Source organism: Leucoraja erinacea, chromosome 4, assembly GCF_028641065.1.
Source record: "Leucoraja erinacea ecotype New England chromosome 4, Leri_hhj_1, whole genome shotgun sequence".
Classification (NCBI taxonomy): Eukaryota; Metazoa; Chordata; class Chondrichthyes; order Rajiformes; family Rajidae; genus Leucoraja; species Leucoraja erinaceus.
In genome coordinates this window covers 48681299-48825477 of record NC_073380.1, presented here as the reverse complement: position 1 = coordinate 48825477, position 144179 = coordinate 48681299, and the positions used below count along the sequence as shown (strand labels likewise).

Below are 144179 nucleotides of genomic sequence, written 5' to 3'. Positions count from 1 at the left end.
ACCCTCTCTGCTCCACATTTCTGCATAAGAAAATTCCCTCATCTCAGGAAACATTCTGGTGAACCTTTACTGCACCACCCCTACAGCCAGGATACCTCTGCTTAAATAAGGAGAGCAAAACTGTGCTCATTATCGTGGATGCACTCACACCAAAATCCCATTCAGTTTGCTTGTATTCCATCTCCATTGCTTTGCCAGTGATTGCCAGTATTGGCAGTGAGCCACACTATATATAAAATCTTGCCATCGGCCATGACTTTAATAATATTAGGAATCACATTTAATTCCATTACTATTGTAATAATATTTCTGTATCTATGGAAGCAGAACAATAGTGTAACACATTGTTTTTGGCACTGACCAATTACAGTTATTACTCATAACAATGAGCTGTCTAGCTTTGGTTCTGGATGATGCCTCTTTAAACAACACATTATGTGTTATAATTTATATAACCTTTGGTTGGCAGTTTTTTTATTACCTACCAGTACAATAAGGAAGTTGCAAGAAAAACAATTTGCGATTTTAGTATCAGCCATGTATCTACGTCAGCGTGAAAAGTCTTACCTAATGCAAATTTATATTTATCTCACTCTAAACTTTAGATACCTTGATTCACAATGGAAAAAGTAACAAATATCAGTGCATAAATGGACCTGCATTTCAGTGCACAAAGCACAACATATATCCAGCACTATGAATGTGCACTTACTGGCCAAAGATAAATTCCTTACCACTCAGAACTATTGTCAGACCAAGCTGTTATGTTGTGTTATGATTAATATTAATGACTTCCTCATACTCTTCTATGCAGACGTGTAAAATATTAATGTTTAAACTCTCAACCTGAATGACATCTTTGAGGTAGTTGGGTGAAAAATGTTACAGAATTTGGAATATTGTATTTGAAGATGTCAAAGATCATGCAGCAAACAAAAGTAACATTTCACTGCATCTTGCTGCCTTGCTTCCATAGACCACAGTGACTGAGTAGATGAGGGATGTAAGTACATTATACTACCATGAAAATGATTCTGTTAGAAGGAATAATCAATTTAAATAATAGCTTACATAAACTGTGCTAACGTTTGAATAAAAGTGTATTGTTAGCAGCTACTTAATTTAATTCTGTCAGATGGATATGTCTTGCGTTAAAATCAAAAGGTTTACGCGAGCTGAATGAATGTTAGCAAATATTATAATGAACCTAAAGTGCAACATCATTATTTTAACATTAAATTGATTATAAATAAAATGGATAATTCACTGATTGAAAAGTTAACCAACCTAAGTGAATATGTTTAAGACCTAAGAAATGTTTTTATTCAAATAATTTTACCTTAATTTCAATAAGAGAAAAATGCAGGCTACGTAAAATCTATGAGCATTTTTTTTTTAATGCTATCCTGTTCCATTGATGTCAGCAATGGAAATGTGTTACAGTTTGCCAGGGAAAGATAATTAGTAACTAATTCGGGTCGGGACCTATAAAAATTCAAGGAAAATGGTTATGTATACCAGAAAAAAATCTCCTTTAAAATTCCTTTTTTTTAAGTTACTGTACACATTGAACTAAGAAAACATGGTAAACAGAAAACTGTATTTATAGCTACAAAATAGATATGAAAACTTTGTTCTCTGACATGTTTAAAGTGCATTTACATGGGTAACGCAAAAATCAGTTTTAAGATTTTGTCTTAAGAGCATGCAAAAACCCACATGCAGTGCAGACCAATTATATCGAGCATAAAAACCATTCACAACATAGACAATGACGTACTCATTCAGACTTTACAGTGATGACATGTCTCCTCAGTACCAATGCTATTAGTACAGAATTATCTGAATAAGTTGTGAACTACAAATAGCACATAGAGAATGTTGTGATCACATCAACTATTCAATAGCATTAACCAAAAAAAATGAAAGTCTACACCTGTGTTGACTGAGCTTCTTTCAGAAAAGTCAAATGCAGAAAACGTTTACATTAGGATTAGTATGTTAGACTTCCTATCTATGCTTCATTTGTGAATAACTGTATTAAGCTTCAAGGTTGCCCTGAAATCATGCTACGCTGTGGCCCAGTGCTATGTGCTTGCTTTGGTTCTCACAGATAAACAAAATATTTGGCCAAAACATCCTGAGAAATGTCAATAATTTTGCATTAAACAGTTGACATTTCCAACTTCCCCTCAGCCCAGCTTCTTGAGTCAGAGGGTGGTGAATCTGTGGAATTCTTTGCCACAGAAGGCTGTGGAGACCAAGTCAATGGATATTTTTCAGGCAGAGATAGATCGATTCTTGATTAGCACAGATGTCAGGGGTTATGGGGAGAAGGCAGGAGAATGGGATCAGGAGGGAGAGATAGATCAGCCATGAATGATGGCATTGATGGACCAAATGGCCTAATTCTGCTCTTATCACTTATGACCTTATGGGCTTATAACTCAAGTGTCCCAGAAGGTTGGGACACCATTATTAAAAACAAAAGTCCTGAACTTGCTGGGTGTCCTGCACTTAGGTTTTGCCATCTGCACTGGCATGGGGCTCCAAAATTTTAGACCACAAAACTGTTTTGTTTCCTCAGCCTATAACTCTGTGAACGCCAGAGATAAGGGTGTATCTTAGATTGTTATTGATTAATAGAATGATATCCTTTCAAATCATGAAACCTGATCAAATCTCACTTCATTTTAGAAGTTGCAGAGAATATATGTATAGTTTTTGTAAAACAGGTAGCATTCTGGACAATGTGCTATATCCTTGAAGGTCCGAATTATGTTTCTGTTGAGAATAGTACACAGTTTTCGAGATACATCACTCGCCCTGATAGTTTCTTGAAATTACATTGGTAGATCCAGTAAATCTGAGGATATTTCAATTAGACTATTGTGCCATAAATTTAACTGGATATTTTTTGTTGCATATACCTAGGCCAATACCATTATGCTGCTCACTTCCCATACTATATTACGAGCAGTTGAACTCTTAGGGGCACAATTCCGTTAACTTAATTGAATAATACATCTGTTCCAATAGGCTCATATATGCAGTAATTTCTGACAAATTTAACATCAATAAATACTGGAAATGCACAGAAGGTTGATCAGCTGTGAAACTCAAAACATTAGCTTACCCTTTCTTTTCCAGATGCTGTCTGACCTACTGTGCATTTCAGCATTTTCTGGTTTTAGCAGTTTTCCAATATTTGTTGAATTGGTAATATTTTCATCCACCATGATCTCATCCAATCTCACTGCTGAGACAAAAGGGAAGTATCAAAAGTCAACCACAACAACCTGTAGCAGATAGATCTTCATAGATTTTTGACCGAGACTACTATTAACCTGACTCTCCAAGAATGTTATTTTGTCCCGATCTCTCAAGTATATCAGACAGTAGCTACATGTAAGCAATACCATGAAGCACAACCTTTACTCTGTAATTGCAACAGCAATATGCAACAATGTCAAGCCTACTATCGCAAGGTCTGTATCAAGTGCAAATCATTGAGCTAAAGCATGGAACCGCACTATTCATTCAGCAACAGAAAACACTGAAAGTTGCCAATAAGTTTATATCATTTTCATCTCTGACTTTGGTTGGTCCACTATTTATGTCTCCCAGATTCCAAGTGAAATCAGCATTGAACATTGCATAAGAAACTTTCAAAATTCACAGTGGCAGTTTTTATTTCCACAAAGTAAAGAACAGCATGGTGCCTGTGACTTCCCTTTTATTAGTAGAAGGAGTAATATGAGTTAGAAGCTCATACTGGTGATTCACAACAGGAGGCAGATATCAGCACAGGAGGTCTTTTCTTACATGGGTAACAAACGAATGCTTTGGGACATCAGTGTAAGTACTAAGGGAATCATATAACCACAGAGGAGGATGTTCTCAGGTTCAAGACATAAATGGAGAAAAAAAGCAACATAACAAGACTGAATTTAGTGCAAAAGTAGTTTGAAATTAATTAGCAGCTTTAATACCATGATCTTTTCCCCGTGTTTCTCTGTACTTATCATTTCACCCATTTTATTTAAGAAATAAACTTGCATTTGGAAGATACTGTAGCTTCACTTTAACCTTTCTGTTTTTAATATGTATTTACAAGACCTTAAAAGATATATTTGTATCCACACTTTTGTGTTTTTCAGTACCTTCTCTTTTTTCCTGGTAATATTTTTGTAAGTCACTAGGTCTCCCATCACTTTCTGCGACCACTGCTCTCCAAATCTTTCATACAATGGTAAAAATGTTAAATCATTGCCTTTCTATATTCTGGCTGTAAAGTAATCAATGGTAAAATGATGACAGGGGACTAAATTTAGATTCATAAATAGTTGGTGATTTCAGTGGTTATTATGTAATTTACCATTTCAATTAAACAAAACCATAACTTCCATTCTCATTCTATCCTGGTATTTTATTCATACCAAATCAATAAAAAATAGTCATGCAGAAGATATAAGATACATCCCACATGGTTATGCTAAAAATGTGAAGTCCTCTCCTCATTCATGATAATAGACAATAGATAATAGGTGCAGGAGTAGGCCATTCGGCCCTTCGAGCCAGCACCGCCATCCAATATGATCATGGCTGATCATCCACAATAAGTACCCCATTCCTGCCTTCTCTCCATATCCCTTGACTCCGCTGGCCTATTGATGTCTGGCCTATTGTATGATTCAAGCATTTTCCTTCTTAATTCATATTTCTAGCATCCATGTTTTTCTTGTATTGAAAGGAGGAATGAAATATGAGTAAAGTGTATTCACTCATAACAAGAGGTCAAGTGTGATCTGCTTGCATGCAAAAACAATTTTGAAAGAAGGTAATGCAATTGTCAAAATTGTTTCATATTAACAAACAGCATTGGTGGTCTTAACTAGAAATATGAAGATCACACATGACCTCTTGCCTCACCGCCTCTACCCTTTGGTAGTCTAGCCAATAATCTGATTATTTCTCAAACCCAGTTCTAATACCAAAGGAGACCAAGTCACAGAACAATTATTCATCCACATCTATTTATACTTGTGTAATTAAAGTTGTGTTGTCCTATAATCCTGTGCCAAGCCATTTTTGAAAAGGTGCTAGACAATCATCTATGAGTGATGAGAATCTATTAATATGTTTAATGTTTTCAGTGTTAGAAAAAAAACTGTCATTCTCAATTCCTGGTATTAAAAGCAGTTTACTAATATGCTACTAATACTGAAGATCTAAATTTACTGGCAGATTATTTTATGTACCGTCTTTTCCCCATAATAAAGCCCTTGGCAAACAGCTATATGTGTGCATCAAAGCAGCAATAGTAAGCCATGATAATCATTTCAACATCGTCACAGCTACTGAGCCATCTCACAGATTGACACAAGGGCATGCACTATTATTCAGGCTTGTTGTGCAAACAACATTTCACAGTTACTGATGTGAAATGAGTGCTAAAGTTATAATTTCGTATCAAAAACCAAAATCAAAACCAAACTAACATGGGGTGATTTATCAATTTGACACTGATGTTCATTTCCAAATACAGTTTTTTTCAATTGGCATAGGAGCAAGTATGGTATCTAACAATTTGACAAACACACTTGTCCTTTACTTCATCACAAGCCGATTTCACTCTAATGCCTTCTTTTTTTGCACATACTAGAAAAAATAGTAATTGCTATTAATGCGGATATTTGATGCATTGCTCTGCATGTGCAATTATTTAAAAGGACTGAGTGAATTCCCTTCATGCCTTAATTACTATCAAATTATACAAAGAATTACAGCCTCTAACAAGTTACTGATTTGGTCCCACGCACCACTTCTGTCCCCAAGGTCCTGCAAAAGATATTGCTTGAGACCATGTTCTACTCTAAAGCAATGGCTCTTTCATCAGTGCAAAGTCCTTTTGAACACCAACAAGCTTGGTTATGACTTACAAGCTAGATCCAGATTACATTTATTTCCCCCAAAAGCATAATTACTTCCCATTTGTAGAAGTATTTCATGACATCGTCATCATATTGGTTGTGGTATTATTCGGATCTGGTAAATATCTGCATTAAGTGTCAATTTTGGCAAATAGGCATTTTATTAAGTTTACTTTTGAAACATCCCAGCATTAGGAGAGAATTAATGCTCCAGTCCATGAATCCAGAATCAACTGGTTGTAGAAATAAACGTTATTTCTGCATGATTCCTACACAAAGAGCTTTCTCCTCAACGGTCAGAGGGCAATCCAGCAATGGCTCTGAGGCCCATTAACTGCAACACCACCAACCACCTCTACTTCCTCAGAAGGCTTAGGAAGTTTGGCATGTCCCCAACAACTCCCACCAACTTCTACAAATGCGCCGTAGAAAGCATTTTATCAGGATGCATCGCCACATGGTTTGGGAACAAATCCATCCAAGATGGCAAGAAACTGCTGAGAATTGGGGACCCAGCCCATGCCATCACACAAACCAACCTCCCTTCCATTCTTCAGCAAGGCCACCAGCATAATCAAGGACAAGTCTCGCCTCGGTCACTCCCTCTTCTCCCCTCTCCCATCAAGCAAGATGTACAGAAGTGCAAAAGCGCATATCTCCAGATTCAGGGACAGTTTCTTCCAAGTTGTTATCAGGCAACTGAACCATCCTATCAAAAACTAGAGAGGAGTCCTGAACTGCCATCTAACTCATTGGAAACCGTCAGACTATCTTTATTTGGACTTTACTGGACTTTATCTTGCACTAAGCATTATTCCCTTATCATGGATCTATACACTGTAAATGGATCGAATGTAATCATGTAGTGTCTTTCTGCCAACTGGTTAGCATGCAACAAAAGCTTTACACTAGACCTCGGTACTAATGACAAAAAACTAAACTAAACAAGTCAACCTATGCAGATACCAAACTGAGGAAGACTGATTTCTGCTATGGTTTGAAAGCACCCTTTGAATGAAATAAACCTATGAGATTTATAGTTAAACTGTCCATTCCTACCAAAAAAGGCAAGGTTTTGGCTGTGCCAGTGGCGACGGTTCAAATTGCCTGTTAAACGCTTAACATTATGGAAAAGTTAAATGTACTACCAGTTATTTCAGAATAATGGAGTTTACTCCAGGTTGTTTGGAAAATCCATGATCACTCCAATTGATCAACTACAAGCTGTTCAATCATTATTGTTACCATCAGTATGTTGTGGAAACTATATCACCTCAACCTGTGCTGTCTTAAACTTGTTGAATAAATATGTTTTTAGAATTGTCAAATATTATTATTTTTTATAATTATGTAACTACTTGGGAAATTGAAGTATTTGCATTAACTGTAAGGTCTTTCAGAGAGACCTTTATAAGGTAGAGCAGGTCAAATTTGATTCATTAAAGTCCCTTTTTTATTAGATGTTAAGAGTGCAACTATTGACAGCTGTCTCTGGAAGAGTTACAGTGTATATGATTAGAATTTTGTCAGACCTTAATGTTCAAAGGAAAGATTGTCAATGGATCTGTCTACTGGCCAACTAATTCATCCTGGTGTATCAGTTGAATTTTGTGGCCGTGTTTAATTCCATGAACCTGAATTGGTGTAAATTAGCTAGTGGGGATGGTACCTGTCTTTGTATTTTTGTCTACAGCTGCTGGAGGAAGAACAAGAGCGACCAACAAGTATTGAACGTATAACATCCAGCAGTCCCTTTCCTGTTGGAGATCTATCAGAAGCCTGGCATCCGCAGAGCCATCTCCATTATTAAGGGCCCCTATCACCACATCTTCTCCATTCTGCCATCTGGGAAGAGGTACAGGAGCATCAGCTGCAGAACCAGCAGGATGCTCCACAGCTTCTTCCCACAGGCAATAAGACTGGTTAACAGACTGTGTCCCCTCCCCATACATCATACACCAACACATCTAACCTCGCCCAAACTTTGACAGCTAGGCACCTGTCAAAGCAAAGCCACTGTTCGGTCTGAATGTCTGTTTTTATTTCAATTTTTAGGCCTATTTTAGATATGTTAATTTTAATTTTAAAGCTGTATGTATTTATTCTGTTTTATTAACTACACTGAGGGGAACTGATTGAGAAACAATTTTTCGTTTCTTCTGTGTATGTAAGTACTCAGTTAAAATGACATTAAAGTAAATACTGAATACTGAATACAGTCCCTTGTGGTTCTGGTTTAGATGTGGGCAAATATTTCTCACAGCTTCCCTGGATCGCTTAAAGAACGAACCTGAAATTGGGGCGCCCATTGTCCTTTATCGGGATCGAATAAGGTTAACGAGTGTTAGACATTAACTAATTAGAGTTTAATTCACATTTTCGAGAATTTACAATTGTAAATAAGAGTCACACAGTCTTGGAAGTATAAATGAATTCAGGCAAAAGAGATTAAAGTGCACCAGAGCAAGTACACTTGGAAAAGTCAATACTTTCACTGAATGAAGCGGCGGGGCGGGGGCGGGGTCGATTCGATTAGAAATCGATATTTTTCTTAACGAAGGTGCTTCGATCATGAGTGGAATGTTGGGCGGTATGAGATTTCATTTTGAGATTAGTCCAAACCTAACTTTTCAGAATATCAGACTTTGACGTGGGCCTTTTATCTATACGTCGGGCGTATATGGGGCATTTTTGTGGGATGTTAGAGATATTTGGGTCCATCGCAAAATATGTAACTATTATAATCAATTTAATTTTAAATTATGCATTGCATTATTATAGCAAACGCGTTCACATCACGTATGAAAGAATTAGATGATGTTACGTTTATGAAAGAACATTAATTCAAACTTTACAACGTTTTTTTATAGACATTAATGATTGAATCCCTGTTAAATTAAAGCTACACGCCTCAGCTTTTGATACCTCAACTCACAACTGCGGAAATAAAACGATGTCCAGAAGTGCTGTTTCTATTATTGTTTAATCAAGGTCGATCAAATGTCTGTAGTCTGTGTAAAGTTTACTAAGGCATCTCGTGTCCCTATGATTATACATAAGGTCGTTTGGTCACGCAAACATTAACGAAGCACAACATTTTATTAAGACGTCTAGAATAGTTAATAGTTCTCACAGGCTGAACACCACACTTAGTGCAGTACAGAAATCACCGACTCAAATACAACTTGCAACGAAAACACCACGAGATCCGAGAAGGCAAGAGCCTCAAGTGTAAGCTGATGTGTTGCAGCAATGTAGGGCCGCTTTTAAAAAAGAAAAAAAGAAAAAAATAATAAACCCTCTGTAATTCATATCGATTTAAATGACGAACAAGGCACCAAAGCCGCAAGCTGCATCCTGGGTCAATTTGCCTGGAGGAGAATGCAAAATTAAAATAAGATAGATTTCATGCAGACGTAGATTCAAATGCCTATGTGCTATTTTTTTAAATCCTAAAAGGATATTTTATACTTCTGCCCTTCCTGGGACTGGTTTAGTTCTTATTTCTACTGCAAAATAAATGATAAAATACACTAAAACCGCGAAGTTTGCATTTTCTACGGTGACTTTCTTTAGCAATCAATCTTGTACACATGACCAGCACGTTTATGATTCCGCTGAAATGTAATGTTTATATTACTTGTAATTTAATCATGAACACTGTTCATAGATACACGGGCCAATCCGTTTCGCGTTGAACCAGGGTCTCGTTTAACTTTTGAAACTCACATGCCTGTTTTAGTCGCCTTGGGAAAGTGAAACCTATTTTCTAAAGTGTAATTATATTGATCATTCAGGATATGATTACTAGATAGTTAGAGCTTTTTTTTTATTAGGTTGCCGATTTTGAGATAAAGCCAATACTCTTTTGCACTTTCACCTGCAGAAAAGCGTTTAAATTACTCTCCCCTTTCCGATTATAATGAGATTGTCGAGATTTAACGTTTTTGCGGAAGGAGCACTCCCTAATTATGTAAAATAAAATTGTACCAAAGCTTCGTGTGAGGTTATCTGCAATAGTTAATCTCTCTCCCTTCCTTTGGAGGGGTCTCGTGGGAAATTCAGCTGTGGTGTTGATGTTTATTGATTTTAAAACAGCCAAATCTACCTGCATTGTTTAATTTTGGGCCGCAGCACCTTATATGATGCGACTGTTAAAACGTGACCCTGGTATCCCCGTGCACTTTTTCGATCCTGTGTCATCTGTGTATGATCAGTCTGTAATGATTAACAAACGACGGAACCACGTTTTAACAGGGCCGTGCATCATATTTGGGTAGGTGACCAGCAGAGGTCCCGTATTTCCCACAACATCTGTTTCTAGGTTTCACTGTTGACAAGTGCTGCTTTTGGTTTGTCTGGTGACTGAAGGCGACATGTGAGTTTGAAGTCGATTGAGATAATGTTAAGAAGCTATTGGGGCCAGTGGCCTTTAATTTGTCTCGTGTGTAAGCAGCCTATGCTAGAACTCACCGACAGGGACATCTGCTGCAGCAATTCTCCCAAATCAATATCATAAACCAACTGAAGAAGCCTAAGCAGGGCATCAAAGAATATGTCGTCGAAAATTTGGAGAATATTAATATCTTCAGGGCTGTTGTGGATGAAAAACACTATCCTTTTAATTTTAGTTTGAATACAGTATATGTACACACATAAAGAAGCAATATCCCAACATAGCTATGTATTTCGTATAAAACCAGCCGTTCAGATGGATATTGTTCTTGTGCACACTTTATATGCTCTGTAATATATAACCCAAAATGAATCATTCACAAAGTAAATTTGTGCGTTCTATAGTGTTTTACAAAAAACAATATTTTTATCAAAATATTCGTTTTTAATAGCTTTACTTCATACATAAATACATGTTTAAATAACAGAGGAGCGATGATCATTCAGTCATTTGAACCGAATCTTGGACAGGGCTGTGTACACAGGGTGAGTGTTCACTGGTCGCTACAAATAGAATACCCGGCGTCCTTTATTTCTAACCCGTTGTTTATACCTTTTCCCCAAGACAGCTGCCAGGTATTTCTTGACAGCCATCTGTTTCCTGTAACGGCTGTAGCTGTCGGTAAAGATGCCATCGGAATGTCGCTTTGACAGCGGTTCCGAGTCCTTCTCAACGTCGCCGGCACTGCAGGCGAAAAATAAAATCAAGACTCCAACACTATGTGTACTCACAGCACATTTTAGGCTCAAACACACATCCCGCACCCGACTCGACCCGACCCATGCCAACCAAGACTTTACCAACTCGCTCCTCGAATGACGAATGGTGACGGTTTATTTGGTGGTGCGCGTTAATTTGGAGGTGCTGATACTTGTTGGGTTAGTTTACCCAACAATACACATTGATGATTGAACGAGGCGCGATCTGTTCACGAACAGCGATTTCCCGGTTCTTCATGACAAATGTAAACAGCATTATTCAAGGTGGGGTGGGGTGGGAGGTACGGAAGAAGGCTTCAACACATAGAGGGAAACAAAGGAAGGAGGGTAGAGGGAAATTAATATTTTAAAAAAAGAATAAATTAGATGGGTATGTTGGACAATATCACATAAATAAAATCCAGGAAGGATTTTGTTTAGAAAATGAGGATTTAAAAAAATTATTTCTAAATGTTAGAAACTTACCCATCGCGCTTTGTTGGAATGAGCGATCTAAAGAAGCTCTGCATTTGATTATTTTGCTTTCTGACGATTGCGTCTTGATGAAAGTGTGCATCAGCGTTTCTCTGCGATCTAAGATACATAAAAACCAAGTGCAAGAGCGCATCAGCGATCCACAATCAGAATGAAATGTTTCAGATTGCAGTATTTGTTAACATAGATTCGACCACCACTGATAATGTCACTAAATCCATTGTTTTTGTTCATATGTTTTAGATGGATAACGCGTTTGATATTGCAGATATTTCAGATAATTGCAAGGCAATGCAGAGCTTTATGAACGGGTCTGGCATCCTAATTATTGAACTGATTAACATATTCACGCGACTTTATGAAGCCCACGTTTTGCACATCCCCTTGACATATAACTCGTGAAGTGATGTTGTAATTATTTCGTCGTTTCCTTTTCAATTAATTGCATTTTAAAGTAAGCTTTTGATAAATAAATAAATGTACAGATAAATATATAAACTCCAACACAAAACCGCCCGTCGAAGATCGGCATTATATTTGCACACGTATATGTAAATTAAGATCACCTTTTCTCCGGCAGATAGTATAACGTGTTCATGTCGCTAATCATCGATGAAGGAATTCGGATACCATTTCGATCAGTTTCGTAAGTCAAATCAGGTAGCGAGTTTCCCTTTTCATCATACGCCTCATCTTCGTCCCTACAAAAGATCAAAAGAATTAAGATCTAGTACACTTTGGCAAAATGGTAAAGTGGCGTGGAAGCGGTTCAGGGTGAACATTCATTTGCTTTGCATGTTCTCTATGGGTAAGATTTACTTCCTTTTCGTCTGCGGAGCCGGGCTCTGCTTAGTATTGAGATTAAGGCATTGATGTAGGAGTCTAGCGGGATCCACATCAGACGTGAGCAAACTAACAAGTGGTGCCCAACTTGGACTGACGTTCTTCAGTCCCATAACTAATTCATAACCCTGCAAATCGAAAATCTACGGACGCTACAGGAATCTTTCTGATATTGTGCACTGCCTTATTCTCCCGAGAGTACGAGGTCTGTTCGGGACTTGAATAATTTAAACAGACGATATAATGGGCCTATTCCACAGCGCCTTTGGTGAGGCAAAATTAAGTTTAAAATGTTCATGACTTATTTTTCCCGAAGGGGTGATAAGGGAAAACGTCAAAACTTCAATCGGTTTATATTTATCAAAAGAACAAATGTAAACCCATTTTTGGCGTTCGAGTTTACCCCTGTAGCGTCGCTACATTAATAACGATAAGGAAACAAATGATGACTCTGAAGGTAGACAAAAATGCTGGAGAAACTCAGCGGGTGAAGCAGAGTTTCTCCAGCATTGCTGTCTACCTTCGATTTTCCAGCATCTGCAGTTCCTTCTTAAACAAAATGATGACTCTGTGCTGCCAGCGACTGCTGTAACTGTTGGCGGTCAATTGCTGGTCTACATGTCTGATGGTTGCAGTTTGAGGCGATCATAGCCGGGTGTCCAGAACGAAACAAGAACGTGCGAACCAGCCTTTACAGAGCAATCTTATATTTATATGGCGCCGCAGACGTAGCAAAACGTACCATATGAGGATTAACAAACAGATTTTGACGCAAGGCCATAGAACGAGATATCAGGGCATATAGCCAAGGGCATTATCAGGGCAAGATGATGCACGGAGACTATTAACACCGGGCGTTTCCTTATTTTAGACCCACAATTCTCCAGATGCGATAAATTCAACATAAAACATCACGTTTGCTTTAGGCAATATGGCAATTCGATATATATTCGCGGCCGATGTACTAATCTACCCCCTCAGACGCGTTTCCGAGTTTATGCTTTGATATTTTAACTGTTAAACCGCCATTATTTGTTTTAAAGAAAATACACGCGGATGGTGACAGGGTCAGCATTTTCACCAGTGGCCTGGGTTTTAGGCACCTGCCGGTTTACTGGTAATTCGTGAACCATTATGGGATTATTTCCTAATCGGCCCGGCTAACTCAACACGCGTAAGGCCAGTCTGAAGAAGGGTCTCCAACCGAAACGTCTATTCATTTCCTCCAGAGATGCTGTCTGACCCGCTGAGTTACTCCAGCTTTTCGTGTCTGTCACGCGAAACATAGCTAAATACCGACAAGCATTCACATTTTTTTTTAATAATCCAACTTGCCAGTGTAGTGCTACGAAAGAAACAACATTTCCACCTGCATACATTTTAAACTTAAAAAAAAAACAGTCGCTGCATTTTTACATTTAAAAAATGTACCTCCGCGTGTGAAGACGGTTTCATCAGGAAACAGCCGATTGAAAAATCAGGTGTATCATCGGTTAGCGCTAGACTGGTTGTTCACACATTTAATAAACGCTCCTGAACCAATGCGGCAGCTCTCCGTTTGCAACAGAAGTCTCCGGCTCGCCCCCTGACCTGTAATTGACGCGATTTCACACCGACTCTCTCGGGACTTCCACTAGGTTCAAGTCTCTACATTCAATTTACCGAGCAATCAACTCCATCGGGCCAACCAACGACCGGCTGAACCGTGCAGTGGCGCCCTGTTAATCCTCACCGATCTGCGCTACCTCTCTCCTGCCCAGTGTCTGTACAGTGCTAATCGCGCAAATCTCTCCCTGTTACTCCCGACTAATCGAAATGAAAGGACGCCCAGCCTGATACATGCTTTTCATTCATACCGAAACAAACGCGCTGTGACATACCACCTCCGAGACAGTCCCAGAACCGACCTATTGAAGCAGTTTCTCCAACACGAAACAATATCACGACACGGAGACAATTCAACTACTGGGGTAAAACGTGCTGTTCAGCGAAAAGCTGATACGAGGGCTTGCCTTCAAGTCCCCCGGCGTGGTTGCAAGAAGCAATCGGCGTATACATATATATTTAGCATATATATATATGCGTCAGTCTGTTTTCTACATCTTCCCTTCAGTCATTCCAGTTCCTTTCTTTAAGTTGTCCAGGTTTCCGGCTACAGTCTTCTATTTCATTGTAATTACACATCTACCTTCCCGTGCGTCTCCATAACACAGCCTTAAACCTCGCTGCCTTCGTTAATTACAGTGCTCCCTCTCTCGCTTTCTTTCTCCCTCTCCCTCTCTCTCCCTCTCTCCGCTCTTCGCCCATATCTCATCCCTCCCTGTCTCCCACGTTGCGCGTCAAGATTGGGAGATAATAATCAAGAGGCATCGCCGGAGCGGGGCGCCCGGGATCGCTGGCTGCTGTCAACAAGTTAAAAAAAAAACCTTCCACATCTACCACCGCTGGAAACGGTAATTTAAAAGGGAAAGTGGGGGGAAAGAAGGGGGAATAAAATAAAGTGTAAACAAGGCACCGATCCAAACCAGTAAAGCTTGCGCAGAAAAACAAGTGAACTCCACTAAATAACTAAAACAGAGCTCCTACCTAAATCCTGGGTAATCCATCCCGGTAGGTGAACAGTAGACATTGCAATGCATTATGATCCCATACACAACCATGAATGCTATCGTCGCTTTGTTGGGCATTCTTAATCTGCAAAGTGAATATCAAAAGTTTAAAACCCAAGAGCAAAATTCACGTTTCAGTCCCGCGATGGGCAAATGGACATGAACTGACGAGTACCCTCGATGAGAGAAAGAAGTTACAGAATTATTTATACATTGCCTTTCCTTTTAAGAAACAAAAACAAATCCTCTTTATATGTCCTATCTTGCGATAACACAAAGAAGCGCCCGGCAGTTAGAGGTTGAGGAAAAGCTAACTTTGCTGCCTCTCACGTACCTATTGCAGTTTGGTTGAGTCTTGCACGCGGTGTGGTCCGGGTTTACTCCTGATTCTGATAAAATCTTCCTCACGGCAACTGACTGAGGCGACGCTGAGATGCTGATGCCGTTCAATTTGCCACCGTTCCGTGCTATTATATATATGCAATTATCAGAAATCTTTGCAAACAATGTTTGAAATACACATAGCAACAGATGGCTTTGTAAACATTTGTCTACATCTTATCTTTTTTTTTGAACTATTGTTTCTTGTACACTTGCCCTCGGATTTTTATTCATGAATCAGACTGCTTTCCTTCTTTTTAGACACGGTGCAAGTCACGTTAAGACCATGTATCACGAATAGACGTCATCAGCTTGCGATATTCCTCCCGGAATATAACACTCTTTCTCATCGTTTATCTGACCAAAGTCATAGCCCACTCATAAACATGGAAAATTAAAAATTCCATTGCGCTGGCTTTGGTACCAGTACTTATCGGGGCGTTTTCGGGATTATTAAGTAGAGAGAGGGGTGAGGGGGGGGGGGGGGGGGGGGGGGGGTGGGGGAGGGTGGGGTAACACAAACGTGCCATCATAATAAAACGATTAAATAGTACAGGGTAACTCATTATTAAGGGAGGGGGGGCGTAGAATATGAGTAAACTGATATTTGAGAAGAAGCATTTGGGGAACTATGACTTGCAAACATTGATCTGTTTTGGTCAACTCTATTACCGGAGTGGTCGAGCTGTCCACGATGACAAAGATGTCAACTTCAGGGAATGGTACAAAATCAAAGAAGGAATAAAAAGACAAGTAACGTCAACATAGTTTGATGTTAAGTCCCAAGTGTCTGGCAATCTAACGCATCGTTTCCCTTTTAGCGCGTTTCGACTTTCTTTAATATACCTATTCTTTTTAATATTGCATGAAGACGCATCTCGTTGCAATCCGAATGTGAACTGCTGTAGGTTATAAAGTTGTCGTCTAATGTTTAATATTCTTCTGTGAACTTTGGTTCAAATGCAACAGGACTTGTATCTTTGTCCTCAATGGCTTAATGATATTATTTTCCAAATCTTAAAACAGTTTACTTTTTAATCATAGCAATTACATACCAAAATAAAGTTCAGACTTCCATAAACTCATACATTCTAGGAGCAGAATTATCGAGTCTACTCCGCCATTCAATCATGACTGGTCTATCTTTCCCACTCAATCCCTTTCATGTGCAGCCCTGCGACTAACACTGTATTAGCAGTAATTCATGCCTACTGAATCCATACTATCTTTTGTGTTATTGAGCACATTTACCCAACGCCAATAATCCAAATCCTCCAACTTCGAAATAAAACTGTTGAATACAACTGCAAACGAGTGAGCTATACGAAGACGGCACTGGGCCCCTCTGTACCAACCGACTCTCGCCGAGGGTACATAGGGACCCTGGGTCCCTCATGCCAACTGCTTGTCACCCAGAGCATATCATATCGGGTGCAGTTTTCTTACTCTTTCATGCTGATCTTATTCACACAGAATATACTAAAGGAGAATTCTCAGAAGGCGTTTCCTTGCATCTACACTATTACATTCTCGGCCACAGTTAGCATTAATTTCTTAAGTTCATAACTTCTAAGACGATCAGACAATTTCACGAAGTATCTTCTGTGATGGGTCTGGGTAAGTAAGGACAGTGCGGACTAGAAGTTCATCAATCCATAAATCCTAGGAGCAGACTTAGGCCATTCAGCCCATCAAGTCCACACCGCCATTCAATCATGGCTGATTTATCTTTCCCTCTCAACCCCATCCTCCTTCCTTCTCCCCATAACTTCTGACACCCGTACTAATCAAGAAACACGTAACCCCTACTTTAGATATAGAATACTCCGAGAGATTTGATTTTAACCATTTAAATAACACGACGCGGTGATATTTTTTGGCTTGTTTCTTCCTACGTCAAATTTCTTCCTAAGTCAAATCCCTCTGAACATTAAAATCAGACTCAATTGGATATCTGTACACATTAAGTTCGCCATTCCAGGTGCGATTTTAAGCACGTTAACTTTCCTAAATGTTAGCAGATGTACGTGCATGCCTGGCCCCTTGCGATGTAAAAAAAAAACACGATCAGTTATCACGACCATCAGAGTCGTTTGCATTTTGAAAAAAAAGAAAAGTCAAGCACGTGTTCTTGTTTTCGATCTATAAAATGCGACCAGGCATGATTGACCACCAAATGCACAGTCGAATTCTCATAAATCCTTTTGCCCATTTACTGTACACTGTCAGCGTCCCGAGGGGCCACGGATGATCATTTAGCATTTCCTGTCACATCCCTAAAGCAATTATGATGTGATTAGTTATAAATTTGCTGCGGCATTCCCGCCCCCACGTTGCGAGTGCCTGGAAACGCAAAAGACGGGATCACAGCTCCCCCGTGCGTTCAATGCACAATTCCGAGAATCGGCTCGCATTGTACAGAGTCATACAGCAGGGAAACAGGCCCTTCAGCTCCACGTGCCCATTGCCGACCAAGCTTTGTCACAATTACAGCATGTAATTAATCCTTCTTGCTGAAAAAAATGCACAGAAGGTGCAAAAATAAAAAAGCCACGTAAAGGGTGGTGGGTGAATGGAACATGCTGCCCAGAGGCGGTAGGTTTGGCAGGGACTTTTCGGAAAAAAAGTAGATAGGTACATGTATGGGACAGGTATGGAGGGATATGGGTCAAACGCAGGCAGGTGGGACTAGTTTAGATGGGACATGTTGGTCGGTGAGGGCAAGTTGGACAAAGGGCCTGTTTGCATGCTGTATGATTCTACCACTAGAAGGGTAACTCTCTCTTGGAAGGGTATTTTTGTTTTACTGACAATACAATGAAGAATTGCCATTGAACCATAGAGTTCTCCATTGCGAGAGGATTTAGGAGCAAGGATATTCTACTGCAGTTGTACAGGGCCCTGGTGAGACTGCACCTGGAGTATTGTGTGCAATTTTGGTCACCTAATTCGAGGAAGGACATTATTGCTATTGAGGGAGTGCAGCGTAGGTTCACCAGATTAATTCCCAGGATGGCGGGACTGGCATATGATGAAAGAATGGGTCCATTTGGCTTGTATTCACTGGATTTTAAAAAGGGTGAGGGGGGATCTTATAGAAATATATAACATTCTTAAAGGATTGTACAGGCTAGATGCAGGAAAAATGGTCCCGATTTTGGAGGAGTCCAGAACCAAGGGTCACAGTTTAAGAAAACGGGGTCGGCCATTTGGGACTGAGATGAGGAAAAACCTTTTCACCTCAGAGAGTTGTGAATCTCTGGAATTCTCTGCCACAAAGGCAATGGAGGTAATTTCACTGGATGTTTTCAATGGAGAGTAAGATTTAGCTTTTAGGGCTAAAGTAATCAATGGATATGGAGGAAAAAGCAGGAACGGGGTACTGAATTTAGATGATCAGCCATGATCATATTGAATGGTGGGCTGGCTCGAACAGCCAAATGGCCTACTCCTGCACCTATTTTTCTGAGTCATACAGCATTGAAACAGGCTCTTCGGCCCAACTTGCCCACACCGACCAACATGTCCTTTGTACACTAGTCCCACCTGCCTGTGTTTGTCCCACATGTCTCTAAACATGTCCTATCCATGTATCTGTCGAACTGTTTCTTAATGGTTGTGCCTGCTAAACGTTGTGATAGTACCTGTGTACCAAATAATTGTTCAGGATAGTGTTGAGATTCTTTAGTGTAACTGAACAGTACTTATCCAGCAAAAAGGGGAGTATATCATATTCCTGACTTGGGCCTTGGTGTAGGTGGAAGTGCTTTGGGGTGGCAAGAGATCTCACTTGCCAGATGATACCCAACCCCTGAATAGCTTCTGTAGCCACTGTATTTTCATGGCGGGTCAAGTATTTTCAGGGTTTTAATGGTGGCCCACAGCAGGCCGACGCTTGGATATGTGATGATGGCAATGCCATTCAATGTCAAGGCTGGGTGGTTAGACTATCTATTTGTTGGAGATGGGGGCTTAGTGAAGTAGCAGTTAATTGTGCTTCCTCGCGACATCAGTGACCTGGGTTCAACTCAGACCTCCAGTACAGAATTATCCCCAAGGCATGTTGGTTGATAGATGAATTGGATACTGTAAATTAGACCTAGCATTAGGCAATGGTTGGAAAGTGAGCTGATGGGCATGTGAGTGATGACAGGTGCCAGGGAGTGTGGGGAAATTAGATTAATGGGATTGCTATGAGGGCTGGGATGAACACAACAGGCCAAAGGGCTTCATTCTATGACGTGAGAAATCTCCAATTGCCTGACACTTTTGTAGCATGAATGGTACTTGTCTTTTATCAGACAAGCCTGAACATTGTCTATCTCTGGTGTCAAAGGTAATCATGCCAAGGATGGCAGTTCTTCGTAGTGCTACTAGTTGCGGGCACTGACTGTCTCACTGTCATTGCTAAGTTGCTTCACTATGAACCTGACATCAGTATATAACACCATGTTTGGCAATAACATTTTCAGAATGAAATCCAAGAAAATATGGATTCCTTTCCATTTCTTGACAGCTACCACTTTGTAGAGGCAGTGGTGATTCCCAGGATGTTAATAGAGGTGGAAGGTTCCCTGCATTTGGAATTAGTCAATATTTAGTGTATGTGGGGCACCTACCTATCAACCTAAGCATGACTGATGCCCATGTTTTGAAGCTTGCAACAACTAACTTCACCAGCTAAGCAACACAAATACAACTGAACACTGAAAATGTTCCATTTCTGTTTTTGTGACAAAGGTACTTGATTGTCATTGATGAAGCAGCAAAAGATGATTTATTTACCCTGAGGAACTACTGCAACAATAACAGTGAGAAAACTAATCTCTATCAACCTCATTCATCTTTGTTTCAATCAGTGGTTTTCTTTTTGCAATATCAGTTTTACAACGACTCCTTGATCCCACATGTTGCCTTGGTTGAAGCCATTCACACTTATTTCACCTCAGGCACTCTGCTCTTTCATCTATGTTCAGCTCAAGGCTACAGGAACATCTGAGCCATGTTGTCTCCGTGGATCGCAAACTGAGCATCAGTGAGCAAGTTACCAGTGAGTATTTAAGAGGAAACTAACGGGATGGTAATTGTCGGAAGTGGAGTGATCCCACATTTTGTTAACAAGGCAGACTTGAACATCTCTCCATATTGTTATGTAGATACCAATATTGTAACTGTACTGGAACAGGGTGACTTGAAGTGTGGCTAGTTCTGTAGCACATGTCTTCCTTACTACAACCCAATATCAGTGGCCCATAGACCCTACTAAATCCACTGCATACAACCATTTCTTGTTCTCATACAAATAGAATTGAATTAGCTGTAGGCAGAGCTCTGAATAAAAACCCAGTTCAGATCATCTCCTCAGCACTGCTGATGGAAAATAGTTACAAATACTCAGTTGTTGTCTATTGTAGGCATGCTTGTGTTCACCTTTGCTAGGTTCGCTGGTTGATATCTCATATTTGGAACATCTAACACTTACCATTTTCCATTGAGTTGTAGATGGTTGTAGATTATGGCAGAATGCATTTATGTTACAGATGATGCCCCATAATATTCAAAGATATCTGGTTTCAAGTTATCAAATCTGTTCTATATTCATCTCATTCACCACAGCTGAACCGTTGTGCCTGCTAAACGTTGTGATAGTACAGGTGCACAACCTTTTATCCGAAAGCCTTGGGACCAGACACTTTTCGTAATTCGGAATTTTTCGGCTTTCGGAATGGAAGATTTTTAGCGTAGATTTTAATGGCTGGCTCAGTGGTAGAGTGCTCGGCTCATATCCGCAAGGTCGCGAATTTGCGCCTCGATCCCGGCAGTTACTCGATCGCGAGTTTGAGTCTTCAATGTAGTTTTTTTCTTGCAGAATAGGAAAGAATAGTGAGGGTTAGGCTGGGATCATTCTCTGCGAGATGATCTTAGCGCGGGAGACAAGTGTAGGAGAGGTGTACTGACTGTGTGGGCAGAACTTTGGAAGTGATTGCCCACCATTCTCAAAAGCCGCTGTGTCTCCCTGTCCCTGGGATAGCAGGGGGTGATCAAACAGCACAATACCCCCCTCCCCCTCCAACTCCAGAGGAATCCACTCCCTGATGGGCCGCTAGGGTGACAAGTGGCAGTTCGCCCACAGCCCGAGCTGCGCCACCCCAAGAACAAGACGTACCTTGCACACCATCAGCTTCTGTCCCTACGGGGAGCGTGTTTGTAACGTTTGAGACCACGTAAGGCCCTGTTGTGACTAGCACAAGCAGAAGGAAAACACGTCCGACATCTTGTAAGTATGATTTATTCTGCCCCACCCACGGACACTTCTCCAAGGTCACCTGCTCTCGATCACGAGGCACAGCCCTTTATATTAAAGGGGCACTGGCATTTACATATACATCACAGTGTTCCTCTGGAGTTGGAGCGGGACTGGGCTGGAGTTCGTGATCTGGGATCTCTGTGCTTGCAGTGGGCCTGGGGGTCGGTGTCCAAATGAGGGGGCGCAGCTCGGGCTGTGGGCGAACTGCCACTTGTCGCCGTAGCGGCCCATCGGGGAGCGGCTTCTGGTGGTCCTGATGTCTCCGGCCACCCCCCTGTACAGGAGCTGAGACTGGGAACTGTACCGCCCTTGCAGGTGAGCAGGAGAGTGGGGTTGTTTGCAGTTGCAGAGGAAGGGGGCAAGGGCAGTACAGTTCCCAGTCTCAGCTCCTGTCCAGGGGGGTGGCCGGAGATGTCAGGACCAACAGGAACCCGCTCCCCGATGGGCCGCTACAGCGACAAGTGGCAGTTCGCCCTCAGCCCGAGCTGCGCCCCCTTATCCGCAACCCGGGTTCCTCTGGAGTTGGAGCGGGGCTGGGCTAGAGTTGCTGCTGGCTGTGAGTCTCTGGGATCTCCGTGCTTGCAGTCAGTGTCCCGTTGGTCCTGACGTCTCCGGCCACCCCCCCTGGACAGGAGCTGAGACTGGGAACTGTACCGCCCTTGCCTCCTCCCTCTGCAACTGCAAACAACCCCACTCTCCTGCTCACCTGCAAGGACGGTACAGTTCCCAGTCTCAGCTCCTGCACAGGGGGGTGGCCGGAGACGTCACAGCCGGAGCTGCGCCCCCTCATCCGCAACCCCAAGAACAAGACGTACCTTGCACACCATCAGCTTCTGTCCCCATGGGGAACGTGTTCCTCTGGAGTTGGAACAGGGCTGGGCTGCTGCTGGCTGTGCGTCTCTGGGATCTCCGTGCTTGCAGTGGGCCTGGGGGTCGGTGTCCCGTTGGTCCTGACGTCTCAGGTGACTGGCACTGACCTGCTGGCATCGCCGACGTGAAGACAGTGCAAAGCCCCCGCGCTGGTGGAATGGGCGGGGAACTGAAGAGGAGAGGGAAGGGGTCACACACATGGCCGGGAAGCAGAGGGGTGTAGGTGGGGTGAAACTGAAGGGAGCGACAATCTGCTGCTGCCTGCCCGCTGAGTTAAAAAGTTCCCACGCAAGACTCATGATACACTGTGTATCGTGAGTCTACCGTGGGAACTTTTTAACTCAGCGGGCAGGCAGCAGCAGATTGTCAATTATTAACCCTCCCGCGCAATATACCCTCACCTTCTCTTTTATGAATGGGGATTTACTTCCCCTTTCTTCGAGGACCGACCGGAGGTTCCGCTGTCACCTCTGCGGGCCGCCCTCGGTGAACGTCTTCAAGGATCTTTCTTCAAGGACCGAAAAAATGTCCGCTATTCGGAGCTATTCGTTATTTGGAATTTCGGATAAAAGGTTGTGCACCTGTACCACAAAATATTATGGAAGGTGTCCTCATTTCTAAGACAGGACTCAGTCCTTTCACGAATTATGCAGTGGTGACTCCTATTTTTACTGCCTTGGACAAAGGCATCTGCAATTTAAAGACTGGTAAGGATGAGGTCTAGTAAGTTTTTCCCTTATGTTGGTTCTCTCCAGCACTTCCAATTCATTTACAAGAATTGGTTGATTTGCATAATCATAAATTAACACCTAAACTTTTAAACATGACAATTGGGTGTGCTGGAGGAAATATAATTGATTTAGAATGAGAGGCAAGAGAAGACCAGAAGAGAGTGAGAATGAATGAGCAAATAGTTTTCCACTGGCTTTCCTCGCACTTTGCCAAAGTGATTGTCTTCTCTGTTCCATAAGATCATATGTGATAGGAGTAGAATTAGGCCACTTGGCCCTATCAAGTCTACTCTGCCATTCAATCATGGCTGATCTATCTCTCCCTCCAAACCCCATTCTCCTGCCTTCTCCCCATAACTTCTGACACCTGTACTAATCAAGAATCCATCTATCTCTGCTTTAAATACGTCAAACTGTTCCATTGTTTATTCACATAACATGTCCAAAATGTGATGAATTTTACTTGAGACAGCAGTTTCAAGTGAACAACAAGGCTTTATTTGACCCGGGACTGAAGGATATGTTCTTTTAGATGTCCATGGGATTTTGAGCAATCTTCTCCAGCACGACTTGACAAATGAGTGAATCTCTGTCTCATACTCTTACACCCAACTTTATCAGGAGTGCAACGTTGCTGAGAAATCCTGTTTCTTTACTACTTTTATTTAAAATGTCATATTAACCTCTTTAAATTCCATGGTTAAGAGACATGAATTCATGATGTAGTGATTGATTAGTTGATTCATTGGTCTAGTGATTAAAATTGTAGATCGGTACTTCCTCCTTAAAAGACATTGGTGAATCAGTTGGTTTACTGTGACAATCATGAAATTTAGTGCTCATTCACCAAATTGCATAATGGTGAAAACGGCTTTGAACATCAGTGTAAAGTGTGCATAAACAAATTATCTTAATCATTTTAAACAATGTTTATTTTCCATTGTCTTCTTAGAAATGCATTGGTAATATGTTATGACCCAATTTGTAATGCCAATAAAAAGCATTCCAGGTGCAATATTTTTACCTACATTTTTACTAAAGAGTTGTATGTTAAATTGCCATGATGGGATTGATCTCAAATTCTCTGTAATTTCAGTCCAGTTTTATTGGATTATAAATCTGGAATATTTTGTTCTGTGTGCAGTGTTTTCTCCAAATGCTCTCTTTCCTTTAGCTCTCGTCCACTTATATTCTGTAATTATTTGTGAAATCCTTTAAATACTTTTTCATATGTTAAAGCACAATGCAAAAGAGAGATTTTTTGCCTCTTAGATTTCCTTCTTGATGGCCGTACTCATAACATGCCTGAAGCCTAGCTGTTTTACAGAACATTTCTTGGCTCTTGTATTTAATAGAATGGAATTGGTTGCTGCAACAGATTTCTGGACCAAAGGATCTCTGTAGGTGTTGAAGAAAGGAAACAAAAGCGCAAAATGCTGGAAAAAAATTACACTTGGGGCAGCATTTTTAAAGAAAGTGTAAAAAATGTATATTATTATTCTAAGTGTAATATTGATAAAGGCGTTCTATGATTTTATACGGTTTAAAAGAATGCTGCAGGATGCGATGGTATTAGTTATAAGTACAGGTTGGACATATTTGGATTGTTTTCCCTGGAACATTGGAGGTTGAGGGACCTGATAAATGTATATAAAGTTATGAGAAGCATAGATAGAGCAGACAGTCAGAACCTGATTCCCAGGGTGGAAATGTCAAGCACTGGAGGGCATAGCTTAAAGAAAACCTGCGGGGGACGTTTTCTTACAGAGAGAGTGGAACACACTGCCAGGGGTGGTAGCGGAGGCAGTTCTGATTGCGGCATTGAAGAAGCTTTAAGGTAGGCACATGGATATGAAGGGAATGGAAGGATGTGACTCACATGGAGGCAAAAGAGATTAGCTTAACTTGGCATCGTGTTTGACACAGACAGACATTATGGACCAAAGTAGAATGTTCCTGTGCTGTCCTGTTATGTGTTCTATGTTCTATGATTATTTAAATCAAGGGAAGGATTCTCATAAACTCACTAATAGCTATGGATACAGAATAATGTAGAATAAAGGAAGGTCTTGGTGTATGATTGGGGGCAGCATGCAGAAGTGAACTGGATCCTTTAGTGTAGATGGGAGCTAGTTTTGATATCTGGTTAATGTATTTACTAGTAAATACATATTCATCATGCTGCTAGAGGTGCAGCTGGTGAACTCCCCCCAGAAGAACCATACACTGCAGGGTGATATTTGACACTGGGGAGAAATGACACTTTTCAAAGCTCCTGTCAGGGCAGTGATTGTCTCTTCATTTACACTCTCAACCCCTTCTGTCCACCGTTGTTCACTTCAATCAAGCTTAATATTTTCAACGGGATCCCACCACTGATCACATCTTCCCATCTCCACCACTTTCTGCTTTCCGCAGAGACCGTTCCCTCCGAAACTCCCTGGTCAACTCGTCCCTTCCCACCCAAACCACCCCTGGCCGGGTACTTTCCCAAGCAAACGCAGGAGATGCAACACCTGTCCCTTTACCTCCCCCTCGACTCCATCCAAGGACCCATACAGTCTTTCCAGGTGAGGCAGAGGTTTACGCATCTCCTCCAATCTCATCTACTGCATCCGCTGTTCCAGGTGTCAACTTCTCTACATCGGCGAGACCAAGCGCAGGCTCGGCAATCATTTCACTGAACACCTCCGCTCAGTCCGACTTAATCTACCTGATCTCCCGATGGCTCAGCACTTCAACTCCCCCTCCCATTCTCAAACTGACCTTACTGTCCTGGGCCTCCTCCATTGTCAGAGTGAGGCCCAGCGCAAATTGGAGGAGCAGCACCTCATATTTCGCTTGGGTAGTTTACACCTCAGCGGTATGAACATTGACTTCAGATAGCCCTTGCTTTCTCTCTCCATCCCCTCCCCCTTCCCAGTACTCCCACTAGTCTTACTGTCTCCGACTACATTCTATCTTTGTCCTGCCCCCTCCCCTGAAATCAGTCTAAAGAATGGTCACGACCCGAAACGTCACCCATTCCTTCTCTCCAGAGATGCTGCTTGCCCCACTGAGTTACTCCAGCATCTTGTGCCTGCCTTTGATATTAATCACTTTGCCTTTTTTACTCTCTGCCCCTGTCAGTAAAGGGAAATGTTGTATATGCCATCCTTACCACCTCACCTATTCACTCTTAACGATCTACAGACATGCACTCCTGATCCTTTCCAGCTCTCATTATTATATCATTTAATATGTTTTTCCTATTCTTAAATGCCTTCCCCAAATATGGCATTTGACACCAAGACCTGAATTGCATTTGACATGTTCTGCCCACCGAAGCAATCCATTAGTGTCTTCCCGCAGTCTCAGCTTTCTTCCCCAATATCATCCAAAGTACCAATGTTCTTGTAACATGAAAACCTGATTTTGGCTCCAACATTTCAGCCTAAATCTTTGATAAACAACACAAAATTAAAGAGACTAACAGCTAGTGTTGTGAAAGTTGCAAAACTACCAGCAGGCTTTCAACCATTGAAAGATCCTTATCTTTAGCATCCTGTTACTGAGCCAATTTGGATCCAACTTGTCACATTCTCTTAGATCCATTTTTCTGACCAACCTGCCATGTGAGACCTTGTCAAAGACATTGCTAAATTCCTTTCTGGTTACGTTAAACATACTGTTCTTATTGTTACATTATGAAAATTAAATTAGCCTTGCCATAACAAATCCATTCTAACGTTGTTGAATAATCTGTGCCCTTCTATTGCCCTTAACAACGCTTTCCATTAATTTGCCCATCACCAATGTTAGGCTGGCATTTGATTAGTCATTCTATTTCTTCTTAAGCAAGAATATCACGTTAGCAGGCTTTCATCCACAGCAACCAGGGAGGATTACTTCACTTAAGAGCCCAAAATCCAATTTCACCCATGAAACAAGTTATTTCTTCTCGCTGATGTAGGTGGCGCTGCTCTGGCAGCAGCCATGTCAGCAGCGCGTCAGTTTTTTCAACTTTTTTTATTTTTTAATATGTTTTAAAGTATGTATTTAATGTTCCTTCGTGTGTTTTGTGTGGGGGTGGTGTGGGGGGGTAAGGGGGAAACCGCTTCGGTCGCCTCCTCCATGGAGAGGCGAGTTTTTCCAGGTCGCCTCCCCCGTGGCCTAACATCAAGGATCGGCGCGGCCTTTCCCGGAGACACGCCCGGGGCTTCAGCGGCGGGCGCAGCGTGGACTCTCGTTGTGGAGCGGGTGAGCCCTCGCTGGGGCTCGCCGGAGGGGAGCGCTCCGTTTCGCTGTTCCGGAGCTGCCGGCAGCCTGAAGCCGCGGTCTGCAGAGCTCCAGCTGGCGCGGCGTCTACAGCCCGGGATCCCTCGTGGGGGACCCGGGGGAAGAAGAAGCCATCACTGCCGGTTCGTGGCCAACTTCTACCGCGGGTCCGGCATGGACTCACCATCACCCCTGGAGGGGAGCTTCGACCGCCGGCCCTGCAGTCTACGGTGCTTCTGGCTGCGGCGGAGTCTTTAAATCTCGACCGATCGGCCTACACCATCTTAAAGCTGTGGTCTCCGGTGAGAAAGAGCCGATCCTGGACTGACTCTGGATTCTGGTCCTGACCACGGGGGGGGAAATGGAGGAGGACTGGCCAAATTTTGTGCCTTCCACCACAGTGATGAATGCTGTGGTGGATATTTGTGTTACACTTTTATTGTGGTTGTGTGTTCTTTATTATTGTACTGCTGCTGACAACCCAAATTCCACCGACCCTGGTTGTGTGGCAATAAATTATATCTATCTATCTATGTTTATCACGCCTAATATTTCACGCTACTCCTAAACTAAAATGTCGACATTCTTTTAGTGAATAAGGGAACAGAATATTTCTTGAGAACCACATCCACGTCTTCTCTCTTTGAATGTAAAACATATTACTCACAATAAAGCTCTATTCTACCAATCGCTTTTTTGGTTAGCTTTTATTTATTATTATAAAACATTTTTAGCACTTCATTGTATTTACCCATCACAGCTAATGTCAGAAATGGCCTTCAAAGGCAATTATTAGTGAGTCATTGATGATAAAGATCTGAGAGAGCAAAAGGCAGGAAATATAAAATCTTGCCCTTGTATTTTAATGAAAGCGCTATGTTTGCTTTCATAGGAGAGGGCACTGAGCATACTAGTCAGGAGGTTATGATGCTGTGTTATAGGACTTTGATTAGGCCGCATTTGGAGTATTGTGTGCAGTGCTGTTCACCCCACTACAGGAAGGGTGTGGAAGCTTTGGAAAGGGTGCAGAGGAGGTTTACCAGAATTATGCCTGGACTATAGGGTATTAGCTACAGGGAGAAGTTGGGCAGACTTGAATTGTTTTCTCTGGAATGCTGAAGGTTACCGGGAGACCCGATATAAGTATATCAAATTATGAAAGGCATAGGATAGATAGTCATAATTTTTTTCTCGATATGGAAAAATCAAATATTAGAGGGCAAATACTAGCTTTAAGGTGAGATGGGCAAAGTTTAAAGGAGATGTGCAGAGCAACTTTTTTTACACAGAGGATGGTGAGTTCCTGGAATATACTGTCAAGGGTGATGGTTAAAGCAGATATGTTAGTGACATTTAAAATACTTTTGGATAGGCAAATGGATATGCAGGGATTGGAGGGATATGGGTTATGTGCAGGTAGATAAGTGATAGTCTTGGCAACATGAGAGGGATTCTCATTGAAATCTACCAAATAATGAAAGGCATGGATAGAATGGATGTGGAGAGGATGGTTCTGGTGGTGAGAAAATCCAGCACAGCCTCAGAGTAAAATGATGTATCTTTAGAACGGAGATGAGGAGGGATTTCTTGAGGCAGAGGGTGGTGAATCTTTGGAAAAAACAGGTGTGATGATAGTTAGGGTGGCACGGTGATAGAGTTGTAGCCTTCCAGCACCATGGACTCAGGTTTGATCCTGACTAAGGGCACTGTCTGTACGGATTTGCTGACCTCTACACTGCAGTAGGGTAGTGTCTGATTGTACAGCAGGATTACTATTTTAGATATGAGGAGAATAATCCCCCGGCAAAGGAATCCAGAATTAGAGAATCACAACATCGATAGTTAAAAGCATGCATGTAGTTAAACGGTAGACAACGCACAACTGAAATGAGGAGATATTTCATCATACAGAGAATGATACATTTTTTGAATTATCTACACTGGAGGGCTTTGGAGGCACACTTGCATTGATTTCAAAACAAAGATCAATAGCTTTCTGAATATCAAGAAATCACATGGATCGAGCAGGAAAATGGTGTTTGAAGTATAAAATTAGTCATTCTCATTACCTTGTTGAATGATGTTCAATGGGTCCAATGGTCCACTCCTGTTTTTATATCTTCTTATAATCTCTCTTATCTCTGATCCATCAATCCTGGCCATCACTGATGTTGCAGGTGATGTTACATATACAGCTGAAACTTTCCTTCTGAAACTGTTGCCAGTTCCATTGGTGGGAATTCCATTGGTGGGAATTAATACATGATGAGGTTGCGTCAAATAAATAAATGGACTCTGCAACGGAAAAATGGCCGACACAAATATATCATGTTCCAATACAAGCCCAGAATATAATAAAGGACATCTCCCACCCCGGACACTCCCTGTTTGAACTGTTGCCGTCAGGCAGACGGTACAGATCCACAAGGACAAGGACAAATAGACTACAAAACAGTTTTTACCCCACTGCTATAAAAGCACTAAATGTGGCCGCCAAGGAACGCAGGGGCGATACAGACTAAGGGACTGTGGTAACGGTGAAATCGACAGAAGGATGGAGGGTTGGGTGTGTATGCGTGCTTTGTCTGTGTTTTTTATTTATTGCTTATCTTTATTATTTTACCGTGGATGTTTCGTTAGCTTTAGAAATGTTTGAATGCTGCACTGACTGGCTGACATTTTAAATTTCGTTGTACATGGCCCATGTTACAATGACAATAAAGAAACTATTCTATTCTATTCTATTCTGTAAGTCATTGCTTTTGGTAAGATCAGTTTGCTGGTATATTGCAAAGTACTGCAGATGCTGGAAAGCAGAAATAAAGCAGAAAAATGGTGAGGAAAAAAAGTTAGGTATTCTAAAAAGATTATAATAATAAAGGAGGCATGTTTGTTCACAAATGCAGAGGGAGCATCAGTGGAATAGTGCAGCCAACCTAAATGAAGTAAAAGAGGATCAAAAGAGGTGAATTATTGAGAGTGTGTGGGACTTTTGAGTGGATATGGAAATGATGCAAATATTAAAAGTAATGAAGATTATATTAATAAAGTGCTTAAAGCATGCTTATAGTTAAATAACATCTGTGTGGCTGCACATTGCGCTATCTGCAGACTAGTCTAATTATACAGAATAGCCAGGTCCTCATATTTGATGCAATTTTAGCTGAGCTTAAATAACGGCAAGAATAATAAAATCTTGCTGCATCTGATTATGCAGAAGAATGAAGGTAGCGAAGGTATTGCTAACCAGCACCACTGTGGCATTCTCTCCATGTAGAGACAGATTGAAATAGAAACGGAATGAGCTTGAAATATCTACTTTAATCATAGATTCCAGTGTTGTAGACAGTCAGGATTTACATGTGGACAATAGGCATTCAAAAACTTACCGCTTTCCACCTTTGTTATTTAATCTCTGTTTTTTCTCTCCTCTTATTATTTCCTTTGCATCTTAATGATTTTGTACTTTTCCCAATTTTGATGCAAGTCATGAATTTAGAATAGATATACACAAAGTTCTGGACAACTTAGTTGGTCAGGCAGCATGTGGAAGGAATGAATAACCAACACTTTGAAAATCCTTTTCCGCTTTTCAAATCCTTTGAAATTATTTTATTTTCATTGCAAAAGAGTGCACTTGATAAACCAGTGCTCTTCCACCAGCTCAATTGAAACCTAGATGAAAACGTCCTACAATGAATGCACGTCCGACATCTTGTAAGAAGTTCTTATTAGTTATTGAGTATGCACACAACATAAATCCAACAATTCACTTAATAACCTTCTACAGCTTCATATGTCAAGATGGTAGACTTGGCTATTTGCCTTTCCCATATCCGAATATGTTTCCTGGAAAGTAAAACAAACTATGTTACAAGATATTACATTATAACAGATCCCGTATGGTTTATTCAGAGCTTACTAGCTATATTATTGGAGAAAGGTGTTAGTGCATAATATTGGAGCTTTAAGTTTGGATTTCACTGGCAACGTTCTTCAGAGTGAATAATCATTAATTTAGTCAGGATTGGGAAACACTTACTGTTCCGTGTGCCTTGATACCTTGGGGCCTTATGCTTTAAATTTGCTCCATCATCTGTGTGAATATTTATAAATGAATTAGAAAAAACACACAAAAATGTATTAGTTTTAACCAAGAGTCATTTTACCTCAATCATTAATTCCTCTTCCTTAATTTCAGGCATGTCTAAGAATTACCCCCACATTATAGAACAATAATTTATTCAATTACATATAAAATGGTACATTGTCTCTTTCTCATGAGATCGAAGCAGAAGTTATATGGTTGATTAAAAATTTATATAAATAAAATAATAATCTGGAAATAACTGGAACATCTGGAACTGTGTACATTCCTGGCCACCCTAACATGGGAAGGATATCATTTAACTGCAAAGGTTGCAAAACAGATTTAGGAAAATGTTACCAGATCTGGGCAGTTTGAGTTACAAGGAGAGGCTGGATAGGCCGGGTCTTTTTTCCTTGTAGAGTGCAAGTTTGAGGTAAATAAAATCATGAGGGACATAGATAAGGTGAATAGCCACAGTCTTTCCCCGGGATTAGGGAACCAAGGACTAATGGGCATAGGTTAAGTGAGAGGACTAAGATTTAATAGGAACATAAGGGGGCAATTTTTTTCACTCAGAGGGTGGTCCAAACATGGAATGAGGAAGTGGTGGATGCAGGTACAATTATGACATGTAAAAAAATACTTAAGCAGGTACATAGATAGGAAAGGTTTGGAGAGATATGGCCGGTGGCAAGAGGGACTAGTTGGACTAGCTGAGGCAAGTGGGCCTAGCTGAGGCAAGCAACTAGGTCACATGGCGATTTGGGATAAAGGGACTGTTTTGGTGCCGTATAGCTTTATTTGTTCTATATTCAGCAAGTCAGGCTGTGTCTGGAAAGTACTAAACATTTCAGATCATTGGGCAATAATGATAAATCACCAGCCTGAAACAGTAACTGTTCTATCTCCTCTGATGTTGCCTCTCCTGCTGAGTACTTCCAGAATTTTTTGGAGTTTTACTGCCTACTTAGATTCTGTTTACATTGAAGATTTCTGGCATCCGCAGTGCTGTTCTTTTAAACGGCACAACAGACTTTGTGTTCATGTGAACACAACTAATAGACAAGGACTGGATTTAATTTGAAATGTATCGTAAACTGATGAACTAAATTGAATTTAAGAATCACAATAAAATTAATGTCAAATGAAGAATGGCATGTTAGCTCCTAAAGAGCTGCAGCTGCCTATAATTTGTTACTGACCATTCAAAGAAGTATGGGCATGCAATTAGTTCAGTGTAGTTTTGTTTAGAAATACAGTGTGAAAACAGACTCTTCAGCCCACCGAGTCCTCGCCAACCAGCGATCACCCTGTGCACTAGCACTGTCCTACACACTAGGGACTATTTATAATTTACAAAAAACAATTAACCTACAAACCTGTATGTCTTTGGAATGGGGGAGGAAACCGGAGCTCCCAGAAAAAACCCACGTGGTCACAGGGAGAACATATAAACTCCATTCAGACAGCATCTGTAATCAGGATTGAACCCAGGTCTCTGGGGCAGCAACTCTACTACTGTGCCACCATGCCATTCATTTAATTAATTTATCAATTAATTTATCAACAGGTCAAACTTTACTGGCCAAACTGACAAGAAAACCAAAGTTGGTCACCTTTGTTTATACACTATTCCTGCAACAAAATCAACCTCGAGCAAATGTGCAATTATTACCAAATCCCAATGCTGCTGCAGTCCAGGACATGCTGCTCCTCCAAAAGTAATGGCCGTCAAAACTTTTCCAAAAGTAATGGCCATCTAGCTCACCACTAGCTGGAAAGAAATACTTATATCTGTGCAATAAATACAAACTCAACTCAAAAAACAGCAAATTAAACCTTGTCCAATTCAGTCGAACAAAATGATAATTTTATTGACTGACAACCACTAACTGGAAAGAAATAGCTATATCTTTGCAGTAGATACAAAAGATACAAACAAAACTCAAAACAGCAAAGTAAGCCTTGTCCACGTTGGTCAAACAAAATGGTAATTTTATTATCTGGCAGTTGCCCATACTGAAAATTAACAAAAGCAAGTGCAGTTTCAGTTATCTCCAAGGTGCATAATATCATGGCCTGGAAAAATGTTGCCTTAACGTCAGGAGTGACTCCTTAATAACTGAAACATCGAAATCCCTCCCCAGAGTACCGTGGGAGTCCCTTTACCAGAAATTGAGCATAGTTCAAGAAGGTACAAGTAACTGCAGATGCTGGAATCGAGTGCGAAACTCAAACTGCTGCAGTAACTCTGCGGATCAGGCAGTACCTATGGAGATCAAATACAGGAGACATTTCAGGTTGGAATTGAAGAAGTGTCCCAACCCAAAAAGTCGCCTATCCATTCCTTCCATGGATGCTGCCAGGCCTGTTGAGTTACTCCAACACTTTGTGTTTTGCTCAGTTGTTCAAGAAGGTTGCTCATCACCACCAAGGCCAATTACAGAAACTGCTCCTGCCATCGATACCCAGATCCTGCAAATGCATATATCAAAGAGAAAGTCCTAAATGATGTGGAGCAGAAGACTATGCCAGAGGTAGCAAAGAAAATTATAAATGAAGTAGATTGTAGGAGATTAATTATAAAGGGAATGAATAGCATCGTCTACTTTTATAGAAACATAGAAAATAGGTGCAGGAGTAGGCCATTCGGCCTTCGAGCCAGCTCCGCCATTTAATATGATCATAGCTGATCATCCATATCCCATATTCTGGGATTTTCCCAATATCCCTTGATTCACTTAGCCCTAAAAGCTAAACCTATCTCTCTCGATATTAAGGGTCCCATAGAGAACTTTGTCTGTCTAGTGACTGGATAAGACATATATTTATATTGCTGGGAATACATTTGGAAATGGAGAAGAAAGTTAACTGTCATAATCCACATCTGGGCAGGAGCATGCGGAAGAAAATGGAATGTGTCCTGTTGAGTAGGAATTAGGTGCTAATTTAATATATTATATGGGACATCAAGAATGAGAATCCTCTTCAACTAAACCAAAAGCCAATTAAAGTACCGTCAGGAAATTGAGTACCAGACTGATGTAGTGAGCAGAGATTATGTTGCTTATAATGATATGGATACTCGGTGCAGGGAAACCCAACATAGACCATAGAACATAGAACAGCGCAGCACAGGAATAAGCCCTACAGCCCACAATGTCCTGTGCTCAACATGATGCCAAGATAAATCAATCACATCTGCCTGCACATGATCAATACCCCTCCATTCCCTGCTCATGCATATGCCTATCATAGGGAGGTTTGGAGGACGCAAGAAAATAATAAACGTGTTAATTGTATGACAGCAGAAACAACATTTCATTTGAGCCTCTATGAGGTTGAAGTGACAAATAAATTGTATTGTGTATTGTGTGTATTGTGATTCCAGAAAGACAGCACCTTAGTCTAAAGGCATCCACTAATGTATTATTCGAATAAATATTTCATACAATAAATTAAAGAGAAATGTAAAAGTAACACAAATCGTGAATTAGAGGATCAAACAGAGTTTGGAAAGTATAGCATTACGTCAATCACTGAGACTTTGCTTTAATCTGCTCATGATTTAATGCTAAATATTCCACGTAATAAGATCTTTAGAGAATTGTGAAGCTGGATGTTGAGTAGGAGTGACATCTACTGTTTTCAGAAAATCACTACAACAGGTTTTGCAGGCTCAGACTTTATTCCTTGGAACACAGGAGGATGAGGCTTGATCGTATGGAGATGTATATCATCATGAGAGGAAAATATAGGGTAGATGCACAGAATCTTTTATCCAGAGTAGGAGAATCAAGGACCAGAGGTTATCGGTTTAAGGTGAGAGGGGGAAGATTTAATAAGAACCCAAGGAACAGATACATGGATGGGAAAGGTTTATAAGAATGTGGCCAAACATTGGCAGGTAAGAGTAGTGTAGATGGGGCATCTTGTTTGGCATGGCAAGTTGGGCAGAAGTTCCTATTTCATGCTGTATGACATTAGTCTATTAGTAAGAGAGGATTTCCATAACCCGAACGTCTGTAACACAGAGTTTGTCTACATATATTTGTGGATAAATGTGTGCATGGTATTTCAGTTAATGAATGGCACTGTGGCGCAGCGGTAGAGTTGCTGCCTTACAGCGGCGAAGACCTGGGTTCCAACTGTACATAATTTGTACATTCACCCTGAGTGCATGGGTCTTCTCTGAGTCCTCCGGTTTCCTCCCACACTCCAAAGATCTGCAGGTTTGTAGGTTAATTGACGTTGGTAAAAAAAAAAAGATTTTTCTCTAGTGTGTAGGAGAGAACTAGTGTAAGGAGTAATCGCTGGTCGGTGCGGACTCGGTGGACCGAAGGGCCTGTTTCTGTGCTGTATATCTAAAGTCTAAAGTAAGAGAGGATCTAGTTGACATAACAAAATGATTTACTTTCCATGGTTACAATTGTAATAGGTATGCCCACAGACCTCAGATTTAGCAATGAGGTGGAAAAAAGTAAAAACTGAGATTAATCATCCAGCCGGAGGCCATTTAGCCCATCGTGTCCCTGCCAGGTGATAAGATATTTATTTAAGCTATTTCCACATGGTAGCTGCCAATCCATAGCCCTGTTAGTCACCTCATTTAAAGTGCTTATCGTGGCTATATTAAATGCTTTGATGTTTTCTTCACTTCAACAGACTTTTATGTTTCAAACTCTTACCATTTATCAGGTTAAAAAAATCCTTACTTAACTCCATGGTAATCCCTCTGTCAATGTTCGTAAATCTTGTTATTGACCCCCTTGTTATTGACTTCTCTGTGAAATAGGTCATTCAAGAGCAAAGCTGTTTCAAAGGGAAATTTTAGTTTAATTAAATCTTTGTGAAAAAACAGGATAGCACAAGCGAAAAATTAGTAAATTTAATTTTGCGCAATTAAGTTTTCAAAAGCACTTTTCCTCAAAGAAGCAAGAAATATTAAATATTAGACACAAAAAGCTGCAGTAACAACAAGACAGACACCATTTCTGGAGAGAAGAAATGGGTGATGTTCAGGTCGAGACCATTCTTCAGATTGGTTAAGGATAAGGAAACGAGAGATATAGACTATGATGTAGAGATAAACAACAATGAATGAAAGATATGCAAAAAGGTAATCGTGCCACTCCAGCGGCTCATCTGGTCCAGTTGCTGCCTCAAAGAACTAGAGACTGTGTTCCATCCTGACCTTGGGTGCTGTCTCTATGGAGTTTGCATGTTCTCTTTGTGCCGGCATGTGTTTTCTCCAGGTACTCTGTTTTCTTCTCACAACCCATGGATGTGCAGGTTTTTAAGTTAATTGGCCTCTGTAAATTACTCCTCAGGGAGTGGATGAGAAATGGGAAAAAAAACAAATAGTGTGAACAAATCATAGATGGCCAGCATGCATTTAGTGGGCCATAGGGCCTGCTTCAATGCTGTTTCTTTCAATCAATTAATCAATTTAGAAATGTGTCTTCAGCCGGATTTAATGTGTAATGTAACAGTCAGGAACCATTTAGTGAACAGTGGCTTCACTGTTTTTTGGAAAAGGACATAAAATTGATTTACTGTATATTAATGGTGTTATTAGATCACCCGATTGCTGTTCATACAGAGAGTAAGAGCTTCATATTCAAGTTCTCGGAAAGCATTGTTGAGTTTTCTGTGTGATGCTGTGCTGAAACTGTCTTTGTTGGTTTATTTTGGCTTTTCCTTTGCAATCCCCTGGATTGATATGAATCTTCAAATCATTAATCTCTCCTCTCTTAATGGAACCTTGTGTTTGTAATTTTTTCCCCATCCTCTCCCCTCCCCTACTTTTCTGCAGGGGTTGGAGAAACTGATTGGATGAGGTTTAAGCCAGCAAAATCAAGGTCACTGGTGCTGAATAAGGGCAAAGTCATGGACAAGTTCCACTTCAGCATCGAAGGGACACCCAACTGTCTCCGAAAGGCCAGTGAAGAGTCTTGGCAAAGTGTTTAACAGCAGCCTGAAGGATACAGCATCAGTCCAGGCAACCTGTCAGGTTTTCCGGCAAGTTCAAGGCATGGATTTACCAGCATGGTATCCTGCCAAGGATACTCTGGCCATTGCTTGTCTATAAAGTCCCAATATCCATCGTAGAGAGATTGGAGAGGAAAGTCAGCAGCTTTCTAAGGAGGTAGACAAAAATGCTGGAGAAACTCAGCGGGTGAGGCAGCATCTGTGGAGCGAAAGAAATTGGCAAGTTTCGGGCCCAAACCCTTCTTCAGACTGATGTGAGAGTGGGGGGGGGCAGAAGAAGACTGGAAGAGGAGGAGCCAGAGGGCTAGAGGGAGAGCTGAGAAGGGGAGGAGACAGTAAGAACTACCTGAAATTAGAGAAGTCAATGTTCATACTGCTGGGGTACAAACTGCCCAAGCGAAGTATGTGCTGCTCCTCCAATTTCCGGTGGTCCTCACTCTGGCCATGGTGGAGGCCCCGGACAGAAAGGTCAGATACGGGATGTGAGGGGGAGTTGAAGTGCTGAGGCACCGGGAGATCAGGTTGGTTATTGCGGATCGAGGGGAGGTGTTCGTCGAAGTGATCGCCAAGCCTACACTTGATCTCACCAATGTAGATCAGCTGACATCTAGAGCAGCGGATGCAATAGATGAAGTTGGAGGAGGTGCAGGTGAACCTCTGTCGCATCCAGGAAGACTGCTTGGGTCCTTGAAGCTTTCTAAGAAGGTGGCTGGGACTGCCCAGGAGCCTAAGCACCATCGCCCTTTACGGAAATAACACCAAGCTCCAGCTGCCCCTGAAGGAGTTTAAGGTGACTCGGGCCAGAGAGGTGGTGCTGTACAGGGACTCCAGCGACCCCAACGTGGCTTAGGCAGGGGTGGAGGTGAAAACTGGGAGGAAGTGGAGAGCCGGCGAAGCCGTGCTGCAAGCTGAGTCTCGGATAAGCCACAGAGTCCTGGTGAGAGCAGTGACTCGGGGAAGAGCTGGTCTGGGAATCTTCCCAACTCCCCAGTTTGACAAGGCCAAGGGGAAGGAGAGGCTCAGGCTGGTCCAGGAGGAAGTGAGGGCAGTGGTGAAGGAGGAGAGATCTACCAGAGCGGTTGACTTGAGGCGGCAGGGGGCCTGGACAAGGTGGGAGCAGGCAATGCAGAAAAGTCACATGGACTGAGCTCTGGCAGGCTGAACCACAGCGCATCAAGTTCCTGGTCCAGGCAGTGTACGATGTCCTGCTCAGCCCATCGTACCTCTTCATCTGGGGCAAAGCGGAATCTCCAGTTTGCCCGCAATGCTCAGGCAAGGGGACGTTGGAACACATCCTGAACGACTGCCCAAAGGCTCTTGGCATCACGACCAGTTTCTTAAACCCATTGCAGAAGCCATCAGCAGGGGAATCAACAGCTGCAGACGAGCACGCCCCACCACCCAGATGATCACCTTCGTGAAGGCCGGAGTGCAGTTGCCAAGAACCACAGCAGCCAGGTTTCTGTCAGGAATCATGGCAACAGCGCAGGACTGGCAGCTTTCTGTAGACCTGGTGAAACAGCTGAAGTTCCCACGGCACATTGCCACAACCACCCTGAGGCCAGATATCCTCCTGGTCTCAGCGGCGAACAAAAACATCGTCTTGTTGGAACTGACTGTGCCATGGGAGAACCGTCTGGAGGAGGCCCACGAGAGGAAGATGACGAAGTATGAAGAGCTGGTCATGGGGGGGGGGGGCAGGATTAAAATGCAGGTTTGTATTGGTTGTTGGAGAGGGATTTCCTCATGCTGCTAGCTGATAAAGAAAAATTGTTCGCGGGTTGTTTCTTTTTAAATTCGCTGGACGATTTAATCGCTGGATTGAAGTTAAATACGACTTCTAACGCCTTCAACATTACGGATCGCAATATCAGGACAAAACAAAAGGTATGCGTTTATTTAACATATTATCTTGCTTTTTGGTGTGGCATCATTTTAATTATATGATGCGAAAAATTTTATTTAGGCCCACATATAAATCGGCCGTGTTTGCCTACCGATATGGGATTAAAATTTATGGCAACGGCAACATTCCAATCGATCACATTCCAGAAACATCCACTCTCAAGATAATCAATTTTTTTTTTTTTTGCACAATCATGTCAAAAGATCATCTAAATCATCTATATTTTGTGTTATTGTCTATCCATGATCAATATTTTCATACTAAATATCCACAGTACAATTTTAGTCAGATGTATTGTGCAAAAAATAATGATTTTGATTATCTTGAGAGTGGATGTTTCTGGATTAATTTATGGGAATTAAACATTAAATTCCTTCCATTTGGCATATAAATTCATGCCAAAGTGAGATTTAAAAATCATGTTCTTTGTGAATTCTTGTGTGAATGGGATCAGTTTGTTATTTGTTATTTGGATACTTAGGCTATTTTAAAATTTCCCATTTTATTAAGAAATTGATAGGTTTAGATCTAGTAATTGAATTTAGATGAATTTAATTGATTAGGTGAATTGATTTGATGAATGATGAATATGAATTTTTTGTTGGGTATTTACTATTTGTTTTAGCATTTAACTATCATTTCTACCTTTTTTTCTAAAACTGCAAATAATAACTTGTTTCTGTTAATGCTGTTCAGTTTTTTTCTTTACATTTTAAACAGATGTCTCTGAAGAAGAAATGCAAAATTGTCAATCTAAAAGCCCAGTCAGGCATAGCTAGAGTTCACCTTGAAGTGAATTTCTCTGTCATGCCCGAGTCTAAGAGGGATCTTAAAAATGGACACACCTTGTACTTGTATACCTCGTTTGGAAAAAGTCTGTCTGAAACTGAGAAAACGCTGAATTCACATTTCTCTTTGTCGGATGCAGAAGGCTATTCATTTGCTGCTGTTAACTCAAGGGTGAGGACTCTCGTTAACCGGACTTTGCTTAACCATATAACCATATAACAATTACAGCACGGAAACAGGCCATCTCGGCCCTACAAGTCCGTGCCGAACAACTTTTTTTTTCCCCTTAGTCCCACCTGCCTACACTCATACCATAACCCTCCATTCCCTTCTCATCCATATGCCTATCCAATTTATTTTTAAATGATACCAATGAACCTGCCTCCACCACTTCCACTGGAAGCTCATTCCACACCGCTACCACTCTCTGAGTAAAGAAGTTCCCCCTCATATTACCCCTAAACTTCTGTCCCTTAATTCTGAAGTCATGTCCTCTTGTTTGAATCTTCCCTATTCTCAAAGGGAAAAGCTTGTCCACATCAACTCTGTCTATCCCTCTCATCATTTTAAAGACCTCTATCAAGTCCCCCCTTAACCTTCTGCGCTCCAGAGAATAAGACCTGACTTATTCAACCTATCTCTGTAACTTAGTTGTTGAAACCCAGGCAACATTCTAGTAAATCTCCTCTGTACTCTCTCTATTTTGTTGACATCCTTCCTATAATTGGGCGACCAAAATTGTACACCATACTCCAGATTTGGTCTCAGCAATGCCTTGTACAATTCTAACATTACATCCCAGCTTAAGTTTAAAAAACTCAGCAATCCCAAAGAACGGAGCATTTATGAATATTTGTGATGAAACTTTTAAACTTCCAGAAGGCAGTCAACAAATTTCTTTAGATGACAGTCCACCGCCTGCTGCTCAAGATCCTGATTCCTTGACATCAGCCCATATTTCAGGACACTGAAGACATGGGCGATGGCAGTCATAGTCTGCATCCTCCACTGAATCTAGCAACGCCAACGACTGCTGCTGCCTCATCTAAACCAAAGCCATCAACATCTAGTGTTTCAACAAGATGTAGCAGAGAATGTCTAAGTCTTTCACCAAGGAAACAGAAAATGAATAAAAGACTAAACTTTCTGTCCACATCCAAGGTCGCTCTTGCACTAAAGTATCACACAAAGATCAGTGAACGTAGGGCTCAGGCAGAGTTTTTGAGACTTAAAAAAGCACACCGACAATTGCTCAAGTTTAGTGGCAGTAATAAAAAGAGGAAAACTGTTTCAATTCACCAGTACAGAAAAGTTCATGAAAAACTAAAGGAAGGGAAGAGGATGTGAGATGCCTCGAATTTGACAATCTTGTCCTCAAAGAAACAATCGAAACTCTGGAGGCTGCCAGTATTGTCAAGTCAAAGGTGGACCAGAAGACTTACTCTTCAACAACAAGGATACATGTGTTTGACTGTATTGTTAACGAAACTCCCACAGCAAACATTCCAATCCTGATAAGCCAGTTCTACAAGTGGAGTGGACTTAATCTGGATCATGTTCCTCGACACAGTGCAGTTGAAGTTATGGCCTGAGAATCGGGAGCTATTGCTGAGTTGCAGACAGCAGAGGTGATCCTTGCAACAAAGGACTTGACTGTGGGTTTTGATGCAACCATCCAAGATGAGACCCATATTAGCAGTGTACACTTCACCACCACAAATAAATGTCTTTCTGCAGCAGTCGATGAATTGGCTGGTGGGACTGCTGAGGACTATGCACAACATATTTGTGTAAAACTTACACTTATTTCAATGAGCAAGCAGATTTCCAAGACACCAGGCAAAAGATAATAGACAACATTTGACTGTGCGCATGGGGAGGCAGGTCTCCTCCAGCATCACCCTGAACATCAGTGCACCACAGGGCTGTGTGTTGAGCCCCTTCCTCTTTTCCCTCTACACTCTCTAGGTATGTTACAAAACCTACCTGAATCGTCATTGGGAATCTGCCCTCAGCCATGTCCGCGATTTTGGCGCTGTTTGGAGGGGGCGGGTTTAAAACGCGATTTTTACTAGGCTGTTCTAATCGCAGATGTTCAGCCTAGTAAATCATTAACGAAAAATCGCTGCAAGACCCGGTCGCAAAAGGTATTATTAGTTTTATAGGCCTCGATAATATAGTTATAATAGTTTTAAAATTACTCTCTGATTCCGCAACCTCTCGCAGCCCCAGGGTTTTATAAAGTAAACAATTAAAGGTATGTACCTTATTTTTACATTAAATGGGGCATATATATATACCCTGTAATTAAAGTTATCTATAGCGAGTAGTTCATTTTGGGCTTTTTATATCCCGCAGTATTTTTCTCGGCATTTGAGGGCACTAATCCAGCGCGATGCGAACGTTCTAAACCAGCGCGTTCACATGAACCCACTAGAAAGCCGATTTAAATGGGCATTTATTTACAGCAATTGAACACTAAATTCCTTCCATTTGGCCTATAAATTAATGTAAATTAGATATAAAAATCATGTTATATTGTGAATTATTTGTGAATAATCTTTGGACACTTAGGCTATTTAAAAATGTTAATCTTTCCTTAAGAAATGGGCTTTTGACTATCCAAGATCACAGCTTTTTTGTAATGTCCATTGAAAATCAATAGGGAACAAGATGCTAATTTCCGAGTATGAAAATGGCCATAACTTTTTTAATACTTGAGATATGAAAGTGAATTTGGTGTCAAATTAAACTTATTGTTATGCTTTATCTGATGGGATAAATTGCAGACTTGATTTTTAAAATCTCAAAATTTTGTAACATTGCTACACTCTCGACTGCAAACCCACCCACGAGGCCAACACTATATTAAAGTTTGCAGATGACACCATTGTGGTAGGCAGGATCACGAGTAACAACGAGGCCGCCTACAGGACAGAGGTAGAGAACCTGGTGAGCTGGAGCCGTGAGAACAACCTGATCCTCAACGCAGCAAAAACAAAGGAGATAATCCTGGACTTCAGGAGGAGACCGAAGACCTTCGTCCATCAGCCCATCACCATTAACGGCGAGACAGTGGAGGCTGTGCAGAACATCAGGTACCTCGGTGTCAACATCAGCCATGCCCTGACCTGGACCCAGGGGCGGATTAAGGCTCACTGGTGCCCTAAGCACTGACCAATCTTGGTGCCCCCCTCCTTTCCACACTGACCCAGTCCATTGTAGTTGTTGACCTGTCTGACCAGATATACAATGCAGGTTGCAGCAGTACAAAAATGTATTCATATGATAACACAATATACTGTACAAACTAAGCCAAGCTTGGGCTACATAAAGTTCTACAAAAATGCAATACAACATCTATTTTAATATTTCACAAGTTAAATGTATCAAAGTTCCAATATTCATGACCTGAAAGGCATTTTTCTACATTTCATTTTCGCAAAATCACTGATAACATCCTCGAAATTAATACTTCTCAGAATGTCTGCTTGAATTGTTAATATACACAGTGAGTCGAGTCTTTCTTGAAGCATAAATGATCTATTTGGGTTTTTTACACGTTTCAGTTGTTAGAAAGACCTCTCTGTTGTGCAGTTGGTGACCATTAATGTTAAAAATATTCTTAAGGCAATTTCAACATTTGGAAAGGCACTCTCTAGTTTGTCTTCTGTAATTGTGTTGTAAAGTTCCATGTGAGTGAAAGATGTTTTCTTGGTTGTTTTAAACTTAAGAAGAACATATGAATGGAACTGCTGAAGCTCTGTAGACAAAGTGTTGTTCATGTCATCTGGATAAGCATCAATGAGTGCCTGACAAGTCTTTGAGTACCTTTCACTTTCTGATAATTGGGAATTAGCACCTTGTTGGGTGGCATTAGGAACATCTGTCAGACAAGAGAATCTGTCTGCTATTTCAGTGACACCTTTCGTCTCATCCTCATTTCCGTTTCTAACTTTTCAACAATTACATAAAAAGTGGAGATACGGAATTTGTCTCTGGCACTGAGAATGACCTCTGGTGCATTTCCATCGTTGGGCATTATCTTTCTTATACGCTTACGCGTTTGAGTTGCTTTGTATTCTACATCAGGGAGCATGTCCTTTCCAAGTGATTCAAATCTCTCAAACTCATCTCTTGATGTGTGCAACTAGTCTGCCAATGATAAATACAAATCTGCACATGTTTGCAAGATCACATTTTCACTTTGAAGAAGTTGACTTGTTCTATGAAACTTTTCTAAAGTTTCATTCCAAAAATTCAGCATGAACACAAATTCCAGTTCTTGCATCTTGTTTGCAATATTCTTTGCCTCCCTTCTAGTGTCACTTTTTTGCAACTGGTCATCTGATAAAGCTTCCAGAATCTTGAAGAAAGAGTTGATAATTGCTGCAGTTGCCACAGCATGTGCTTCTCACCTGGTGTCTGAAAGTGATTTCAACACTTTTTCATTTCCAATGCAATCTTTCAGAATTCTCCACCGAGCAGTTGAGGCTGAAAATAATGTGTAGAGCAGTTGTACAGTGGAAAAGAAATCTACTGCAACTTGACAGCAATCCACAGCACTTCGTCCGGCTAAATTTAGTGAATGAGCTGCACAGGGTACATAAATGGCAAACTGATTTGCATCCAAAAAATGTTGCTGCATGCCATTGTAACGTCCGGACATGTTGGCAGCATTGTCGTATGACTGCCCTCTGCATTTAGCAAAATCCAATTTACAATCATCACATAAGTACTTCAACACCTGCTGTGCCATAGCTTCACCAGTGTGGTTTTGTAATTCCAAAAATGTGATAAATCGTTCAACTGGCTGTCCATCTTGCAAGTATCTGAGCACTATGCTCAGTTGGTCAACATGCGAAAGATCAGGCGTTGAGTCCACAGACAGACTGAAGTACCCAGAAACATTAATTTCGTCAATGATGACGGAGTGCACTTTCTTTGCCATTAACTAAATAAGTTCCTCACATATCGTTTTGGACAGGTACGAAGGGTTGCCTTTTCCAGCATTGCCATACCATGATATGTGAGCAGCCAAGAATGGGTCAAACTGACATCAATTCGAGTAGCCCCAAATAATTCCCATTATTGAAAGACCCAAATTTTTCCACTTTTCCTCGGAATGCCAATCCTCGTTCAGCCAGTGTGCAAATGACTGCTACAACACGCCAAAGCACATTCTCCCAGTAATTGTACTCCTCTTCAATTTGTTTTTCCAGTGGCTGTGTCAAGCCTAAGCCTTGTTTCCGAGTTAAATATGTCAACATGGCATCTCGGTGAGTTGTACTTTTTTCATGGTTATCAATTACAGCAGTGTTTCACCAGTCGCTGAATCCTTCATTTCTAGCAAAATGCGTTGACCCCTTGGGCGCAAATAGTTTACAAACAAAACAATAAACTGATCCTTTTGAAGGAGAGTACAACAGCCATTCTCTCTTGTAGTGTTCACCATTGGCTTTTATTCCAAAAAAGATTTTCTGTGAACAGTATCTCTTTGGCTTCCCACTGATGAAATTGTGACACGATTTGTCAAATGGCCCATTGTGGTGCTGACATTCACTGGGTCCACAAGCAACTCAATAAGTCACATCATCACCATAAAATTCATCCCACAAACCTGGGTCCTTAGCTTTGTTCATTTCATCCTTGGTCAGTTCTCTAAACTCCTTGGACAGTTCAAAAGCATTTACACATCTTGTCGTAGAACTAGGTCCAGGTTGTGGCACTTCATCATGTGCAACGTCACCATGAAAATCTGGCCTTGCACCAACACTGCCTGTTTCTGATGAAGGAGATAGATTTGATTCACTTGCTGTCTCTGAAGACTAACACTGGTTTTGATCTGGATCATCTTTCTCTGCAGTTTGTAAGAAGAAATCTGTCAGCAGCTTTCCTGTCTTGGCTACAACAGACAGATTATTTTGCTCATTCTCTTTTGCACGTTTTCTCTTTTGCGCACCACTCAACTGAACACGCTTCATTTTTGACGTTTACATGGGGCTGAAATTAAAAAGGGGCAGAGAGGGTCATTGAAATGACTGTCATGACAACTGAATTTGGTTCCATCACTTTTAAACACATGCTATGACACTGCACCTCGCCAACAAAAAATAGCTTAAATCAGGCAAAAGTGGACACAAAAAGTCTCAAAAAAGATCGACAGATAAGAGACGACTATGTATACTAATTAAATAAAGGATCATTGAAGCTGTATGACATCTTACCAGTGCAGTGGTCTTAGATTTCCAAGGATATCGCACACATCATGTCTGAGGCACAGAGGTCAGTCGAGAATATTCCACAACAGGAAACATGTGACAGTGTTAATGATCTTACTGACCGACAGAGGTCAGAGTGCACCTTGTGGTACACTTGGGATGATAACCCTAGGATATAACCATGATCAAGAAACAGAACATTATGATCAATTTGCACTAGTTTTATCCATTTTTTTTTTTTTTACAAATCTTCATTCGTTTTTTTTCTTTTCACCCTTTTCCCAACTTTGTGGTGCCCCCTTTGGCCCTGGTGCCCTAAGCACGTGCTTAGTCTGCTTAATGGTTAATCCGCCCCTGCCTGGACCGTCAACATCACGGCGACAGCCAAGAAAGGACTTCAAAGGCTTCACTTCCTGAGGTGCTTGAAGAGGGCACGTATCCCACAACAGCTGCTGGTGAGCTTCTACAGGTCAACCATCGAGTCAGTTCTCACATACTGCATCACAGTATGGTACTCTGGCTGCACCGCAGAGAACAGGAAAGCTCTCCAACGCGTCATTAAGACTGCTGAGAGGATCACATGCACCCAGCTCCCCAGACTGGTGGACATCTACCGGACCTGCTGCATCCGGAGGGTCAAGGGCATCATTAGAGACAGCACACACCCTGGACACTGCCTCCTCACCCCCCTGCCCTCAGGAAGACGATACAGGACACTGAGCGCCCGCACGACAAGACTAAAAAACAGCTTCTACCATAGAGCTGTGACACTACTGAACTCTATCCCCCTCCCACACTGATTCCCCCCCTCTCTCTCACACACCCGCCCATACTCCTATATGTTTATAGTCTAATTTTTTTAATAGTTCTTTTTTAAACATATTTTATACTCATATTCCTGTGCAGCTGGAGGACTGCTCCAACAAAATTTTGTTGTTTTGTACAATGACAATAAAGATTATTATTATTATTATTATTATTATTATTATTATTATATTTATTATTATTTACACTGAGTGACAGGTGTGCAGCTAATCATGCTGCTATTAGGATTGTGAACAGTGAATGGGGTAAATCTTTGAATGAGCTTTACTGCCACTTGCATCCTCCATCACAACATCAGTTCGCTCAGCCCTCAAAATGCACAAACAATCCAGAGGAAAATTCTTGTTTGGGAAAGACTGTCTAGCAGGAAATGTCATACTGCAGATGAACAAACTTCGGTACAAGAATGGAAAAGGGGACACAAAAGGATTTGTTGCATTTTTGGATTAAAGGAACAAGGTGGCCTCCCACGGTACCGTGGTAACAGATTACATATACTTTTCCATGTTAGTGGCAAGATCAGAGAACATTATGATGACTTTGTTGCCCTGCTGAATAGCGGAACATCCTGTGGGGGGTTGAGAAGCGCCATCCTCCATGACTACACCCAGGCTGAAGCAAAAGTAGAACTTCAGATATTAAGCTTACTTGGCAAATATCTGACTGGGCCTTGGATGAAGCGCTTCTACATTTCAAGCCAGAATCCGATCAACCATGTTGATGGCATCAAAGTGGTTAAAGGGGTAATTGCTGCTCTAAAGGAAGCCACAGAAAATCCAGAGAACTTGATATTGGCAAGGGAAGATTTCTTCGGTGAGGAGGTGCATCTTGATGCCACGTTGACAAAACTTTGGGAGCTACCAGTACATCCGCAGTTCAGTACAAAGATGAGGAGCTGTCTTCAAGCTGTCATCACTGTGTTGGAGAGGCAGTATAGTAAATACTTTGTTCAAGAAGGAACTGCAGATGCTGGAAGATCGAAGGTACACAAAAATGCTGGAGAAACTCAGCGGGTGCAGCAGCATCTATGGAGCGAAGGAAATAGGCGACTTTTCAGGCCGAAACCCATCTTCAGATTGATGGGGGGTGGGGGGGAGAAGGAAGGAAAAGGGGAGGAGGAGGAGCCCGAGGGCAGGGGGATGTGAGGAGACAGCTCGAGGGTTAAGGAAAGGGAGGAGACAGCAAGGGCTAGCAAAACTGGGAGAATTCAACGTTCATGCCATCCGGACGCAAGCAACCTAGGCGGAATATGAGGTGCTGTTCCTCCAATTTCCGGTGTTGCTCACTCTGGCAATGGAGGAGACCCAGGACAGAGAGGTCGGATTGGGAATGGGAGGGGGAGTTGAAGTGCTGAGCCACCGGGAGTTCAGGTAGGTTATTGCAGACTGAGCGGAGGTGTTCGGCGAAACGATCGCCCAACCTCCGCTTAGTCTCCCCGATGTAAATCAGCTGACATCTAGAGCAGCGGATGCAGTAGATGAGGTTGGAGGAGATACTGGTGAACCTTTGTCGCACGTGGAATGACTGCTTGGGTCCTTGAATGGAGTCGAGGGGGGAGGTGAAGGGACAGGTGTTGCATTTCTTGCGGTTGCAACGGAAAGTGCCCGGGGAGGGGGTGGTACGGGAGGGAAGGGAAGAATTGACAAGGGAGTTGTGGAGGGAGCGGTCTTTGCGGAAGGCAGACATAGGGGGAGATGGGAAGATGTGGCGAGTGGTGGGGTCACGTTAGAGGTGGCAGAAATGGCGGAGGATTATTTGTTGTATTTGCCGGCTGGTGGGGTGAAAGGTGAGGACTAGGGGGACTCTGCCCTTGTTGCGAGTGCGGGGATGGGGAGAGAGAGCTGTGCTGCGGGGTATGGATGAGACCCTGGTGCAAGCCTCATCTATGGTGGCAGAGGGGAATCCCCGTTCCCTGAAGAACGAGGACATTTCCGATGCCCTGGTGTGGAACGTCTCATCCTGGGAGCAGATGCGGCGAGGCGGAGGAATTGGGAGTAGGGGATGGAGTCTTTACAGGGGGCAGGGTGGGAAGACGTGTAGTCCAGATAGCCATGTGAGTCAGTTGGTTTGTAGTGTATGTCGGTCAGAAGTCTGTCCCCTGCGATGGAGATGGTGAGGTCAAGGAATGGTAGGGAAGTGTCGGAAATGGTTCAGGTGTATTGGAGTGCCGGATGGAAGTTGGTGGTGAAGTGGATGAAGTCAGTCAGCTGACCGACATCTCTCTCGTCCAATCGGCGCCCTCGATCATCAATTCTACCCCCACTGTCTCGCGGAAAGTGGAGAATTCTCCGGGTTTTAAAATCCGGATTACAATCCGGATCGTCCCCCACCTCTCAAAACTGGCTCCCCATCCCCCCGGGCCCCCCGGGAGAGAGGAAAAAACTAGGAAATAAATTGAAAGAGACTGATTTAAACAGCATTCGCAGAGATGATCCGAATTTGGACTACTCCATATATGATGATCTACAGGACATTCTTAATGGGAAAATAGTGGGCAGAAAGGCATGGTTTGAAGAGCAAAAACTTGTAGTTTACAATGCCAAAATTGAAAAGTTGAGAAAAAAAAAGGTGTGCAGAGCTGCTTATTGGTTGCAATCTGAGGAGTATAATGTTACTGATTATGATATGCCAATGTACCAGCTAGCAACTGATCTTCTCCATACAGACTTGGTCTTTTGCTCGAAATTGTAATTTATTTACCTGTCTGTTACGGACTTACAGCATATAATACAATAATATTAAAGTTCTGAATTTTTAAATTTTCAAGGCAATCTGGGTGTTTATAATTATTTCTGTCACAATGGTCAATTTTGTAATTAGCTACAATTAGGTAACTAACTAATTATATGCTTTAATTTCAGGTCATCCAAGTAAGATGTTTCATATTTGTTTCAGAATGCTTCAATCTATAATAACTGAAAATTCAGTTATCTTAATTTTTAAGAAAGTTATGGGCTTTTGACTGTCCTTGATCACAGCTTTTGTGTTAAGTTAATGGAAAAGCAATAGGGAACAAGATGCTAATTTCCGAGTATGAAAATTACCATAACTTTTTTAATACTAAAGATATGAAAGTGAATTAGGTATCAAATTAGTTATTTTTATGCTTTATATGATGGGATAAATTACACTTGGTTTTTAAAATCTCAAAATTTTGTAATATTCCTAGTTGGTGAGGATTTTGAAAGGAAATACAAACAAATATGTTTAGCAAGATAATTTTTTTTAATTGTCGTAGGGAAAAAAGAATGAGCAAAGATAATGTGGGTCTGTACAACAAATATAGGAAATATTGTAAATGAAAGCAAATTGCTTTCAGGGCGGCATGGTGGCACAGCAGTAGAGCTACTGCCTTACAGCGCCAGAGACCCCGGATTGATCCTCACTACGAGTGTTTGTCTGTATGGAGTTTGTACGTTCTCCCCGTGGCGTGCATGGGTTTTCTCCAAGATCTTCGGTTTTCTCCCACACTCCAAAGATGTACAGATTTGTATGGTTAATTGGTTTGGTTAAATGTAAATGTAAAATTGCCCCAAGTGTGTTTAGGGTGGTATTGTGTGGGGGATAGCTGGTCGGTGCGGACTCGGTGGGCTCCAAACTAAACTAAATTAAACAAAGCACGGCAATATGACTGGGACTTTGGGGAAACAGATAAACAATAATAATGGGCAGAATTTCAACAAAATTAATCTAAACAGGAAAACAATATTAGTAAAGTTAACAACCCCAGAGATTGAAGATTTTCACCTCGGGGTTTTAAGATCGTAGATAAGGAAATTGCATGTTGTTTAAACCTCGTTCAATTTGAGAACTGTCTCGTCAGATTAGAAAATAACAATTGTACAAATTCAAAATTACATTGTTTATTAAGATTGCAGGGGAAAATAAGGAAATCATAAATTTGTTGTTGGAATGTTGTGGGAAGTTTTTGGAAACTATAATTAAGAACAGAATGACTATTCAACACTTAAGGCACAAATACAAGTATCAGTACAACGACTAAACACTTAAGGAAAGTTTGAGCAGATTAGAGCGAGACAACATAGATTTGTCATGGATAGTTGAAGTTTAATGAACCCAATTTGATTTCTTGCGAAGTAATTGAAGGCAAGCTATAGACTTGGTTAAAATATTGATTTGCTGGTAGAACACAGGCTCAAATAGGAAAGGAGTGACAAGTGCATGCTTCATTGCTAGGAGTTAGTTCACAAATGACCACATTTATGAAACTTAATTTCACAATTTTCCACAGCGGAATTTATACACACTGAGCAAGAAAAATGGCTACTTTAGCAATACAGCATGAAAACAGGACCTTCGGTCCATCGAGTCCGCACTGACCGGCATGCACCTCATATACTAGCACTCTCCTACACACTAGGGCCAATTTACAATTTTTACCAAGGGCAATTAACCTTCAAACCTCTTTGCTCCTATTCTCAATTACTCCACAGAGTAGGTCTACAGAGTGTGGGAAGAAACCAGAGCATCCAGAGAAAACCCATGCAGTCACAGGGTGAACGTACAAAGTTTGTACTGACAGCACCCGTAGTCAGGATCGATCCCCGGTTCTCGGGCGATGTAAGGCAGCAGTTCTCCTGCTGCACCACCGTGCCACCCTATCACAAGCCAAAACATAGACAAATTAGTTGAATTGCTCATAATCATAGCCGGTAAATTTTCCCTGTTCTTTCCTTTCTCTGTGCCCATTTCCGGCATCCATCAACATTGCATCTTTAAACAGCTTCCAAACTGCCGTGGTTAATAATTTCTGACCTTTATGCTTAATATCACGCTTTTCCCTTTTCTGAGATATTGCACCATGATCAGATTAGATTTCCATTATTTTTCCTAATATTTCATCCTAGTCTATCAGAATGTGAATTCTGCTTGTGGGGTTTATATTCCCTCATTTTATATTTTTACTCTGCTTTACATGTACAATGAGTGTGATTAAAACAAGTGATTTCACCCAGAAGAATAGTTCTGTACTTCTAACATGCATTGCTTATGTATCAACGGAGTCACTGTAAAATACATCTTTGCATTTCCCTGATGAATTGTCACTCCTGTACATGGAGGATGAATTTCAACAACTACGCCATTGCAGAGGATCGATTGCCTAATGGCTGAATTTAAGCTTATGATGATGATTCACAGGGAAATGCAATATTCTCTTACCTGCACACATTGTGTCTCCTGTCTTAACATCTTTAAGGAAAGGAGGAAAATAATATAGGAATTGACCTTACTTAGGGGTAAAGAGGAGCATTCTCCTCTCTAAGCCCTTTGGCTTCTGTGACTCATTAAAGGCACTTAACTTTTCTCTTCAAAGGACACAATGTGCTGGAGTAACTCAGCGGGTCAGGCGGCATCTTTGTCCGGTGTACCAAGGTACAGTGAAAAGCTTTTGTTGCATGCTAACCAGTCAGCGGAAACACTATTACAATCAAACCAACCGTAGTATACATACAGATACAGGAAACAGGGAATAATGTTTAGACAATAGACAATAGGTGCAGGAGTAGTCCATTCAGCCCTTCGAACCAGCACCGCCATATACGAGCCCAGCTGCTCCATTCTCTTAGCATATGACAGTCCCGCCATCCCTGAAATTAACCTTGTAAACCTACTCTGCACTCCCTCAATAGCAAGAATGTCCTTCCTCAAATTAGGGGACCAAAACTGCACACAATACTCCAGGTGTGGTCTCACTAGAGCCCTGTTCAACTGCAGAAGGACCTCTTTGCTCCTATTCTCAATTACTCTTGTTATGAAGGCCAACATGCCATTCGCTTTCTTCGCTGCCTGCTGTACCTGCAATTTTACTTTCATTGACTGATGAACAAGGACCCCAGATCCAGTTGTACTTCCCCTTTTCCTAACTTGACATCAATTAGATAATAATCTGCCTTCCTGTTTTTGCTACCAAAGTGGATAACCTCACATTTATCTACATTAAACTGCATCTGCCATGCATCTGCCCACTCACCCAACCTGTCCAAGTCACCCTGCATTCTCACAGCCTCCTCCTCACAGTTCACACTGCCACCCAGCTTTGTGTCATCTGCAAATTTGCTAATGTTAGTGCAAGATAAAGTCTAGTAAAGTTCGATTACAGAAAGTCTGAGGGTAGACGGTAGGCCAGGACCACTCTATAGTTGTGTCAATAGGATGGTTCAGTTGCCTTATAACAGCTGGGAAGGAAACTATCCCTGAATCCATTGGGGTTTGACCTGAAACGTCACCTATTCATTTGTTCCAGAGATGCTGCATGGGTTGAGTGAGTGGGCAGATGCATGGCAGATACAGTATAATGCAGATGAATGTGAGGTTATCCACTCTGGTGGCAAGAACAAGGAGGCATATTATTATCTCAATGGTGTCAGATTAGGAAAAAGGGAAGTGCAACGAGACCTGGATGTACACCAGTCACTGAAAGTAAACATGTAGGTGCAGCAGGCAGTGAAGAAAGCTAATGGCATGTTGGCCTTCATAAAGAGAGGATTTGCGTATAGGAATAAAGAGGTCCTCCTGCAGTTGTACAGGGTCCTGGTGAGACCATATCTGGAGTATTGTGCACAATTTTGGTCACCTAATTTGAGGAAGGACATCCTTGCTATTGAAGCAGTGCAGCTTAGGTTCACGAGGTTAATCCCCGGGATGGCGGGTCTGTCATATGAGGAAAGATTGGAAAGACTGGGCTTGTATTCACTGCAATTTAGAAGGATTAGAGGGGTTCTTTTAGTAACATATAAAATTATAAAAGGACTGGACAAGCTAGATGCAGGAAAAATGTTCCCAATGTTGGAGGAGTCCAGAACCAGGGGCCACAGTCTTAAAATAAAGGAGAGACCATTTAAAACTGAGATGAGAAAAAATGTTTTCACCGAGAGAGTTGTGAATTTGAGGAATTCTCTGCCATGGGCAGTAGAGGCCAATTCACTGGATAAATTTAAAAGAGAGTAAGAGAGCTCCAGGGCCTAGCGGAATCAAGGTATATGGGGAGAAGGTAGGCACGGGTTACTGATTGCGGATGATCAGCTATGATCACAATGAATGGCGGTGCTGGTTCGAAGGGCCACATGGCCTCCTCCTGCACCTATTGTCTATTGTCCTCAGTTCATGTGCCAGATATGTGAAAAGAAAGAGATTAGTTAAAACAAATGTAGGTCCCTTGCTGTCAGAAACAGGGGAGTTGATCATGGGGAACAAGGATATGACGGACCAATTGAATAACTACTTTGGTTCCGTCTTCACTAAGGAAGACATAAATAATTTGCCGGAAATAGCAGGGGACCGGGGGTCAAAGGAGTTGGAGGAATTGAGTGAAATCCAGGTTAGCCGGGAAGTGGTGTTGGGTAAATTGAATGGATTAAAGGTCGATAAATCCCCAGGGCCAGATAGGCTGCATCCCAGAGTACTTAAGGAAGTAGCTCCAGAAATAGTGGATGCATTAGTAATAATCTTTCAAAACTCTTTAGATTCTGGAGTAGTTCCCGAAGATTGGCGGGTAGCAAACGTAACCCCACTTTTTAAGAAGGGAGGGAGAGAGAAAATGGGGAATTACAGACCAGTTAGTCTAACATCGGTAGTGGGGAAACTGCTAGAGTCAGTTATTAAAGATGGGATAGCAGCACATTTGGAAAGTGGTGAAATCATTGGACAAAGTCAGCATGGATTTACGAAAGGTAAATCATGTCTGACGAATCTTATAGAATTTTTCGAGGATGTAACTAGTAGCGTGGATAGGGGAGAACCAGTGGATGTGGTGTATCTGGACTTCCAGAAGGCTTTCGACAAGGTCCCACATAAAAAATTAGTATACAAACTTAAAGCACAAGGCATTGGGGGTTCAGTATTGATGTGGATAGAGAACTGGCTGGCAAACAGGAAGCAAAGAGTAGGAGTAAACGGGTCCTTTTCACAATGGCAGGCAGTGACTAGTGGGGTACCCCAAGGCTCAGTACTGGGACCCCAGCTATTTACAATATATATTAATGATCTGGATGAGGGAATTGAAGGCAATATCTCCAAGTTTGCGGATGACACTAAGCTGGGGGGCAGTGTTAGCTGTGAGGAGGATGCTAGGAGACTGCAGGATGACTTGGATAGGCTGGGTGAGTGGGCAAATGTTTGGCAGATGCAGTATAATGTGGATAAATGTGAGGTTATCCATTTTGGTGGCAAAAACAGGAAAGCAGACTATTATCTAAATGGTGGCCGATTGGGAAAGGGGGAGATGCAGCGAGACCTGGGTGTCATGGTACACCAGTCATTGAAGGTAGGCATGCAGGTGCAGCAGGCAGTAAAGAAAGCGAATGGTATGTTAGCTTTCATTGCAAAAGGATTTGAGTATAGAGCAGAGAGGTTCTACTGCAGTTGTACAGGGTCTTGGTGAGACCACACCTGGAGTATTGCGTACAGTTTTGGTCTCCAAATCTGAGGAAGGACATTATTGCCATAGAGGGAGTGCAGAGAAGGTTCACCAGACTGATTCCTGGGATGTCAGGACTGTCTTATGAAGAAAGACTGGATAGACTTGGTTTATACTCTCTAGAATTTAGAAGATTGAGAGGGGATCTTATAGAAACTTACAAAATTCTTAAGGGGTTGGACAGGCTAGATGCAGGAAGATTGTTCCCGATGTTGGGGAAGTCCAGGACAAGGGGTCACAGCTTAAGGATAAAGGGGAAATCCTTTAAAAACCGAGATGAGAAGAACTTTTTTTTTTCACGCAGAGAGTGGTGAATCTCTGGAACTCTCTGCCACAGAGGGTAGTTGAGGCCAGTTCATTGGCTATATTTAAGAGGGAGTTAGATGTGGCCCTTGTGGCCAAGGGGATCAGGGGGTATGGAGAGAAGGCAGGTACGGGATACTGAGTTGGATGATCAGCCATGATCATATTGAATGGCGGTGCAGGCTCGAAGGGCCGAATGGCCTACTCCTGCACCTAATTTCTATGTTTCTATGTTTCATCAGTCATAGGAGCAGGATTAGTCTTCTCCACCATTCAATCGTGGCTGATCTGTCTTTCTCTCTCAACCTCATTCTCTTACCTTCCTCACATATCCTTTGACAACCTTATTAATCAATAATATGTCAATCTCCACCTTTTCTGTTAAAGAGTCTATGGCAGCCATTCAGTAAAAGATAAAACGCAATGCCATTGCGACCCCGGGCCAGATCATTGCGATTCCACGCCGGCAGGGGCGGTGTGGAGCGCCAGGTCACTCCGGGCCTGCAGGGGGCGGTGTGGAGCGCCAGGTCACTCCGGGCCAGCAGGGGCGGTGTGGAGCGCCAGGTCACTCCGGGCCTACAGGCGGCGGTGTGGAGCGCCAGGTCACTCCGGCCTGCAGGGGGCGGTGTGGAGCGAAGCCGGATTACGACTCCGGGCCTGCATTGGTGCCAGACTCACCCCGGGCGGGAGACGGCGTTGCGGCGTGGCGTCACTACGGGCGTGCGCCGTGACGTCACTGCGGGCGGCTTCTCCCCCGTCCCAGGCAAAGATCTTTGGTCCCGGGAGCCGCCATCTTGGAGCGGGGAAGCGCCTGTTCGTCAGTCGGAGCGGAGTCGCTCGAGGGATGATGTGGTTTCACGCCCGAAGGGCGGTTTAATTTATGTCCCTGGCCTCCGCTCAGTGACTGCGACCTGGCTGGGCGGGGCTGGCGGGGAGATAGAGCAATGCTGGCTGCCCCGCACTGACCCCCGCCGCCCCCACAGCCTCCGGTGGCCCCGGCACCCGACCTGATGCGGCGGTGAGGACAGGCCTGAACCCGCCTGGAGACAAGGTGAGCGGCAATCGGGACCCTCCAATAATCACGGCCACGACCTGCGTTACTGCTCCTTGCCGGTCCGCCCTCTTCACCCACATCCCGTCCCCTTTCCCCCTACCCCCACCAGATCATCCGCCCCCCACCATCACCTCCCCACCCCCAGATCCTCGCGCCCCACACCCGATCATCCCTCCCCCCCCCGCCCCCCCTCTCAGTCCCCCCCCTCCCCCTACCCCCACCCAGTTTCCCCCCCCAGTGCCCCGGCCACCCAGTCCCCCCCGGCCCCCACCCAGTTCCCCCCCCCTTCCTGCCCCCCCCCCCCAGCTCCCACGCACACATTGCCATGGTCCTTCCTCCCCACACTCAACCTGCCTTCCAGCCAGCCCCTTCCCACAACATTATCAAGACCTTTTCACTCAACTCCAGACCCTTTGTTCTGGACCCAGCTTCTTCCTCCTCCCCTACCCAGTCAACTCCTTTTGACCTCTCACCAACGCCCTCCCTCAGCTGTTTTTTTGATTATCCTTTTTCAGTTGTTCAGCCCAAGCCTTTTTTGTAACCCATTTACACCCTTGACCCCATTTGCACTCTTGTCTCCCATTCCACACTTCCTTTTTCACTTTCCTTGAATTCTCTCCATCACATTAAATGTTGTGATGTTTTGATGTGCACAATGAAAAGTTATAATGTGGAGCTGACTAAAAGCAAATTAGAGGCCGTGTTTAAATATTTAAACTAATTTTGGTGCACCGACCTATTTGAATCTTGTGTAACTGATTTGCTTGGGCATTATCACATTTGTTGTGGCAGAAGTTCATCTCTGATTGTGTGGATTGTGTGCATTAATTATTGTGTGCTTTTGCCTGCCCCAATTACCACATATAGTGTAAAAGCATTGGTAAAGTACAGCAGGTTTATACAGAGATTTCTTGATGACTTAAAATTATTGGTAACAAGCAGTGAAAGTTTTCATGGCATCCAGGTTCTGAATATTTTAAATTTGTGGCGAAGAAGTCTACACTGGAGATTTGCAAGTTTTAGCAAGTTGAGATTCACTGCAGGCTATCCGTTTGTTAAGTTTATGTTGGGTCCTTAATTTTGTTACTTAGTATATTAAGTTTTAAAACTGAAATTATGTCACTGAATGAGGTAATGTTATTACTGTTCGTAAAATATGAAACATATATATATATATATATCACCTATTGTCACTGTCTTTCTGCGAGTGCATTCAATAAATTGTGAAATGTGTTGAAATTGGGCTGTTTCTGTCCCCCTCTTCACACCACAGTGTTTCTGGCTTACTGCACAACGTGCACCTGTTTTACGTTCCCTCGGGCCCAGCGGGTACCCTGAGAGCAGGTTTTGATCTCTCCAACACGTGGCCAAAGTCCCTTTTTGCTTAAATTTGGGTCAGACAGATGTCGCCATCACTCCCTTGCCTCAGGATTTATGTGGTTTAATGAGGCAGTTATTGTGTTAGTCCCAAACATCCAAGACAGTATGGCAACGTGCAATGATTTACAGATTGAGAAACCATGCTTGCAGATTTATTTCGAATGTAGTGAATGGTAATTATCTTTTATCACGGAGTTTTAAAAATTCACTTACCTATGACTGCACCTAACCTTAAAATTTTCAACCGTTCAGCCAAACGTTCAAAAGTTCATCAAATTCATTGTCAGGTCTGCTCATAAGGTCTGGGGAGGTGCATCCTGAGAGTCAAGCATAGTCTTTCTGAAATAAGTTTTTGATTTTTGATTGTAACTGCACAAGAACACCCCTTAAATTTCTTGCATATTTATCGTGGTCGCTATGGTTGGTTATTCTCTGAGGTGGCTCGAGTTGTAAATATCGACACAATGGAAAATAAAACTGAAGCTCGAATAAAAACAAAATACAGGCACCTCACGTTTTATGCAGGGATAACGTTCCTGAAAAGCAGCGCGTAATTTAAAACTCTTAAATTATGAGTTTAAACTGACGTAAATTTACGCACGTTATTTCAAAAGCGCATAAATCAAACATGCGTAAAACACGAGATGCCTGTACTGTGAATCGGCTGAAATAAACAAAAGATGTTAGAAATAGTTTCAATTAAAAGCCGTCAGCTGAAATGTTAACTTTTTCACTCTCTACCGTTGCTATCAAATCGTCTTATCTGTTTGATGTTTGTGCAATTCACTTTTGTGTAGTGTTTTTCCTAGTGAATGATGTGCAAAAGGCTAGTATTTTGAGTATGCCAGTTAATTAGAGGAGCATACGGAATGTTAGCGTTTATTGCTAGAAGATTGAGCACTGTAGGGAGGTTATGCAATCGCATGGGATCCAGGCAAGCCACCTGGATTCAAAATTGACTTGGTGGAAGGAGTCGGCTTGTTGTGGCAGAATACAGAGATAACAATCAGCCATTTAAGTCAGCTGATGCAAAACTTTGTTACCCTACGCATTGAGGGTTCCTTAAGGTTGTGAAAGTGAAAGAGGTTGATTGTTTTTAAGGCAGAGGTAGGTTGTGCCATAATAGGATGAAGGGTTACCGGATGCAGGTGGGAACGTGGAATTCAGATTACAATTAAATCCACCGTAATGTTGAGTGGTAGCACAACCTGGAGGGGCTGAGTGGCCAACTCTTGATCCTAGTTTGTGTTTGTACGTGCATTTATGATTTTGGTTTTGACTCCGGACAAGAAGACAAGCCTTTTCCCAACTGAAAAATCACAAGGACTTGAGCTGAGTTTTGAGTTTTAAAATTCACTGAAGAAGAGCCTCAGTCATAAATCCACAATCTCATTGTCCATTTTGGGAAGAGTAGATTGTGTCAGGGAATTTCAGTGATGCTATAGTCGCTGAAGGTGGATAGCCCAAATATGGTAACCACAAATAAATCTTTCCAGAGTCTGCCACAGGCAAAGTCATTCTCGATATCATCTTCAATCACTTCCCCCTTCAGATTATCTTGAAACGGTGTCTATCCATTCCCTCCTGAGATGCTGTCTGATCAGCTGAGTTTTTTGCTCAAGATTCCAGTATCTGCAGTCTCTTGTGTCTGCACTGTGCATTCCATCCAGATGAAGAGATGGTGAGCATGACCATTGTATGTGGCGTTTTTTGCCCTCTCTAATGCCTTTGACCTCATCAATCAAGAGAGATTGCGGCATACTCCTTTCAAATTCAGCTGTCCACAGGCAATAATAACAATTTTACATTTGCAGTGTGATGGCATGCCAGACATGATCTTAAAACATAGGTCCACAACAGACCCGATCTCAGTTAAAGCCAGTGTTAAGTAAGACTATTATTGTGCCAGTCCTTTTCTCAATCTTGTTGCAATGTTGCATCTCGTCTCTAACTAAAGTTTCCAATTGGGTGTTGTTAAATTTCTGTACCAATGGGAAAACTGTTCATCTGATAGCATTTACACTCCAGAAACAAGGCACCAAAACCTCATTAGTCAGACGGAGGTACGCTGAAGATGATTTGTATCGGGCGAGTTGTGGGTTCTTGTTGACTCGCTCACTGAAGCGGACGAGAGGATGTCTTCCACTTGATGTCCGAAGAACAAAGGCTCTGCCCTGCTGCATAGTACTGGCCTCCACCAATAAAGGCTCACAGTGAAACCCTGGAAAACACAGATCACTTTCCATGAATCAGGATATGTCACTCAGGAAACAGTCATTAATGATGACATTTATGGGCTCTAGACCATTCTTTGATCATTTGAGGGAAGGGATATTTGAAGATCAAGAGCTTGGCATGAAGCATATTCATGGTTTATTGTGAGGCAATTATCACTGCCTTTGTACACGCTTCAGATCTGAGTTACCTGGAGCAAATGCTTTGTGGTGTTTGGGAGGTGCTATCAACACCACATCTGCAAAATCTTCCAACTTTACTTGAAAGATAAAGCAAGCCAATGTCAGTTCTCTCTCAGCTAACATTCCCAGCATTCAAGGACCTAATTACACTCATTTGGCTTTTGCACAGGCCACATTGTTGATATAATTTAATTGCCACACAACCAAGGTCGGTGGAATTTGGGTTGCCAGCAGCGGTACAGTAATAAAGAACACACAACCACAATAAAGGCACAGAACTTGGCCAATCCTCCTCTATTTTCCCCCGTGGTCGGGACCGCCACCCTCCACAGCCGTTGCTGTGGGCGTCCAGATGGTAAGGGACAAAGTCAAGGTGAGTTCAGGATCGGCTCTTCCCAACCAGAGACCGCGGCTTCAGGCTGGTGTAGGCAGCAGGCCGGCGGCCTGGTACCAGAAACCTTTAACCATACACTATTTCAAATTCTGTTAGGCAAAGAGATTGCCAGGTAAATGTGGTGAAATAAATGTGCTCAAAGCCGCTTTGAGAAAAAATGCAACGTTCTCACTGAGTCATGAGGATTCCTTGCCTGTGACTTAAACTGCAGAACAAGCATTTGGGGTGGTATTAAAAGACCTCAAGTTCATATAAGTGGGAAAAGTGAACAAATCACCTTGTGGACTTTTCACCACCTCCCGCCGGACGCGAATCCCTTGTCCCAACTGTACTAAAAGTCTGCATTTCCTCCAATGCCTTTTTAGCTGCCACAGAACCCACAAAATCAGAGCTTTTTCGTAATAAAATACAGTGGATAATTTCTAAAGAAACTGGGCATGCAGGGACATTTTATATATCTTTAACAAAGAGCAGCCTTTTTCCAGAGCATGTTCTTCAGAACACATGCCAAACTGGTGAGAAAATGTTTGCTTGACACACTATCTGAAAATAAGCAGTCTTTTCATTCATATCTGTCTTTGTAGCCCATGTTTTCTTGTTTCGGGTTCGTATAACTGTGTGGGAGATTTGAATATCCAGCTCTGGTTTCATTGACATTGTTACCAAAGGTACTAGAGGTGCTCCTCTAGTATCTTTGATTGGTACGCCCCTGTCCCACTATCACGACCTAATTCGCGACCTCTGCCAAGTTTGCCCTTGAGATCGTAGGAGGTCTTCCTCATGCTCGTGAGTGGTCTCCGTGTACTCGTGGCATCAAGTAGGTTGCGGCATTTTTTCTAGCCTGATAAAAAATGTCCACTAGTTTAATAAAAAAGGTCGGTATGGGAAAAATCTGTACTTTTTACTCGTAGGTAGGTCATGATGCTAGTCGTAGGTAGTGGTAGGTGGTCGGAGGCAGTCGAAGGTAATAGCTTCGGGGTGAAAAATAGGTCAGTAGGAAAAAAAAGTGTTTAAACAGCAGAACGTCACCCTCTGTCATTCTAAGGCATGTTCATTCATAGCTGGAGAGTTTTTTGGAGAGGTGACTTGTGTTTTAGAGATGGCACCAAAATGGCAGCAGCGCGGGGGGAGGGCACAACCCTAAAAAAAAATGGCCATGCAGGTGTTGCCCACCCAAGAGGAGGATTGGCATGAGGTGATGCCACAGGAGGTAATAGTGCAGGAGGAGGTAATCCAAGGACAGGGACAAGAATGGCATGCTTGTCATCCACTGCCCCACATGTGTGCTTAAAGTTCCATCTTTTGACAGCCCAGCACCACTCTCTTCCAGTCATCTAGTATACTGGGACAGTCCATTATATCTCCATTCACCCATTGAGACCTCTTCTTGTGCTTCCTCTTCACCCTTGCTCTTCCCCTTCTGCCTTTCTTAAAAGGCTGCTGAAGCAAAAGGGCTACAGCAAAACAGAAGTAAAACGTACATGTTCTAAGCCAGTCTTCAACATAGTCGAAGGAGGTCTTCTTCATAGTCGTGGGAGGTCTTCAACATAGTCGAAGGAGGTCTTCGTCATAGTCGTGGAAGGTTGATTTTTAGGTCGTTTAAGGTCGTTAGAGGTTGCGAATTAGGTCGTGAAAGTGGGACAGGCCCCTTGCATTCCTGAGTCATGCCACTACATAGCTACACAATAGATGGGATAGGATTCATGTGGATTCACTGTCAGGCATTCAAACCACTGAGAAATTACTGCCTTTGCTGGCTGTAAGGTATTAACAAGCCGCTAAGTTTGTAATGGATGGCATGGAGTTATGCAAGCTGCCCAGCACCTTGTGCCCAACCTGTTTTTTTTCGGCAACTGCCGCCGATTTTTTTTGGCGACTGCCGGCTTCGTATCAGTATCGCCAACGATTTTGAACATTTCAAAATCCAGCGGTGACAAAAAAATGTTGCGACACTTGAAAAAACACCGGGCGTTGTCACGCTGCAAAGTTTTTTGGTGACCTTATACATGGTGCCGGCAGTGCCTGATACATGGTGCATGCCCTTAACTCAGCGGGTCAGGCAGCATCTCTGATGCTGCCTGACCCACTGAGTTACTCGGTCTGTCTCAAATATTTATATGGCTCATACAGTTAGGTTGACCATTGGTGGCCAAAGGATAGTATTGCTATTTACTTTGAATTAAATGTTTCAATCAAATAAGAAGTACACATTTTAATATCTAGCATGTATTATTTGTAATCCCAAGGAATGATGATGCTATGAATGTCAGAGTTTGAATCTTTTACGTACAACTTTGTAGAAACTACTGGGTATCATAACAACAAACAAAGTAAGACTTTCAGTTTATGTGGAAATTTGGTGTGCATGCCTGTGTACGTGCGTGTTCATACATGCTGGATGATGTTGGCATCTAATGTTACATAGCAAAGTGGTTGCTTGTCTGAACATTGATACGAAGTAACACTTCAAGAGAATCAGATGTTTGTTACACAGAGGCTATTCGGCCCATTGTATTATATCTAGCCAAAAACTGGACTGCAAATCTAATTTGTAGTTTATCGAAGTGCTCATTTGATGCGTTTTAAATGAGGTGAGGATTTCTGTCTCCACTGTTGTTCCAAACAAGAAGCTCTGCTACTTGCTGAGTGAAGGAAGTTTTCTTTGACTCCTCTCTAATTGACCTTAAATCTATGGGTAGGTGTTAAAGAAGTTATACCACTCCAACCAGCTCTTCCACATATCTCTTATTTTCTGCCCTCGCAATGTCCTTTTGCATATTCCCTATTCCCTTTGTTTCTTGATGCATTTCTACTAGAGTAATGATCAGAGCTGCTGTGTAACAACATGTAGTTACAGAGGGTGCTTCCTCTTTTCTCATTTTTAAACAAAGGTGTAACAGGAAAAACGTTCAATTTCCTATCAAAGCTACTAAATTGGTAGTCTGAGAAAAGATGGCTGTTTGAAGATCAAGATATCAAACCGAGCAAAAAGTCCAACGTGCAGCAGTGATCCCGGTTCACGTATACCTTTGAGATGTGAACTACTCACAACAGGCACCTCAAAGACACTGGAGATTCCACCGAAGCAATCTCTGCAAAATCCACCAGCAAGATAATATCAATACTCGCAACATATCCCAAGACCATATCCTCAGCACTGAGGCCCAAATTGCACTAATTGCTAAGACATTGTAGGAAGCTAGGTAGGAAATTGCACTGATAGTTATATCATCAATAGCCATAGATGGGGTACCGGAAGACCGGAATGTGGCTTATGTTGTGCGTCCATTTAGGAACTACTGCAAGCAAAAGCCTAGGAGATACAGACCAGTGAGCCTTGCATCAGTAGGGGTAAGTTATTGGAAGGATTCTGAGAAAAAGGATCTACCAGTTTGGGTTGGACTATCTGCTTACTGTTTCAAGAACCCCCTTTGGATACACTTCACGAATTCTGCCCCATCTTAGCAGGGCTCTCGCTTAACTTTCTTTCCCTGTTGCCAGCAGGGCAACCTTGACAGCTTTTTAGGTTGCCAAATGACATTTCAGGTGGTCATTTAAGACGGTTTGCATGAAGCGTGTGATAATGTGCTTGGATGAAGTGCGTAGTTACCAGTTGGAATTATGCTCAATGAAGCATTCACATATTATGTTCAAGAAGGAACTGCGGATGCTGGAAAATCGAAGGTAGACAAAAGTGCTGGAGAAACTCAGCAGGTGCAGCAGCATCTATGGAGCAAAGGAAATAGGCATCGTTTCAGGCCGAAACCCATCAGTCTGAAGAAGGGTTTCGGCCCGAAACGTTCCCCATTTCCTTCGCTCCATAGATGCTGCCGCATCCGCTGAGTTTCTCCAGCACTTTTGTCTACATTCACATATTATTTCTGCTTCAAATAAAGTCACAAACTAAACATATTCACCAATCAAGACATTATATATACCGCAATGACATGCAGCAAAATTATAATACAATATCTCAATTATTTTTACATATTGCAATTGATGAAAGCATGTTTTCTGTGAAGGACCGAAAATTACCATGACATGGCCATAGCATGGGTCGTTATTGCTATTGGCACAAAAACACTCTCACTTCCCACATAATTTATCCACAACAAAATATACAGATTGCAAGGAAATTTCTAAAGGCATTTTATGATAATAGCTGTTAAAACTGACTATACCCATCTGACAGGTTAAACACTACACTAACTGACAAGAGATGGTCAAAGGACATAACTGCAGCAAATGTTCTTTTGGTAATATGTTTAAAGGTGTCAAAACAAATAATAACATTGGGAATTAAAACACATTTGATTACATTCCGTTATCAAACATCGTCAATGTTCGCTCTGAAGACCATGAAGCACAATAGGGTCAGGGTGTGTGTGAATCAGTGCGGGGTGGATAGATGGAGGTGGGGGGTTTGAGAAGGCAATCAGTGCGGAATGGATGGATTGAGGCAGGTGAATTAGTACGTGTTGGTTGGAGTATATAAAATTGTGAGGGGAGATGTCAGTGGTGTTGAATGGGGGTATCAGTACGGGATGGATGGGAGGCATCAGTAAAAGATGAATAGAGAGATCACGGGATGAACGGGATCAGTACAGGATGAATGGGGGTAGACAAAAATGCTGGAGAAATTCAGCGGGTGAGGCAGCATCTATGGAGCTAAGGAAATATGCAACGTTTGAGGTCGAGGCCCTTCTTCAAACTGTTCCTCCCATTCTTCTTGAATGGGGGGGATCAGTACAGGATGGATTGGGGGGGTGTCAGCACAGGATGAATGGGGGGATCATTACAGGATGAATTGCGGGGGGGGGTCAGGACTGTGGATCGGAGGGTCTGTGCAGGATGAATGAGGGGATCAGTACAGGATGCATGAAGGGATCAGTACAGGATGCATGAGGGGATCAGTACAGGATGCATGAGGGGATGAGTACAGGATGCATGAGGGGATGAGTACAGGATGGATGGGGGGAGAAGTGCAGGATGGATGGGGAGGGGGGTTCAGTACAGGATGAATTGGGGGACCAGTGTAGGATGGATGGGGAGGGGGGTTGGCAGGAGAATCAATGCTAGGTGGGTAGGGTGATGAATAGATTGTCAGTGAGGACTGAATAGAGGAGGGAATGGGGATCAGTGCGGGATGGAGAGGAAGGGTCCCATGATAAGAGGGGGGCGTACGAGAGAGAGAGAGAGAGGGTGGGTGGAAGGTGCAGGGGAGGAAGGAAGGTCAGCGCTCCTTGGACAACATCACCCCGCTGCCTTGGCTGTCCCTGTCCATCGCCAAAGTGCCGCCGTCTCCCCTCCACCAGCTGACAGGAAGATGCGGGGCCGAGCGGTGCAGCTGAAAGATCCTATAGCAACAGAAGCTTTTCATTGTACCTCGGTATACGTGACCCCAAACTAAACTCGGTTCGTAATTTAACCTAAAACGTATGGAAAGTCATTCTCATAGGATGCAATCGAGCTTTGACAGTTTCAGACTTTTGGGTACATTGATGATTATGTAGCTCTTTGCTGGAGAATTCTTCTATACTTGCCCAAATGCACTGCACCCAGGATAAATCGTTGCCAACTTAAATCCATGTATCTTTGTTTTTTTTTCCATCCAATAATTTAAACATTTGTCATCTTGAGTTCAGATAATTGCCAAGTTATGAAGTTTCTTTTTTATTTAAAAATCACTCTTTATTCGATACAAGCATTATAATAAATTCAAAATGTAAATACTTCTGGTGGAAGACTATTTTGCTTTTCTTTATTGTGTTCCATTGCCACAAAGCAAGGTCATAAGGGAGGCATTAGTTAGTCACATAGCATCAGTTCTAAGTTGAAATTATGTATTTTCTTTTTAACAGATGTTTAGTGACATGTGACAGGTGCCGCTTTTTATAGGCAAAAAGAGAAACGTATAAATGCGCAATATTTAATTAGAATTGGTTAAGTGCAATGTAACAATATGCATCTTTATTAGCGTTGTAAACTTCAGTAAATATCGTCCTAAAATATTTTAATCATTCAAATGTCATTGTGTTCTGTGAGTAAATTTCTGGAAAAAGCCGGCTGACCTTGCAAGTAACTTGGTATGTAGTTGCTTTGTGTTTACAAAGTAACTATGGTATTGTCATTTAGTTGTGGGACAGTACAAAGTGTTCATTGGTAATTGTTACTATTTTTTCCAGTATTAGATGAAATATTCAAAGGATGGCTTAAAGTAAATGTGAAACACTAAATATGTCTGGGTCAGCATTTTTTCTGGACAGCTGCTTTTGTCTTTTTTCTTATTTTCGTTTTAAGCAAAAAAAGTCAGAAGCTTAATACATGTGTCTTTTTACAACACTGCACACAACAACGTGACAAAGTGGGTCAAATTTCAAATTCCTTCAAAAAAGCACTTTATTGAGTTTGTGATTACATATCAACAAAAAATGTAAGAAAAGATAGCATATTGATGGCAAGTTTCCGAAAATGGCATCGGAATACACAAATACATTTTGTGTAACGGTTGTCGCGTGGTGTCCACCAGTGACCTGGTTGGCACAGTAAGTGCACGTATTTCTTATTCCTTTCTATGTTTATGAATACCACATGGAACAATAAAATTGCAAACACCGTTTCCACTTCATTCATCTAATCATGTAGTAGAATACTGCATCCATCTGAGTGGACACTGCAACGCGTGTTACACATCATACACACAAACATATGTTGCGGCAGGCACTCAAAGGTTTGGTGTCCCAGAAAACGAACGTTACATTATTAGTGAAAAACAAACATTTTCACCAATGTGATCTAAACAGTACATTACCTTATGGATTGGAGCTATCAATGGCCGATGATTCGTCAGAAGGTTTGATTTGGGATGATTTTTTTAGATTTTTTAGTAAGTAAAATTTCTCCATAACTGTCATTGTGAAACTTCCAGACGAAGGAATGAAGTTAGCGACTTGGTTCTTATGAAAGGTAAACAAGAGATAAACAAGTTGCCAAATGGAGGATTGGCTCAGTTTCTTAGTTTTGATTTTTTTTGGTTGATTTTAAAAAGTCGGAAAATATATCGTCGCGTTGCGTTTTTGACACCACAATGTTTATGATATATTAAATTGGAAAAAAAAAAAAGAAAAAGAATTAACTTGCCCAAAAATCGGTACTACCATAGGATACCTCTTTGGGTTTTTGAAAAGCATTAGAGGTTTGGAGCCTCCATGGTTTAACTTACGAAGGTACCGACCCTGATAACGATGGTTGTGACAATGGACACAAAGCACAACGACCATTACGGGATCTTTACGGTACTGTATTAAATTTATGTTACTCTATTTTTCTCCTGGTATTGATGAAGATATTAAGCCCAGATCTTTGTCTAAACGTATATGTGTGAGGGGCCATATGAAGTTTATTTATTAATTATATATTCATGACGAAATTCATGACTAAATGTGACAGTTTTTAATGACACATTTTTGGTGTCCAAATTGGTGGTAACGCGATGATAAAAATTTGTCTCATGAAAAAAGTTTTTGACTTTGTCTTGAAGTTTTCTAATTTACATCTGTTATTTATAAGGTTTCACGTGATGGGTAGATTTTCAAACACCTGAATAATAATCTCATTCCTCAAAATTTCTCCAGTATTGTAAAAAGACACATATCCTGTAGGTAGGCCAGAAGTAATTAGATAAAATCTTTGAAAATGTTAAAATGTCATAATGGAAAGAAATCCACAAGTGCACATACAAATGCATGGCCATTCATACGTGTGTACACCAACTTGCTAAATGACCAATAGATGGAGTAATTTTACTTCGGAGTCACGTGAGTGACTACGTGAAGAAGACCCCTTCCAGGCGCACACGCATCATATCGTCAGACGCATAGCCGCAGCGACCGGTTGTAGAGGAGCAAAGCCCCTCCAAGCGGTGAGTGCAAAAAGCCTGAAGTGGTTTCACTTTCGCTTTCAGGTCGCTTTCTTCCAGGAGACTTTGTGCTGTGTGCCAGACAAGTCTAGAATGGAGAAAGTGCGAAAAGGCATGGGGAGGCGTACCACAGGTAAAACTCACGAGGACCGCGGGTCTGAGAGTAGCGGGCGCCAGATTAAGGAGTCGGTGGCAGTAAAGCCAGCGATTGCAGAAACGGTAACTCAAAGTACCGTTGCAGCGCCTTTAGGGTGCAAGGCCAAGAGAAAATCTGATCGACCAGTAGATTCAGATGAGTCAGACCCGGAGGTTACCCCGCCTCAGGAAGACATTATGTCTACTCTGGTCGCTAACCTAGAATTCCTCATAGGGAAAATGATTTATCAGGACCCACTCCAGGAAGAGTACAGTCCGCATTGGCCTACAGGAGAGCCAGTGCAGGGAGTGCCTGGAAACGGTCCGGCTCAGCATTGGCCTACAGGAGAGCCAGCGCCAGCCATGTCTCAAGAAAGACAGTTTATGGGTTGGCCTACAGGAGACCCAGCACCAGCAGTGTCTGAGGAAAGACAATTTATGCGTTGGCCTACAGGAGAGCCAGCGCTAGCAGCACCTAAAAAAAGGGCTGCCTATGCATGGGCCTACGGGAGAGCCCGCGAAGGGGAGCACCTGCAAAAGGGTTTACTGTGCGTAGGCCTACGGGAGAGCCAGCGCTGGAAACACCTGAAGCAGCGATACCAGATTGCCCCACTACAAGGAGGAATAACAGTATCTTAAAATGAACTCGAAAGTGCACCGGGAGCCAGTGTAGGGAGGCCAGAATTGGCGATATGTGCTCCCTCTTTCGAGTCCCTGTTAAAAGGCGAGCAGCAGCTCTGAACCAACTGGAGACGAGCCAGTGAAGAACGAGCAACACCAAAATAGAGCGCGTTACAGTAATCCAGCCTAGATGTAATAAAGGCATGGATTACTGTCTCAAAATGCTGCCGCTCGAGAATGGGCTTCACCTTTGCTAGCTTCCTTAGGTGAAAGATAAGGCCTAACATACATCCTAAGTTTGCGGGGCTTTGTGAACCAACTAATATTCAATTGGCTAATCTGCTTTTTTGAGAAATTCTAGCCAAAAGGGTTAAAGACCTGAATGAAGAAGCAAAAACCGTGGGGATGATAAAACCACCGGTGCTTGGCAGATCTGTTTGAAGGCAATTTCCCTACTGAAGGGCGGTGACTGGGGCTGGTGAAGGAACAAGTCGGTCGTTCCCATATAAGTGTTATTGGCGCACTGCTCCTGGGGCACGTGGAGGTTACAGTGTTCCCACTAAGAGCAGGGGACAACAAGGTAGGTGGGACTGGTCCTGGAAGAGATATTAAGTGTTTCACATTTACCAATTGGGGGAAGGTTACAATTCTTCCTAAAAGAATGGCAAAAAATAACAGATGATGCATTTATACTGTGCAGTATTATGGGGTTCAGAATTGAATTCTACCCATATTTGGATCCTCCTATTCAACATGTTTCAAGTCAGACGTATTTTCTCAAAAGAAGAGAATATGGAGATATGGCAGAACTTGGAATATTGTGGGGAAACGGGGTCATTGAGAAGTCAGTTCACCAACACCACCAATTTGTGTCAAGTATTTTTCCTAGAGCAAAAAAGGATGGTGGTTGTAGAATTATTCTCAATCTGACAAGTCTTAACCCTTTTGTACAGTATAAACATTTTAAAATGGAGACATTTGCCAATGCTGTACAGCTAATTTCAAGAAAATGCTATATGACCAGCATAGATCTGCAAGATGCATATTACTCTGTGGCTGTGCATGGTAATGATTGGAGATACTTAAAGTTTAACTGGATGAGTCAATAATGGCAGTTTAAAGCATTGCCTATTGGTTATGAAAACAAATAATTTATTGAAAAAAATTAAGAAAAAATATATATGAAAAAAAAAAAAAATTTAAATAAAATGAAAAAACTAAAATAATTATCAAATGAACGCCAGCGGCATTTAAAAACTTTAAAAAATTGTCTAGAAAGAATAAAAAAAAAAAAAAAAAAATATAATGAAAAAGTGTCTGGCCTGGGGGTGGATATTTATATTTTAACCTCAGCCCATAGACTATTTACCAAATTGTTAAAACCAGTCTTAGCACTGCTAAGAGCTCAGGGCCATTTGGTAATTGCCTATTTAGATGATATTTTGATTGTGGGGGACACTTGGGCTACAACAGAAGCATCGGTGTCAATAGTCAAGATCACATTCGAGAGGCTAGGATTTATTTTACATCCAGATAAGTCCAAATTGTCACCAAGCACAGTAATTGATTCCTTGGGTTTCACTATTAATTCAGAACACATGTTAGTGACTCTGCCCAAAGATAAAAGGCTGCTGTTAATTGAGGGTTGTATCAAGCTCATTACACAGCATCACCCATCAATTAGGCAGGTGGCAAGCTTGCTTGGCAAACTAATCGCTTCATTTCCAGCTGCGCAGTTTGGTCCACTGCATTATCAGCAATTGCAGCGAGCAAAGGTACATGCATTGAGGACACATTCAGGGCATTTTGACAGGCCCATGCAATTACCAGTTACAGCTATTACAGAAATACAATGGTGGATAAGGAGTGTCTCAAATGTTTCCAGGGAAATTCTGGTTGAAACACCTACCATTATTCTGCAGACTGATGTAAGTGCTCTAGGTTGGGACGCTACTGATACTATTTCCAGCTGTGGAGGTAGATGGAATGTGGAAGAAGTACCTTTGCTCCTAGCACATGTACCGAAAAGCTCTTGTGCTTTTAATCCCATTTTATGGGCTTAAAGCTTATTACTCTAATGTGCAAAACTTGCATGTTCAGGTACAGATAGACAACACTACGGCAGTAGCGTATGTTAATCACATGGGTGGAATCAAGTCAGAATCCTGTGATAGATTGGCAAACGTCATCTGGAACTGGTGTATTAGCCGAAACATTTGGCTTTCGGCAATCTACCTACCAGGTAGATTCAACATAATAGCAGACACCAGGTCACGTAAATTTAATGACAATACAGAATGGATGTTGAATCGTGACAAGTTTAATAAAATTGTTGCACAATTTGGAGTACCAGAAACTGACTTGTTTGCATCTAGACTTAACCACCAATTACCTAAATATGTTTCATGGGAACCAGATCCTGGTACTGTAGTGGTGGATGCATTCTCGCTACATTGGGGTGGAATGTTTTTGTATGCATTTCCTCCATTTTGTCTCAGTAGTCTACAAAAGATCAAACAGGACTCCGCTTCAGGAGTATTGGTGGTACCAGACTGGCCTACTCAACCATGGTACCCACTGGTGTTGAAAATGATCACAAAGCCTCTTATGATTATTCCTAAACAAGAAAACCTACTTGTGCACCCTGTAACTGGTGATTCGCATCCTTTACATGATCGTATTGGTTTGTTGATTTGCAGATTCTAAGGAAGAGGACTATCAGATCGTACTGTGGATGTTATTGCAGCAGATAGTACCCAAAAGCAGTACATTTCTTACATAAGAAAATGGGAGGTGTTTTGCTTAAGGCAGAATATTTCATACCACACTGCAAACATCCCAGATGTGTTAGAGTTTCTGTCGACTCTCTATTTTGATTTTAAGCTAAGTTATAGTGCGATTAATACTGCAAGGAGTGCCCTCTCTGCATATTTATGGAGGGAATCAGAACAATATCTTGTAGGATTGCACCCTTTGGTCTGTAGATTTATGAAGGGAATTTTCAATTCCAAGCCTCCTAGACCCAGGTATACAGAAATCTGGAATGTGAGGGATGTGCTGATGCTCCTTCGTCAATGGACTACCATTTCAGCTCTGTCTTTGGCCAAAGTTATCATGAAGGTAGTTATGCACATGGCACTAGTTTCAGCACAGCGAGTACAGACATTGCAGAAACTATGAATAGATAGGATGGTAATAGCAGCAGATGCCATTACATTCTATGTCTATGATTTACTAAAACAGAGCAGACCTGGAGTCACGGGATGCAAGTTGGTTTTTTCAGCATATCCTACGGACCCAAGACTATGTGTAGTGTCACATTTATGATGTTACATTGAAGCTACCAAAACCTTAAGAGGTGCAGAATGAGCATTCTTTATCAGCCATAAAAAAAACACATCAGAAAGTCGTTGCAGACTATCTCAAGGTGGCTGAAGCAGGTGCTGGTTGATGCAGGGATTGATACTGATAAATTTAAATCTCATTCCAGCAGGGCGGCATCAACATCGGCAGCCAAGGATTTGGACGTTCCAATAGACCATATCCTTGCGGCCGCAGGATGGGCAAGTGAACGGATGTTTCACAAGTATTACCATAAGGAGATTGCAGAACCTGAGGTATTTGGTGGTGCTGTTTTGGATTCAGTATTAAGTTCCCCTCTGGGAGAGAGGGGTAAAAATGTTGTTATAATAAATAAACCATTAACTGATTGCATCAATGTTATGGTTATGCATTGTTGATTGCTTTACTTATTCAGAGTCAATCAAATGCAGTGAGACGCCTGGATTTGAATCTACAGCATGAAATCACAGAGCTTTGAAATCTTCACATAGTCACTCGCGCGACTCCGAAGTAAAATAGTAAGATTAAACGAGAACTTACCAGTTTGAAGTTTGACCTTTATTTTATGAGGAGTTACGATGAGGGACTACGTGGCCTCCGCTCCCACCCTTCATAAAGGTCTTCTGGAAGTTCTGGTTCTCACTTATCTTACTATTATGCTTCGGTAATTATTATCTGTGATTTCACACTGCTGCTTTGAAGATTGACGCGTGTGCGCCTGGACGGGGTCTTCCTCATCGTAACTCCTCATAAAATAAAGATCAAACTTCAAACTAGTAAGTTCTCGTTTAATCTTATTATTCTTAATAGCCAGCAATTAATTCTGGAAAAAGTGATTTCAATGCTTAAATACCCTCCCCCATCCATGTAAGCAGAATGCAACAAAAAAAAGTTGGATTAAACATCTGATAACCTTGAAAATGCTGACATTTCTTCAAGTACGATCATTAGAACCTTTTTAAATTGCAATTAGAAATGAAAGTGTCCATAGAACTTTATTGCAAGAGCATGATGTTTATCATGAAAGGTACACCAATTGTTTCTCCCTTTATGCCTATCAATGCAAACAGTCACATCAATTAACAACCTCAAACAGAGCCATGAGTTATATTTATTACTGTCTGACTTCCTGCAGCAGAAAATGAAGTTGAACTATTAACTACAGCCCTCTTCTGCAATCAAGTGATGCCAAACCAATGCAAAATTTGAGGCCTTATATTCTATTGAGACTACAGTTGGGGTTATTCTTTTTGCCAGCTGTTGTGGCTTGTAAATGAAAAGGACTTACTTTGAATTTCAAACAGCTGACAGAAAAATGAGATGTACATTGCAGCTGTCTGAAGTTTGTCAAGCCCAGGTGAAATTTCAGTATATTTTCCGCAGTATCCCACTTCACTTTTAGAATTTTAGAAGTAACCATTCCGCTTCATCCTGTTCACGTTGGCCTAAAAAAAAATTAACACTTTACTTGAGCACAAATCAAATTGTTGGAGGAATTCAGTGGGACAGGCAATGGAGGGAAATGGACAGTCAGTGTTTCGGGTGGGACCCATTTTTATACTGTAAAGGGGTCAATTTCTGCAGAAAGAAGAAGAGCCTTGATCCAAAACGTCCACTTTCCCCCCCCCCTCCCCCCACACAGATTCTGCCTGACTTGCTAGGTTCCTCTAGTGCTTTGCTTTTTGCTCAAGCTTTAAAGGGCCTGTCCAACCAGCATGCGATTGCATGCATCTAGCGCGACCAAACGGAAGCGGAGTTCGCGGTAAGTACACGCAAACTTCGCGTGTGACGTAATTTACGTCAAACTCACCAATCAGCTGGGCAGGAGGCAGGCCGACTGAATTTGGACATCGCACGGCATTGGGCGGTGATGTCATCGCGCAACGGCACGCCGGGCGATGTCATCGCGCAACACCACGCGCTAGGCGTATGCCGTCGAGACGCTGTGTACGCCCTCAATGCGCCTGTGGGCCGATAGGCCGTTGGCGTGTGGAATTTTCGAACAGTGCAAAATTTTTGGAGCCCCGCGCGATGTCGGGACCAGCCCCGCACAACTACGTACGCCTCCGTCAATCTAAATGGGACCGGCCCCACGAGGCCGTATGCCTCAAGCGACCACGTTTGGTCACGGTAGACTCATGCTATCGCATGCTTGTGGGACAGGCCCTTAAGCATCTGCAGTCTCTTGTGTATTGATTTAATTATTTTTCTTATTGGATCATGGACAAAGTCATAAAGCACATATAGTCCAACCTGTCCTGTCTAAGCTAGTTCCATTTACCCTCATTTGGCCCATAACTATCAAAACCTCCTATCGATTTTCCACCTCCAAATGCCTTTTAATTATTGTTATTGTACATACCTCAACTACTACGTCTGGCAACTTGCTCCATATACCTACCACCCTCTGGAAAAAGTTGCTCCTTGGGTTCCTATTAAATCTCCTCTCTCACCTTAAATCCATACAAAAATTCTTTTGTTCTTAATTCACCTTATCTGGGAAATATTATTTCCATTCACTCTATCTATTCCTCTCATGATTTTATGCATTCTGAAAGATCACTGCTAAGTCTCTTGCACTCCACGAAATAAAGCCCAAGCATGTACAATCTCTTGCTACAACTAAGGCCCTTGAGTCTTGGCAAATTTTCTCATATCTTCTCTGTACTTTTTCCAGCTTAATGACATCTTTCCTATATGAGGGTGACCAGAACTAAGCACAATACTTCACAATTATCCACTGCAGCATTTTTCAAATGTTTGTTCACTGCACTTTTGGGTTGTGAGTTCCAAACTCCTTGCTCAATTGGTTGAAAATCTTTCACATTTTTTATTTTATATCAATTTCTTATGGATATCTCTGGTGAAAAGAAATATTGATTTCCACTGTCAACAGTTAGCAACTTGACGCTATGTAGCTAAGAGAAAATAACCAGAGCACTCCTCAACTTTCACTCCAGACACCATGATGTCATGTGAAATATGAGCATAGAAACAAAAATACTGTTGTCTACTCTCCCGCAACTAAAAAAATCATACTCAATGTTCAATTGAAGCACCAAGGGTAGCAAGGTTACAAAATGTACTCTAGGCATGAATGCATAAGATGGGTCTTGACCTGAAACGTCACCTATTCCTTCTCTCCAGAGATGCTGCCTGTCCTGCTGAGTTATGCCCCTGTCCCACTTAGGAAACCTGAACGGAAACCTCTGGAGACTTTGCGCCTCACCCAAGGTTTCCGTGTGGTTCCCGGTGTTTTCCGGAGGTTGCAGGTAGTGGAAGCAGGTAGGGAGACTGACAAAAACCTCCAGGAACCGCACGGAAACCTTGGGTGGAACGCAAAGTTTCCAGAGGTTTCCGTTCAGGTTTCCTAAGTGGGACAGGGGCATAACTCAAGTTTTTTGTGTCTCTTAAGGCAAGAATGCATTCATTTTTCATTTATGCGTTCAAGGAATGTGGATGTTGCTGATCAGAAGAGATACTCCGGTACAGCCACAGAATGATATTCCATCATAATCTTTAGCCTCCTGGTGTATTGTAATCCTCAATATTACCGTCAAGCCAGGGAACCAATCCCAAAGAACAACTGGATGCAGCAATAAATACATTTAAAAATAAAGTGGCAAACTTGAATTTGCTGCAGTCAATGGTATCTATTGTTTTGCAGCTAAGCAATCCCACAACCCAAGGGTCTGAAGAAGGGTCTCGACCCAGAAAGTCATCCATTCCTTCTCTCCAGAGTTGCCTGTCCCTCTGAGTTACTCCCGCATTTTGTGTCTATCTTCAGTCCAATAAAGGTCTTCCTTCCTGTACAGTTGGGAATTGTCAGAGTCATAGAGTAATACAGTGCACAAACAGATTATTTGGCCCACTGAGTCCATGCCAAACTCCCATTCTCAGTAATCCCATTGCTTCCTCCCACATTTTCCTCCTCATGGGCCTGTCCCACTTAGGCGACGACAGGAGACTATGTGGTCGCCACATGTTTGCGGGTGGTTGCCGGGGAGTCGCCTTCATGGTCGTGAGTAGTTCCTGCATTCTCGGAACTAGTTGCGGCTGCATTTCTGGTCGCCGCTAATTTTAAATTAGCTGTGACCAGAATTAAGCCACCATGGAGAGTAGCGAGAATTCTTGTGCCGTTGATGCAGTGGTTGTGGGTCGCCAGGAGGTCGTAGGTTGTCGCCAGTGCTGACCGGTGAATTTAATTGGCATTTAGACAGTGTTCCTGCAAGCAAGATATTCATTGTCCCTGTACATCCCCATACTTGCGCTGGTGACAATAAACTCCTTGACTTTATTTGGTAGGTGTTATTTTAAGAAAAGGTTGAGAATGTAGACTCGTCCCCCCTGGAGTTTAGAAGAGTTAATTTGTCTTGTTGGAAATACAAGATTTTGCGAGGTATTGACTGAGTGGATGTGTGGAGAATGTTCATCCTTGGGGGAGAATTTAGAATGAGGGACCACTGTTCAAATTGAAAGATCATCTTATACCATTAAGGAGTCACCCATTTTCTTCTCCAAGGGTGCTGGAAGCAGAATCTCTCAATATTAAGGCAAAAGCCGATCGATAATGATAAACAAGTGAATGAAAGTATACGATGGGTAAGTGGAATGCGAAGATGAGATTGTACTTAAATCAACAATGATCTTATTAATGATGGAACACCTGAAGCATTCATGTGGACTGCGCCTAATTCATCCATTTATGTAATTTGTCTATTTATGTAATACATTGCAGAACACAAGTAGAGATAAAAGAAAATCAAACAGTTTCAAATCCGTTCTGATGAAGTGGGTAGCAGTCACTTTGACTTTGTCTTTTCATGGAACCTACTCGGCCTGCTGTGATTTTCCACAATTTTCTTTTTTTGTTTCTGATATGATTGGCTTCACATCACGGCAGTAATTCCTCAGGACAGTGTCCTTTATCCCCACCGTCTTCAGCTGTCGCCATCGATTATTTCCAATTATAAATGCAGCAGACTAGTGGTCTCAGATTGGACTCTATTCTATTCCATTCCATTCCATTCACATCTGTTCCTAATGAAGCAGCCATGCCCACATGCACATTCAAACATGGACGACCAAGTGTCAGGCAATGGGTTTTACTACTTATTACTCCAAGCATTAGTAACTGAGGGGAGTGTCAGGGCAGTTAAACACAAGCAGCCTGCTGTGCTCACAGAACAGCTGGGGGCAGCCAATTTAAATCCAAACCATAGGCTCACCCAGCTGTGATTATCAGCAGGGCCGTTAAATGTTTGGATCTCTTTGATAATTGTACAAGCATTTCTCACCTATTTTTAAACAAAATTAAAATCAAAAATGGTTTTATAGAACTAAAAAAACAGCACAGGAACAAACCCTCCAGCTCACAATGTCTCTGCCAAGCACCATAAATTAATCGCATCTGCCAAACATGATTCATATCACTCCATTCCCTCCCATATTCACATGCTTATCTACAGGCCTCTTAAATGCCGCTAACGTATCTCCCTCCACCACCACCCCTGGTAGTGCGCTTAAGGTGCTAAGCATCATCTGTGTAGTAAAAAAAAATAGTCCCGCACATCTCCTTTTAACTTTTTATCACATACTTTAAAGCTATGCCCTCTTGTCTTTGACATTTCTACACTGGGGAAATCTTCTTACTGTCTTCCCTATCTATGCATTTCATAATTTTATATACTTCTAACAGCTGCCCCCCTCAACCTCTGGCATTCTAGAGAAAACAATCCAAGTTCGACTAACCTCTTTGTACCTAATACCACCTAAACCAGACAGCATTCTGCTAAACCTCTTACACACCGCTCTCTAAAGTATCCACATTCTTCTTGTAATGGGGTGACCAGACTGCACTCTATATTCCAAATGTGGCCTAACCAAAATGTTTAGCGAGTTGCATCATGACTTGTACAGTTAATCAGTCAAGGCAGTGAAAACACACAATAAATTAAGGCACTAAAACTGACATAATTTATAAAATAAGCATTTTCAGCAGTGGAAATGCCTCAATTGCATTTGAGTGGATGGAGACTGCTGTGTTTGTTGTGTTGATACTGATGCAGGCTCTGGTTAGATTTCCTGGTTTGAGAGTGATTAAGTCTGCAGGCATTTATACTGCCTTATTTGGTCAGGTTGGTCATGCCAGTGCTGGAAAGTAGACTTTTCACTGGAAAAAACAGGCAAACATTCACCATTAGCCCTAGCATTGGGTTGGAAGATCCAACATATTATCAAAACTTTTTTTTCTTCCCACTAGTGATGGACAATCAAAGAGGTTTAACAAGTTATGAGGGTCATAGATAGGGTAGATGGAATATTTTTCCCTGGTCACTGAGTCAGTATGTCAGGTAGCATTTGTGAAAAGAAACACTTAACTTTTCCAGTTGATTACTACAAATTGTTAACAATAACTGTTTTTCTCAGGAATAGCTACTTCCCCACAGCCATCAGGCTATTAAACCTGGCTCGGACAAAACTCTGATTATTAATAACCACTTTCTGTTATTTGCACTTTACCAGTTTATTTATTCATGTGTGTATATATTTATATCATGGTATATGGACACATTTATCTGTTTTGTAGTAAATGCCTACTATTTTCTGTGTGCTTAAGCAAAGCAAGAATTTCAGTGGCCTATACAGGGACACATGACAATAAACTCACTTGAACTTGAAGGTAGATGCAAAATGCTGGAGTAACTCAGCATACAGGCAGCATCAGAGAGAAGGAATGGTGGCATTTCAGATCGAGACCCTTCAGACTGGAGAAGGGTCTTGACCTGAAACGTCACCCAAATCCTTAAATATATCTGGAGCCGTTATCATGGCATTAATGTGCAATTTTGACCTGTTAAGTTTCTATAGATGAATTATACGATTCCTGAAATTGGTGGTAGAAAATATTGAAATCAATTGAAGTAGATTTCTTTAGTTTTAATTTCTTTCAGTTCAGTTTATTTCTTACCATGCTTTGTTTTGGGGACTGATCTGATCCAACATTGTACAATAGTACCATTTGGAATTTCTAATGTAACTTTCCACGTGTAAGAAGTGTTTCGATATTTTGGTTTTACATATTACTTTCTATTTAGAAAACAAAATATCTGCTCACAAACACCTTTTTTCTACAAACTTTCTTGGTTGATTGTGCCACATCCTTGGTTCTTTATTTCTTGTCATAAATTTACCTAATTTGATGCACAATCATCGGCTATGTTCTCACCATTGTTCTCTCGATTTGATGCTCGGCAATCACTGTTGTGTTTGTTTGAAGATCACCTGTATTTGTTCTTAACACCCAAAGTTTGAAAGTTGGGCTTCAGGTTTTCAAAACTCTGGGGTGGTGGGGAAGCAAGGTCAATAATTCCTTCTGTTGTCTAATATTTACATGGTGCAGGTTTAATGGTGTATATTCTTTTATCCAATCCATTTAATTTTATTTAAGCTAGTATTCTGTTTTTTTAACAATGTATAAACAGACAGATACTTTTTTAATTATCCACATGAAGATTTTGCCTTTTCAGTTTCCTGCTCTATGCGATTTGTTCAGATCATATACTTAATGTAAAAGGCAGTTTAGTTTAATAGGGTACACTTACAGTTGTCTTTTATTTGCAGTTTCAGTCATGGGTTGCATAAAGAGCAAAGAGGACAAAGAGCCAGCTATGAAATATAAACCAGGTGACACTACTGGAACCATTGCTGCAAATATTACTCAGTATGGTCCTGATCCCACCCAACTGACACAATCACCAGCATCAAAGGGACAATCTGGTAACTTCAACAAACATTCCATTACACCTTTTGGTGGGTCAGCTGGTATGGCACCATTTGGAGGTGCTTCATCGTCATTTAGTATTGTTCCGACCCAGTTTGCAAGTGGTGTTACAGGTGAGTAGCAACACAAGCCTTAGTGTATATTGGTCTTTTTACGTTCATACTAAATGCCTTGCAATAGAGAAATAATGAAAGAGCAGTTTTTAAAGCTTCTAAGCTTCCACCGATACTATCCGGATACTGAGACTTAACGTGAGTAAAAATAATACCAAATTGTGACGATGGAATGAAGAAAATTATCTTGGGATAATTGCAAGAAATGTCCCCGTGCTGGCGAGAGCAGGAACAGGGAGATACGGGACCTGAACGTGTGGCTGAGGAACTGGTGCACGGGGCAGGGATTTAGATTCTTAGATCACTGGGATCTGTTTTGGGGTAAGGGGGGGACTGTACAAAAGGGACGGATTGCATCTTAACAGGTGTGGGACCAGCATTCTGGCAGGCAGGTTTGCCACTGCTACACGGGTGGTTTTAAACTGAATAAGGGGGGTGGGGTGTCGAATGGGATAGTGGAGGATGGAGTTAAAGGGAAAGGGTTTCTTAAATGTGTGAGCGTAGAGACAGAGGGGTGTAAAATGAGGGTAGAAGCAATAGGTAGCAAGGTGAAAAGTAAAAGTGGCAGGCAGACAAAACCAGGGCAAAAAATCAAAAAGGGCCACTTTTCAACATAATTGTATAAGGGGTAAGAGTGTTGTAAAAACAAGCCTGAAGGCTTTGTGTCTCAATGCAAGGAGCATTTGTAATAAGGTGGATGAGTTGAATGTGCAGATAGCTATTAATCACTATGATATAGTTGGGATCACGGAGACATGGCTCCAGGGTGACCAAGGCTGGGAGCTGAACATCCAGGGATAATCAATATTCAGGAGGGGTAGAGAGAAAGGAAAAGGAGGTGGGGTAGCGTTACTGATTAGAGAGGAGATTAATGCAATGGAAAGGAAGGACGTTAGTTTGGAGGATGTGGAATCAGTATGGGTAGAGCTGCGAAACACTAAGGGGCAGAAAACGCTGGTGGGTGTTGTGTACAGGCCACCTAACAGTAGTAGTGAAGTTGGAGATGGTATCAAACAGGAAATTAGAAATGCGTGCGACAAAGGCAAAACAGTTATAATGGGTGACTTCAATCTACATATAGATTGGGTGAATCAAATTGGCAGGGGTGCTGAGGAAGAGGATTTCTTGGAATGTATGCAGGATAGTTATTTAAATCAACATGTAGAGGAACCAACGAGAGAGCAGGCTATTTTAGACTGGGTATTGAGTAATGAGGAAGGGTTAGTTAGCAATCTTGTTGTGCGTGCCCCCTTGGGCAAGAGTGACCATAATATGGTTGAGTTCTTCATTAGGATGGAGAGTGACATTGTTAATTCAGAAACAATGGTTCTGAACTTAAAGAAAGGTAACTTTGAGGGTATGAGACGTGAATTGGCCAAGATTGACTGGCAATTAATTCTAAAAGGGTTGGCGGTGGATATGCAATGGAAGACATTTAAAGACTGCATGGATGAACTACAAAAATTGTTCATCCCAGTTTGGGCAAAAGAATAAATCAGGGAAGGTAGTACATCCGTGGATAACAAGGGAAATCAGGGATAGTATCAAAGCGAAGGATGATGCGTACAAATTAGCTTGAAAAAGCAGCATACCGGAGGACTGGGAGAAATTCAGAGACCAGCAGAGGAGGACAAAGGGCTTAATTAGGAAAGGAAAAATAGATTATGAAAGAAAACTGGCAGGGAACATAAAAACTGACTGCAAAAGTTTTTATAGATATGTGAAAAGAAAGAGATTAGTTAAAACAAATGTATGTCCCTTGCATTCAGAAACAGGTGAGTTGATCATGGGGAACAAGGATATGGCGGACCAATTGAATAACTACTTTGGTTCCATCTTCACTAAGGAAGACATAAATAATCTGCCGGAAATAGCAGGGGACCGCGGGTCAAAGGAGTTGGAGGAATTGAGTGAAATCCAGGTTAGCCGGGAAGTGGTGTTGAGTAAATTGAATGGATTAAAGGCCGATAAATCCCCAGGGCCAGATAGGCTGCATCCCAAAGTACTTAAGGAAGTAGCTCCAGAAATAGTGGATGCATTAGTAATAATCTTTCAAAACTCTTTAGATTCTGGAGTAGTTCCTGAGGATTGGCGGGTAGCAAACGTAACCCCACTTTTTAAGAAGGGAGAGAGAGAGAAAACAGGGAATTACAGACCCAGTTAGTCTAACATCGGTAGTGGGGAAACTGCTAGAGTCAGTTATTAAAGATGGGATAGCAGCACATTTTGAAAGTGGTGAAATCATTGGACAAAGTCAGCATGGATTTACGAAAGGTAAATCATGTCTGACGAATCTTATAGAATTTTTCGAGGATGTAACTAGTAGCGCGGATAGGGGAGAACCAGTGGATGTGGTGTATCTGGACTTCCAGAAGGCTTTCGACAAGGTCCCACATAAGAGATTAGTATGCAAACTTAATGCACACGGCATTGGGGGTTCAGTATTGATGTGGATAGAGAACTGGCTGGCAAACAGGAAGCAAAGAGTGGGAGTAAACGGGTCCTTTTCACAATGGCAGGCAGTGACTAGTGGCGTACCGCAAGGCTCAGTGCTGGGACCCCAGCTATTTACAATATATATTAATGATCTGGATGAGGGAATTGAAGGCAATATCTCCAAGTTTGCGGATGACACTAAGCTGGGGGGCAGTGTTAGCTGTGAGTAGGATGCTAGGAGACTGCAAGGTGACTTGGATAGGCTGGGTGAGTGGGCAAATGTTTGGCAGATGCAGTATAATGTGGATAAATGTGAGGTTATCCAATTTGGTGGCAAAAACAGGAAAGCAGACTATTATCTAAATGGTGGCCGACTAGGAAAAGGGGAGATGCAGCGAGACCTGGGTGTCATGGCACACCAGTCATTAAAAGTAGGCATGCAGGTGCAGCAGGGAGTGAAGAAAGCGAATGGCATGTTAGCTTTCATAGCAAAAGGATTTGAGTATAGGAGCAGGGAGGTTCTACTGCAGTTGTACAGGGTCTTGGTGAGACCACACCTGGAGTATTGCGTACAGTTTTGGTCTCCAAATCTGAGGAAGGACATTATTGCCATAGAGGGAGTGCAGAGAAGGTTCACCAGACTGATTCCTGTGATGTCAGGACTGTCTTATGAAGAAAGACTGGATAGACTTGGTTTATACTCTCTAGAATTTAGGAGATTGAGAGGGGATCTTATAGAAACTTACAAAATTCTTGAGGGGTTGGACAGGCTAGATGCAGGAAGATTGCTCCCGATGTTGGGGAAGTCCAGGACAAGGGGTCACAGCTTAAGGATAAGGGGGAAATCCTTTAAAACTGAGATGAGAAGAACTTTTTTCACACAGAGAGTGGTGAATCTCTGGAACTCTCTGCCACAGAGGGTAGTCGAGGCCAGTTCATTGGCTATATTTAAGAGGGAGTTAGATGTGGCCCTTGTGGCTAAGGGGATCAGAGGGTATGGAGAGAAGGCAGGTACAGGATACTGAGTTGGATGATCAGCCATGATCATATTGAATGGCGGTGCAGGCTCGAAGGGTCGAATGGCCTACTCCTGCACCTAATTTCTATGTTTCTATTCCATACTGCTCTCACATATTAGTCTTTCTGGTCAGGTTCCGATGTCCATTGCAGATTTTAAAATTCTCATCCTCATTTCAGAGCCTATTAAGGCTTAAACTTCATCAGGAAGCCATGGACATCAATCTTCTAACATCACATTACTCCCCATTTCCCATGACACTGGCAATTTTGTGTTAAGATTTAATTTCAAATTCTCCACCAAAATTCTTCCCCTTTGTCATCTCCAGAAGTTGAAACACATTTGCACGAATGGAACATTTGCTGCTGCTTGAAAACGTCTTCTCCTTGCCTCTTATTTTCTGCTCTTTTGCAACAGTCTTGTATCTATTTGACCGTATTTATCTCAACACGACCATTGCTTGTGAGAAGTTTGTCATTGTCCAAACACTGCCCCTTCTGTAATTGTCACTGTTAAATTAGATAATTGCACAATCTTCCACAGCTTGTTGTTCTTTGCTAAAGGCAGAACTACAATCTTGTGGTACAATCTTCAACCTTTTAAGATTCTGACTTGGTGATCTCAAGTCACAGCCTTCCAAATTAGCTTCAAGTTTTATCAACAAGTTCGTCACTTGGCTTTAACTCTTATATGTTGTTGTAAACAAAAAGTCTTTTGAGATAGACACATGGATATGCAAGGAATACAGCGAAAAATTAATGCAGGCAGATGAGAATTAATCTTGGCATCATCTGCGGCACAGATATTGTGGGCCGAAGGGCCTGTTCCTGTGCTGCAATTTTCTGTTCTATAATTCTTATCATGGCCGAAACCTTAATCGCATTTCAAAGATACTTGTATGTGTTCTTGAAGAGTTGTAGCATGCAGGACCATGGATCAAGTGCTGAGAGATGAGATTAGACTGAAAGGTTCTTCCCATCAATTCAGATAAATAGCCTGAATGGTTTCCTTTATAATAATTTATTGTGACTCTATGACCATTCTTATAAAATGGGTTTTTTCAAACTTACTAGCAAACTTGGATAACTTTTTTAATCAACATGAACTATTAATCGCTACACAACATAAATGTTAGTGGGCTTCAGAAGTGCTTTAAACTGTTAAAAATGGGAAAATCTTAAACACAGAAAAGGTGGTAACTGTTGTATATATGTTTTTTTGAAGGTGGCGTAACTATTTTTGTGGCCTTGTATGATTATGAAGCAAGAACAACTGAAGATCTATCTTTCAAAAAGGGTGAAAGATTTCAGATCATAAACAATACGTAGGTATTATGGACTGTTGGAAAATAGTGATGTTTTAGATGCATTCCGTAGTTTATTGCATGATTTCTTTCTGCACAAATTTGATGATAATATTTTTTAACAAACTTCGGATGATCAAACCCTAAATAATCCCTGATATTATTCCAGTGTACAAAAACACCCCTGAGATTGGCTTCCTTTGAATGGTTTGTAAAACTTGAAATTAGTGAAATGAAAGACTTATATGGATATTTTCCATCGTCACACCCTGCTGTGACCTCTTATATACTTTGAATGCAGATTGTGTATCAGTATCCAAAATTAACTACAAACTACAAATTGTAGTTAACTTTGGATCTAGATACATGATCTTCATATGGAAAATGTGCTAAAAGAATGTAGGAAGAATTAGTCAACAAAAAATTAAAATCATGGAATTGCTAAGACTTGAGATCTGATTTTTCTGATTTTATTTTCATGTAAATTTTTGGACATCACACCAGAATACATAGCCATTTGCAGCTGCATAATTTCTTTCAATTTGTCTACAATTACATTGTTGAACTTTGCATTATGCAAATGTACATAACATATATATTTAGTTGATTTCCAAAGGTAAAGAATTATTCAACAAATCTGATCTGAATATTTGCAACATCTCTGAAGAGAAGGAATAGGTGACATTTCACGTCATCACCCTTCTTCAGACTGATGGGTCTCGACCGGAAATGTCACCCATTCCTTCTCTCCACATATAACTCAGCCTGTCCTGCTGAGTTATATGTCCTCCAGCATTTTGTGTCTACCTTTGATTTAACACCAGCATCTGCAATTCTTTCCTGCACTGAATGTTTTCAATTTGGACTTTTCGATGATCATTCTGAGCGTGATTGTCCAAATTTTCTAACACAAAATTGGCGGCTCTGGCTGGAAATGCAAAAGACTGCAGTTGCTTGAATATTGAGCAAAAACCAGACTGCTAGAGAAACTCAGTGGGTCAGGCAGCATCTGTACAGGGAAATGGACAGAAGATGTGTCAGGTCAGAGTACTTTAGACTGAAGGAATCCCAATCCGAAACATCTGTCCATTACTCTCCACGGATGCTGCCTGACCCGATTAGCACATCAAGCAGTCAGTCTTTTTGCTCTGCGTCCTATGTTGATCATTACAGCAATATGCTGGAGACCTTCCACATGTATGTCTACAGTTGCAAATATGATTTGTGTCTGTGTTTGGAGCTTTAGAGGAAAATTTAATGTCCATTATCAAGGTCAAATCGGGGTTGGTGAATGGACCACCAGACACAGGCCATATATTAGGCAGGTGAAGAAAATCATTGGGGATTAGGGGGTTCTGATATACAGGTGCCAAACATGGGAGAATAGGATTACATGTCTGCAGAAAAATGAGGAAAGTTCTGTGTTTTGCCTCAAGGCTTGAGTGTAATCTGGGTGCTGGAATGGGCTGTGACATGGGTCTTTATTTAACTCGACTCGCAGAAGAAACAATTCTTTTGTCAGTATTTGCCCCTCAACTAACACCTACACCCACAAATACAAATTGGTGCCATATTTCTAAAAAAAAAAGTAGCACTGTAAAGTGATTTATTGAACATAGACATATTGAGATTGCTGGTTGGAAAATAAAGTTCTACATAAATCCATGTTGCTCTCCTTGTTAATAATTCTGTGATGCAATTTAAAATTCTAGTTTGATTATTTTGGTTTGGTTTAATGTAAATGTATCCCTGATTGTGTGACTAGATCAGTTTAATAATTTGGAATACTTATTGCTTTTGTGATCTTCAGGGAAGGTGACTGGTGGGAAGCTCGTTCTATCACTACGGGAAAGAAAGGTTACATTCCTAGCAATTATGTGGCTCCAGCTGATTCCATCCAAGCAGAAGAGTAAATCCTTTTTTATTTTAAGTCTTTTGGGAAGTTAATGTAGATGTCTGAAATTTCACCTTTGGTTGTCTGCTGCAAGCTCTGCCCTCTCTTTTTAAATGTCTTTGAATATTTATTTGAAATAAAGCTGGCATTCCTCCAAACTTTTCAAACAACATGCCAATTCCTTTCTGCTGATGCAATACATATTACAAACTTAAGTACTATTGATTAATAATTTACTTTTACCTGCCTTGTTTATATAGTTTAGAGCAGCATGGAAACAGGCCCATCGGCATACTGTGTCCACTCTGACCATCGATCACCATAGTTCTGCTATCCCACTTTGACATCCTACGCTCTATGGGCAATTTACGGAAGCCAATTAACTTGCAAATCTGCACACTTTGGAACGTGTGAGGAAACTGGAACGTGTGAGGAAACCGGAACACCCGGCGAAAACCTGCGCTGTCATGGAGAGCGTACAAACTCCACACAGACAGTGCCCATAGTCCAGATCAAACCTGGGTGTCTGGTGCTATAAGGCAGCAGCTCTACCGTTGTGCCACTGCCACCCAACAGTTCCTAGTGTTGTTCTAAAATGTTTACGGGCCTTCGAATAAGCCCTTCTCCATGTGGAGCAGACCAGTATGATAACTTGAAATGTTGTTTAGATTTCAGAAGTTAACAGCAGTAAAGTTTGAGTCATAGTCCAAAGTTATTTCCTTGTATCTTTTGTACATCATTTAATCGACTTTGGACAGGGCATGCAGGAAACCCATTGTCCTGTAAATGCTGCCAATTCCCTCCTTTGCCTTTGAGTGGTATCACTACTACAGATGCAATTGGGAATAATTGTTCTTTAGGGAGCATAGTTGGGTTTATTGCCACGTGTACCAAAGTACAGTGATAAGCTTTTTTGTTGCATGGTGTCTAGTCAATGAAAGGACTATACATGATACAATCAAGCCGTTCACAGTGTACAGATGTAGGATAAAGGGAATTATGTTTAGTGCAAGATAAAGACCAGTAAAGTCCAATCCGATTAAAGATGGTCTGAGAGTCTCCAATGAGGTAGATGGTAGTTCAGAACCACTCCCTAGTTGGTAATAGGATGGTCCAGTTGCCCGATTACAGCTGGGAATTATCAAAATCTGATCTCAATTGTGAGAATACTCTGAGAATTGCTTAAAGTAAATACAATAATTTTGTTCAAGCTCCTGATTGTTAAATTTGCTTTTAATAAGGATGCATTTTGCAAGCCACCATTAACTCATTCTGTTTTTTGCAAATCCATGACGATGCCATGTCCTCATGCAAACTATTCTCATCCTTACATGTTTCAAGGATTTTGTACGTTGAATTATCCAGTTAAATCAGTAATACTGAAAGTGCTCTTTATTCGTCTTATGACGTGTTTGTAGATGGTATTTTGGAAAAATGGGCCGTAAGGATGCCGAACGATTGCTGTTACATACAGGAAATCCACGCGGCACGTTCTTGGTTCGAGAGAGTGAAACCACGAAAGGTAGGAACAATTTTAATAAACTTATTAAACACAGTAAGGCAAATAACCTAGATGCCCTGTAGTTATGCATAAGCTTTGGTGAAACAAGTAGAGAATAAATTGTCAATGGAGATGCCTGTAATAAGGAGAATGCTGTAATTATGGGGAGCTTTAATTGTTGTGCAAGTGATGGAAACTCATAGACTGCAGACAGAAGTTCATAGACTGAAGACAGGGGAACAGTTAGCAAACAGTCACCAATCTTTGTGAAAATCAGTGGAAAATGTATTAATATTGAAAGAATTTTGTACTGAACTCGAAAGGAATGGGAACAGGTCGGAAATTCGGTCTCAAATTTAAAATCTACCAGGGCGGGTATTGTATGTATATAACTGGATTAAAAGATAACAAATAGATTAAAAGATAACTATAGATGATCGGTGGCAAACACTTAGATAATTGATCATTTTGAATGACTAAAGATGCTTTTGAATAAATGCTTTTGATGTCCAATCCGATAGGAAAGGAAAAATCGATTATGAAAGAAAACTGGCAGGGAACATAAAAACTGACTGCAAAAGTTTTTTATAGATATGTGAAGAGGAAAAGATTAGTTAAAACAAATGTAGGTCCCTTGCAGACAGAAACAGGCGAATTGATCATGGGGATCAAGGACATGGCAGACCAATTGAATAACTACTTTGGTTCTGTCTTCACTAAGGAAGACAAATAATCTGCTGGAAATAGCAAGGGACCGGGGGTTAAATGATATGGAGGAACTGAGTGAAATCCAGGTTAGCCGGGAAGTGGTGTTAGGTAAATTGAATGGATTAAAGACCGATAAATCCCCAGGGCCAGATAAGTTGCATCCCAGAGTACTTAAGGAAGTAGCCGCAGAAATAGTGGATGCATTAGTGATAATTTTTCAAAACTCTAGATTCTGGAGTAGCTCCTGAGGACTGGAGGGTAGCTAATGTAACCCCACTTTTTAAAAAGGGAGGGAGAGAGAAAACGGGGAATTACAGACCAGTTAGTCTAACATCGGTGGTGGGGAAAATTCTGGAGTCAGATTCAGATTCAGATTCAGATTCAATTTTAATTGTCATTGTCAGTGTACAGTACAGAGACAACGAAATGCATTTAGCATCTCCCTTGAAGAGCGACATAGCAAACGATTTGAATAAAAAAAAATAATAAGTGTCCGGGGGGGGGGGGGGGGGGGGTGATTGGCAGTCACCGAGGTACGTTGTTTAGTAGAGTGACAGCCGCCGGAAAGAAGCTGTTCCTCGACCTGCTGGTTCGGCAACGGAGACTCCCGGATGGTAGGAGGGTAAACAGTCCATGGTTGGGGTGAGAGCAGTCCTTGGCGATGCTGAGCGCCCTCCGCAGACAGCGCTTGCTTTGGACAGACTCAATGGAGGGGAGCGCGGAACCGGTGATGCGTTGGGCAATTTTCACCACTCTCTGCAATGCCTTCCGGTCGGAGACAGAGCAGTTGCCATACCATACTGTGATGCAGTTGGTAAGGATGCTCTCGATGGTGCAGCGGTAGAAGTTCACCAGGATCTGAGGAGACAGATGGACCTTCTTCAGTCTCCTCAGGAAGAAGAGACGCTGATGAGCCTTCTTGATCAGAGTAGAGGTATTGTGGGTCCAAGAGAGGTCATCGGAGATGTTGACTCCCAGGAAACTGAAGCTAGAAACACGTTCCACCTCCGTCCCGTTAATGTGGATGGGGGTGTGCGTGCCGCCTCTGGACTTCCTGAAGTCTACAATGAGCTCCTTGGTCTTCTTGGAGTTAAGGGCCAGGTTGTTGTCAGCGCACCATGCTGCTAAGTGCTGGACCTCCTCCCTGTAGGCCAGCTCATCGTTGTTGCTGATGAGGCCAATCACCGTTGTATCATCTGCATACTTGATGATGGTGTTAGTACCATGTACAGGTGTACAGTCATAGGTGAAGAGGGAGTAGAGGAGGGGGCTCAGCACACAGCCCTGAGGAACGCCGGTGTTCAGGGTGAGGGTTGAAGAGGTGTGCTTGTCTAACCTCACAGACTGGGGTCTGTTGGTTAGAAAGTCCAGTATCCAGTTGCAGAGGGAGGGGTCAGTTATTAACGATGGGATAGCAGCACATTTGGAAAGTGGTGAATTCATTGGACAAAGTCAGCATGGATTTATGAAAGGTAAATCATGTCTGACGAATCTTATAAAATTTTTCGAGGATGTAACTAGTAGAGTGGATAAGGGAGAACCAGTGGATGTGTCATATCTGGACTTTCAGAAGGCTTTCGACAAGGTCCCACACAAGAGATTAGTATGCAAACTTAAAGCACACGGTATTGGGGGTTCAGTATTGATGTGGATAGAGAACTGGCTGGCAGACAGGAAACAAAGAATAGGAGTAAACGGGTCCTTTTCAAAATGGCAGGCAGTGACTAGTGGGGTACTGCAAGGCTCAGTGCTGCGACCAGCTATTTACAATATATATTAATGATCTGGATGAGGGAATTGAAGGCAACATCTCCAAGTTTGCGGATGACACGAAGCTGGGGGGCAGTGTTAGCTGTGAGGAGGATGCTAGGAGGCTGCAAGGTGACTTGGATAGGTTGGGTGAGTGGGCAAATGCATGGCAGATGCAGTATAATGTGGATAAATGTGAGGTTATCCACTTAGGTGGCATAAACATGAAAGTAGACTATTATCTTAATGGTGGCCGATTAGGAAAAGGGGAGATGCAACGAGACCTGGGTGTCATGGCACACCAGTCATTGAAAGTAGGCATGCAGGTGCAGCAGGCAGTGAAGAAAGCAAATGGTATGTTAGCATTCATAGTAAAAGGATTTGAGTATTAGAGCAGGGAGGTTCTACTGCAGTTGTACAGGGTCTTGGTGAGACCACACCTGGAGTATTGCGTACAGTTTTGGTCTCCTAATCTGAGGAAATACATTCTTGCCATAGAGGGAGTACAGAGAAGGTTCACCAGACTGATTCCTGGGATGGTATAACTTTCATATGATGAAAGACTGAATAGACACGGCTTGTACACGCTAGAATTTAGAATGAGGGGGGATCTTATAGAAACTTACAAAATTCTTAAGGGGTTGGACAGGAAGATGCAGGAAGATTATTCCCGGTGTTGGGGAAGTCCAGAACTAGGGTTCACAGTTTAAGGATAAGAGGGAAGTCTTCTAGGACCGAGATGAGAAAATCATTTTTTACACAGAGAGTGGTGAATCTGTGGAATTCTCTGCCACAGAAGGTAGTTGGCGCCAGTTCATTGGCTATATTTAAGAGGGAGTTAGATGTGGCCCTTGTGGCTAAAGGGATCAGGGGGTATGGAGAGAAGGCAGGGATGGGATACTGAGTTGGATGATCAGCCATGATCATATCGAATGGCGGTGCAGGCTCGAAGGGCCGAATGGCCTACTCCTGCACTTATTTTCTATGTTTCTATCTATCCAATGTACTGCCATAGATGGCTAAGTACAAACATTCAGGATGTTACAACATTTAAAAGAACTTCACAGTGTTGACTAAAAGGGAACCACTACGATAGCAAGGTTTTAAAATTTGCATAGGGCAATAGAACAATTGGCAGAAAGAAAAAAAGTAGGATAGCAAGGTTTAAGAATTAGCAAAGTAGAATAGAAAAATTGGTAGAAAAAAAGTAGATTATGTGAGTAAATAAGCTGAAAAGATAATAAATGATGGGAGCTTTCACAGATGTGAATAGAAAGATTATCAAAGGTATGTTTTGGTCTCTGAGGCAGACTGAACAAATCATAATTAAAGAAATGTCGGAGTTAGGTCATTTGTGTACATTTTACTGCATTGAAGAGGGAGATTTTTCTGCAGGCAGCATGCAGGAGAACACGTGTATACACGTTCTGACCTTTTAAAGCTGGAATCTGCAGCCAGAGGTACAGCAGTAAGAAATAGGTTTTTAGGCCATTTAAATGCAGTACAGGTAACAGCATCTCCTCATTGACCATCAACACAGGTGCACCTCAAGGCTGCATCTTGGCTCCCTGCTCTCGTCTCTACACATAACAAATTCACCGATGACACTACTGTGGACCAAATTGTGGGGGTGATAAGTCAGTGGCAGGAGAGAGATGTGGTTGAGTAGTGCTGCAACAGCGTTTCTGACTAAACAACATCTTCAACTAAACCAAGAAACTAAATGTTGACAAGAAAGAGGAAGTCTGAAGACTGCGTGCCAGTTTTCATTAGTGGATTGGCGGTGGATAGTTACCAACTTCAAATTCCTGAGTTTTAATATCTCTGACCAGTCCTGGGTCCAGTGTATAGATGTAAACACAAAGAAGACACACCTACATCTCTATTTTCGTGAAGTTTAAAGGTATTCACTATGTCACTAAATGCTATTCTCACCTCCCCCCTTGTACCTTTGCTCCCTGAGCCAGAGATTGATTGAAAGATACAGCATGGAAACAGACCCTTCAGCCCTCTGAGTCCACATCAACCATCGATCACCCATTCGCACTAGTTCTACGTTACGTAAAAGTGATGTAAATGTTCCAAACTTTTAATATTGAACATATAATATCGCAGCCTAGCCAACCCTCTTAACAAAAACATGAGCAGGAGGCAACGATAGCTAGGATATAATTATAAATATAAACAGGTACAAGAGGATTCCAACTTGTATTGGTACTACGTTTTATAACCATGTAATATTTTGGTATTGTATTAAACTGAGCTATGTTATTTGTACTGCATGAGCACTTCTTATGAGTAATATGTTTCTGATTGTGGTTTGTGAAGGAGGGGCAGTAGGATGTACAGGGAGTTTATACAATCAATTGATGCGAACAAAGATCCACCAAGTAAAAGCTTGGGAGCAAGTAACTGCATGTCTGGTGAATGTCTTCAATTGTTTAAAGCAATGCTGTCAGCAAATTGGGAAGGGGCAGAATTGCAAAGGGAAGACATTATGTGCTGTTGCATTAAGTTTAGATCTGCCTGTGTTTTTGTGTCCCTCTGGGCTGACGTTGACAATCAAAGGGAACTGATATGATGTTTCGAGCGGACATAAATATTTTATTGCGTTGATTGTCAACGGTAGAAGCCAGTTAGAAATCTGAGACATGAATGAAGAAAATTTACAAATTTCAAATGCTCTAAATTACTTTCAGGTGCATATTCCCTTTCGATAAGAGATTGGGATGAAGCAAAAGCTGACAATGTCAAACACTACAAAATCAGAAAGCTGGACTGTGGTGGTTATTATATTACAACACGAGCACAGTTCGAGTCGCTACAGAAGCTGGTGAAACACTATACAGGTACTTTCCAAACTAATTTGAAGATTGGAATTTCAGAAATGCATACCTTATTTGAAAATTGATGAGAGATCTAAATGCATGCACAGAACCACTTAATTCAACATGTAAGCCTATACTTGAGCCACAGTGTATACTGGAAGTGGAAAAGTAAATAACATTGCATGAGTTAATGTTAATGCAGATCCTCTTTCTGTTATTAATGTTTAATGACACATATGCAACATGTTATTATTCCTATAGATTAGAACACAATTTTCAAATATATCAAAGCATGGCTTAGTTATAATAGCTGTTTCATTGCAATGATAAAATAATTAATTGGCGATCATTTAAATGGGGCATTTCATAATTCTAATGTTACCTAAGAAAAGCAAATTTGTTTTAATCTAATCTCTCAGTCATGTGACTAAACTGTAAAGAATTGAGAAAGCAAATAAAGTTCCATCAAATTCAGAATTGTAAAAGATTAATGGATTTTAACATGATGATTTGTCAGTTTCATTCCATATTACTGTGTTTTGCACTTTGTGATCTTTATTATATTTTAAATTTTACCAATTTCTTTAGATCATGCAGATGGCTTATGCCATAGATTAACTACTGTGTGTCCTACTGTGAAACCACAAACCCAGGGACTAGCTAAAGATGCGTGGGAGATTCCTCGAGATTCCTTGCGTCTGGAAATTAAACTTGGACAAGGTTGTTTTGGTGAAGTGTGGATGGGTAAGTTTATATGGGAAGGCATGAATACCTGTTAAAATTCGTGGTCCCGAGTTAGCCTGCGGGCCGCGGAGCGATCTGAGGACGGTGAAAAGCAGCGGGGGGACCAGCCGATCGTGGCTTCCGCCAGCATGACAGAGCCGGGCCGGGCCGGGGGGGGGGGGGGGGGGGGGGAGTGAAGATGGGAGGAGAGGGAGATGGAGAGAGAGAGGAGAGGAGGGAGGGAGGGAGGGGAGGGGAGGAGGGATATGGGGTAGGGGGTAAAGGGGGAAGAGTGTGGATGGAGGGGGAAGGAGGTGGAAAAGAGAGAAGGGGGTGGGGGAAAGAGTGGGGAGGGGTGGGGGGAGAGAGGGAAAAGGAGTGAGGGGAGGGGGGTGGGGGATAGAGGGAAGGGGGTGGGAGGAGAGGGAGAGGGGTGAGGAGAGGGAGATGGAGAAGGGGAGGAGGGATGGGGGGGGGGGAGGGGAAATAGTGGGGAGGGAGAGTGGGAGGGGGAGGGTAGGGACAGTCCATCTGTTCACCATTCCCTATCACACCCAATCCTCTTTCTCTATTCCCACACACGTGATGACGCACTTCGACATCACACGATGGAACGTTCACCAACATGTTATGGATGAGAGCTGGGTTTTTTTTTGAAATTTTGGGGGGGGGGAGAGGTGAAGGATTTTATTTAAAATGTGTGCATAAACACGACAAAATTTAATCAGGAGTGGATACTTGGAATGAAAAGTGAAATCTCTACAGAAATGGAAAAAATCTGGGCGTTTCTGCGTCTGACGTTGGCGTGGCAACGAATCAAAGGCTGGCAACCACAAGTCAGAAACACACCCGGCCACACCAGGACACAAGAGTTTTATATTATAATAGATAGATATATGATATTAAATTTGAATTTCATTTCAAAATGGATAAGATTTTTAGTTATAGTCATCCTTATGGAAGGGGAAGGTTTGGAGCAGGGCTGTCATACTTGCGGGCCAGATGCGCCCGCGAAGGGGTCTGACCTGGCACGTGGGATGATTTCCCCGATACCAGAGCGGGCTGCAGCTGTCCGTAGTGCCGGATCGGCCTGTGTTCACACGTGCACAGCGCGATCCGGCGCGCATGAAGTCGCATTTTGCCCGTGACCTAATATGAGTTAAAATGAGTGTGACACCCCTGGTTTGGAGGGATATGGGCCAAACAGACAGATGGGACAAGTGTAGATGGGGCATCTTGATCAACATGGGCAAGTTGGTCGAAGGACATATTTACATGCTGTATATGACTCTAAGTTGCTTGCATCAGAGTAAGGTGTAATTCGGTAATGACTCAACCTCAGTGATGATAATAAGTATTCATTCATAAGAACATAAGAAATTGGCACATTGGTGAAAGGTAAGAGCAAGCTCAGAAAGAAAAGGCTTTTGTTGACAGGGAAATTCTTCACTCAGCCCATATGATGACTGGACAACTTTTCAAGAAGGGAAACGTGGAACAATAGACGCGTGAGCCTGCCATCAATGGTTGGGAAGACACTGGACTAGTCAGAAACAGCCAACATGCTGTTGTCATGGGCAGATCCTTACTTACCAATTTGATTTAATTCTTTGAAGAGGTAATAAGGTGTACCGATGAGGGCAGAGCAGTAGATGTGATTCACATGGGAGACTGGTTGAAAATGTTAGGCCCCCATCAGATCCAGAGCAAGTTGGCAAACTGGATCCAAAATTGACTTGGTAATAGGAGATGGAGAGCGATTGTTAGAGGGTTGCTTTTGCAATTGGATGCCTGTAACTAATAGTGTTCCACACGGATCAATGCTGGACCCTTGGTGTTTGTAATATTCATTAATATCTTGCATGTGAATGTGGGAAGGATGATCAGTTAGATTACAGATGATTGGTGGAGTTGTTGAAAGATGGAGGACAGTCCTGGGCTGTAGAGATATATCAATGTGTTGGTGAAATTGGCTGAAAATGGAAAAAAAATGAGGTGGAAGTACAAATGAGACTAGGACATAAGCCACAAATAATAGGATCTTAGCATTGAGGGAAAAGGGGACCTTGAAGTCATAGTAAATAGAAGGCCTTCATTGGTTGGGGTGTTGAATACAGAAGGAGGAGATACATTAACTTTATAAAGCTGGTCAGACCTCAGCTAGGAGTGCTGCAAGAAGTTCTGCTCACCACCCTGTAGGAAGCATTTGATAGGGCTGACAATAGTGCATGGCAGATTCACCAGGATGTTGCCTGGGATGGAGCAGTTCATTTCGGAGGAGATACTGTAGAAGCTTGGTCTGTTTCCCCTGACCAGAGGCGCTTAAGAGGGTGCATGATTGAAACACAAAGTTATGAGGGGTAGAGATGGGAGTTAGAAGGGATATGAGGAGGACCTTCACCCAGTGAGTAGTATGTATCTGGAGAGCATTGTCTGAGAAAGTGATTGAAGCAGAGTCACCTTAAAAATGACTGGTTGAGTGTCGAATCACTTGGGCGTAGAGGCTACAGACCAATTGCAGGGGAATGGACAATACTTAATACAAAGGGTGCCCATGACCATGGACGAGATAGCTCATTTCCATCCTATACAATTCTGTGGCTCTGACTCTAATATCAAAGGTTCCATCATATCTCTATAGCAGAGCCAAATAATTATTTATTCCCATAAATAGAGCACTTCCCAAGGGCTTTGACCCGAATCGTCGCCTATTCCTTTTTCGCCAGAGATGCTGCCTGACCTGCTGAATTACTCCAGCATTTTGTTTGTAGTTCCTTCACTTTTTTTGTTTTGTGGTTAATAATAAAAGATATGATTTGAAATCTCAGGTCAGTTTTATTCATATAAAGGAGACTATTTCATTCATTGAGTTGGGGGGGAAAAACGACTGCAGCTGAATTGCATATTATGTTTTTCTTTTCAGGAACTTGGAATGGCACAACTAAAGTGGCAATTAAAACACTAAAACCTGGTACCATGTCTCCAGAAGCTTTTTTGCAAGAAGCCCAAATTATGAAGAAATTGAGACATGATAAACTTGTACCACTGTATGCTGTTGTTTCAGAAGAGCCAATTTACATTGTAACAGAATACATGGCAAAAGGTTAGATCTATGTAAATAGTTTTTGTGTAAAACTGCTATGGCAATTGTACATGTGCTATTGCATATGAATAGTTTTCTTTTGATTTCCATGTGAGCACATTGGATTTGCCGTATCATGCAATTTCTTTTTTTTGCAGATTTTTATTCAGTTTCAGTTTTTACATTTGAATAAATGTTTCTATCACCTAGTAATATTTGTCAGTGTATAGAATCTGAATTTGACAGAAACAAAATACAGTTTTCACATTTTGTTTCGTTAGAGCCTTATTTTAAAATGGATTAAAACATTTTTTTATCATCAATCTACACACAATACCCCAGAATGAAGAATCAAAAACAGGTGTTTAGAAATTTTTGCAAATTACCGTATTTCCCCGCAATGAAGACGCTATTTTTTTACCCTTAAATAAGGGCCGCCGGGGGGGGGGGTGCAGGAGCGTTGAGGAGGGGGGCTCGGGGATCATGCCAGCAACTCACTCAGTAGCTCGGGTGGCTGCGACTGGCCACCAGGACCGGACAGCGGAACTGCAGCTAGTCCCTGGACACGCAGGCAACTTGGGAACTGCAGCTAGTCCCGGGGGTCGCAGGTGGAAAGGCACACAATTTTTTTTTAAATAATTAGTACGAATAAACAATATTAATTTTGTTTCTTGCAACAGGAAGTTTATTGGATTTTGTAAAGGAAGGTGATGGGAAATCATTGAAACTTCCTCAACTTGTTGATATGGCTGCACAAGTGAGTAAAAACACAAAATAATTTAATTACAATCTGGGACTGAACTGAAAGTGCACTGAACAGTTGGAGGTAACAGTAGTTCTCTGGATGTGCACATTCAAATATTACAAGTTTGATTCTCTAATGCAACTGAATTAGAAAGCTCCATCCAGTTTAGTTGCCGTTTTATCAAGAACATTTTAAACCAAAACAAATGCATGTTGTCTGCTGAATGTAATTTCAGTCTAATTCAGAATTCATGATGCAGTGTCAATTAAATTTTGTGATTAAGTAAGATGTTCATTTTGTTGTACGTTTTGCAGTTACACTGATATAATTTGGGATTTCTTGAAACAACACACTGTTATTTTTGCTCTGTCTTGGACATGCAATCCGGACAGTTTTAGATATTGCAATTCTGGCACCCGTTGAAGCTCACATTTGAATACTAGCAAAAACTGGGATTCTAACATGGGCGTCTGTACTTTCATGAGAGTCTCATTATTGTTTGAATTGTGCTTACTGTATGTCCAGTAGAGATTGAATTCCATCATAGTTCTTTTTAAAGTTGTCACATTGAATTATTTTTTATAACTATAGTACTTTGAATAGTAAAAGTGTGTCTCAGTGCCTTAATTCATACAAGTAGCAATCATTTCTTGGTGTAGTGGATTAAGATTTTACTTCGGAGTCACGTAAGTGACTACGTGAAGAAGCCCGCCAGGACGCATGCGTGTCATATCGCTACACGCATTGCGAAACGTCAGACGCGGTGGAAGGACGTTCCCCCGCGGCGGCATTTTAAAAAAGCCGCTAATTGCAGGTAAGGGTTTACTCTGCGGTCTTTTTTTGTTCTTTTTCCCATCTACAGAGGGGAAATGGAGAAAGCAAAGAAGACTAGGGCTGCGCCAAAGCTGGTGAGGGAGGACCGCGGAGCAGCGGGCAGCCAGCAAGAGCAGCCGACGGCACTTAGATCACCCGTAGTGGGATCAGCTGTGCCCTGTGTAGCCGCCGCTCCGGCCAAATCCACGTGGCCGGGCGGCAAGGCGGCAAGGCAAAACACAAAACCAACAAGGTCGTGGACTCGGAGGAGTCCGACTTTGAAACACCGCGGGCGGCCAGCGACCGAGAGCGCTGGACCCGAATGGAACGGTATGTGGAGCATTTGCTCCAACGTGACCGGCTCCGGGAGATGGAGTCAGGTTACTGTGGACCCTATGACAAACCCACAGCAGTACCTTTTCAAGGGCTGCACAGTGTCTCCACCTCATCGGAGGGGAGCACTGCGGGTCAGTTCTGGGCTGACCTGGAAGAGGGGTCCGCGGAAGAACACACAAGTGTGCATGGGGTGCGAGAAAAAGAAAACTTGCTGGATATGGCGGCAAACTTCATACAGCCAGAACAGACTGGGGAAAATCTGGAGCCAAAGCTTGCTGCCAGTATTGACTATATGTCATTAAACCAGTTACAAGAGCAGGCTGTACTGGACACCGCCGGAAGACATATGGCATCAGGCAACTGTATTTCCCTAAACGTCCCAATTATCAACAGCTGTATCTGGAAACACATCGGACCAGGGGTCAGAAGTATGGACGTGAAATTACTTAAAGTTCTAAAATTGCTGACCGCAGGAATAACGGCGTATGCCCGTACAGTGGACGACAGGAATATGTCCCAGGATCAACAGGATGCGCTGGCACTGTTCTGTAACACCCAGCACAAAATTAATAACATCTGGAAAAGTGCCATACAGCCGACACTCAACCCAAAATTCGCGGGACTGTGCAAACCTGGGGCCACAAAACCACCCATCCTCCTGTTCGGAGGCATCCTATCGAAGCAGGTAAAGGAGCTTGATGAGGAAGCCAAAACCTTGGGGTTAATAAAAGGAATGCCTGCATAAACACACTACAGCCAAAGACAGCACCCCTATGCACCCACCAGCAGAACTGGTGAAAGCTCGAGGGCACGGCATTCTAAACATGAGTCTTTTTTAGGCCATGGCCCAGGCCGGCCTTCTTGGAAGATGCGGGGAACCCCTACAATAGCATCAACCAACCCAAAAAACCAAGCACCAGCGCAACAACAACGGAATAACTTATAATATAACTCTCTAAATAATATGGAGAGCATGGAGGTTGGTGGGAGATTACACTGGTTTTTGAATGCATGGAGCATGCTAACAACCGATACATACATCTTAAGCAGTATCCAGGGATATACTATAGTTTATACACGAGTACAGCCCTCCAGTTCAACATGGACCGAACCGAGAGTTCGTGCTCTCTGATAAAGAAAAATCAGAAGCACAAGCTGAACTGGAGCGGCTTTACATAAAAGGTGTAATTGAAATAACTCAACACGAACCATTAGAATTCGTGTCCAATATTTTTACCAGAACCAAAAAAGATGGTGGTTGTCACATCATCATAGATCTGACTAAATTAAATACATTTGTTCAATACGTTCACTTTAAAATGGAAACCTTTGTTACTGCTAAACAATTAATTTCCAAGGGTTACTTCATGGCCAGCATCGATTTAAAAGATGCTTACTATTCAGTACCCATACGAGGTGACCACAGATGTTACTTAAAATTCAACTGGATGGGACAACTTTGGCAATATAAAGCATTGCCAAATGGGCCATCATCAGCCCCTAGGTTGTTCACAAAAATCTTAAAACCAGCCCTAGCATTTCTACGGAAACGCAAACATATAGTTATGGCATATTTAGATGACATACTCATTGTGGGCATAACTTTGGAATTGGCCATACAAACTGTAACAGCCACAAAACAGTTATTTGAAAAACTGGGATTTATCATCCATCCAGTTAAATCTAAACTAACACCGTCCACTACTATGGACTACTTGGGATTCACCATTGACTCAGTTCACTTAGCGGTGACACTGCCAAAGGGAAAGGCAAGAGATTTAATAGAGGTTTGCAATAACCTCATTGACATCAGAAACCCATCCATCAGATTGGTAGCAAAAGTAATTGGCAAAATCGTGGCTGCTTTCCCAGCCACACAATTTGGACCTCTACATTACCAAAACTTACAAAGAGCAAAAATACAAGCTCTAAAAATCAATACAGGTCACTTTGACAGACCTATGAGATTACCAATCCAAGCCAAAACGGAACTAAAATGGTGGATAGATAACATCTGGCTTTGTTCCAACCCAATCATTGTCAGTAACCATTCTATGGTACTTCAAACTGATGCCAGTGCACTTGGGTGGGGAGCCACCAATACCATCACCAGCTGTGGAGGTAGATGGACAGCACAGGAGGCATCCTTCTTACTCACACTGGGTATAAACTACTTGGAAATGTTGGGTGCATTCCATGGCCTAAAGTCATATGGTACTGGATCACAACACCAGCATGTCAGATTACAAATAGACAATACCACTGTGGTAGCATACATCAACCACATGGGTGGCAACAAATCGGTATCATGTGACAATCGCGCTAATTCAATTTGGCTATGGTGCATCGAGAGAGACATTTGGATATCAGCCACTTACCTACCAGGGAGACTAAATTTAGTGGCAGACACCAGGTCACGCAAATTTAATGAAAACACCGAATGGATGTTAAACAAAATGGTATTTGCTGACATTACAGCAACATATGGAACACCGGATATCGATTTATTTGCATCCAGACTAAACAACCAGATACCTAATTATGTTTCATGGGAACCAGACCCTGGGGTAGCAGCAACAGATGCATTTTCGCTGCATTGGGGGAAATTGTTTATATACGCATTCCCTCCTTTCCGCCTCATCAGTCGGGTATTAATGAAAATACAACAAGACTCTGCGTTTGGTATTTTAGTAGCACCCGATTGGCCTACACAATCATGGTTCCCAGTGGTGCAAAACATGGTATTAGAACCATGTATTACCATCCCACACAGACCAGATTTACTACTACATCCCGTGACAGGGGATAGCCATCCAAGCCATAAATGCTTGAACCTGTTAATCTGTAGAGTTTAAAAACACCACTTCTACAACTGGGACTAATGGACCGAACAGCGAACATCATCTCGGCGGCCCAAAGAGAATCAACTAAAATACAATATCTGGTCTACACATCAGGAAGTGGGAAATATACTGTCATAAGAACAAAATCACCAACAGGAATATGAACATCCCATCTGTTCTGGAATATCTGGCAGGCTTCCACTATGATGAGGGGCTCAGCTACAGTGCCATCAACAGCGCCAGATGTGCCCTGTCGACTTACCTATGGCAAGGGACAGAGCGTTACACGGTAGGGACTCGCCCTCTGGTAACTAAGCTCATGAGGGGAATATTTAATACGAATCCCCCAAAAACCAGGTACTCCCAAATTTGGGACGTAAGCATTGTCCTGAAGACGCTCAGGAACTGGTCTCCAGCATCTACTCTGACCCTACACAGACTAACTTTAAAAACAGTCATGTTAATGGCACTGGTCTCGGCACAGACGGTTCAGTCACTGCACAAACTCAGACTGGACAACATGACCTCCTCACCTGACGATATTACGTTTCACAAATACGAACTAGTAAAACAGAACAGACAGGGATCAGCAGGCCTCAATATCCAATTTAGGTCGTACCCTGCAGATGCCCGTCTCTGTATAGTTAGACACCTGTCACTATACATTGAAAAAACAAAAATCCTAAGAGGCAATGAGAAGGAACTGTTGATCAGCCATAAGCAACCTCACAAAAGAGTGACGGTCCAGACCATCTCGAGATGGCTGAAACTAGTACTGACACAGGCTGGGGTGAATACTAACATTTTTAAATCTCATTCCACCCAGGGCTGCAGCTACATCGGCAGCAGTATAACTGGATGTGCCCATGGACCAAGTCCTCGGAAGCAGCAGGATGGTCAGGGGAAAGAACTTTCCAGTCATTTTACAATAAACCAGTGATGAAAACTGGAACATTTGCAGAAAAAAATTTAAATTCTGTAAATTAATTAAACCCATAAAAGGGGCTATAATTTGTGTTAATAAATTTTATGATTTCAATAACGAATCATGTGCAATTATGTTAACACTATTCCTCCCACAGTCAAGGCAGACGTGATGCATGGACTCGTTTCCACGGCATGAAATCACAGAGCTTTAAAATCTTCACGTAGTCACTCACGTGACTCCGAAGTAAAATAGTAAGATTAAACGAGAACTTACCAGTTTGAAGTTTGATCTGTATTTTATGAGGAGTTACGATGAGGGATTACGTGCCCTCCGCTCCCACCCTGATCATGTACTTAACTGGTACCTCTTCTCTAATCTTACTATGTTTAGTCATTACAGTTATCTGTGATTTCACACCGCTGCTTTGAAGAATGACACGCATGCGTCCTGGCGGGCTTCTTCACGTAATCCCTCATCGTAACTCCTCATAAAATACAGATCAAACTTCAAGCTGGTAAGTTCTCGTTTAATCTTACCATTATATTTAAAAATGTGTTCTTACGTGTTGTACTTTTATGTTTAATAAGATTGCTGATGGCATGGCGTATATTGAACGAATGAACTACATCCACAGAGACCTAAGAGCAGCCAATATCCTTGTGGGTGACAATCTTGTGTGTAAGATAGCAGACTTTGGCTTAGCACGGTTGATTGAAGACAATGAGTATACAGCAAGACAAGGTAAAGTTTGTTAATTCTACATTAAAATATTCGTGTGCATAACTCTGATCCCAAATAATCAGGAGCAAAAGCATACCACTCAATGTACCATATTCGAAATATTCAAAGACATACAGCACTTTGGAGGGGGAAAATACCTGAAATTTTTTTATTCTAACCCAAATCAAATCTGCAGATGTGGTCTTAACTAACCCTATAGTAACTCCTCATCACTTCGATGGGCTTACTTTCAATACGCCCATCGTATCTACGTATGTTACCATGCATTTATCTACCAATTATTTTGTTTGCACTTTTAAAAACTATTTATGCAAAGAACAAGCTACAGCACTTTTCAGGAGGGGGGGGGGGGAAACTAGTCCCGGGATTATCAGTACCCCAAGGAGTTAGGTACAGGCAAATTTCCACCTCCAACTTAAACAGAATTAAGGATAAATAAAGTTGTACGTCGCAGTGGCCAGCCCCAGCGAAGGAGGGCGTTTCCTTAGCTCATCTAACTCGCCAGCCACTTCTTACCAGGTTAGGTGGCGACATGACATCCTGGGACATGACATCCTGCCTCCCTCCACTTATCAACCGCTCGTAGCCTCGACATTGTCTGTTCAACAGGCCACAAGCGCACAGGTTCCCAAGGCACAGCAAAACCAGCCGCTGCCAAACTGACGGCGAATCTATTTTTTTTTCACACTGGCAACACAGTACAGTGTAGGGTATCTGTTGTTTACACTCTTGATCGCGTGGCTGACTAGGAGCTGCGGTTCGCTTCCGTTGCCCAGCATCATGAGAGAGTTTCGTACTGCATATCGCTAGCCCGGAAAAGATCAAAATTCAAAGTACGTTTTCTACTGAATGTGTAATGCTTTTACAACCATCGTAAAGTCGAAATATCGTAAGTTGAAGCATCGTAAGTCGAGGAGCATCTGTATGACTAAATTATCGCCTTTCTATTTTGAGTTCCCCTACATTGAGTTCCCCTAACAATAAAAATATTCTGTTAATTTCCCTAGTTATTTGCTGTTTCAGGATACTAAGAATAATGTTTTTCGCCATCTGGATCCATCAGCATTCACAGCTCTGCAATCACTCGTCATCTAGATAGTCTTATTGTTTTTTCCTACCAAAATGAACAATTTCACATTTTCCAACATATGATTTGCCAGATTTTTGCCTGCTCATTAAACATATTTATATCCCTTCATAGCCTCCTCCTCCTGCTCATAATATACTTTCTTATCCATCTTTTTCACAATTGCTGCCTGATCTGATGAGAGATTCCAACATGTTTCTGTTTTATCTTGGATTTAAAGCATCTGCTTATTTTCTTTTGATTTTCAGTTAATATTTCTGCTTGAAGCCACTTCAACAAAGCATAATTAAACATGATTTCCCTTTTACAAAACTGTATTGACTGTAATTATCTTGGTGTTTTTCTAAATGCTGTTTTCTATATCTTTAACAACTTCAACTTCAACAGCTTCTATTTATGTGTCTCCCTCTCTTTAAATTCCAATCTGATTGAAACTTTGAATCTACGGGATTATGTAAAATTAAAACTTATGCAAAGTTCCCTTTTAAGTCGCTCAAATAAACTTTTATCAACACCTGGAAACATGTCAGCCCACATTACTATTTTCCCCTCATGATTGGAATTTGCTCCCCTTCTAATTCCAAATTTACCATGTAGAAACGAGAAACTACAGATGATAGTTTACAAAAAAAAAGTAACACTGGAGCAACTCGGGGGATGAAGCAACATCACTGGAGAACATGGATGGGTAATATTTTAGGTTGTAGCACTTCTTCAGATGCAAAGGAGAGTCCCGACCTGAAGCGTCACCTATCCATATTCTCCAGAGATGCAGTCTGACCCGCTGAGTTACTCCAGCAATTTGTATCCCAATTCACAATTTTGGAATGCTAATTCTAGGATGTTACTTGTATCCTCTATAATGAAGGTCAGTGCAAAATGCCTGATTAATTTATCTGCCAATTCCTTGTTTTGCATTTAAAAACTCACTTTCTACAGGACCAGCATTCACTTTGTTAGCTCTTTTTATAAATAATTATAAAACAATTCATTTCATCTTTTTTTCTTATCAATCTTTTTAATCAATCTTTGCTGCTTTTATATTCTACCCAATCTTTCAATTATGCCATCCTTCTTTACACACTTATAGGCTTTTACTTTTGAGAATGGCTTTTTTAGTTAATGCTTTATGCTAGACATAAGTACAATTTTGTATGGTTGTAATATTCCAATAAAACTGACGTCCTTCTTTCATAGGAGCTAAATTTCCTATCAAATGGACGGCCCCTGAGGCTGCTTTATATGGACGGTTTACAATTAAATCAGATGTGTGGTCTTTTGGAATTCTACTGATAGAGCTGGTTACCAAGGGAAGAGTACCATATCCAGGTAAATAAGTTATTGATTATTGATTTCTGCAAACAAAAATGCTCAACATTTGAGTGAATGTTATTTAATAAAGGAATGTTAGTTTTGAGCAAATACAACATGCCAGGCACTCCAATGCAGACCCCTGAATCAGCAGAAACAACTGACTCAGAAGAACTCATTCTAACAGATTAATACTTTTAAATTCCAAGAAATTGATTCCATTTGTCAATAAGTTAAAACAGCGATCAGCTAAAGGAATATTTTGTCCAATTCCAGCCACTATAAACTTTACTTTAAACTTTAGAGATATAGCGTGGAAATAGGCACTTCAGCCCACAATCTGCCAAGTCTGTGCCGACCACAATCACCCGTACACTAGTTCTATCCTGCACATTCGGGACCATTAACAAAGGTTGATTAACCTACAAACCCGCACCTCTTTGGAGTATGGGTGGAAACCAGAGCACTCGTAGGAAACCCACGCAGTCACAGGGAGAATGTGCAAACTCCACATCGACAGCACCTGGAATCGGGATTGAGCCCAGTTCTCTGGCACTGAGGCAGTAGCTCTACTGTTGCGCCATTGTGCTGCCTTATACTTTAAGGACACCAAGATCTTAAAGGGTGCAGTAAAGGCTTACTGGAATGTTTCCATGAAATGTGGATCTTCAGATGCAATATTAGACTGGAAATTATGTTCTTCTTGGAGCAAGGAAGGTTAAAATCTGAATTCATGGAGATGTGGTAGATCATGATGGATTTAGATAAAACAGTTGTTCCCATAGTGAATGGTTTAAGTACTGGGGATTAGATTGAAAATGCTTTACAGAATTATGTTAAAAATACATGTAGATGTGTAAATGTTATTGTGGAAATGGGTTAGGACTCCATCCCCTACTCCCAATTCCTCCGTCTACACCGCATCTGCTCCCAGGATGAAGTGTTCCACACCGGGGCATCGGAGATGTCCTCATTCTTCAGGGAACGGGGGTTCCCCTCTTCTACTATAAATGAGGCTCTCACCAGGGTCTCTTCTATAACTCGTGACTCTGCTCTCACTCCCCATCGCCCCCCACTCGTAACAAGGGCAGAGTCCCCCTTGTCCTCATCTTCCACCCAACCAGCCGTCACATACAATAAATAATCCTCCGACATTTTCGCCACCTCCAATGTGATCCCACCACTTGCCACATCTTCCAATCTCCTCCCCTGCCTGCATTCCGCATAGACCGCTCCCTCCATAACTCCCTGATCAATTCGTCCCTTCCCACCCAAACCACCCCCTCTCCGGGCACTTTCCCTTGCAACCGCAAGAAATGCTACACTTATCGCTTTACCTCCCCTCCTTGACTCCATTCAAGGTCCTAAGCAGTCTTTCCAGGTGCGGCAGAGGTTCACCTGCACCTCCTCCAATCTCATCTATTGCATCCTCTGCTCTAGATGTCAGCTGCTCTACATCGGTGAGACCAAGCGTAGGCTTGGCGATTGCTTCGCCGAACACCTCCGCTTGGTTCGCAATAACCAACCTGATCTCCCGGCGGCTCAGCACTTCAACTCCCCCTCCTATTCAGAATCCGACCTTTCTGTCCTGGTTCTCCTCCATGGCCAGAGTAAGGACCACAGTAAAATTGGACGTGCAGCACCTCATATTTCGCTTGGGCAGTTTACACCTCAGCAGTTCGAACATTGACTGCTCTAATTTTAGATAGTCCCTACTTTCTCCTCCCCTTCTCAGCTTTCCATCAGCCCACTGGCTCCACCTCTTTCTTTCTTCCCCCCCCCCCCCCCCCCCCCCCCCCCCCCCCCCCCCCCCCCCCCCGCCCATCAGTCTGAAGAAGAAGGGTTTTCGACCCGAAACACTGCCTATTTCCTTCGCTCCATTGATGCTGCCTCACCCGCTGAGTTTCTCCAGCATTTGTGTCGACCTTCGATTTTCCAGCATCTGCAGTTCCTTCTTAAACATAAATTATTTATTTATTTCCAGGTATGGTGAACAGGGAGGTTTTGGAGCAGGTAGACCGGGGCTATAGAATGCCTTGCCCTCAGGGATGCCCAGATTCTCTGCACGAGCTGATGAAACAGTGTTGGAAGAAGGATCCCGACGAAAGACCAACATTCGAATACATACAATCCTTCCTAGAAGACTACTTTACTGCTACAGAGCCCCAGTATCAACCTGGAGATAACCTATAAGCCAAGTCAACTGCAGTCGGCTGTTGGTCTGCCATGATTCTAGGTGTCTTACATCTCGACACCAAACCAACACTAAGAGACCATTTGGAATGCCACTATGCGGTTGCACAGAACCACTTTCTTTTTCTTGAACATGTATCATTTGTCATTGCACTTCAGGGTACTAAGGAACATTTTTATCAACACTAATTGTTTTTAGGTTAAATGTGGTGTAGGATCAACAGCCCTTGTTTTTTAAATGTGAAGGGATACAATCATGTAAAACACTAATCTAAATATTAACTAGAATCCACTATTTTTGATGAGGAGTAAGTCTTTAACTTTTTAGACAATTGATACAGCAGTTTGATGGACCTCCAGCGACGAAATGAGTCCAGGTCTTTTTAAATGTTGAGTGAGTGCAAGCGTTAATCTAGTTTGGCAGACCTCAGTAACCAGATGACTGTGAGCGAGAGTATTGCACTGTGTTCAATACTTCTACTGATGTAACTGGAAATGCAGCATGAGATTTTAAATTTTATACATAGTTTGAGTTTAATTCAGAAATACAGGAAAATAATGAAAATGTTTTGTAACTGTTTATGAACTAAACTACAATCTTTTAAACTTGAAAATCATGTAATATTAGCTTCTTGGAAATAGGTATAGGGTGCTTTTTGATTTTTTTGGGGGGGAAAGTTTAATTTCAGTAGAACAAATTTCCATTAGTAAAGAGCTTGGTATTTAAGGATGTAGCTTATTTCTGCTCAAGGAAATAAGAAATCTTAAGCAAAGTATCTAACGCAGTGGTTCCCAACCTTTTTTTGGCCATGCCCCACCTAATCACCTCTAAAATCCTGATGCCCCCCCCCCATGTGGTGATATATAATTCTTATCATTTAAAATAAAGACCTTTTTTACCCAAGAAAAATTATTTACTCAAAATAACATCTGAAACATAAACTACATATGTTTACCTGATGGAAAATCCAAAAAAATAAAAATTAAAAATTTGGACCCAGACCTCAGTCGCGCTCAATTGCCCCCCTTAAAAATCAAATTGCCCCCCTGTGGGGCGTACGCCCCACGTTGGGAACCACTGATCTAACGTGTGGATTCAGGCATATCAGGCAATAATGAACGCAGTGTTATTGCTACAATAGTGTTACAGTGACCAAGGTAGAAATGTCTATCATATCTGAACAGCAACACTAAGTTCATCATGGATAAATAAAATTAAATGCCGGATCTACTCAGCAGTTCATTAAGTTTATTATGCACTGTGGGAGTAACGCTGACATTTAGTCATGACATTATCAGCACTGAGGCACAATTCCATGAAGGTGAGCAACAGCATTGTCATATAATTTTAACTTCGAAATGTTTACAGGTCTTTTTGTGGAAATTTTTTACAGAGCATACAGTGCCCTCCATAATGTTTAGGCCAAAGACCCATAATTTATTTATTTGTCTCTGTACTCCACAATTTGAGATTTGTAATAGAATTTGTAATAGGTTAAAGTACACATTGTCAGATTTTAATAAAGGCCGTTTTTATATATTTTGCGTTCACCGTGAAGAAATTACAGCAGTGTTTATACATAGTCCCCCCATTTCAGGGCACCATAATGTTTGGGACACAACAATGTCATGTAAATGAAAGTAGTCATGTTTAGTATTTTGTTGCAAATCATTTGCATGCAATGACTGCTTGATGTCTGCGATTCAGGGACATCACCAGTTGCTGGGTGTCTTCTCTGGTGATGCTCTGCCAGGCCTGTATTGCAGCCATCTTTAGCTTATGCTTGTTTAGGGGGCTAGCCCCCTTCAGTTTTCTCTTCAGCATATAAAAGGCATGCTCAATTGGGTTCACTTGGGATTGACTTGGCCACTGAAGAATTGGCCATTTTTTAGCTTTGAAAAACATTGTTGTTTTAGCAGTATGTTTGGGATCATTGTCTTGCTGAACCGCCGGCCAATGAGTTTTGCGGCATTTGTTTGAACTTGAGCAGATAGGATGTGTCTACACTTTAGAATTCATTATGCTATTACTATCAGCAGTTGTATCATCAATGAAGATAAGTGAGCCAGTACCTTCAGCATGCCCAGGCCATAACACCCCCACCACCGTGTTTCATAGATTAGCTGGTATGCTTTGGATCTTGGGCAGTTCCTTCTCTCCTCCATACTTTGCTCTTGCCATCACTCTGATAGAAGTTAATATTTGTCTCATCTGTCCACAAGACCTTTTTCCAGACCTGTGGTTGCTCTTTTAAGTACTTCTTGGCAAACTGTAACCTGGCCATCCTATTTTTGCAGCTAACTAGTGGTTTGGATCTTGCAGTGTAGCCTCTGTATTTCTGTTCATGAAGTCTCTGGACAATGGTCATTGACAAATCCACATCTGACTTCTAAAAGTGTTTCTGGTCTGTTGGACAAGTGTTTGGGGAATTTTCTTTATTATAGAGAGAATTCTTGTCATCAGCTGTGGAGGTCTTCCTTGGCCTGCCAGTCCCTTTGCGATTAGTAAACTCACTAGTGCTCTCTTTCTTCTTAATGATATTTCAAACAGCTGATTTTGGTAACTCTACGGTTTGGCTGATGTCTCTAACAGTTTTATTCTTGTTTCTCAGTCTCATAATGGCTTATTTGACTTTCCTTGGCACAACTTTGGTCCTTACGTTGATAAACAGCAATAAAAGTTTCTAACGGTGATCGAAAGACTGGGTGCTGAGAGCTCTCTTATATCTGCATTAAGGATGCATTTAAACACACCTGAGCAATTACAAACACCTTTGAAGCCATGTGTCCCAAGCATTATGGTGCCCTGAAATGGGGGGGGGGGGGGGGGCGGCTATGTATAAACACAGCTGTAATTTCTACATGCTGAAACAAATGAATAAAAATACCCTTTAATAAAATCTGATAATGTGGACTTTAACCACATGTGATTGTTTCTATTACAAATCTCAAATTGTGGAGTGCAGAGGCAAATAAATAAATCATGGATCTTTGTCCCAAACATTATGGAGGGCATTGTATCTTAATCAGTGCCATCACGTACATTTTTTCCTGCAATATATTTTGTGATAGATTTAAATCTGTATGAAATCATAGAATCTTTTTTTTTCTTTCTTCGTAATATTTTTGAAAATAACCAAGCCTATGTTTGTTTTCTGTATTAATTCCAGATCTCCTTTGCCAGAAAACTTTCTGGTGATTATTTTCATTAATGGACTGAATCATTCCTGTAACAACATTTGTACAGTAAATAAACACTAATTTCTGTTACTACTTTATCAAGAAAAAAGACTAGCTCTTTTTTAGGTATTTCTCTTAACTCCATTATCCTCGAGGAAAACATTGCATAATATTTGTTTTGTTTCATTTATGATGAGACCTTCCAAAATTTACTACATTAATTTCTGTGTAAAGCAATTCCATTAATCTCTGAAAGTTGTGGAAAAAAGATATGCTGATTTTTTCTCTGAAACTGGCGTGTCTAGTTTTCTGTGCAGATACACATAAAACTCTGCTTTGAAGTATTGCCATCTAAAGACTTGAGGGTGGTAGGAAGAAGATGAAATTACAAAAAAACATTCTGTAGCTATCTAATCTAATCCTTAAAAAATAATAATTTTTATGCATTGTCTGAACTTATGCAAATCTACATTATTTAGGAAAACAAAATGTCACTTTATTTCTAAATTTTCTTTTGCAGATTCATCAATGGTCCTTTGAACTAGGTAGTAATCAATTGAAGCTGTTGTTAAAATGCTGACTTTGCTAATTGTGTGTCAGTCATCTGGGTATTAGCTTCTTGCCGTCGGGCATGAATTTAAACCCACTAACCCTGTTCAGATTAAGAGATCTTTCTTGCAGCACCACAGGGTAATAAACAGCACTATAAGTAACATAATAGACAAACAAAAAATAAGTTCAATAAATTGAAGAAAATATAGTGTAAAACAAAGCCTGAAGTCCATAATGCAACCAAGGCAGTTTGTAGTTAGTAACATAAAAAATAGGTGCAGGAGTAGGCCATTCGGCCCTTCGAGCCTGCACCGCCATTCAATATGATCATGGCTGATTATCCAACTCAGTACCCTGTACCTGCTTTCTCTCCATACCCCGTTTAATGTTTAATAACCTGATGGTTGTTGGGAAGAAGCTGTTCCTGAACCTGCATGCTAGTTTTCTCACTCATGTACCACCTTCCCGATAGCAGGAGCAAAATGAGAGCGTGGCCAGGATGATGTGGATGCCTAATGACACAGGCTACCTTTTTTGAGGCTTGGACTGCTGCAGACCTTGGATTGAAGGTACAATCCTTTGTGAAGTGTCTGAGAATTTAGATCCAGTAATGATGAAAGGAACAACATTGTATTTCTGAGTTGGAATTATGTGTAGCTTGGAGGATACTGCAGATGACGCTGCCATTATTTACTAATGGATGTGCCCTAAGTTCCTGCAATCTAATGCTGGGACTTCCCACTACTGACACAATACTATTTTATTGACATCTCTCTGCTTAACTTTGCACAAGCTGAATCAGATTATGTGTGGTTTTGCGTAGTTAAATCCTTGAGCCAAGTTTTGCCATGATGAACACTAACTTTCACTGCCATCTCACTGTCTCAGTCCATATGCCACTGCAATCCTTTGTGGTTTTAGCATCTCCAAGCTGACTTCTTGTTGCGAATAAAAAGCAAAGTGCTGGTGTAACTCAGAGGGCCAGGCAGCTCATCCTTGGAGAACACGGATGGCTGACGTTTCAGGTTGGGAACCTTCTTCAGACCCCAGTCTGGAGATGGGCCCCGATCCAAAACATCAACCATCATTTTTCTCCAGGGGTGCTGCCTGATCCGCTGAGTTACTCCAGCACTTTGTGTTTATCTCACCCCTTACAATGTTCTTCAGCACTTTTGTGTTTTGCTCAAGGTACACGCAATTACAGTTCCTTGTGTCTCACGTTTCACTACCATTTCAATCAGCATAATTAAACATCTGATCAGGAAATTTGATTTAATTTTCTCATACTTAAATTGTTACATTTACCTGGTCAAGAGTAGGATGTATTTTATGGAATAAATTACATTTCAAATTATTAAATTGAAACATAAGTAGATTGCTGTGTGGCATTCTTCAACCTGTGGAACAGCTGCTTTATTTTAATATCAAGTCAAGTTTTATTTGTCACATACACATACGAGATGTGCAGTAAAATGAAAAGTGGCAATGCTCGCGGACTTTTGTGCAAAAAGACAAACAAACAAACAACCAAACAAACTATAAACACAATCACATATTTTACATTTTAAATATTGTGGGCGGAAGGAAAAACGTTCAGTAAAGTTAGTCCCTGGTGAGACTGGAGTTTACAGTCCGAATGGCCTCTGGGAAGAAACTCCTTCTCAACCTCTCAGTTCTCACAGCATGTCAACTGAAGCGTTTGCCTGACCGTAGCAGCTGGAACAGTCCGTTGCTGGGGTGGAAGGGGTCTCCCATGATTTTATTGGCTCTGGAGTTGCACCTCCTGATGTATAGTTCCTGCAGGGGGGCGAGTGAAGTTCCCATAGTGCTTTCGGCCGAAAGCATTACTCTCTGCAGAGCCTTCTTGTCCTGGGCAGAGCAATTCCCAAACCAGATGGTAATATTTCTGGACAAGATGCTTTCCATAGCCACTGAGTAGAAGCACTGGAGGATCCTCGGAGACACTCTGAATTTCCTCAATTGCCTGAGGTGGTAAAGGCGCTGCCTTGCCTTACTCACGAGTGCTGCGGTGTGTGATGTCCGTCATATCCTCAGAGATGTGGACTCCCAGATATTTGAAACAGCTCACCCTATCCACAGTATCCCCATTTATCCTCAATGGTGTGTATGTCCTCGGATGATGAGCCCTCCTAAAGTCAACGATCAGCTCCTTAGTAATGAGAAGTATCAAAGTATATTGTGAAATATAAAATTTCTCATTCTCCTGGATGTTTGCAATGATTTTTTTGCAAGCTCGGCAAGTTTCCTTTTCAGAATTCCCTTGTCTATAGACTGTTCCCCACTGGGTCATTATTGTTCAGAGAAAAACATCCCATATAAAGATGTTTCCACTCATACCATGGGATTCAGAGAGATGGTGATTTGTATTACAGAAAATAGTAATATGGGAAATTTTCTAGGAATGCATACCTCTGGATTATCTTTATCTTTAAAAGTCTGCATGACCTCATTAACCCCTTTGTGCATTTCCATGCTAATTCTTGCAGGCTCCACTACCTGGCCAATTCTTAGTTTTTCTTTACTTTACCATTTAAAAAAAACACTTTTTATGTTTTGCTGGCATCCAGGCTATCAACCTTTTCTTACAAAATATAAAATCCTAATTATATGTCTGCATTATATGTCCACTTAGGGAGAAAATGGTGGTTGTGGCAAAATAATTAGTTTAGCCATATTTTGTGCAGTTTATCAGTTCCTTGTGCTTGCATGTATGGAGAAAGACACACTGGCACTGAGAACTATGCAGGCAGATTTTCATCGTTCTTGTGCATCATCGATATCAATAGCAGAGAAATAAGTAAAGGAATGAGACTGATGGGTTGGATCTGAGAACTGGTGCAAGCATGCTGAGCCAAATTACCTCCTGACACAAGAAAACATGAAAATAGTTTTTTTTAATTTGTATTTTTATTAGAAGCAATGTACAGTAGTATAATCTGCAGCATATGACAAAATACATTTAATGTACATCTTCTATTTTAAGTAGACCAAGAAAGAAGTAGAACAAGAGTGAAAGTGAAAGAAATAGTGATGTGTAAACCCCTAGACTACCAGATAGTGCAGTCCAGGAGTGAACGAGTAAAAGCCTATAGAAGAGTAAGAAGACAAAAAACAAAAATAATAAAGAAAAAGAAAAAAGGGGCCCTTGCGTGTTGGTATACCTGCTTCATTTCTCACCACACCCATCACCTTGTTCATGAATCGGTTTAATTCCAGAGTTGTGTTGCACCATACTATAAAAACCTGGATGCAACATAACTTCCTCAAACTCAACAGCGATAAGACAGAATTCCTCCTCATAGGCTCCAAAGCCACTCAGCAAAATCAATAACTCTCACCATTGACGGCACCACTGTCTCCCCATCTCCCCAGGCCTGCAACCTTGGCGTGATCTTTGATTCCACCCTCTCCCTTGAGCCTCACATCCGCCATGTCATTAAAACCTCCTTCTTTCATCTCCGCAACATCGCCAAACTCAGACCCTCTCACACCTCCCGCTGTTGAAAGACTCATCCATGACTTCATCTCCTCCCGACTGGACTATTGCAACTCACTTCTCCTTGGCATCAGCTCCACCTACATCAACCGACTCCAACTGGTCCAGAACGCAGCCGCCTGACTCATCACCCACACCAAATCCTGGCATCACATCACTCCAGTCCTCAAACAACTTCACTGGCTTCCCATCTCCCACCGGATCACCTACAAAATCCTGATCCTCACCTACAAAGCCCTCCACCATCTGGCCCCCCCCCATATCTCACTGATCTCCTCTCCCCCTACCAACCCTCACGGTCCCTCAGATCCACATCAGCCGGTCTCCTCTCCATCCACAAGTCCAACCTCCGCAGTTTTGGGGACAGCCTTCTCCAGGGCAGCTCCCAGGCTCTGGAACTCCCTCCCCCAACTGATCCGCAATTCCGTGTCCCTCACCATCTTCCAGTCCCGCCTCAAGACCCATCTCTTCACCTCTGCCTATCCTTAGCCCCACGTCCCCCTCCCATTTCATCTGTGCATTAATTGCCTCATATTGTGTTTTGAATTGAATTCTGTCTTTACTTTGTGTACTAGTCATGTCTCTACTATTTATTTCATTCCCCTTACATGTTTTTCATCTACCTGCTAAATTTTTGTAAGGTGTCCTTGAGACTCTTGAAAGACGAACCTCATATCTTCAAGATGTAGCGTCTCAGACATGCTTGTAATCCACATTTTAAGCGTTGGGGTGGATGCATTTTTCCAAAATCTAAGTATATGTTTTTTTGCCATTATCAGGCCATAGTTAAGGAAATGTCTGAAATATTGATAGCTCAGAGCAGGCACCTGTTGTTCCATATTTTGTGCATAGTTTATCACTTCCTTGTGCTTGCATGTATGGAGAAAGACACACTGGCACTTTGAGAACTATGCAGGTAGATTTCCATCGATCTTGTGCATCATTGATATCAATAGCAGAGAAATAAGTAAGGGAATGAGACTGATGGGTTGGATCAGAGAACTGGTGCAAGCATGCTGAGCCAAATTGACTCCTGACACAAGAAAATATGAAAATAGCTCAAGTGTTGGTATTAGTGAGTATTCGTTAACCAATTTTAAATGGAGTTTATAAATATTTTACTGTTTTAATTGCTTGGTTGATTTATTTTTGTGAACCCTCTTCACAATCCAGTACGCTGTCCAGAGGGTAAAGTAACTATCTATATATATATAACTGTGCCTGCTGGCTGGCTGCTGGCTTTCTGCCTGACTTGTGGTTGCCAGCCTGTGGGTGCCAGCCTTTGATTCGTTGCCACGACAACACCCGACCCACAAACGCCCTGATTTTTTCCATTTCGGTAGAGATTTCACTTTTCATTCCAAGTATCCACTCCTCATTAAATTTCGTTATGTATACATTTTCAATCAAATCCTTCTTCCCCCCCTACTCATTTTATCGCCTCCTGCTGGCCAGCGACCATAACGGCTGCTGGTGCCCGCATCTCGCCTCAAAGACGCCATTTAAAAACAGCCACACTGCTGATTCTTGAGCCGCTTGAGTTGGAGGACCACGTCTCCCAGTGGGGGCTATGGGTAGGTAACGGCTGCGTTGGGGGAGCAGACCCAACGGGTCTGCACTTGGTCTAGTATTCCACTAAAAAGCACACAATAGTTACATGCTGCCTCAAGAAAGAAGCAGCACAGCAATGAAAAGTTTTATTGTCACTTTCAGGACCAATTTTCACAAGTGAATGACTCCCAGTCAAAATATGCTTGAAATTGAATTGGTCAGGAAACCTGCCCATGTTAGCAATTGGGAGTACCCTTCCTGACTGGTTGTAAGTCACTAAATGCTTAATATTCATGTCAATAAGTTGAAGGCCAAGAAACTAGGTGAAAACCATGGCTGGATGAATTGTGAAGGAATTTGAGCTGGAAGGGGAATAACCCACTTTTAATTCTGTGCTATTGAGGGAGAGCCTAACCTAGCCAGAGTGCCAATAGGAAATGTGGACAGCTGCAACCCATAATCTATCAAAGCATTAATGAGCCTCCACTGCATTGCATTCTTAATTGTTCAAGCTACCCATTGTCCACGTAAAGATATTCTTCCTTGCACTTCAAATCAGCTGCAAATCAATGGAATTGAACCCTGGCCAGAGTTAGCACCTTAGAACATGAAGCTGATGACATCGTACACTGGAAAACTAATGTTATGGGGCAGCCCATATTGGCACCATCTGGATGGTGTATCCTAACTAACCAGGTTAGCAATGGGAAATAAATTCTGACTAAACTTCACACCAGTCATATTCAGTGCATACTATAAAACTGCTATAATAATTTAATATCACATGACATTCCTTTCAGATTTAAGGAATTTTGGAAAGCCTTCATTTCAAAAGAAGTGAATGCTTGCAGCTGTAATGCATGCTGTTTAAAACTAGAACATTGTTTTGTGTGTATGCTTCTTCCACGGGGATAGAAATAATTATTTAGATGCAGCCACTGTGACTAATTTCTGCTGCACTGATTCCACGAAACATGCTTAGAAATATTTGACTTTAATTATTTGTGGTCTCCATTTCTAACTGACAATAGAATTGTAACTGGCAAATACAATTATACTTTTAATATCTACACTTTCAAAAGTAAGTCTGTCCAAGCAGTAAATCCAAGTGATAATGATCTGTGTTATTAACAAAATCACCTGAGATATTGTGTGGGGCGTTCAACAAACCAAGAAAGTTAAGATATTTTAAATTCCATGACAATACATTCCCTTGGGGGATGTTTAAAGACACAAAACTATCCATCCCCTTCTCACTAGGTGGTGGCAGGTCCCTGTGTCAGTTCACACAAAGCCCCACAGTGATGTGATAGGGAAGTCATATCATGACTCATGATAATGTAAGGTTTAGAAACTGTTGCCAATGATGCAAGGGGTAAGAATTACATATTAAGTTGACTGGAAGTACTTGACTTGAACTACTATTACCTTATTACCACAAGACAACAAAAATTGAAAGAGTACCTAGTTAGCTAAGCAAATGCATTGGATGAAACAATGGATTTTCCCCGAGAGTTTTTTATCTACTTGGGAGGATGGAGAAAGTGAAATTCTTAACATCCTTGCATCATTGGCAACAGTTTCTAAACCTATTATCATGAATAATCATATCTAGTATCAAACTTCTGCTCTTGGAACAAGCCCAGCTTTTTCTGGAAATATTTAAATAAATTGTGTACTCTTTGGCACTCACATTTTTGAAAAGGACCTGCAAGTAGAAACTGCCATTATTTCCCAGAAGTTACGACTTTAGAGATACTGCGCAGAAACAGGCTCTTTGGCCCACCAAGTCCACGCTGATCAGCAAACACCCCGTACCCAATCTTACGCATTTGGAACAATTTAACATCTTACCAAAGCCAATTAACCTACAAACCTGTATATCTTTGGAGTGGGGGAGGAAACCCAGTAACTGGGATAACATACAAACTCCATATAGACAGCTCCTGTAGTCAGGATCAAACCTGGGACTCTAGCACTGTAAGGCAGCAGCTCTACCACTGTACTGCCATAGTTGCCATTATCATTCTACAAGGCTGCAGCAGTACACTGTAAAACTAAAAGGGAATAAACTTTCAATATAATTTACTAGTAAGAAGTGTAAGTTTGGGTTTTCTTTCCCTTGTCTCTTCCCCACCCCAGCCTTTAGTGTTACAAAGCCATTTCCATCTTGATAGTTGCATGTGGATTGTAATCCTCTACATTAAAATCTTCTGCACGGAAGTCATCAATATTTTCCACCTTGCGCAAGATCTTCAATTTTGGAAGAGGTCTGGGTTCACGCTGGAGCTGGGGTAAAATGAAAAAATATTTGGATTTAACAACAGCCGTCTCAAAATTATTAAAATATAAATATACTTGGCCCCACTGTAAAAAAAAAAGGGATGGTTTGATTTTAAGCAAATGGGGCAAAAAGATTACTTTCTCACACATTCAGATAACACCATGGCTCGGAATGTTACACAACAAGTTTGCTATGAATGTCATTATCAAAGAAAATCTGATCCTCATCTCCTAAGCTCTGGGTACATAGCATGCATGGTCAGATAATACCTTCAATGTATTATACATTAAATAATCATTTTTCAAGTTACTTGTTCAACACAATGAAGAAGGTGATCTCAGTATATTGATAGTGGAATTCATCTTAGTTACAAATAGGGAGCTCCCTCGATATTGAAACATGCTGGAATATCAACTGTGCAATGAATCTAGTGCACATAACTTTTATTCAACTGATTGCAAATCTTTAGTTGATGAGTACACCTGAAACAGATTAAGTTTTGGCCTAAGCTCCCACTAACTTCATTTCTAATGCACTGAGACAAAGGACAATGGCAAAATATGACTTTCAAAAAGCTGACAAGAATGATGAGTAATAAGACTTCTCTGTCACTTTCAGGAATTATCAGTTATACAGCACAGAAACAAGCCCTTTAGCTCAACCCATCCAAACTGACCAAGATGCCTATTTGATATACCCACCACCAACATCGGGAACATATTTCCTGCTTCTAGTGTGTCCAAACCCTAAATAATATTATATGTTTCAATAAGATCACCTCTCATCCTTCTAAATTCCAGAGTACACAAGCCCAGCCGCTCCATTCTCTCAGCACGAGTCCCGCCATCCCGGGAATTAACCTTGTAAACCTACGCTGCACTCCCTCAATAGCAAGAATGTCCGTCCTCAAATTAGGGGACCAAAACTGCACATAATACTCCAGGTGTGGTCTCACCAGGGCCCTGTACAACTACAGAGGACCTCTTTGCTGGTATACTCAACTCCTCTTGTTGTGAAGGCCAACATGCCATTCACTTCCATCACTGCCTGCTGTACCTGCATGCTTACTTTCATTGACTGATAAACAAGGACCCTCAGATCCCATTGTACTTACCCTTTTCCCAACTTGATAATAATCTTCCTTCCTGTTTTTGCTACCAAAGTGGTTTGCTAACCTCACATTTATCCACATTAAACTGCATCTGCCATGCATCTGCCCACTCACCCAACCTGTCCAAGTCACCCTGCATTCTCATAGCATTTTACCAGAGAATAATATATTGCAGCATCAAAGATACCCCAACATTCACAGCAACCTTGGGACTGGCTGACATCAATACACCTTAATAGGGACAGATGCTTGAGAAAATATTTTCTCTGAATGAAGAGTCAAAAACTACATCACAAGACTTCTATCAGATGGTTAAGAAAACTTGGAGAATATTTGAGACTGAGATTAACTGGTTAATTGTTGGGTACTATATAATATAGGGATACAATGGGCAAGAGGAACTTGCAAGGAAGTTTGACTACTACTTTATGAATGGCAGAGCAGGTAAAGGGTTGCCTGGCCAACTCCTGGCTCTTAATTTGTATTCCAGTGATTACAAATCAATATTTACCTGAATCTTTAATGCCTCTATATGGTTCTTGTAAACATGAGCGTCGCCTAATGTATGTATAAAATCACCAGGCTGAAAAAATTAAAAAAAAATACATATTAAGAGAATATCTAATATTTATCACCACAAAGTTATTCATTAAAGGGATTGTATTTATTTTTAAACCAAATGGAAAATTCAGATCAGATTGTCAAGATCCACTAAGTGACTAAAAATTTACTTCACCCTTTCCTCAAAAAGGTGCCAGAAAATATAAGTAGACAAGGCAGGAAATAAACACGAAATAAATAATATATAGTAGACCTGTCACCATCAAGCAGGTTCAATTATTCATCTAAAGCATAGCTGATATTCTATCCCAGTGCCATTACCCTGCACTATTCCCATATCCCTCACAACTCTGTTGTGAATGAACACACAGATTGAGCTTCCACAGCCATAAAGAAGTAGAGAAATCCAAAAGTTCACCATGATCAAAGTGAAGACATTTCTCCACATTTCAGTCCCCTTATTATCAAGTGCTGCCCTGGTCTTGGACTCTATCGAGCCTGCAAAGCCCTGTGAGAACTCTGTAATTTTACATGATCTATCCTCATTCTTTTAAACTCTGAATAAAATGGTATTGGGATACCAAGTCACTCCTCTTCCCTAGAACTAGTCTAAAATCCTTGCTGCGGTCTCTCCAAGGCAAGTATTACTGGGCTTTAGGGCAGCTTGGTGCTGTAGCAGTAGAACTACTGCCTTAGAGAGAGACCCGGGTTCGATCCTGACTACGGGTGCTTGTCTGTACAGTTAGTACGTTCTCCCCGTGACCTGCATGGGTTTTCTCCGAGATATTTGATTTTCTCCCACGCTCTAAAGATGTACAGGTTTGTAAGTTAGTTGGCTTGGTGTAAATGTAAAATTGTCTCTTGTGTGTGTAGGATAGTGTTAATGTGCAGGGATAGCTGGTCAGTGTGGACTCATTCTCCTGGTATCGAACCATTCCGCACCACCACAAAAATAATCATCAATTGCTTATCTCATTTGTAATTTACAGATTTTGATACATCTGTCTATACAATTGATAACACTTCAATAGGAATTTTCAGCATGAGGATCTTTGGTGAGAGATAATATATTTCCAAATACCTTTAATCCAGTGATGTGTGCAATCATATATGTAAGCAATGCATAGCTTGCAATATTGAATGGGACACCAAGACCCATATCTCCGGATCTCTGATAGAGCTGACAGGATAGCTCACCGTTGGCCACATAGAACTGGCAAAGAGCATGACATGGAGGTAGAACCATTTGTGGAATATCTGGATTTAAAAATAAACAATAAGAATAAATGCAAAACCTACTTACTTCAAAAAACTCAGCCAAGGTTTATGAATTGCATTGAAACTAAGGTATAAAGCTTATATTCACTACAATCAGATTTTGTGCTGACTTCCAATATAGACTAGTTGCCACGTCAGCATTGAGTATAAAGACGGGTCTCGACCCGAAACATCACCCATTCCTTCTCTCCAGAGCTGCTGCCTGTCCTGCTGAATTACTCCAGCTTCTTGTGTCTATTGTCAGCATTACCTTAATTATTAGATGAATAGTTACTGAAGCACAAAAGACAGTCAGTAAAGAGGATTACACTTCTGTTGTCTCTCCAAAGTCGTCTTCTGTCGTCTCTCTATATTCAAGCATATTATTCTTTGAGTGCTTTGACAAAATTCCTTTAAATTCTGCACTTGTATTTGCTTCAAAAGGCCTCTTAAATACATATCCCAGTAAGCAAACACAATTGTGAAGACTGCAAGTTACCATTTCCCTTAAATAATTAAAAACATGTTTTAGTCCCATCACTGCATTCTTTTCAAATGCTTTAAATTTAATTAAACCTTCTTTGTTTTTTTTGACACATCTCCAGAAACATGGAAAAATCTCTCGTTAGGATGTTATGAAAACAGATATTATCCTTTCCATTTATCCTTCGGCATTGGATTCAAACTACCTTCTCAATGTTTCCCAATTTTGCCTCAACTTTTGTATTGAAGGGATTGTCTAATGCTGCTGACCCTTTGGGCATCTAATCTGAGTAACCATGACAAAAAGCAGGCAAGAAAGGTGGGTGGAGAGAACAGGTAAACAGAAGAACGTCACGCCAAAATCCAGTTTTATAGAGAGCGATTTTATACATGTGCAGCAGGAATCATGCAACAAGAGTATCAATCTATACTTATTCGGACCCTACCTCTGAGGTTAATAAGCACAACTCGATGCCTTCCCACAAAAAGGGTTGCAGAGAAAATATCGAACTCTTTTGCAAATGCAGTTCAGTTGCACATTTCATTAATTGATCCCTTAAAGGCACCAACATCTTTAATAACGATTTTTATTTACCTTTAGGATTCCATGCGCACATTATGATCCTACGATCCTCTGGGTTGTTTTTGATGGTATCAATTACATTTTGAAGCTGGTCAACACCTTGCCCAGTGTAATCTATAATGATTAAAATGATAAGAGAACGAAAAAAAAAATTAAACTGTACAATTAAGATGAATTTCATATTTGTCACTCATGGCAAAACCACCAATATCGGTTCTTCAACATCTTTATTTTAGAGATTTGAGTGATACAGCACAGAAACAGGCCCTTCGGCACATGGACTAGCGATCCCTGTACACTAGCATTGTATTACACACTAGGTGAAATTTACAATTTTTTTCCCAAAGCCAATTAACCTACAAATCTGCAAGTCTTGGGAAGGTGGGAAGAAAGCAGAGAAATCATATGTGGTCACAGGAAGAATGTACAAATAAGATTAACGTGTTGATGGTCATTTCATTTTGGTGAAAACAACATCCTTGTGAAAATTCCACCGGGAAATTTGAGATCCTTTAATAATTTATAAAGTTAATGTATTTTACAGTAATTTCACATTTGATATGAGTGCATTGCTGAACACTAATATAACCCTTCAAAGAAAGTAAGTAACCACCTGAACGCGTTATTTAGTGAATTGGGATTGCGGAGATTTATGAGTGCATTCAACTGGTATTGTCCTTGAATTATTCCACTGTGGTTTGCAAGCTTTGTCCTGTGTCACCAACGTCACAAAGTATCCCTGGGCAGTTTATATCGTTGGGTAGCAAACAGAACTGTGATGTTAGCAGTTAGCAGCTGGGATTTCCTAACCTGTATGCATGTCCTTGTACTCAGCCCCAAAGTGCCTCCACTGGAAGCCATAAACAGGGCCAAGATCACATTCTTCTCTGCATGTGAATCCTTGTTTATCTAAAAATTCTCGAGATCCGTTAGCATCCCAAATTTTAACTCCTTTTGCAGACAATTCCCTGGAATTAGTGGAACCCTGAAAAAGAAAACAAACCGGCAAAAAGGTGAATCTGTAGGAATACTTTGTAGAATAAGGATTCACTTTCTAAAACCTTGCCCAATGGTCACTCTGCATACTTTGGTCACTTTGAAGCAAATTATTAAACTTTTCCAACTATTAATTGGGAATACAAGTAACCCCCAAAAATGTGCCGCCTAGCCATGTTAAGTCGGCCAATGTCTACCTCATTGGGATTTCTGCACTGACTACAGGCCGAATTTGCCCCCTCTGTCCAGGGCTCCGGCCCAGCTGAAGCCGGCAGATCCATTCCCATAGCCGACTTCCATGGTTGATCAGCTGGACGAATTTTCCCCCAGCGGCCGGAGCTCTGGAACGCTGGCCCCGCCGAAGCCAGCAGATCCGTTCCCATAACTAACTTCCGAGTACACGGTTAATACATACCTTGATGAACCACAACAGCTCTTGGAGAATTCCCTTCCAGAACACTCTTTTTGTGGTGAGGAGCGGAAAAGAATCTAAAAGGCAAAATTTGATCATTTCGTTAAGAGCACTGAGAATAATGTGCGAGCAAACAATGAATATGTTTTGTTCGGCACGGACTTGTAGCGCCGAGATGGCCTGTTTCCGTGCTGTAATTGTTATATGGTTATATGGTAATATACATTCCCTATCAGCCATTATCAAATCAGTAAAAGCCTAGATACAAAATAAATGTTTTGCTCTAGAAAGTGCAAAAAAAATCTAAGTCTGCAGTCAGGTTGGACCACTTCTCTAATTTCATATAACCCTTGCTTTCCCTCTTTCTTCATCCCTCCCCCTTCCCAGTCTTACCGTCTCCGACAACATTTTATCCCTGTTTGTTTTGTTACCTTCCCCCAGCTAACAATTATCTATTCTAGATTTTCCTTGATCTCCATTCCCTTTGCCCTGTTTTCACACCTTTACACTTCCTTAACCATCTCCCTCCCCACTGATGTCAGTCTGAAGAAGGGTCTTGACTCGAAACTTCACCCAAAGAAAGGAATAGGCTGAGACAGCAGGCTTGTGGGAGAGCTGGGAAGGGGAGGGGGAGGAGGTAGAAAGCAAGGACTACCTAAAATTGGAGAAGTCAATGTTCATACTGCTGGGGTGTAAACTACCCAAGCAAAATATTAGGTGCTGTTCCTCCAATTTGCGCTGGGCCTCACTCTGCCAATGGCAGAGGTCCAGGACAGAAAGGTCAGATTCGGAATGGGAGGGGTAGTTGAAGTGCTGAGCCACCGGGAGATCAGGTTAGTTATTGCGAACTGAGCGGAAGTATTGGGCAAAGCGATCGCCAAGCCTGCACTTGGTCTCACCGATGTAGAGAAGTTGACACCTGGAGCGGTGGATGCAGTAGATGAGGTTGGGTGAGGTGCAGGCGAACCTCTGCCTCACCTGGTGTAGTCAAAGAGTAGTCGAGTCTCCTTACCATGCTTTTATCTCACTCCACAATGCATTATGTTCATATATGTGGTTGAATGTTTTCTAATCTTTCTTTAACCATAGTCTGTAGGTCTGCACACTACATCAGGGCTCGAAATTAGCGGTTGCCCGTGTGCCATTGACCACCCAAAGTGCCGCCGGGCAACCTAAACGCCGAGTCATTTTGCCCGGCTTGGCACTGCAGATACTGGTTTATACCGATAAACACAAAAAACTGGAGTAACTCCGCAGGTCAGGCAGCATCTCTGGAGAATAGGAACGTGACGTTTCGTGTCGGCGGCGGCTGTATTACAGGGCAAAGATACTAGGTGCGTGGTGACGAAGGTTCGGAACGAATGACGGGCCCCGCACAGCGGCAGCCGCAACAGCGGCTCCACCGCCTTCTCCTCCTCCCGCACCCCGCCCGGCGGAAGGAGGCCTCCCTCTTCCACCCTCCCTCCCTCCTGACGACCTCGGCGTGCGAGAGGGGTTGTTTTGAAAGCTCCTTTGGCGAATTTGCGAGCAGTGGCCGCTATCGCCCTGATAACGGCCGCTGCCTGCAAATCCGCCAACGGCGCTTTCAAAACAACCCCTCTCACACGCCGAGGCCGGAGGGAGAAGGAGGTCTCCTTCCGCCATTTGAAGCAGCTGCACCACTCGGCCCCGCACCTTCCTGTCGGCTGGCGGAGGAGGGGAGGCGGTGGCGAGGAGATCCCACCGCCACCCCCTTTGGCGGCAGCACTTTGGCGTTGGACAGGGACGGCCAAGGCAGCGGGGCGATGTTGTCCGAGGAGTGCTGACCTTCCTTCCTCCCCACCTCCTCTGCCCCTTCCCCCCCCTCCTCTCTCTCTCGTATGCCCCCTCCTCCCCTCTTATCCTGGGACCCCTCCTCTCCATCCCGCACTGATCCCCATTCCCTCCTCTATTCAGTCCTCACTGACATCCCCTGTGCTTCCCTCCCCATCTACCCCCCCCCCCCCCGCCATCTATTCATCACCAATCTATTCATCACTCCTCGCATTGATTCTCCTGCCACCCCCCCCCCCCCCCCCCCCCCATCCTACACTGGTCCCCCAATTCATCCTGTACTGACCCCACTTCCCATCCATCCTGCACTTCTCCCCCCATTCATACTGCACTGATCCACCCATTCATCCCGTACTGACCCACCCTCCATTTACCCTGCACCAATCCATCCTGTAGCGATCTTCCCATTCATATTTTACTGATATCCCATTCATCCTGTACTGATCCCCTCATGCATCCTGTATTGATCGCCTCATTCATCCCGTACTGATCCCCCATTCATCCTATACCGATCCCCTCATTCATCCTGTAGTGAATTTCCATTCAACCTGCACAGACCCTCCGATCCATTGTCCTGACCCCCTGACTCCCCCCATTCATCCTGTACTGATCCCCCCCATTCAAGAAGAATGGGGGGGGGGGGGGCGACAGTCTGAATTAGGGTCTCGACCCGAAACGTTGCCCATTTCCTTCGCTCCATAGATGCTGCCTCACCCGCTGAATTTCTCTAGCATTTTTGTCTACCCCCATTCATCGTGTACTGATCCCCCCCCCATCCATCCCGTCCTGATCCCCCCATTCAACACCACTGATATCCCCCGTGCTCTCCACTCACAATTTTACATACTCCAACCAACACTTATTAATTCACCTGCCTCAATCCATCCATTCCGCACCGATTGCCTTCTCAACCCCCCCCCAGCCATCTATCCACCCCGCACTGATTCACACACACCCTGACCCTATTGTGCTTCATGGTCTTCAGAGCGAATATTGACTATGTTTGATAACGGAATACAATCAAATGTGTTTTAATTCCCAATGTCATTATTTGGTTTGACACCTTTAAACATATTACTAAAAGAACATTTACTGCTGTTATGTCATTTGGCCATCTCTTGTCAGTTAGTGTAATGTTTAACCTGTCAGATGGGTATAGTCGGTTGTTAACAGCTATTATCATAAAATGCCTTTAGAAGTTTCCTTGCAACCTGTATATTTTGTTATGGATAAATTATATGGGAAGCCAGGGTGTTTCTGTGCCAATAGCAATAACGAGCCATGCTATGGCCATGTCATGGTAATGTGCAGTCCTTCACAGAAAACATGTTTGCATCAATCTGTAGTGTGCATGGTTAAGCATATGTTACCATGGTCCTGGATTTTAATTTTATTTTTTTTATTTTATTGGAAGTACAATCATATGGCACCAAAGTGCCTAATATATATTTTCATAATACATTTTATGTACAGCTTCTTCTTTTTTTTTGTTATAATAAAGAAGAATAAGAATAAGAAAAAGAAATTAGATAGTAAAGGATAGAAAGACGTGAGATATATAGTGTGTGAAGAAGTAGAAAAAAGAAGAATGAATGAAGAAAGTTGAAGAAAAGAAAATAGGAAAAAGAGAATAAGACATAAAGAAAAGAAGTAAGGAGATCATTATTTTATAATCTTGACCATCCCTCGTCCAGTCCTGAAACAGTTAGCTTTTACAATTGTGTTGAACCATATGATTCCAAAAATACGATAAATGGAGACCAACTCATTATGAATTGGTCTGATTTATCCATTAGGAGGAATCGCATTTCCTCAAGATGTGCGGTGTCCACCATGCTTGCGATCCACATTTTAAGCGTTGGTATTGATGTATTTTTCCAAAATTTAAGTATTAATTTTTTTGCTATGATTAAACCATAATTTAAAAATAAATTTTGAAATGAGTTCAATTTATTCCCATCTTCCATTACTCCAAATATAATAATTTCAGTATTAGGTTCCATTGTTATCTTAAATAATTTTGTAAATATTTCAAAAATATCACTCCAAAATCTATAAAGTTTTATGCAGGAAACAAAAGAGTGTGTTATAGTTGTGTTTTGGGATAAACATTTATCACAAATGGGGGATATATTTGGATAGAATTTGTTCAATCTTGTTTTTGAATAATATAATCTATGTAAAATTTTAAATTGAATTTAATTATGTCTTACATTAATCGAACATTTGTGAATATATATCAAATACTTTCCCCATGTAACTTTCGTAATCTTTATCATTAATTCCCGTTCCCACTCTTCTCTAAGTACCTGTCGATGGTAGGTCTATACTTAAAATATTATTATATAAATATGATATTAATTTTTGTGAGTCAGCTTTAATATTCATTGCTTCTTCCTATAAGAGGAGTTATTTTTTGATATCCTTGTATGTATTTTTTCATGAAATCGCAAATCTGAAGATATTTAAAATATTGGTTGTTTTTCAATTTAAATTTTAATTGTAATTGTTGGAATGATAATAGGTTTCCCCTTTCTCCATTTTTATCCATTCTGTCTGTTGGGTAGGACTGTCCAGCCAATAAATTATATTCTTAATATGCACTGCCCAATAATAATACATAAAATTCGGGAGAGAAAGTCCCCCGACATCTTTTGGTTTACATAAGTGTTTTATTTTAATTCAATGTGATCTATAATCCCAAATAAAGTTAGTAATATTAGAGTCTAATTTAAAAAAAAAAGTATTTTGGTATATATACAGGTATAGACTGAAATAGGTATAATAATTTTGGTAGGAAGATCATTTTTATAGCATTTATTCTACCCTATAATGGAAGTGTTTTCCAAAATGTAATCAGTATATTAAGTTTATTTAAGTTTATTTAATAAAGGTATAAAATTAGCTTTGAATAATGCTTTATATTTTCTAGTAATCTGAATACCCAAGTATTTAAATTTTTCTGTTGCAATTTTAAAGGGGAACTTCAGTAAGTGTGTGGGTTCTTGAGGTTTTAACGTCATGATTTCACTTTTATTCCAATTTATTCTATATCCAGAAATGGACCATAATTCCTCTATTAAATTTAATAAATTTGGTATGCTCATTTGTGACTTTGTAATATATAAAAGTATATCGTCTGCATATAATAAAATTTTATTCTTTGAGTCCCTAGTATTATAGCCCTGAATATTCGGATGAATTCTTATACTTTCAGCCAAAGGTTCTATCATAAGGGCAAATAGCAGGGGTGATAACGCACATCCCTGCCTATTACCCCTTGATAATTGAAATTTTTGAGATAACATATTGTTAGTTAATATTCTTGCCATCGGTTCATCATACAATAATTTTACCCATGTAATAAAATTCTCTCCCATATTAAATTTTTGCAGTACTTTATATAAGTACTTTATATAAGTACTGCCACTCTACCTGATCAAATGCTTTCTCTGCGTCCAAAGAAATAATTGATATATCTTCTTCCTCTACTTTATGTGAGTACATTATATTAAACAGGTGTCTCAAATTATTAAATGAGTATCTTTTGGGTGTAAACCCCGTTTGATCAGGGTTTATCAATTTACTAATATATTTGCTTAATCTTCTTGCTAAAGTCTTTGCTAAAATTTTCTGGTCTGTATTTAAAAGTGATATAGCTCTATATGAGCCCAGATCTTCTAAATCTTTATATTTTTTTGGAATAAGTGTAATAGTTGATTTTAATGTTTCAGGTAGTTTATTTTCTTTAAATTTATAAAAGCGTAAGTATATAAATTAAATAAGTAAGGAGTCGTTATCTCATTAAATTTTTTATAAAATTCATTACTAAAACCATCTGGTCCCGATGTACCATTTTTCAACAATTTTATTGTTTCACCTATTTCTTCGATTGTAATTTGAGCTCCAAGTTCCTCTTGTTCCAAAAGGTCAAGTTTTGGAAGATTACAGTAATCTAAATTTTTTTTATTTTTACTATCTTCTATTTTAGTTTTAGATGTGTATACATTTTGATAAAATTGAGCAAATCTGTTATTAATATCTTTAGGTAGTATTAGTAATTCACCTTTCTCTGATTTAATTTTAGTTATAGTATTTTCCTTTTCGTGTTTTTTCAATTGGCGAGCTAAAAGCTTATGTGGTTTGTCACCAAACTCAAAATGTTCCTGTTCTGTAATTTGGAATAATCTTATTACTCTTGCCGATAAAATTCGATTAAGTTTAAATTTCAGTAATATTATCTTATTGTGTTTATCTGTAGTGGAATCTTCAGCGTTAATTAACTCTAACTGTCTGATTTCCTGTTCTAACAACAATTGTTCTGACTTATTCTTTTTATTTTGAAAAATTTGATATGAAATTATAATTCCTCTAATAAATGCCTTAAAAGTTTCCCATAATAAAGAAGGCGAAGTGCCTGGTGTATCATTTGTATCAAAAAAAAGTTTCATTTGTTGTTTTAAATATTGATAGCCTTGTAAGTCATTTAAAATATGTGTATTAAACCTCCAAAAAGATTTTTTACCCGGCATTCCCTCGAATTTTACTGAAAATGTCAATGGAGAGTGATCTGAAATACTACTAATGTGGTATGTTGGATTAATTGTATATGGCATTAATTTCATATCCACTAAAAAATAATCAATTCTTGAATAAGTTTTATGTACTGAAGAGTAAAACGAGTATTCCCTTCCAACTGGATTAGCAGATCTCCATACATCTATTATATTAGTATTTTTTATATATGTATTTAGAAGTTCACTAGTCTTAGATTTTAAATTACTCCTCCTTTGTTTTGCTGATTTATCTAGATATGAATCTAAAACACAGTTGAAGTCTCCCCCTATTATCACATTTTGGTAATTAAACTCTGATATTATATCTATAATTTTATCAAAAAATTGGGGGTTGTCAAAATTTGGAGCGTAAATATGGTCCAAGATTTATTGACACAGGTTGATCATATGCTGAATAATCCAACCACATTTTTGTTTGGAAGTGGAAAGAAAGAATAGAAATTGCATTAATTGCAATGTGTAAAAAGAGTTGAGATATTGTATTTTAATTTTGATGCATGTCATTGTGGTATATATCATGTCTTAATTGGTGAATATGTTTAGTTTGTGAGTTATTTGAAGCAGAAATAATATGTGAAAGTAGACAAAAGTGCTGGAGAAACTCAGCGAATGTGGCAGCATCTATGGAGCAAAGGAAATAGGCAACATTTCGGGCTGAAACCCTTCTTCAGACTGATGGGTTTCGGCCTGAAACGTTGCCTATTTCCTTCGCTCCATAGATGCTGCTGCACCCGCTGAGTTTCTCCAGCACTTTTGTCTACCGTCGATTTTCCAGCATCTGCAGTTCCTTCTTGAACATATGTGAATGCTTCATTGAGCATAATTCCGACTGGTAATAGCCCTGTCACACGGTGCGAGCTGACCCACGAGGTACCCCGAGTGAAAGACTCGTGGTTGTGTACGAGATTCCAAGTGTATGATCAAGTGTTTAACCGAGTTCCCACGGGTTTGACTAAGTTTGCCGTCTACTTGTCATTTCTGCGATGTTCCAAGTTTGTCTCGCGAGTTACTAAGTCCTCTCCCGAATTACTCTTGAGCCAACTGCTCATGAAGCTTGAATAATAATAATAACAATTACAGCACGGAAACAGGCCATCTCGGCCCTACAAGTCCGTGCCGAACAATTATTTTCCCTTAGTCCCACCTGCCTGCACTCATACCATAACCATATAACAACCATATAACCATATAACAATTACAGCACGGAAACAGGCCATCTTGGCCCTACAAGTCCATGCCGAAACAATTTTTTTTCCCCTTAGTCCCACCTGCCTGCACTCGTACCATAACCCTCCATTCCCTTCTCATCCATATGCCTATCCAATTTATTTTAAAATGATACCAATGAACCTGCCTCCACCACTTCCACTGGGAGCTCATTCCACACAGCTACCACTCTCTGAGTAAAGAAGTTCCCCCTCATATTACCCCTAAACTTCTGTCCCTTAATTCTGAAGTCATGTCCTCTTGTTTGAATCTTCCCTATTCTCAAAGGGAAAAGCTTGTCCACATCAACTCTGTCTATTCCTCTCATCATTTTAAAGACCTCTATCGTCCCCCCTTAACCTTCTGTGCTCCAGAGAATAAAGACCTAACTTATTCAACCTTTCTCTGTAACTTAATTGTTGAAACCCAGGCAACATTCTAGTAAATCTCCTCTGTACTCTCTCTATTTTGTTGACATCCTTCCTATAATTGGGCGACCAAAATTGTACACCATACTCCAGATTTGGTCTCACCAATGCCTTGTACAATTTTAACATTACATCCCAGCTTCTATACTCAATGCTCTGATTTATAAAGGCTAGCATACCAAAAACTTTCTTTACCACCCTATCTATATGAGATTCCACCTTCAAGGAACTATGCACGGTTATTCCCAGATCCCTCTGTTCAACTGCATTCTTCAATTCCCTACCATTTACCATGTACGTCCTATTTTGATTTGTCCTGCCAAGGTGTAGCACCTCACATTTATCAGCATTAAACTCCATCTGCCATCTTTCAGCCCATGTTTCCAAATGGCCTAAATCACTCTGTAGACTTTGGAAATCCTCTTCATTATCCACAACACCCCCTATCTGTGTATCATCTGCATACTTACTAATCCAATTTACCACACCTTCATCCAGATCATTGATGTACATGACAAACAACAAAGGACCCAACACAGATCCCTGAGGCACCCCACTAGTCACCTGCCTCCAACCCGACAATGAAGGTCTGTTTTAATAAGCAACAGTGTTAAAGAAGACATCTCCATCCTGCGGCTTTGAATTGGGGAAAGGAAAACGAGAGATGTAGAATCACTCTGTAAACTTTGGAGACTATGCACAAAAGTAACAATGATAAAGGGAACAGGCCATTCATTGTTAGCTGCTCCAGTTTTATGTGTCCGTCTTCGGTTTAAACCAGCATCTGCTGTTCCTTCCAACACATTTCAAAGTGATTGAGGGTTTTTTTTCGTATGAAGAGATTTTTTTCACTCCCTGTCTGGAGGCTGTTGTAAAAGCCTGCACGGATTCGTACATGGTGACTGGTCCTCTGAGGGCAACGAGTTATGATGTGGTTTTGTTGAAGAGCTGGGAGAACAATGTTGACAGGTTGCAGACAGTCAGTGTAACCACCAAGGTCATTAGATTAAGTTACAAAAAAATGTCTGTGTACTAACACATAAAATACTCCAAAACAGAGCTAATGCATAAAAATTGCGGGCAGCGTTTTATTGAGTGAAGCTGAATCAATAATGTACTCATCTCGATTTACTTTTGAACGACAGTTCATTTTAAGCTGCTGCCTCATTTTTTCAGTGGCTGCCCGGTAAGAAAAACAGGTTTAACCGGAGATACATTTAATATGTTATTTAGTGCTGAACTAACATCTGTGGAGAACATGTTTCGGATCGCCACCCTGCATTTGGCTGCTGGGTTCATTTTGATTTTAGATGAAACCCCGAAGGGTTTCGGCCCGAAACGTTGCCTATTTCCTTCGCTCCATAGATGCTGCTGCACCCGCTGAGTTTCTCCAGCTTTTTTGTGTAACCTAATTTCAGTGTTTAGTTACAACAGGCAGATTACTTAAACAATCTAAAATATTGTCAGATAATTTATTAACCTGGGGGTTGTAAGTGGAAACAAATGGAAAGTATATTTAGAACATAAACCCAGAAAAATAATTGCTTTACCCAAAGAGTGACAAATGTTTGGAATAATCCTGTAGGCAGAGTCCAAATGAAATCATGATAGTTGTAGACTCACGAGACTAAGGTCAACGCACGGGCCACTGCTTTCTTACAACGTGTTTAAATGTTTCAATTTTTAACTTCAAGAGTCCATTTTACTCGTGGAAAACTTTAAACATGTTTGAATTTTTTCAAGTTATCAAGTTTCACGGGTACCTGCCGTTAGCGCCACGAGTCGCTAAGTTGCGTCCACAAGTTCCGACGTTCCCGCTACGTTAATTGTATGTGATTACCACGAGTTAAGTTTGTTTTAACCTCGGGATACCTCGTGGGTCAGCTCGCACCGTGTGACAGGGGTTTAACTACTCACTTCGTCCAAGCACATTATCGCACGCATCATGCAAACCGTCTTAAATGACCACCTAAACTGTCATTAGGCAACCTAAAAAGCTGTCAAGGTTGCCCGGCTGGCAACAGGGGAAAAAAGTTGTGGGAGCCCTGTACATAGAGACACAAAACAGGCTTTGTAATTGGGCATTGACACAAAGTGCTGGAGTAACTCGTAACTCCAACTCAAAATGCTGAGGTAACTGAAAGTGCTGGAGTAACTCAGCGGGTCAGGCAACTTCAGAATGGAAGATAGAGGTGGGAAGAAGGGAATGTAAACTGGGAGGGCCTGCAACGGATGATCTCAGGAAGGGCTGTGTGTGTACAGATAATCAATCAATCCACCGCTTCTACGGCTTTGTAATCGGGCAACGGGCAGAACTCATACCTTCTCCCACTGCAACCTATTCTTAGGTTTAAGTGGGGACTGAAAGATACAAAACTGCTTTGAAAACAAAGCGCTTATAGTATATAAACACTCAATCAGTCGGAAACGTGGGGTTGTAAGAAGCCCTGTACATAGACCCGAGGGTTTAATCCCCCAATTCAACCTGCACCGATACCGAGATGTTGTGCCACATTTCATCTTTGTATTTAAACGCACTGGATCCAGATCCACACTCGCTTTTCCTCAGGTCTCGTTAAACTATTCAGAGCGCGGGAAACATCGCCGTCAGTTTAACTCTTCGCGCTCTCTCTCTGACTGCAGAACTGACACCGTATTAGAACAAAAACATTATAATATTAACCGCGCCCTTAAAATTGTGGGGTTTTATTTCATTGTTACAAACCCGGAGGTTGTGAAATCTGCTCTGTAATTCGGGTGAAAATCGTGTATTTCTCTTATATGTTTAGTGTGCGCGTTCAGAATTGGCGCCATCCACCGCTTTCCGAGCAGGACGTCTGCAGTGGGATTCCTCCACAGAGACGCGGCTGCAGTGGTCAGCCCGGGCTGCAGTGGTCAGTCCAGGCTGCAGTGGTCAGTCCAGGCTGCAGTGGTCAGTCCGGGCTGCAGTGGTCAGTCCGGGCTGCAGTGGTCAGTCCGGGCTGCAGTGGTCAGCCCGGGCTGCAGTGACCAGCCCAGGCTGCAGTGGTCAGCCCGGGCTGCAGTGGTCAGTCCAGGCTGCAGTGCTTCTCTATGGTCAGCTTTCACAAAAAGAAAAAGAAAAACACGGTTGCATAAAGTTGCATGAAAACATGACAAGGTACTCACCCCTCAGACTGTACTTGGCCTGCAGTCCAAATACTGAGATGGTGCCAGTGCCGGTCCGGTCTTCCTTGTGGACACCCTTTTCCAGGATATGTCTGACGTGCTGCAAATACTGGTGCTCGTCGCTCAACTCCTGCATTTCTGCTTTGAAGTGTGTGTCCCACACCAAGCGCTCTGTCCTGCAAAAATACGAATATCTCCGACTGAGTCCCTGCAGACGTCTGCTACTACTTCTATGTAGTTTTTTTTTGGCGGTTGGCAAAAAACTTTTTAGTGCATTACTGCCACCAACCGGTAGGCGGCGCGGCTCTGGCCAGCAGCGGCCTCTGCAGCCTGTCCGCGTTTTTATTATTTTTGTCTGTGTTTTTATGTAGTTTTTGTTATTTTATGTTGGGGTGTGTGTGTGGGGGGATGGGGGTGGGGTGGGAGGGGGGGGGAACTTTGTGAATCTCTCCCTGCACTGGAGACCCAACCTTTTCTCGTCGGGTTTCCATTGTCGTTGAGGCTGCAACGAGGAGCGGCCTCCAACAGGAAGAGACCGGGGACTCAGGTGCCGACTCACCGTTGCCGTCGCGGAGCTGGCCGGGTCCGGAGCGGTGGAGGAGCGCTGCTGCTGCTGATGCTGTTGCTGCTGCTGCTGCTGCTACCGGAGAGTCGGAGGCTCTCTACAGGTCTGTGGACGGCGGCGCCGGGAGCCCACGGCTCCTTGGAAGGAGACCGCTTCTCAGGGCTCCTGCAACGGCGACTTCTCCCGCCCGAGTTGCGGGGTTGAAGAGCTCCTGGAGCGGGGCCTGACACCACTGCCCCGCGCGGCTGGAATGGCCGCGGACTCTGCGAGCGCACACCGGGGGCTCCAACATCAAGACCCGGTGTGCGACCTCGCACCACCCGGCGTGGCTTTAATGGCCGCGGGACAATCGCCATCGCCAGCCGGGGGCTATGACCTTGACTCTGACATCGGGGGGGGGGGGGAGAGTGCAGTGGAGAGATAAGTTTATTTGGCCTTCCATCACAGCTATGTGATGGATGTTTATGTTAAATGTAATTATTGTTGTGTCTGGGGTCTATTTGTATGTAATGTATGGCTGCAGAAACGGCATTTCGTTTGGACCTCCAGGGGTCCAAATGACAATTAAATTGACTCTGACTCTGACTCTGAACTGGTATGGAGTGTAGATCAAATAACATTATACCATATATACTAATAACCTATATGTTTCCAAACAAATTGGTTACCCTGAGAAAAAGCATTAGGATTTGATAGCACATATGGATTCTTTTGTAAAATATCTATTAAATCAAATTGTACTTTTTCTTTTCTGAATTGTTCACTCATTTGTCTTCTTTCTTCCTCATAGCTCTCACAATGTATAATTACATGCTCTATAGGGTGATTTCACCAAATGTCAAATGAGCGTAGATCCCCCCCTCACGTGACCGAAAAATTTAACTGGAGGACATATGTCACTTCGGTACATGTTAGTAAATGGGGAAACACGCAGTTTCACACCCGTTAAAAACATGGAAAACGGCCGATTTTTGAGCTGAAATTTTCGGTGCTAGTCGGGGTGACCGTGAAGCACAGCGACCTAAATTTTCAGGCCAAAAAAAAAATTAGAAAGTAAGGTAATTACAAGAGGGAACTGAAGGTGGAAAAACAGCGGAAGTCAACAGCAGACATTTGCCGTGGAGATTTAAAGGTCCAAAATATTGGGAATTATCGCGTTTGTTCGCTGAATTTCATCAAAAGTAAGGCATTATTAACTTAATAAATTTGTTTAATTATTTAATTATTAATGTATAAATTTGGACAAAGCTGTAGTATCGGAGAGTGAAGTGTGCGCCTCTTTCCACCAAAGATCATAGCGCGGAGCAAGATGCTCCACTCCGACGTAAACCAACGCACTGACGTTAGTACGTAACGGAACGTCACGGCCGCCATTTGTTAATGCAAAAAGCGACTGTGTGCTCTCCGCTCTATCATCTTTGTGTAATCAGTGTTGGAGGGAACAGTGTTTGATACAGCTCATCTACAGGGCTGCCAACATTGGGTGAGAGTTTGGAGTGAGAAATTGCAGAGCATAGCGACCGGGGGTGGGAGGAAGGAGGGTGTCGCCCTCCAATTGGTACGGAACATTTGCATTTTTCAGCTTGAAATTGTGCAACATGGTGCATACTGTAGCGAGTCTTTTAACGTACACTTGAATGCAATATAATATAGCAATGTTACAAAATTTTGAGATTTTAAAAATCAAGTCATTAATTTATCCCATCAGATAAAGCATAAAAATAAGTTTAATTTGACACCTAATTCACTTTCACATCTTCAGTATTAAAAAAAGTTATGGCCATTTTCATACTCGGAAATTGGCATCTTGTTCCCTATTGAGGGGTTGCACGAAAGGTCACTGGGTCAGAGGGCTCGACGCACGGAGCCGCTAAATCCATCTGGAGGACATCCGTCACTTCCGGTATATGTTATTAATGCTAAAAACGCGTACTTTCCTACCTGTTAAAAACCACCAAAATGTTGAAATTTTGCGCTGAAAAAAATTGTGGGGGTCGGGGTAAGTGTGAGAGACATGTACCCAACTTCAGAATTCCAAAAGTGAAGCGAAATGAAGGTATAGAGAAGCGAGAACTGAAGGGACAACAGCAGCTAAAGTGCTTGGTAAACATTGGCCGTGCAGATATCGGAATTGAAAATATTGGGAATTATCGCGTTTTCTCACTGCATTTCATCAAGTAAGGCATTATTTGTGTATTTTCTTGATTCCTTTGGTATCTAAAAATTTTCAGAAGTGATAAATCTGGCTGTAAATTTTTCTTCAGATGCGTTTTCATTTTGTATGTAAAAACCCACGGGAACCATGGGTGATTTAAAAAAATTACAGCCAGATTTATCACTTCTGAAACTTTTTAGATGCCAAAGGAATCAAGAAAAAACACCTTAGTTGATGAAATGCAGTGAGCAAACGGCCAATGTTCGCCAAGTACTCTGTCTGTTGTTGTCCTTTTAGCTTTCGCTTCTATCTGCCGTAATTTCTCCTCACTTTTGGAATTCTGAAGTAGGCTAAATGTCTCACACGCTTATCCTGATTTCCATAATTATTTACAGCGCAAAAGTTGACAATTTCAGCAGGTTTTAACGGGCCCGCTACGCTGGAAACAATGGTAAGTGCCTACCTGCAGTTCATCGCGTGTAATCCATTTGGAGTAGCGTAGCAACAGTACGGGTCATGGGTCGTGACCCGACTGCCGTGAAACCTAGCTATTGCTTTTTCATTGACTTAACACAAAAGCTGTGATCGAGAACATTTAAATAACTTTATTAAAATTTAAGAGACCTGAAATAAATGTTCAGTTATTATAGATTGAAGCATTCTGAAACAAATATGAAACAATCTTACTTAGATGACTTGAAATTAAAGCATATAATTAGTTACCTAAATTAGTTACAAAATTCAATTACTAGATCTAAGCATCTATCCATATCTTAAGAATAGGTTAACATTTGTAAATAGCCTAAGTGTCCAAATAACATTCACACAAGAATTCAGAATATAACATAATTTTTAAATCTCATTGTCATGGGTTTATAGGCCAAATGGAAGGAATTTAATGTTTAACACCTGTAAATGGCCATTTAAATCAGCTTGCGAATGGGATTTTCCGGAACAGGACCATTTAGAACGTTGAGATTGCGGTGAATATAAGTGGCTTGCAAAAGTATTCATACCCCTTGAACTTTTCCACATTTTGTCACGTTACAACCACAAACGTAAATGTATTTTATTGGGATTTTATGTGATAGACCAATACAAAGTGGCGCATAATTGTGAAGTGGAAGGAAAATGATACATGGTTTTCAAATTTTTTTAAATAAAAAATTGAAAAGTGTGGCGTGCAAAAGTATTCAGCACCCTTTACTCTGATACCCCTAAATAAAATCCAGTGCAACCAATTGCCTTCAGAAGTCACCTAATTAGTAAATAGAGTCCACTTGTGTGTAGTCTAATCTCAGTATAAATACAGCTGTTTTGTGAAGGCCTCAGAGGTTTGTTAGAGAACATTAGTGAACAAACAGCATTATGAAGCCCAAGTAACACACAGACAGGTCAGGGATAAAGTTGTGGAGAAGTTTAAAGCAGGGTTAGGTTATAAAAAAATATCCCAAGCTTTGAACATCTCACGGAGCACTGTTCAATCCATCATCCGAAAATGGAAAGAATATGGCACTACTGCAAACCTACCAAGACATGGCCGTCCACCTAAACTGACTGGCCGGGCAAGGAGAGCATTGATCAGAGAAGCAGCCAAGAGGCCCATGGTAACTCTGGAGGAGCTGCAGAGATCCACAGCTCAGGTGGGAGAATCTGTCCACAAGACAACTATTAGTCGTGCACTCCACAAATCGGGCCTTTATGGAAGAGTGGCAAGAAGAAAGCCATTGTTGAAAAAAAGCCATAAGAAGTCCCGTTTGCAGTTTGACACAAGCCATGTGGGGGACACAGCAAACATGTGGAGGAAGGTGCTCTGGTCAGATGAGACCAAAATTGATGTTTTTGGCCTAAATGCAAAACGCTATGTGTGGCGGAAAACTAACACTGCACATCACCCTGAACACACCATCCCCACTGTGAAACATGGTGGTGGCAGCATCATGCTGTGGGGATGCTTTTCTTCAGCAGGGACAGGGAAGCTGGTCAGAGTTGATGGGAAGATGGATTGAGCCAAATACAGGACAATCTTGGAAGAAAACCTGTTAGAGTCTGCAAAAGACTGAGTTTCCGGTAGGCGGCGCGACTCTGGTCAGCAGCGGCCTCTGCAGCCTGTCCGCATTTTTATTATTTTTTGTCTGTGTTTTTATGTAGTTTTTGTTATTTTATGTTGGGGTGTGTGTGTGTGGGGGTGGGGGTGGGGGGTGGGAGGGGGGGGAAACTTTTGAATCTCTCCCTGCACTGGAGACCCGACCTTTTCTCGTCGGGTCTCAGTTGTCGTTGGGGCCGCAACGAGGAGCGGCCTCCAACGGGAAGAAGCCGGGGACTCAGGTGCCGACTCACCTCACCGTCGCGGAGCTGGCCGAGCCCGGAGCGGGTGGAGCGGTGGAGGAGCGTTGCCGCTGCCGCTGCTGCTGCTGCTGCGGAGTCGGAGGCTGCTGCTGCGGGTCTGTGGATGGCGGCACCGGGAGCCCTGGAGGGAGACCGCTTTTTGGGGCTCCTGCAACGGCGACTTCTCCCGCCCGTGTTGCGGGGTCGAAGAGCTCCTGGAGCGGGGCCTAACATCACCGCCCTGCGCGGCTTGGAATGCGGGACTTTGCGAGCGCACACCGGGGGCTCCAACATCAAGACCCGGTGTGCGACCTCGCACCACCCGGCGTGGCTTTAATGGCCGCGGGACAATCGCCATCGCCAGCCGGGGGCTTTGACTTTGACTCTGACATCGGGGGGGAGAGAGTGCAGTGGAGAGATAAGTTTATTTGGCCTTCCATCACAGCTATGTGATGGATGTTTATGTAAATGTAATTATGTTGTGTCTGGGGTCTATTTGTGTGTAATGTATGGCTGCTCTTGATACTCTTGATACTCTTGAAGACTTGAGACTGGGGCGGAGGTTCACCTTCCAGCAGGACAACGACCCTAAACATACAGCCAGAGCTACAATGGAATGGTTTAGATCAAAGCATATTCATGTGTTAGAATGGCCCAGTCAAAGTCCAGACCTAAATCCAATAGAGAATCTCTGGCAAGACTTGAAAATTGCTGTTCACAGACGCTCTCCATCCAATCTGACTGAGCTTGAGCTATTTTGCAAAGAAGAATGGGCAAAAATTTCAGTCTCTAGATGTGCAAAGCTGGTAGAGACATACCCCAAAAGACTTGCAGCTGTAATTGCAGTGAAATGTGGTTTTACAAAGTATTGACTCAGGGGGGCTGAATACTTTTGCACGCCACACTTCAGTTTTTTCTTTGTAAAAAAAATTGAAAACCATGTATCATTTTCCTTCCACTTCACAATTATGCACCACTTTGTGTTGGTCTATCACATAAAATCCCAATAAAATACATTTACGTTTGTGGTTGTAACGTGACAAAATGTGGAAAAGTTCAAGGGGTATGAATACTTTTTAAGCCACTGTATCTGCAGCAAATACACTGCTGGTTCTTCGGGAGGAAAAATCACCGTTTCGCTACTTAAAATGTGAATTAAATACATCTTAAGAAACACTTTTATACATGAAAATAAACTACTTTCTTTTACCTAATCCTCCATAAAATCCGTCCCAGTTGTCGGCATTGACGGCTTCAGAAGCTTTTAAAAAATCATTCCAGTGATTAACTTGTCGGGTGAATTATTTTTAAAAACACACAGAACGGCCATAGGAACGATTCTTTAGTAAAATCTTGCACTCCAATAAATATAATTCAGGACCAGGTCGGGAAAAAAAACCGTTTTAACCCTGCCCTGCCCCCCCCCCCCCCCCCCCCCCCCCCCCCTCAACGCGCCAAAATCGAGCACACGGCCAGTGGCAGAATTACAGTGCCGCTGAAGGTAAGTTTTGTAACATACCTACATAGGCCATCGGCCCTTTGAGCCAGCACTTCCATTCAATATGATCATGGCCATTCATCTAACATCTGTACCTCTTTCCTGTTTTTCCCCTATATACCTTGATGTCGTTATATTGAATATATATGCCTTAAATTGGATTGGAGCATTTTTGAAAGGGAGGAGGCTGTGCAATCACTGATCACTGGCCTTGGGGGTACCCAGTGAGGGAGTGGAGCAACCGAGTGGGGAGAGGGTGTGGAAGAAGGGTGTCTCCCCTCCCAGAGTAGGAACGTTTTGAAATTTGTTGTATTAAAATCATATTTTAGTGCACTGTAGAAGTATGATTTCAATGTTTTTTGTATGAAGTATTTTTAAGTGGTAACTTTTTAAGGGGTAACTTTATCCACACAAAGGGTGCTGGGTGTATAGAACAAG

The 144179-nt window shown here is 41.7% G+C and overlaps 3 protein-coding genes across 5 annotated transcripts; 1 reads left to right on the top strand and 2 right to left on the bottom strand.

Moving 5' to 3' along the window:
* Nucleotides 1-8899: 8899 nt before the first annotated feature.
* LOC129696363 (glucagon family neuropeptides-like) lies at nucleotides 8900-15695 on the bottom strand. Its single transcript, XM_055634200.1, has 7 exons — nucleotides 15369-15695; nucleotides 15012-15119; nucleotides 12149-12283; nucleotides 11574-11681; nucleotides 10942-11073; nucleotides 10407-10527; nucleotides 8900-9304 (listed from the first exon to the last, which is right to left on the bottom strand). The coding sequence occupies exons 2-7, from the start codon at nucleotides 15110-15112 to the stop codon at nucleotides 9296-9298; spliced, it is 606 nt and encodes a 201-aa protein (XP_055490175.1). The 5' UTR covers nucleotides 15113-15119; nucleotides 15369-15695; the 3' UTR covers nucleotides 8900-9295.
* A 41342-nt stretch (nucleotides 15696-57037) lies between these two features.
* On the top strand, nucleotides 57038-112808 carry yes1 (YES proto-oncogene 1, Src family tyrosine kinase). 2 transcript variants are annotated; one of them, XM_055634199.1, is made up of 13 exons: nucleotides 57076-57193; nucleotides 73552-73678; nucleotides 81027-81299; nucleotides 85978-86077; nucleotides 87867-87965; nucleotides 89369-89472; nucleotides 94608-94757; nucleotides 95325-95480; nucleotides 98383-98562; nucleotides 99222-99298; nucleotides 104794-104947; nucleotides 107232-107363; nucleotides 109330-112808. In XM_055634199.1, exons 3-13 carry the CDS (start codon nucleotides 81035-81037, stop codon nucleotides 109536-109538), a joined length of 1626 nt encoding a protein of 541 aa, XP_055490174.1. In that variant the 5' UTR covers nucleotides 57076-57193; nucleotides 73552-73678; nucleotides 81027-81034; the 3' UTR covers nucleotides 109539-112808. The 2 variants fall into 2 exon arrangements, with proteins under 2 accessions (XP_055490172.1, XP_055490174.1); XM_055634197.1 differs by lacking the exon at nucleotides 73552-73678 and having other exon boundaries at nucleotides 57038-57193.
* A 6508-nt stretch (nucleotides 112809-119316) lies between these two features.
* Nucleotides 119317-137459, bottom strand: tyms (thymidylate synthetase). Of its 2 annotated transcripts, XR_008723318.1 has the most exons (8): nucleotides 137196-137459; nucleotides 126029-126102; nucleotides 125428-125602; nucleotides 124630-124731; nucleotides 123376-123551; nucleotides 122245-122316; nucleotides 119928-120627; nucleotides 119317-119692 (listed from the first exon to the last, which is right to left on the bottom strand). XR_008723318.1 is itself a non-coding variant. In XM_055634196.1 (7 exons), the coding sequence occupies exons 1-7, from the start codon at nucleotides 137329-137331 to the stop codon at nucleotides 120490-120492; spliced, it is 873 nt and encodes a 290-aa protein (XP_055490171.1). In that variant the 5' UTR covers nucleotides 137332-137459; the 3' UTR covers nucleotides 119317-120489. The 2 variants fall into 2 exon arrangements, 1 of the variants encoding a protein (XP_055490171.1); XM_055634196.1 differs by having other exon boundaries at nucleotides 119317-120627.
* Between the last annotated feature and the right edge of the window lie 6720 nt (nucleotides 137460-144179).

What these genes read in the sequence shown, in the direction of transcription:
- yes1 (XM_055634197.1), top strand. Translation starts at nt 81,035, where the DNA reads ATGGGTTGCATAAAGAGCAAAGAGGACAAAGAGCCAGCTATGAAATAT. An exon ending in GTTTGCAAGTGGTGTTACAG is followed by an intron (nt 81,300 to 85,977) that starts GTGAGTAGCAAC and finishes GTTTTTTTGAAG; the next exon opens with GTGGCGTAACTATTTTTGTG. An exon ending in TTTCAGATCATAAACAATAC is followed by an intron (nt 86,078 to 87,866) that starts GTAGGTATTATG and finishes TGTGATCTTCAG; the next exon opens with GGAAGGTGACTGGTGGGAAG.
- tyms (XM_055634196.1), bottom strand. Translation starts at nt 137,331, where the DNA reads ATGCAGGAGTTGAGCGACGAGCACCAGTATTTGCAGCACGTCAGACAT. An exon ending in CACACATCACTGGATTAAAG is followed by an intron (nt 122,317 to 123,375) that starts GTATTTGGAAAT and finishes TAATTTTTTCAG; the next exon opens with CCTGGTGATTTTATACATAC. An exon ending in TAGAGGCATTAAAGATTCAG is followed by an intron (nt 120,628 to 122,244) that starts GTAAATATTGAT and finishes ATTTTACCCCAG; the next exon opens with CTCCAGCGTGAACCCAGACC.
- LOC129696363 (XM_055634200.1), bottom strand. Translation starts at nt 15,112, where the DNA reads ATGCCCAACAAAGCGACGATAGCATTCATGGTTGTGTATGGGATCATA. An exon ending in TACTATCTGCCGGAGAAAAG is followed by an intron (nt 11,682 to 12,148) that starts GTGATCTTAATT and finishes TATGTATCTTAG; the next exon opens with ATCGCAGAGAAACGCTGATG. An exon ending in ATTCCAACAAAGCGCGATGG is followed by an intron (nt 11,074 to 11,573) that starts GTAAGTTTCTAA and finishes TTTCGCCTGCAG; the next exon opens with TGCCGGCGACGTTGAGAAGG.